We start from the raw sequence: 144,179 nt of genomic DNA on the forward strand, positions 1-144,179 counted from the left end.
CTCCGACATTTTTTTTTTAATTTAAATTACATTTTACGTACGTATAATTAGCGTTCGTCTGTGAGTGCAAACGAGCGTAAAGCAGATTTTAGTGATGGCAATACGGCATGTGTTAAGTGAATTTAGCTTTAGGCTCAAAAGGACTCGTATTCAGAGCCGTAAAAACATTTACTAAAAAAAAAAGTGTATTAGTATTCTTGTATTATAAATAAAATTGTTACTATTCTAAAATTCTGTCTAATTTAATGTCTGTGAATTCAGATTATATCAAACACAGCATGGCAAATTCAAACAGATCACTCTCGATGTGACAAACCTAAAACAATTGTGATCAATATTATTTCAATAAAGAATATAGCTATTGGGATCTCTTCATCGACAATAGCTATAATATACTATGTCCGTGTCCAAACTATCAGAGCTCAAGACACAGTTAGCGCTTCCTGCGTGCACTCAGGGCAGTACAGAATTAAAACGTCGTTATCTGTAGATTAAAAAAAAAAACACATTAGCAACAGACAAATATTTTTAATTTGCTCTCTGCCTGTGGACATGGTTACTGCTAAGTAATCAAAAGCATAGTTTTATTTAAAATAAAAATGAAGTGCTCTTTAAAATCTATCTATTTTGATCTTTTGAGGAGTTCCTGATTTATTTGAATTACTTATTTAGAAATTTATATTTCAAATACTTTACGTACATATATTTATTCATCATCGGCCTATAGGAGCCCACTGCTAAGCAAAGGCCCCTTTTCACATGGAGAAAGTTAGAGCATTAATCACCACGCTTGTTCAAGACGGGTTGGCAAATTCAATCTTATAATTTGAAATTATAAGATTAGGTTTCCTCACGATGTCTTCCTTCACCGTCCGTCAGTGGTGTCTAAATACTCTTAGAAAGTACATATGACTCGGAACAGATCACATTGGTACTTACCAGGTTTCGAACCCGCGCCCTCATGTATGAGAGGCGGACATTTTAACGTCCAGGCCACCACGACTTTATATATATATATTTAATTCAGAAGTTTTGCCACACAAACGCACGTATTAAACTCTGAGAACAAGGATCATCTGATCTTGTATTACCACTTTTTATCATTTTAACATCGTCGAGGAGATGAAAATTAATACGCTATTTCTTACCCAATAAGTTGCCACTTAAATTAGCTTAAGCCTTATTTAAAGCGAGATAAGCATAAAAAGATGTTAATTTCAGTATATTAAGTCTAGGGTTGAAAAAAATTTGTAGGGAAAGTAATCAAAACATAAAATATCTTTTTTAACTTATCCGTACTATTATGCTTCAAATATAAAATTCATAAAGATATGACTAAGTTTTAAGCACAAACGCTTCAATTATATAATTAGGTGTCTAATTAGTCCGAGTTTACAAAGATATCTGGTTTGAAATCACGGAATATTGGATATACATTCTAAATAACCTTAACCAACCTTTTATTAAACTACCGCCAGTTTTATTATAACTCTTCGACCACACACAGCCCTCATCATAAAACTATGTTTAAAATCAAATTTAGAAAATTTCGACGATCCGACAGAGCTTTTTCTGACATTTGAAATAAATTAAAATCATCCGCTAGGGAATAAATGTTAAAAATTAACATTATTTTGTGTCCAAGGGATATTTTAACGGACTAGCACAAGATCGGCGACTCCTCTACGACACCCCTTGTCTTGCAGATGTCCATGGGCAATAGTAACTACTTATCGCCTGCTCGTTTGGCCCTTTGGGACATAAAAAAATATATAAAAGTTCAAGTTCATTCACATCTCGCCTGCCCGTGATCACGGTCGCTGAAAAGTAACCGAAACGTCGGGATTATGTAGTTTTAAAATAATAGAACCCGCGTAGTATATCTGAAATATATTAGTTTCATTTAAATATAAAAGTTTTTGAATAAATTTATGGAAATTATTTTATCTTCCCAGATGTAAACAAATTCTCGTTTACCTTAAACGACTGAAAAGAAGCGTCACGCAATATTTTAGGGCGATGTGAACTGTTATCATAGAGATATTATCTGTTCTTAGTCACAAGAAGTATAACTTTCAACAAATCTTACTATCTAAAAAGTTTTAAGTTTCATTGCAAGGAAATCCATGGCGAAATAATAGTATGTGGTAATGCTTGAAGAGGTACAGACTGCAAGACAAATATGTAACTAATACTATAAACGCGAAATCTTTCTGTTATTGATATTTATCACGAAAAGTGCTCAGCTTATTTTGATTAAAATTTCCATTTGTGTAACTCAGAGTTCAGAACATATAAACTTTAATTAATCAAGAACTTGATAGTTATATATATATATTGAAGTTACTGAAATAAAATATAGATGTCGCTGATAGTTGTTGAACATATTTATTTTTAAAATTTCATTATAATTTCGAAGTCCATTTGAAAGAAGACGCGGACAAAAGATTTTCCAACAACTTTTCAACGGTTTTTAGTACATCAAATAGAATGTAGCTTACATAAGTGTGGACACAAAAAAGTTAGTTCGTGTTTTTATTAAACAAAACTGGCAACATTTCTCATATAATATATACTTTACTGTGTAAACTTCTTTATAATGAAAAAATTAATGTTAAATGACAGCTTCATAGTATTTACTAAATTTATACATTTTTTAATTTTATTTATTGAAGCGAAACTTCTAATGCGACTTCTAACAAGGTTGCGTTAAACGTTCAACGCTCCTATGGAGGAATAGAAAGAGACGGAGCGAGAGTAAATGGATGGGTCAATAAGCAATGTTTACAAAGTTTGTATAAAAAAACTATGAGTTTTCTGAAAATAAACTTCTACTCCTTTCTATTTTCATTTCCACATTACGAAGTTTCACTTCTCCCGCGCGGAGGGAATCCACGTAGTATTTTTTTCTCTTAAACTTTTAAATTTGCTTGTATTAAACATTTCTGGTAAAGCGCATGTGTTCGGTTAATCTTATATATAATATAACTATCAAAAAATATTTATTTTTATATGGTCACATTCATTTAAGTTTTATTCGAATCCTCTGTGGGTTCATTGCTTACTAGTTTTCGTTAAAAATTAAGGAACACATATATTATGTTAGTAACGCCACCATTGGAATCCTAATCAGACATAACTATAGGAAATTCATACTCGCAGAGAGGATAATTTATATATAGATATTACTGCTTACAATTTAAACGTGCATACATACATACACTTAATACTTATATATAGTTATACTTAACCCGTACACCCTACTTACTCCCTTTGCACAAAAAATTCCATTTACAGAAAAATTTTCATAGTATTCATCTTTAATATAATACTTAGTAATATTATTTGTAGACACAAAATTATTGTATGTACAAACATTAATTAAATCAAGTAACATATATAAAAAATAATATATACACATACACAGAAGGATCCATCAAGAAAATCCTTCAACAAAAAACATTATCATCGCCATAACTTAAACGCCATTCATCCTCACACTGAGTTTTTCCCACTAGCAACACTATACATTCAACGAAATAAAAATAGAACCAAAGCAAAAAGTTTTTATTAAATAAAAAAAAAAACAACAACTAATCAAGCACTATAGTGTCGACTATGGGCGGATGTCAGCTGGCGTGGTAGAGGCCGGAGAGTGCATCTTGGAGTGCTCTCAGACACGGTAGAGTAGATGTATAACCACCAGCTTTCTCTGTCTCGTTCTCTGCTCTGTGAAAATATATACAACCTATTTAGTTTGTTAATAAGTGAAAACTATTTAATTAATATGCCTTTTATCAGTCCGAGGCGAATATCATATATATCGGCGCAAGCAGCTTCAATGACGGATGCAACATGAAAATAACTCAAGACTGGCATCAATTATTATAACAACTTATTGGTCGTCGTTACTATTGTTAAAAGTAAAACGAAATCAAAGACTGTTTAAAAGGAGAAGAGAACTATGTTTGAATTTTGGTATAAATATGACGTCTGGACGCACGACAGCGGACTGCAGAGTTTAGCGAGTGCGGAGCATAAAGAATGTGATTATGAAGAACCTTCGAGAAATACAAGAACATTTAGAAGAATTGAAGTTTCATTTTAAAATATCTGGAACGTACTGAAACAAGTGACATTAGTGACGTCAGCGAGGCTGGCGTCCTCTCTTTAAAATAATGAATTTGTAATAAATCCGATATATACAACCTTCATTAATTAGACATTTATTTGTACGTACGGAGATTGTACCTTATATGAATTATAATAATAGGCATAGTTCTTTCAAAATGCTCAAAAAATAATCATTTCTAAAGTAATGTTGTAAAAAATAACACTCAATCGAATGAAGTTAGAAAAACATTTTGGAAAAAATATTTATAAAAAGTCAGAAAAAAAAAAATAATTTTAATATCTTATAAGATTATTCGTTGTCGTAAAATACATGTGTAGAGAATTACACAACTTTAAAACTTAAAACATTTTATATTATGTTTCTACGGGTTCAATAATATTGTTTCCATTAAAATTCTATTATGTAAATGAAACAAAAAAAATATTCTATCATTTATCAGCCTCTATTATGCTAGTTGTGGCTTTTAACACAAACTTTTACTATTTTACGGCTTTAAAGAAAAACCTTTATTATTTTGTGGCTTTTCAGATAATATCAACTTCAGTAAAGACTGTTCCTTGGTTCGAATATTGAAATAGTGACAAACTATATATAAAATCTCTTAAGCACTTATATTTGTCAAGTCAATGTATACAGGCTGTATTAATTTCGTTGTGTATATTGTGCTAGATAGCAAGACTCAATGACGGACCCCAACATAACGAAGTGATCTCCCTACATTACAGTATTTAACGATACCGACCAAGTATATATTCAACACCAACCTAACGTGATGCAGAAACCCGTTATTCATAATCTCCTCCAACGACGGTGGATCGGGTCCACATCTATCTGGTATTTCTAACGGTTCATATTTGTAAAGCGGCCCTTCTTCTATTATAGGTATTGCCTGACTCGAACCTCTAGTAAATTTCACACCCGATGAAAACTGTGTCACCTGTTACGAGAAAACATGTGAATTTAAAATTTTTTTTATAACAAAAACACTCAAAAAAATTATTTAAAATTAAAAAAACTTAGTCATATAACATTTTGATGCACAATCTCATTGTTTAAAGTAATCTGTAACTACATAAGCCGTAAATTTTTAGCTCATTCCAAATATCAGCATTTAAAATTAATAATGGTTTTATAAAAAGTAAAAATTATTTTTATATTTTACGTTATTATCACATATGAAGAGAAAGTCAATCAAATATATCTGAAGAAAATATATATATATATATAAAGAGTGATACTTATAGCTTGAATTAAATTATATATATGTGTGTGTGTGTGTGTGTGTGTATATATATATATAATTTTTTTTCTTTTTCCTTACAGCTACAGTTGTGAGTGATGGTGTTTGTTTAATCAAATATAAAATTGTCATTTCATTTTCCATTAAATTTTTTTCCTATTAAATCACAGATATATATATATATATATAATTTCATTCAAGCTATAAGTATCACTAACTCTTTTCGTATAAGACATTTAAATGCAATGACTTTCCCCTAAAAACATATCAAAAGTATTGAGAAATACGTGCAAGCATACTTTAGGTAGCAGCGGCACAACTTCCTCTTGCTTATTAGCCACAGTTTGTGCGAATGTGTTCAATATATCTTTAGCGTCTCCGTCGGCGAACATTAACTCATCAATCAAAGCTTCCTTTGCTCTTATTTTCTGTTTCTTCGCCTCATCCTCCATCTTAGCTATTTCCTGACGTCTTAATTCCTCCATTTGCTTTTCAATTTCCAATATCTCCTCTAATTCTATTTCTTCCCTACCTAAATATGGATGAGTTGAATAAGTTAGTATGTATGAATGTTAGCTATTGTTTTTGGATATATGACACAAATTATGATACTATTATACAACTAAACAAGATCAAATAATGATCATTGTTGCTGTTAAGGAACAAGACATTAGGTAAAAATGTATAATTCTGTTGTATAAAAATGAATTGTATAATTGTGTAGTATATATAAACACAACAGTTTCTCACAAATGTGTAATCGGTAATGTAGCAGACAGTATTTTCATAGTATACTTATTAGTACTCACCGATTTTGGCTTTGTTTTTCATAATAAGTTCTTTATTATCCCTTTTATATTGTTCTATCCTTTTGTTTGTTCCGACCACATCTATGTTATTGACTAAATTATATATTATTACTTCTATTTCTTCTAAATAATCGTTATATTCTCTGAGTGTTGAGAAGTCCTCTTCTTTTTTGTTAAAATCCTTGAGAACACGTTTTCTTATATCCATTTCTTTTTCCACCATGGAATCTTCGAAAAGCTGTACACGAAAATTACTACGACGCAAAGGAACATTGCAATCAGGACATGAACCAGATCCTGTAATAAAATGAGTACACATAAAAGTTTTATCATAACCATTTAAATTTACTAACGTGTAAACTAAAATTACCTTTTAAAAACAATAAATCAACACAGCTCTCGCACAAAGCATGGCCACAAATGTTTACCATCAACTTTAGGGATGGATTTCTGTATTTCGTTGTTTTACAACGGGGACATGCTTGATCATCCATCTTTATTAATAATATCAAAACTTTTTGTAACTAAACAGCCGTAATCATTGCCTCCCTATTTTTTTTTAAACTTCGAACTTAACGCTTGAATTATATGTATTAATGTTGGTATCTTGTTGACTGACATGTATGAATTGTGAATTATAGTCTAGTCTACTTCATATTTGACCGGCTTTTCAAACGTCAACAAAGGTTTTCCAATACAGATAAAAAATATAAGGTGAAACTTTTAAGAGATATTGTTTAATAGTAAATATGTCTTTTTATTTAGTGAGGTGTATATTTTTTAAATTTAAGTGGCAATTAATATTTTTATATTATAATTTTGAAACAATACGTTTTAAAAAAGTATAATTAAATCCTTGACAACCATACTCATGAACCATAGAGGGCGCTGTTTCAACAGACGATACTTAAAACCGCACAGGATTCTTTCTCATTAGGCCTAATGAGAATTCCAAGTTATCATTAAAAAAAACACGCTTTTATAGCTAACCGAGCTAAAAAATAGAAAATCATTTTCAATTACAAAGAAATTATATTACAGTTGTAGAAGGCCAAACAATCATTCATAGTTAATCACCTCAAAATAAAAGTTAAGTTATTCACAGAATAATTTCATTGAGAGTAAAAAGCGTGGGGTGCTTGATATTAAATGTCACAATAATTTTAGTGGCAACTATCTAACTATGAGAGAAAAGATTTGAAATGTAGTCCAATGCACCCCACGCTTTTTATTCTAAATTAAATTATTCTGTTAATAACTTAAATTTTATTTTGAGGTGATTAACAATGTATTATTGTTTGACCTTCTATTAGTGTAATATAATTTCTCTGTAATTGAAAATTATTTTCTATTTTTTAGTTCGGTTAGCTATAAAAGAGTGTTTTTTTTTTAAGTTTTTTTAAACTATTATTTATTTTTATTTTTTTAATTCATTAATTTTAAAAGCGTGTTTTTTTGTTTTTTATTTTTTTTAAAAACTATTATTGAACTGCAGACATGCACAGACCGCGCACTAGCTCTCTCTCACTCCACTACAGATAATCTATAAAATAATTCATTAATCCTGGCGGTCCTAGCAAGGATAATGGAAAATTGTTATCAAATCATTGCATTGTCATCGGTCCTTGATACGTATGCAAAATTTCAAATTATTAAGACTTCTAGAAACCGGTGAAAATTAAGCTCAAAGATTGCGTTACATACATACATACAACCCAAGCTAATACAAAAGCAGGTTAAAAAAAGCCAAATGAGACAGTTAATTGAGCTCCTGACAAAGATGAAAAAGAAAAAACTACAACGGTAATGACAGTGGAAATTTGATGAAGAAGGTTTTTTATTCTTAAAAAAATGATTTATTTAAAAGAAATTAATTATTATTGTCTAATAATATTCGTGAGAAAAGCAGTATTTGCACTGAAAGGATAATTATATTGGGGATTCAGGTTAAAAGACTCACTCGGAGGTCTTATCACTATCTTTATGTTGGTGGTGATTAATATTTGTGGATCAAATAATGTTACCATAATATCACTATTTTTCACGATATTTTAGAGGACATCGAAATATTTCGTTGAATATTTATAAAAATATAAAACCTCTTTGAATTCTTTATATACAATATTTGTTTCCAATTGAGTTTATTAATATTTTCTTTATTGTAAACTTGTTTTTAGTTTATATCTATATATTACCTATACACTTAATATAACTTTTACCAGTAGAAAATACGTACTTGGTAATACCCGTGATAGTACAATGGGGTCAATGCAATAGCAATCTATCCACATTTTAAATAACAATAAATACTTTTTTTTATAAATTTGAACAGATGAAAACTTATACATTTCAATTAAACCTTCTTATACTTTAACTTAAATCCAATATATTGTAACTGTATTGAGAATATTTAAGTGAATTAAATTATAGTTCAGTTCTATTCCTATGAATATTTCACTATAGTTAGGTGACTAACAAAAATTATAACAAATTCTCTTAGTAAAGTTATCATCATCATCAGCCTATCAGAGCCCACTGCTGAGCAAAGGCCTCTTCTCACATGGAGAAGGTTGGAGCATTAATCACCACGCTTGCTCAAGACGGGGTGGCGATTTCAATCTTATAATTTGAAATTATAAGACCAGGTTTCCTCACGATGTTTTCCTTCACCTTCTATCAGTGGTGTCTACATATTCTTAGAATGTACATAAAACTCGGAACAAATGACATTGGTATTACGTCCAGGAATAAGGCTGGCAATTAATGTATTTTAAGACATTTATGGTCAAATGTATAGCAGAAAAGAAGCCAAACTACAATAATTTCTACTTAAATACAAGAAATCTTTAATATATTTTTTAAGATAATAAAATATATATATATAAGTCACGTGTTATAAATACGGTAAGAATCGTATTGTTTCACGTTATAAATTAAATCATTAAATAAATCTAACTGATTTTCTTAACAGAAGAAGCGTATCTTGTTATGATGGTCTTACTTTTGAGGATAAACACAGGAAGTATTAAAATATCTCTGAGGTCAACAACTCAAATGCGTTTTTAATTTTAATAGCGTATAACAATACTTATAAGTTGACAGTAGATACATCGTCATTAAATTCCACTTCATTTTATTTGTCAAAGCCATAATTATCGGGATACCGGTTATTGTTAAGATGAATTTTATAGTCATATCTGTATACTCCATTTTGGGTCGATAAATTTATCAGCCGTTTTAAAATTATTAATAAATATCCACTTCCAGTTTTTTTTTTCACTAAAAAGTGACGTTTTCTGTCATCTTAACAAAATATGCGTGTTTGACACCTTGTAGAAGTGAATTGAAAATGTTCGACATTCGGATGACGTTAGCAAAATATTCCACAGTGAATCCATAGCATAAAAACGTTTACGTCAAATTAAACATTCCTAATTACATAAAATAGTTTTGTTAACCAATACCTATTCATTACAAAGTTAAATCAAGTATTATATGTGACAGAAATAGGGCAATAATATGTAAATATATATAATTATATGTATGTGATAATAAAACAATAGTAATTACTCATAATTTATATTGATAAAATGACAGGGCTTTCCGCCATTTTGCTTTGGTAATTCACAAAGGAGATTTAAAACCAAAGGAAGCTTTATATTGGTCACACTTTAAAACTTAACTGTTCTTTATCGATGGTCCAAATGGATTTTATGTAGGTTAATAATTTTGGCGACAAGCTGTCGGGGTCAGTGACACTGATATTTTAGTGTTGACATACGTCGAAATTATTTTCTTTACGTATTTAAGGTATAAGGCTTAGGTATAGGTGCTGGTAAAAATATAACTAGTCTTTTCTAAAAACAATAATATTAATAATTAAACGTAGGCATTTATTCTTTTCGAAAAACTCCTTCGTGTTTTCTCCACACAGTACTCAAGATATTCGTCCAACAAATAAAAACTTTGACATTGGCAAAATATTCCATTATTCCAGTGCGAATGAAACCATAGCATAAAAAAGCTTGTATATTGAGTTATAAAAAACTGCTTGAAAAATAAAATAAATAAAAAAAAAACAAGTTCATAATTTAAAAGATCAACACAACCACGATTCTAACTGCAGTCTACTTCGTTATCGCGACGAAATCACTTTTTGAAATAAGCAATCGTGTCTTTAGTAGCTTGGTGGATTTATCATATTACTCTAAATTAATTTCTTGAAGATCTTTCAAACAAATTAAAATATATATAATCTCTATTGAGTATACTTACTCAAACCTATATTTTAATGATTTAATTGACTTCAGTCATTTCTCTTAACAATTATGTCAGGTAAATACTTTATATTTTTTTAGTCATGTTTATATCATATACGTATACGTTTATATTTAAAGTGGTGGTGGCCTGGAGATTAAAGGCCCGCCTCTCATACGTGAGGGCGCGGGTCCGAAACCTGGCAAGTACCGATGTGATCTTTTCCGAGTCATACCTATGTACTTTCTAAGATTCTTTAAACACCACTGGCTGGAACAAGCTACAGCAAACCTTTGGGGTCTAAATAGTTCCAAAAAAGTGCTGGTGCCGAAGGCAAGGGGAAACCACTGCAACTGTCTCTTCCCATGAAAGTCATCGTGTATACGGATCACAGATACGTGATGACCACGACGAGTCTGCAAACACTCTTGCGACGATGATGATAATATTTAAACACATAAAGCTTTTCCATTCTTTTCTATATATTTTATTAATTAATAAATGAAAATGTTTTGATCGTTTTGAGAGCACGGTATATTATAACATAAAATACTTATAAATAATTTTATATTCAAAGAACGTAATAATAATAATAAATAAAATTATAAAAAAATGACAATGTTGTTTTTCTTCCCCAAAAATATGATTTTAGTTACTAATTAACCTAAGAACTTTGTGAATAGAATTTTTTTAACAACACACACCTATTGAAGTTTTGTATCCTTCGAGATTTAAATCGCGTAAAAAACATTTGACAGAACGATTCAATACTCGTTTGTTACATAATGAGGAAAAATAGAATTAAAAATATATGTGTAGGTATGTAGCTGTGTATTTAAATTTGGTGAGTCGTAACTATAAAAACGCTTGTAATTTTCTTTACAAAATACAAACCATTTATATTTAAAAGATGTTTAAATATTTTGTAAGTAGTCATATTACAGACTAGTCACCATCACCCATGGACATAGCATTATAAGGGATGTTGCGGACGTGTTACCGACCTTCGTATTTCCCCGAGCCAGTCCACGCTCGGGCTGCAGTAACTTGACCACAGCTAGGCTCTAACACCTTACCAAATATCAGAGAAGAGATGAGAGAGCCTTATATCCATTGGCCTGGTTATCGTTAATGAAGATTAACTCTATATAATAGTCATTTATTATTGCTCAGTTTTAAAACATGATTGCAAAACTAATATACCTTTACTGACCATTTTAATTATCAATCTAATAACTGTTTACATTTATTAGAATTTTATTAATATTGAAAATAATTTTGTTCTAAAAGAGTGTTCAAGCTGATAGCAAATAATGCAAAAAATCTGATATTTTTTTTTAGAAGATTATTTATTACATTTCAGAATATTCGTCCGTCTAGGCATTTGTCTATCTGAGAGGGCGTTTTTTTATTTATTACACAACCAAATAACCTAAATAACTAACATAAATTAAACGTTATATTTCAAAATTACCTTCACACATAGCCAGCGACTAGATATAAACATATTGCTGAATATTAATATAAAATGTGTTTGAATTTAAAAATACTATTTCCAATGCAACCTCTTTGGTTAATATTCTGTTTTTTTTTCTTCATCACATTTTCAACACGCTTTACATTAAACTAGTTTACAATTAAATGAAATAGCTTAATTTTTGTTTAATTCATTTATTATTTATTGTGTAAGTAGCACATTCAATCTTTCTCGTGTGTAAATTTTGTGTGTGAACTTACAGGCGATTACTTTGATCAAAGCACACGTCCACTAACGTTGTAGGCATTACGGGTTTTACCCATGATTGCAACAACGTGATACAAATATAAATTTGATAGATATCTACAAGGAAGATATACATATATATTTATATATATATATAATTATAAATAACTATCTCTGCCACTTGTGACTTCGTCCTTGATAAATAGTTATTTGTTTATAAAAAAAAATAAGTTACGTGTTGTTTTAAATAAAATCCTTACTTTATGTAACATCAGCAATTTGCCACTAAAAATTCCTTCAAAACTGGTCCAGCCATATCAAAGATTAGCTGAAAAAAAAAGTTAGTCTGACAAAAAAGTTATTACAATATTATAGTGATGTACCTTGTATACAATAAACACATTAAATAATTAGCTGTTATTTTTATATAACAAATCGCAATCACACTTTAATTTTAATAATTTGTGAAAATTTTTCTTTCATATCACACAAAATGTATCGACTTGCACTTTGCGTTAATTTTTTTATTTTAACGTCCTTTTTTATCCGGTTCTAAGGTTTTAATCCCGTCCCGTCTCATCCGAGGGAATTTTCGATTAAGGGGAATCCCCCGTCAAAAAATTTCTTTAAGAATAAACACATCTGAAGTTTGATAGACGACTCAGAATATTAAACAATGATGTCAAAATTTTGGAGTGTTTTAAATTGTTAATGACAATTTAATATGATGATAAGATGATAACAATTACTGAGAATATATTAAAAAAAAATCGTAAAATGAAACACACTACAATAAGATAAAAACGTAACAAAAATATTATGTGCCAATTAACAAAAAAATATATTTATATTATTGTAATATTTTGTTATTTCAAAACGACTTAAACTATATTTTTTCTGTATATATTTTTACCTGGACCTACACAAACAATTTAAATGAAACAAATAGTTTCGGATTACTTTGTAGCAACCAAAACTTCGGGAGTAGGTAGGTGTGTATTTTTTAAAAATAACAAAATACGCGTAGCAATCCGAGAATATTAGTTTCATTTAAATGAATACTTGCGAATATCTTAATTGCGAATTTATAGGTTTCGTTGGAAGAGTAGACCACGAGGAAGTTATTAAGATTTTTTATGTCATTAGACTGTTTTACAGATTTTAGTCATTCTTTATTTAAATTTGGAAATAAAAATAAAAAAAAACAAGAACTTAACAAACAAGGAATGTATACATACTTATTATGTATTTTTCCTTTTATGGTAATTAACTTTCACGCTACTCCGACTTTCGAATCTTGAATAACGTATTTTTAGTCCTTTTAGTTCACAAATTCAAGATAAATAAAGAATACTTGTTATTTTTATTAAATATTTATTGCTCCTCCAAAAAATTACCCAATGTTAATAAGGATTAATATATATATAGGTACCAGCTAATAAACTAGGTACCAGCCCCGGCTTCGCACTGGCTCTTTACAAAAAATATAAAATAGCCTATTTAATTTTTATAACTATTAAACTTATGATAACTTTGAAATGGTACGCCCGATTTAAATGATTTAAAATGTAATTTACAGATACTGATGTAGGCTTGAAAATGAAGTAATTTATGAAACTAATTTTTTTTTTCTTTTTACAAACTCGATTGTGACTGCAGCTTGTCATAAATTGGACAGAAAAAGAGGAGCATCGTTACAAGGGTTAAAGAACACATCTCAGATATCAAAACCAGGTGCGCGTCGAAGTCAGCAGTGTGTGAACACACAATGGACAAACCAGGCCTCTACATTCGGTTTCATAAACCACAAATCCTCGCTCGGGAAGACAAGTATATACCGAGATTAATTCGCGAGGCTATTGCAATTAAACAACATCCCAATAGAGAAGATGGCTGGAATCTATCAAACACCTGGGACTCCCTTCTTAAAAATATAAAATCCCATGTCCGTAACCACACCGCAGGACCTCAAGACGCCGTGAGCGCATTCTGCCGGCATCCAGAGCGGTACGCCAGAAAAATAAAAAATCGATGGCGGTAGGTGATAAATAACAAGTAACGACTGACAGACATTCACATCTCGCCTGCCCGTGATCACGATTGCTGAAAAGTAACCGAAATGTCGGGATTATGTAGTTTTTTAAATAATAAAAATCCGCGTAGTTTATCCGAAAAATATTAGTTTCATTTAAATGGATAAAACTCGCGAAAATCTTAGATCTCATGAAGTAATTTATGTTGACAAGACTTAATACCGTATTTATGTAAATAGCATTCCAAAAAACGCTTTAGGTATGCCAATTTTAAAAGTTGTAAAATGGATATAGTATGTTAACCTAAAAGTATAGACATATGCCACCGCGGATTTTTCTGTAGAGCTATATAAATTACACAATTCCTCCATATATTATTTTGTTATATCTCAAATACTTTAGGCAGTGTTTTCGTTAAAAACTCTCAGACGGCTCATGTTTTCCCGATATCTTCATTAATATCGTTAATATACACACATTTAAATACAAAAACTTAATAAATTATATACTTAAACCTTTCTCAAGAATCCTACTATCGAGTGGTGATAACTGTTTTATAATCGGAGCAGTAGTTGTTCTGTTTATCGCGAACAGACAGACGTGGCGAGGGACTTTATTTTATAATATGTATTGAATAATGTTTAGACTTTTTTCGATTCAAATGTATAGGGCGTCCAGCAAAACGCAAAATCGGTTAAATATCTTGTAGAGAGACTGAAATTTAAGAGAGATAAAAAAAAATTGTCGACGAATCAAAATATATTTAGCCGAAGAAGGTTTTCCATTGATAGTTAGTGTTGCCACTTTCCCGAACTGACGTTTCTAAAATAATACAGATAAAAAAGTGTAGAATTAATTTATTAATTGAATAAAAAGTCACATTTACAATGAAATAAATTGAAAACTCAATGACATAAAAAAAATTTAAAACTAAAGTAATTTTTTTTATTAAATAATTGTTAGAACTTTGGCTCTAAAATTATATTCGTTAAATTATATAATTTACTATTTTAATTTTCGACATTAGATTATAAAGCTATGCTGTTTCTAATAAAACAAATCAATTGGTAAGAAATATATATATCTGTCATTTAAAAGCGATGTTATGTACAAATCTTTATGTGGGTATGTACATATTCTGCGGTTTTCCTTTAACAAACTTGTCTAGTAAATAGTATTTTTATTTATCTATTAATAGGATATTTGTAATATTATATATGTATATATTTGTTTGTTAAACAATATCCACGACAAAAACTGAGACGAAAACTTCTCAGCATTCCACGGATTCACTGTGCGGGTGCCGGGTCCATCGTGTTGTAGGGAGAGGAGCTTCAACAGTGCCTGGGACTTGTGACCCAGGTATAGGTTTAAGGGGCCCCTATCTAACGCACGTTAAATGCTCACCTCCACCGTCTAAGCTTTTTTCTCTACCTAACCAAATTTGAAACGAACCTACTAGGACTGCCTTCGAAGTACGTTCGTTAAGTTAGTTCTGGACAGGCCCAAATAATTTTGCAGATTGTAGAGTGATTTAGATGTTATACATCTCGCTACCGTTCCTACCACGTACAAATTTACGACAAAATATAAATTATTTTTTTAATGAATCTATGATTTTTGAATATACTACAGGGTTTTATTTACCTCAAGGTCAAGGATTAGACAGACAATCTTTGCAAGAGCAGACCTCAATAATTAAAAATACTTTTTGACTTTTGCCTTTGCCTTCCAATACCAATGAGCCTAGCTAAAGATATGAAACTTCTCAGCAATCCATAGATTCCTCGTGCGGGTGCTGGCTCCATTACTCAACACATTGATTTGTTATTAGGTAGCATTGAAATAATAAGAAATTTCATTCTAATTGATTACAATGGACCCTAATTAATCCGGCTAAGGTCTCATAAAATCTCTCTCATAATCCAACATGGTTTATAACTTATTATTATAATTTGTTGATAATCTTCACCAATTTATGATTGAACAAGTTAGAAGTATAGCGTATTGTTTTGATTCTATTCGCCTTCTAATTTGACTGCGCACGAGCAAGCGGTGTGATTTGTCATTCAGAGTTCACATATGATGATTGCTTTAACCAAAGCTATATATATTCATATTGCTATAAAATAATCGCCATTTTTAATCAGGTAGATTTCAACTATATTTGAATCATGTACCATAATAGAGGGCCCTAATAATTAGGCCCTCTATTATGGAACCTGGGATACAATTGGGTTCTGCGGGGAGTGATGCCTCCGCGCATGGATGTCATTTGCTTTGCGGATGACACGCTGATTGTGGCGGCAGCGAAAGATTGGGACGAAGCGGTCCACCTTGCGTCGTTCGGCACCTCCCTGGTAGTTCGGCGCATCCGGCTCCTGGGTCTGGAAGTAGCACTCAATAAAACGAGGGCCATCTCCTTCCATGCCCCTCGAACAGAGCCCATCTGGAGCTCAAAGTTATGGTAGAGGGCGTACCATACGAAGTACCTCGGCCTTACTTTGGACTCCCGGTGGAGCTACAAGGAGCATTTTAAGCTCCTCACTCCACGGCTGTGCGCTGCCGCAGCCGGTCTCGGACGGCTCCTCCCCAACGTGCGAGGGCCTGGTGCAAAGTACCGTCGGCTGTTTCACGGGGTGATACGGTCGAAGGCACTATACGGAGCACCGGAGTGGGCTGAGTGCCTTACATCCTGCATGCAAGATAATCACGACCAGAGCAGTGCGGGCATATCGCACGGTTAGCCACGGAGCGGCCTGCATACTAGCGGCCACGCCTCCTTCTGACATCGATGCACTTGTGCTTGCGGAGGTGTTTCGGCACAGAGTCGAGGCGAGACAGCGGGGTGAAGAGTCTGCTCTAGAAGACATAGAGCAGGCCTGAACCGAGGCGTGGAGTGAGGCCCTACACCGTTGGAAGGAAGCATTTACCAACCCCACCGCTGGTCACCGGACGATTGCCGCTTTTCGTCCGGTGTTAGAGGAGTGGGTGGGGCGCCATCGGGGCAGCCTCACCTTCCGCCTGGTGCAGATTCTAACCGGACATGGTTGTTTCGGCCACTACCAGCACCGGGTCGCCAGAAGGGAAAAAACAGCACAGTGTCACCACTGCACTCACTGCGGCGCCCGGCGGGAGGATCTTCTCGCTTCCAAGTTTGGTCGAGGCCATGATTGGTAGCGATGAGGCTTGGAAGGCTGCCGCTTGCTTCGCCGAAGCAGTTATGTCGGCGAAGGAAGCCGCGGAGAGAGAGCGGGAGGAGGATGCTCTAGCCGCTTCCATCCGGCGTAGACGTACGGGTCGGAGGAGACGGGTGAACCCGTAAACGCCTTTCTTCGACGACCTGGGGGTTCGACCAGCCTGCGTCAAATGGCATTGACGCAGCCATTGCACCTGGTCACCACGTTTGGGAATTATCTTAGCTTTCCCGGGTTATCCCCCATCGGCGCGGTAGTCCTGCACAGTAGCCGGGCGGCCCAGGGGTGAATTGGTGAATTACGACAGCAGGTCCCAAATCACCCTAAATACGGGCAGGAAGGGAAGCCGGGGAGTTTTAGTGGGTATTCCCAGTGCCAATACCAACAGGCGCTGGGCGACCTCCACACAAAACTCACTGTCGAGACAGGGCACTGAGCAGTCTGTAAGAGGATTTCTCCCGGAAAAATAAAAGGTTGAGGTAAGGTAGGCCGTAGGAAGTAGAAGGTACTGTTCTGAACACACCTGACACTGGATGAAGACTGAAAAATGATAATTCTTTCATATTTCAGCGTTGTACATAATTATTTGTTGGCTCGTTCCAAATGATCTCTAGACTACAGATATATATTTATTTACTTACAGTATTATAATTATGTAACATTTCTCTTAATTTTCCGTGTATTCTGAAGATTCTCATAAGCCTTAAGCTGCCATAACAGCATTAGCCATACTGAGCCAGGACTTATGAATCCGGGAACCTGAACAGGGCCTCAATGCGACTGGCAAGAGCAGTTATTGGTGTAGACACGAAATGGTTATCGTTCACAGAGAAAATCTGTTCACTTTCTGATTTATTCCTCTCTCCTCTCAAGTTTCTCACTGAGATATTGCAACGGGCATGAGTCTAATCTCAACACAGTATGTATGTATATATTAAATTTGGTTTATATCCGCGACTTCTCCCATTTTATCTTCTGTATCTTGTTCAGAAATAAAGAATGCTTGCTAATATTTTAACCAACCATCAGCGACATCGATGCTCTGCGTCAAGTGATTCCATACTACACACAATTACTATCATTTGGTATATGAAAACTGCTTTTAATAAAGGGATAAATTATATCCTACATGCCACTCCGATACTTATACTATATTTAAGGAATGTTTTTTTAATATCTATTTTGTTTTCTGATATAAATATTATAAGATTATTAGGACTAAAAAGGTTTACATAATGGAACTGTAAAAGTACACTATGTTTAAGTTACATTCACAAAAGAAAGACGAAAAATTAAAAACTCACAAAAACTTACTGAGTTAAATATAATAAAGTCTCCAACGTGGGTAGTTTTAAATTAGCTAGATTTATTTATGCCCAGCTATACATAAAATTTACTTCGTAACTATTCTTTTTCCAAATAGAATATTTCGTTTGTACCTTTGTACCTTTACTACAATATTGCTGTGTCAAACTTCATATGAAGCGTATCAAACTTTTCATCCAAAAAACGTTCGCATGACAGTATGAGAGGTTGTTTATCGATAAAACCGAAAACGCTCCGTATGTAGTTTGTCAATGTTAACTTGCTGTAAGAGCAAAGCATGTAGAATCAATGAGAGATATATTAAATATAGAGTTACACTAACTTGAATATAATAATATACTTATATTTTGACGATGCACACCCGTGGTAGGGATATTGTAATACAATCAAACTTATACTATACATAAAATATTCATTAACATGATTCAAAACTGTGTAAATGTCAAGTATATACTTTAAGTTCAACGAAGCTATATATATATATGAGTAAATATATATATAAATAAGTGGGTTTTTGGTGTGAGTGTGTAAAGGTCCTAAAACACAACCAGTTGACAGCATGTCAAAATATTTTTAATCCTGGTATTGGCATTTCGTATTAGAAGATTTTTTCCTTTTTGATTAACAAAAAGAGACTCATAAATATCATCTGTATGTATTAAAAAGTGTTTAAAATAAAATTACGTAGATGAAAAATTAAAAGCTGAGTAAAAAATGTTTAACTGTATATTATTCAATTGAGACACAGGTTCTTTGTCTGTATATAATTAAAATACCTAAATTTAAATGATATAATATTTAGATAAATTATTATGTTTATATAATATAAACAATAACGCGCGAGGTCACAACTCATTAGCGTGTTATCTAACCTGGTATTTCCTATTCGGAGATCTGATGTTGAAGGTTTTATATCTTTTATTTTGACGTTTATAAACAAACGGTACAAATATAATTAACGGCTCATATATGTAAAAAAAATTAAGACATATTTTTCTAATACGTTTATTATCTCCAGAGCATTAATATACTTACTCATAGTGGAACATATACAAAAATTAAAAAAAACTTCATAATTTCTTCGATTTCTTAAAGCAGCAAATGAACGGTGGCGTACAGACACAACTTACATTTTATTTTTATACGTTTATTAAATTTCAAACATCCGTATACACGTCACGCTTAACAAACATATTGAGAATGAGTATTTCTGATACACGAAGATCAGCCTTCGACATTTTAACACTACATCAACAAACACATGAACTATCAGAATACGCTTGGCTTAGAGTAAATACCACTGAAGATCACTGTGGCCGTTGGCTTCTCCATAACGAAATACAGGAACGGTTTGTTGGCTGAGAAGTTTGGTGTTGCTATACGGTCAGCGAAATAGGCAGATGTTGCTGCCGACGCTACCGTACCGGCCTCTGTGACTTCAATATCAGCTTTGTGAACTATCGCTGAGATGTAAATCTCCTCTGTCGTGACCTTATCGAAGCTTGCACGACCCGGTTCAAATATATCGTACACTCCCATACTGTTCAACGGTTTGTTTAAGACTACGTTCGTACTTATTTTGAATCTCGGCAACTTCACATCGATGTCTACTAAACCGAATTCCTCTTCGTCGCTCTTCAGTTGGGCAAATATATCCTTGAACGTTACCCTTTCAAAGGTGTTGTAAACTGAACTTACAGTATTCCTGGGGTAAGGGAGGATCACAAGCATACAGTAACGTTGGTCAACCCCGTAAGGCAGTTCCAACACCATGGCACCCATGGCTTTCATGTTAGAAAACGGAAATTGATATCTCTGATACATCATATTGACTTTGCCAATTTCCTTCTTGTTCTCATCATAGAACGGCTCAAGGTTCGTTTCTGTTTGGTTGAACGGCGAAGACCAAAGGCCCTTGAACGAAATAACGTTCGTCAGAATCATCCTGGACTTTAAGAAGTCTTGAGATTGGAGCACGTTAGACACAGTCGCGCCGTATTTTCCTATAAGCCTGTTGGCTACATTCGCCGCTGCATTTGGATCTTTGAAATTAAGAGTTTGGATCATTGCTCCAAAGTCTGTGCTCAAAGTGTTTTGAAAATTCCGGTTTATTTCAAAGCCTTTGTCCAAGAAGACGAAGTTTTTGATGTCCAAAGTGACGCCATAGGTTTGAGGCTCCAAAACTGATTTCGTTAAGTTTTTATATCCTCTAACGAGCGTATCTTCGTTCTTTGGTAAGAAAAACGCTTTTTCTATTTGGGATTTGCTCTCACCCGTAGCGCCTAAAGTGATGCCAGTCATAAGGCTCCATATACCGAATGGCGATATCACAACGTGTCCGTCAGCTTCCAATTGTGAGTAATGCAATAATTCTATACTAAAATTTCTGGCCCTATCACTGAAGTCAGCGAAACAAGTCGCTGTTAATGTAAATAGAATAAATATAGTGTACATTTTATCGTCTGATCACGCCAGTGATGCTAAACCAACTGACTCATAAGCGAGTCTTTATTGTGTTATAAGTGCGAAAACACGTTTCTGTAAGGCCTGTTGTATGCTTTTGATCACGCGCGCAATAAAACCTTAGCCTTTAAACATACCTAGATATCGGATCTTTGTCTTCTTACATATTGTAATGATTAAACACAATTTATAAACTATAATGTTTTGACAATATCGGAACTATTACAGAGTAATTAAAAATTGATCATATGTTATTCTTATATATCCTTCCCTTTCGAACGTAGTAATTATGAGTGAGACAGAATTATATGCTTTATTTCCATTAGATAAAGCGCACCATTGACAGTTCATTGATTTGTTTTCATCGCAGAATCATTAGTATCGATACTGGTTTTAACAGAATAAATTAAATAAAAATAAACGGACTTTTCTCATGACGTCCGTCAAACGGTTATCGTGCGATATGTGAAATACATTTTACCCAATGTGGGTAAATCTTTGTTTATTAATAATTCCATTTTTAAATTATTGTAAAATAGTGGCGTAACGATAAATATATTGTTGCCATTTTAAAATTATGGCTCAGGATTTAAATCAGTCTGAGCATGAATTAAACACGATATTTGCATATACACCTTAAAAATAAGTATTAATAAATATTAAAGGAATATATTTCCAATATATCTAAATATGGCGCTGTTCATATATTGTATTTTTAGTTATTTTTCTTCTTTCCGTTTTATTAGTATAACTTAAAATAGAAATTTTAGTAATATATTTTAAAGAATTAATTTGTAACAAACAATATGATGTTTGTTAAATAATAAAAATAATTAATTCGCTATTACGTCAAGCAAGAAAAAATGTAGATATAGACAAATAATTAATGTCTACAAATTTTTATTCAGTCTTAAAACCATACTTTATAATGATTGATAATTTAGTTGTTTCGTCGTTCATAATTAGTCAGTCGGACCTGTGTGCTTTATTTGATTTAGGTATTCGGATACCAATGAAACGAATTACGATATGGAACCTCATAGGATACAAAACTTGTATGTAGATATGCTTTTGCTACTGGCCACTTGCTCATGTTCACGTTCAATAAAATGAAAAAAAAATCATTCCTTTAATGAACATAGAGGTACATATAATACCATTAAACTTTGACATAATATAATAAAATTTACACATGTCTGAAATGATTAATATAGATAATAAGTAACAGCATAAATTTATTTATTTAAGTGCTTTAAATCTAAAATATATCTATTTAACAATATAAATTAAGACATAAAAACTAAGTTACATCAATATATTTGATTACAATATTGATCTTTCTTGAATATCTTTGCTTAGTAGATATTTCTTAATATAAAAATGTCCCGTATTTGTTTTAGTAGGTAGGTATTTGGATTATTCAAAGATGCAAATAACATTTTCTAATTGCTAAATCTAGTACCCAAACAATATATTATTTTAAGAATATTAAAACGCAAAACACGTATACATTATAATCTTTTGATATATCATCTCGCCCAACAGGTTTTTGAACGAGTTATGACATATGAAGAATACTTCATTTCAACGTACGGAAATCTATTGTTTGATTTATGAAAAAAAAAACATTATATTTTTTAATTTTTCATATTATATTTTTTATTATGACTTTTTCGGAAATTATATTTCAGATTTAATTCGATAGGTTTTAATATTTGGGACTCTTTTACATTATAAGAATATTTTATGAGTTGTAGTATTCTTAAAAAATGAAATAATGAGTTAATAAATATCACATATTTGAATGTGAAAGATTCATATATATTTTCTTTATTAAAGAATGTAATAACAATATTTTCAAGTACGAAACTCCCAAACATGCAATTTCTAAACGAGAAAAACCTCTAATTTGATAGTTGACATATTATTGACATTATCTGTCATTATCACGTTTATATTTATTAAAATTTTATATAATATTTAAAATTTTATTATTAAGACAAAAATTAAGTCTCCGATATAAAAGACAATTAAAAATTTAAACTACTCTGTGTGTATTAATTCAGCACGTGTATATAACCTAAGACATTGAAGAAATAAATAAATATTAGACAATGTTTGTACGAAGATATTTCAGATCAGTAAATCCTAGTCCATTACTCTCTGAGTATAATTCCTATAGAAGTGGATACAAAGGTTTTGCTTAGTAAAACGTTTTATGCCTATTCGTTTTCAATTACTTACTTATAAGATAATACTTTGAAGTACTCTTTATTATTTTCCAGGAATTAAATTATGCCAGGAAAGTAAACTGGTAAATTACAGTTCCAATGTACAAATTAAAGAATGTTTATTCCAAAATTATAGCATAGGAACAATATATTCAAAAAGATATTACTCAAAGAAATTTATTGAAGAACTATTTCATGAACAAAACAGTGAAAATGAAAAAAGTACGTAACATTTGTGGGACTGATGTGTAAAAACGCTGTATCAATTACCCTCAAGTTGTATACAAAATTATAATTTTAATATTCGGACAGATGAAAATTGAATTTATACAATAAAATTTACAGAATTTTCAAAAGACCTATTCAGCAATCCACGAGCTACACTCAACGAACTCGCATCTAAGGTCCCAGAGAAAATATTTGACATACATTTCAAACAAACTATTGTCGCACCTAAAGGTATCAAGAAAAAACCCATACAAAATGACTGGATATGCACATACACATTTATTTGGCCAGAAAAGATGAAATTTGAAAGGTACATACATAATTACCTCAAATCTACACCTGGGTCGTAGGTCCCAGGCACTGTTGAAGCTCCCCTCCCTGCAACGATGGACCCGGCACCCGCACGGTGAATCCATTGAATGCTGAGAGTTTTCGTCTCTTATAAACAATACCGAAATTAGTATTAAGACATCTTTAAAAATTTTATTTATTTATGCATCTATGTAGTATTAAATAAATTTTAATGGCATTTCTTTTCTTCCTATCTCTATTCTACATAAAACTACTCTTTTTTTTAACATTTGTTATACTTTTTGTTGAAAATATATTTACTTATGCTTCCTTTTATAACATACTTAAATTTCATTTGAATTAACACTTTATTTAACAATAAATAGCTTTTAATTTCCAGTGCAGCGATATCTAAACGACAGGCAGCTGACAAATCGGCCACACAAGCATTACATTGGCTTTATAATAATAAACGTATAGATATCAACGGTAAACCTATTTACAACGAGAACACGCTCAAGGAATTACAGAGCACATTAAATAATCCGTTAAATGCATCAATCAGTGAGAATTCGTTAGAACGTATCACAAGGATTTGGGAAGATTATGAAAGAGATATAAGTAAGTATTTATATGAACAAAAATTAATAAAAGTTGTCTAATCAACTCTTTATTCCATCAGATCAGTGTTATTTAAAGTTCTATCAAAATCAGTACATCCATTTTGAAAGGGAGTTGGGCCAAACAGACAGACAGACAAAATAAAAAAAATATATATGTATATATACGTATTTAGTAAAAATCAAAGCATTTCTTAAGTTATTAAATTATAAAAATATATTTTTAAGTCATTACAAATATGGCTACTATTATTTAAATAAACTAAATTTCTTTTAAAACCATTTAAAGAATTTCAACCAAAAGACTTTATTTAAACTATTACTATGGGCTTTGCTTTTATAAAATATATATATATATATTTAGGATTCTAACAAAATCATTAAAAAATATAGTTGTCTTATAGAGTAGTACTTTTAAATGACAAATAAAACCTTAACTAAAACAAACTAATTATTATCATAAAAAAAAAAACACCTTAAATAAGTTAAATTCAATTTACAAAGACACAAATCGCATCGACACATATTTTCCCGCGTAAAAGTGAACAAAACAAATGTCATAGCTTTAACGTCACTTCGTTTACGTTCGGGAATTTAAAGGTTCGGTCAAATTAAATGTGTGTTCCCTAAATATATATACGTTTTGCACAGTTGTATACAGAATTTTTATTTATAACTTATTTGTTTTTCTAACCTTTAATAAATAATTTTTATTATAGAGCACATCTATGAACGGACATTTGATGAAGCTAAACAAGCTTTGAATGTTACGACGATTCACAAAGATTCAACTTTAGATGAGACAGGTAATGTTCTAGATATATATATATATGTATATATATATATATATATTGTTAATACGGTGAAAACTTATTATTTCTCAATATTTTGTTAATATTTAATATGCGTTTATTATAAACATATAATGTGTAAAGCATTTGTTACAGATTGTTCTGAAGATGTGTCAGAACAGGAGAACATAGCGGATGAACTAACAGGTAGATAATATATATATATACAGATAATATATAGAATTTATATTTTTTTGCTATTAGTAGAATCAAAAGTTATCTACAAACCATTTTTTTTTATATATAAACTATATATTTGTACATACAATATATAAACAAAAAAATATAAATGTATACTTACATTCATATTAAATATTTAAAATAAAAGTTACTAAAGATAATTATTGTCATCTTACTTAAATTACTACATTTTAGATACAAGAACAAACATACATCCAGTTTTCGGGAAACCGGTGAAGCCCACGGCACAAGCGTTAGCGAGACGCGAGCGAACACTGAGACACACATTCAAAAATTACGACGAACAGTTAACACCGCTACCTATAGACGAGTATTCGTAAGTATTAGGAAATTATTAAATATTTAGGATATATATAAAAAAAAAATTGTGTGGACTCCCTCCCTCCTGAAGAGGTGAAACTTCGTAATATTGGAATGGAAATAGGAAGGAATGGGAATTGATTTTAAAGGAATTTGCAGTGTTTTTTTTTTTTATAAAAACTTTATTAACATCACTTACGAGTCACAATTGAGCGCCAAGTATTACCTCTCGCTCTGTCTCTTACGACGAGCGTTAAATGTCTAACGCAACCTTGTTAGAAGTCGCATAACAAGTTTCATTTCAGAAAACGTTTTATATATAACAATTATAAACAATTTAATGTTAATTAATTGTAAGTTATATATTATTATGATAATTTAAGAATGATTAGCCAATCCTTAGCTTTTAAGATAACTTTATTTCAGATTTTAAAACTCACTTAATCATAATTTTGCATCCGTTCATTATAAAGCCTTTTAGTTTTAATAAAAATAATTAAATAATACTTGTTATTATACATATTGATTAATATTCTTAAAAGTACAATAACAAAAAAATATTTCCCTCTCCCTATGTCTCTCTCTCCTTCCCTCTATGCCTATAGTCTATATATGTCTCCTATACACACTCGTATGTGTATGTGTATATATATATAAGTCTTAAACCCAATACTTAACTGATTGAATCTGAATATTTATAATGCATCAAGTAAATTTGAACCTTTCATCTATATATTTAAAGATACTTTTAGTTTGACGATAACGTTCAATCCTTACGTATCTAAATCTCATTGTTACTTCTCCTTATTCATCTATTGCTTTATCGTTTGACTTAAAAAAAAGGAATTAATGAGTTGGATCTATACAAATCAAATTATTTGATATTTATATATTTTTCCATATTCGTTTTTACGAACTAAATATATATATATATATTGTTTTATAATAATATTGTATGGAGAGCTTGAGATTCTTTTTTTATAATAATCATCTTCAAAATGCGATCAAAATTCCGAATGCTTTTACCGAAAAAACCTTACTCTATATGAAATAAAATTCTTAAGTTAGTTTTTTTTTCCATATCAAAAAAAACTATTGAAATCTCATCAACAGCGGAAGATTTTAGAGTATTTTTTTTTTTCTTCTCAGAAATCCCGTAACCACTGTCAAAAATTTCACTGACACGCAAAGAAAATCCCTAATAAATATCTTTTTTTCCTTGCGAAAAAACCCTTAACCTACTTATACTGAATGAATATATATTTTTTATCCTCCGAAAAAACCAGCACTATAGACGTAGACATAGGTACATAAATGATAAAATCTGTGACTGCGGTTTTGGATATACATAGACATAGGTACATAGATCAGAAAATCTGTGACTGTTGTTTTGGGTAATTTGAACAAAATATACTAATAACTAACGGTATCAAAACGGCTCAGCTGTACAAATAAATAAAATGAGAGTGTCTGTTTGTAATATTGTAATAACAATTTATTATTACATGCATATGAATCATCATCAGCCTATAGGAGCCCGCTGCTGAGCAAAGGCCTCTTCTCACATGGAGAAGGTTAGAGCATTAATCACCACGCTTGCTCAAGACGGCTTGTCGATTTCAATCTTATAATTCGAAATTATAGGACCAGGTTTCCTCACGATGAATATGTATACGGTATATACACCAAAATATTTTTTTTTTTTTTCAAATTTTCGTCTGTCTGTTTGTTCCGGCTAATCTCTGAAATGGCTGGACCAATTTTTACGGGACTTTTATTGCCAGGTAGCTGATGTAATAAGGAGTAACTTTGGGTACTTTTTAATCAAGATCCCGAATCCCCATCCCGAAATTATAACGCCCGAGTGGGAGGCAGGGCGCATACAGAGCTTATGTTTCTTCATTGTTTCTTATTGTTTTTCTTACGCAGACGGAGTCAGGGTAACAGCTAATATTTAATATTAATACACGGTACATAGTACATTGACCAAAATAAGCTCTTTTACAATTTCTGTCTGTCTGTTTGTTCCGGATGATCTCTGAAATGGCTGGACCGATTTTGACGGAACTTTTACTGTCCGGTTGCTGATGTATTAAAAAGTAACTTAGGCTGTTTTTTCATCCCAATCCCAAAATTAATCGTTTTCACGCGCGAGTGGGGGACGGGGTCCATTTGTGCTTAAAATTTATTCATTATTTTTTATTAGTTTTGTTTATTTTATTTTTTTGAGGGTATCTATATAATGCGTATTATTTAATATTATGTTCTTGAAAACCAATTTATGAGACCTCTATTCAATATAACTCTGGTGGTGTATTCTATGTCTACATCCGTGACCTTCACCTTTGTCCTTGTTCCATAACCCAGTGAACTTATAACGTTTGTATGACCGACATTTGTCGCTAACCTAATTCTGTTTTGATGTCAAAGGTCGCCATTCTGGGTCAGTCTAGGTAACCTTACAATTTTAGACCGACTTAAAGAAAAAAGATTATATATTTGATTGTTCCGTACTTATAATGCCCTCATTATAAAATTAGTTACACTTGCTTAAGTATAATATCTTGCATCCAAGCAACGTTTACGACCAATAGAAATCTTTAAATATTCTTCGGTTTGATATTGAAAATTAAAACTATCACGCTATTTGAATTTGATGAAACTAACAAGAAAAAAAAATTAAAATTATTCAACAATAAGTAAATTATCTTTCAAAATTTCTATTATAAAAAATAAATTACTTCACTTCTTTCTATTATTGGTACAGTTTTGATCTTATTATTTACGATTACACTCATTCTGACCTACTTAGGTACTTGTGTGTGCGTGTATATGTGTGCATGTGTTGCCAATACAAAAATATTAATTATTTACTAAATTGTGAATAAATATTCACTGCCAATTGGAAAGTGGAACGGCTGTAAAGAAATGTTTTTGGTATCAAATTTTACGACACGACCGACTGACACATAAAGTCGAAAGCATTCACCATATAAAGTTTCTCTTCAGTTTCCATTCTTATAATATTTCTTAGTATATTTAATAAGTTTTTAATAGTAACCTTAAGACTTTTAATTAATTTTTTTTTTTTTTATAAAATGTAATTAAAATCTAAAATAAACGTTTGTATACACTAAAAGGTTACTGTTAGTCTATAGATAAAATTAATACACAAATTAATAAAGCATTAAAATATAATTTTCTTAATCGATTCCTAAACTTAACCTACCACAACAATTCTATACAAAGACTATGAAAGTGTAAGTGTTGGAAGCGAAACTGTTTTCACTTTCGATGTCACTAGACGTCATGCGAACGTCACTGTGACGTTGACACTTTCGGTTTCGTCGAGAAACATAGCTTTCACTGCAAATTAATTCCAACTTTCTGTCTATATGTCAAGATTGTTTTATGAATAAAAAAAAAATCAATGAAATGTCATACTGATAAAAATGTTATTTTCTTGTATATAACAAAACAAATATGGCCCTCGATAGCATGTATAAAGTATTTGCATTTAGGTCTTTAATGATGGTTAAGTATTTATCTAATGCCTCAAAAGCTGTAATCATTTTGAGAAGTATGACGTTGAGTTAGGAATATCGTTTATGATATTATTGGTATTGAGTGGGTTTTACCGAAGTTCTTTGAATTTGACACCATAGCTCGTGGATATGACCGAATGTCATTTTAGTTTGGAGATGTACGTAAAAAAATTTAATTATAATTATATATTGTGTTCGTACAATATTACGTATTGACTGTTTATTATTTATTCATTTTTGTACTTCATGAAATTATTACTTCGTATAAAATATTATTTATATCCTCCCAAATCTAGAACCAGCTTATACTAACAATATGACCTTTGACGTCTTTGACCTGGATTCCGTATTTGTCTTCTTTCTTCTTTCGGTCTCCTTTCCGCATATGTCTTCTTATAAATTAAGGTTTAAAAATCATCAATCGGACGTGATAAGTTAAGTCCATTACAAATAAAATCTCAATTGCAATAAAGTATATATATTTTTATAATAACAGTACAGCTTAAAGCAATTTAATAATATCTTAGACTACCATGACTGCTACAATATTAGAAAGACGTTTTTTATGCTTGACACAAGTTTGCAACGTCACACTACAAACGGAGCGTTTCCCGTTTTTCCTTAAATAAACTACGTTAATACTATAACGTATGAACGAAAAACTGATAAAGCTCCGTGTGTAGTGACGATAAAAACTTAGAATAAGCATAACGTTACATAGAAAAACTGTCATTGAACACAATTGTTTTAATTTTCTTGAAAATGTAAAATATACTCGGAAGAAAAACAAAACCAAAAATAGTTATCAGTCCTAGTTAGTTCCAGGGTCATATATTTCATACTACTAATGTTATCTATAGATCGTTCGATCTATATGACGTATTTTAACACTACCTACTCACTGTATTTCAAACGGGTATTCCCCTTTTCAAATCTTTCAATGCAAACCTCGTCAAAGGTATTTCAATATGTTCTGTTTTCCTCGTCAAATATCCCTCGAATTATGACGTAATTAAAAATTAATATTATAAATATTATCTTAAAACTTAAATTACTTTTACATTATACATCATAGCATAATCATATCATTAATATTATATCATAATAATTATACCCTTAAAAATGCCGACTAAACTGTACTCTTGAAAGCGGTCGCAAAACAAAGGAAAATCGATAGGTATTTTCTTATAGTGGACTACACTCGTATTTAAATATATTGGAAAAATAAGGCTTTTGTTTCCGAAAATATTGTTTATAATTTAAATTAAATAAAAAAAAAAGGCTAGAATTTACTTTACTTCAATTAGTGCACGAAATGATAATTCATGCACTAATCTAATCAAAAGTAAATGTAAACGCGAATGCTTCTGTGATACACTCATTATATACATTTAAATAAATAGTGATAAGATTGTTACATAGAAAAAAAAATCAACTTCCTCTTAACTATTAATTCGAAACAATTCATGGGAATACCGAATAAAGATACTCACATCTATCGCGACATACCAACTCTCTTACTTTAGAATTCTCAGAAGATTAAACCGAACTGACGTTTTTCCAAATATATAAATATGACAGGGAAAATACGTTTAATTATATTAATGACGTATTAATTTTATTATTAATCAGTCAGCGATATTAATAAGTAAAATAAATTCAAATATATATTAAAAAAATATAATAATTTAGCCATACTTGTGAGTTGTAAGCGAAAGCTTTTGTAGTGAAGTTTTTAATCCTTTAATTTTTTTTTTTGAATCAAATGAGGTTAATACCAATAAGGTGGTATATAATGAAATCTAAGTCTTTCGCGAGTTTTATTCATTTAAATGAGACTTATATTTTTTAACGGGTAGCCGAGATGTGATCGCTGATGAGATGTGATCGAAACGTCGGGAGTATGTGTTTTTTTTTTTACAAAAATAAAGCACGCGTAGTATATCCGGAAAATATTAGTTACATTTAAATGAATAAAACATAAAAAATAATAATTAATATAGGCACGTTGTCATGCTTTACAATATCTGCATGTATCCAGGTAAATAGGAAAAGATTTAAATTGTTCATATAGATTCTTCTTCTTAAAACAAAAAGGCGCATGATAAACCAAAAAGTCTTGTATACATTTCGGACATAAGTTAAATAATTTAAAGCAATACTTTGTTTAGAAGTTTAAATTTATGATTAAACCATAGAAAATAAATAATTCAACAATGAAATTATAACTTACACAGGTGTCATTAGCTTTGGGTTTTTTCCGTTGAAAATACGAATTAAAGTGAAAATGAGGTAGATTAACAAACAAAAAGTAAGGCAAGAGTTTTATTTATATACCTATATTTGGCTTAGTATATTTTTTTGGTAAAACTTTTAAACAAAAATATTATATTAATCTATCTATTTGAAATGTCAGTGAATATTAAAATATATATATATATTTATGCGTCTCGTGATGGTCGAAAGAAGTGACTATTTAATATGGAATATGTGTTGCTTATAAAAAGTATAAATTACTAGTTAAATTTTATATCTTCTTTCTTGGTCCTATGTCCCCTAGATAGGGCAGAGGGCATCCACAGTACGTCGCCATCTCGTTCGAAGGTTTTGTACTGTGTTGGTTTCGCTAATCTTTTTGGATTTAGGTAAGCGAGTGATTAGCCCACTATACCCTAGCTCACTGGTGGGGCTGCCACCTTAGAGCCAGTGAGCGTGCTCGGTTTTGTCACGGGTTTCCTCCCTGGCGAGTAGGTTCTGTTTTGAGGCGCAGAATATTCACCTTTCGCCCTGTACCCTCAGCTCAGCTGCATCCTATGGCAGCGGCCACGCGTCTGCGCGGTTGTAGCAGTTCCAAGGAGGGACGACGGGGACGTGGGTGACTCGGACTTGCTAGGGCTCTGCGTTAGAAAGGTGTTCCGCCACTAACACTGCAGATAGTTTCTTGGCATTTTGTAGGAAATACTGTCCTCACCAACAGTGATTCCCACCAAGACTTTACCCTGCCTTCCCCCCCCAAATTGTAAATTTTATATACATTAAATAAATAATCTGTCTGTGAATACATTGAATATTACTCGGAACAGCTTTTATCTCTGAGTCTAACACTGATACTAAGGCGCGTAACGCGTTACGTTACGAAGCGATTTACCCACAAGAAGTTATCAAAAAAATTAACAATTAATTTAAACTGTTATAGTATTGAGATCTAAGACATTTGCGAGTATTCATTTAAATGAAACTAATATTTTTCGTATTACTACGCGTATTTTATTATTTTTAAAAGCCACATACTCCCGACGTTTCGGTTTCTTTGCAGCAACAGTGATCACGGGCAGACGGGATCGTCGTCGGAAGTATGTACTTTTAAAATTATAATATACGCGTAGTAATCCAAAAAATATTATGGTATTAAAATTTATTTTATTTCCAGCAATGACATTACATCAGCGTTGGATGACAGTCGCGTGTTAGTAATAATTGGGGCTGCTGGGTGTGGAAAATCGACTAGAGCACCTGTCGCAGTCCTAAGACAGCTCTGCGACAAAATGAACGCAATCGTGTCGCAGCCGCGACGTGTCGCAGCTATCGGGCTTGCGCAACGCGTGTCTGACGAGTTAGGCGAAAAGGTTGGATACATACTAGCTTTCGACTGTGACTCTGTACAGTTTGTTTTAAATAGAAATTAATATAAGCATAAATACATATAGTGACTGATGGCAGCGACATCTATAGTCCATTTAACGGGACTACACACAATATAACTGACATGTCTTACCAAGTGGACTTCGCGGAGTTGTAGACTAAACTATAGTCTATATGCAGCTCTGATGTCTAAGATGCAGCATTGAAAAAAAGTTTTATCATTTTTCTTTAAGCTTTTCGTGATAACAAACAATTCATCTACACATTCCTTTCTAATATTTAAATTTACAGCGTAACTAGGACTGAACCCGGACCTGTGGGTTATACTACGCAGTGCTCTTTTTCAACTGTGCCATAGTGTACATACATTATATGGTGACTGATTATCGTAATTTTCCTTTTCAGGTCGGTGAAACTGTTGGTTATCAAGTCCGTTTGCAGTCTGTGCCACCCAGACCTCCCGGCGGCGCCATCTTGTATTGCACTTCCGGTGTCTTATTAAAGAGGTTGCAGAATAATCCAGGTTATTATATTATGTTAATTTTAATACCGTTGATCGTCAGCCGAGAACTGACTGATTTTGATGTAACCTTGTTGTAATGTAGTTTAGACATCAGAATAACGTGTAAGTTCCATATGTCTCTTCGTTACGTATAGTTTGCACACAGTATCATTATTTGTATTGTGTATGAAGTCACGTAACACACGATAGATGTCGCTATCGGTCGCTTATCATATATATATATATATATATATATTTAGGTTTCTAACAAAATTATTAAAAAGATAAAGTTGTCTTATAAAGCCAGTACTTTTAACTAGAACAAACTCGTTATCATCTTAAATCAAAACGCCTTAAATAAGTTAAATTCAATTTACAAAGACACATGTCACGTCGACAAAATACTTTCCCGCGTAAAAAAAGTGAAAAAACCAGATGTTATAGCTTTAACGTCACTTCGGGTGCGTTCGGGAATTTTAAGGTTCGGTTCAAATTAAATGTGTATTCCCTAAATATATATTATCGGAGCACACATTTTCTTTCTCTCTGAACATAATACCGATGACAAAGTGGACGAAGTCGATGTATATATATTGTATTTCTTTGCTATTTTCAGGTCTTGAAGGTTGTACCCACGTGTTCATAGACGAAGCACACGAGAGAGATGTTAATACAGATATAACGCTGTTGCTACTGAGACGGGCCTTGGACATAAATCGGCACCTGAAGGTGATCGTCATGAGCGCCACCCTTGATACAGGAGTCTTTACTAGGTGCGTCTCACTCACTCTTTAACATTCTATATATAGCTGTCTCTTTCTAACAGTATCTATGATATGTAATTATTGATAATATATATTCAGATGTTTGTTATCGTTGTCTCTCTTACTCTTATACATTACAGATATATCTGTCACACTCTAACAGTCCAAATGAAATCATACATATTATGTAAAGTTTGTATGTTATCTATTAGCTTTCTCATCCTGACATTGTATAGTGTTTATCTAATTTAATAATCTAAGTATAAACAAACAATTAAGCTTTAAATATGTCCGTCTTGCTCATCTTCATACAGTAAAGCTATTTCTGTCTCTGTCTCACTCACTCCTATATAAATATTGTCACCTCGCTCTAACACTGTTACAGATACTTCGACGACTGTCCGGTCATCCAGGTCCCCGGGAGAACATTCCCGGTTGAAATTTCGCATTTACCAGATATAGAGAAAAGATTCAATATAAGACTACCCTCAAGCTTGGAGAGCTGCAGAAAAGTTGGAAAGCCACAGATCAATTGCCAAGAAGTACTTGTGTTATATATTATAAATAGTTTCAAGCAATAAAATACATACAAAACATTTAAATAACAATACAAGTGCATACATTACAGTCAAATTTTACAAAAAAAAATTCACCCAAAATGCACTTAGACTCGGAAATTAGGATAACCATGAGGTTATATATGTATTTTATAATAGACAAATAACCTGACCATAGACGAAGCTTTGTATACACTATAATTAGGTTCACATGTAATCTTCTGCCAGTTTTATCCCAAATTTCTGTAACCCTGCACAGATCCGTGTATTACTTAACCGAAGAAAAAAAAATATTAATATTAATTTTATAAGAAAGAATAATGATGTGTACATGTAAATATATTACTATGATAAGAACTGGTTTGAGAATAAATCGTTTTTTTTTTCAGATAGTCCAAGTCATTAAATCCATAGACAATACTTGTCCCGAGGGCGCCATTCTAGTGTTCCTCCCCGGCTGGGCCGAAATCAAGCAAACTCAGCAGCTATTACAGGACCAGTTCAAGGATTCGCCTCTACACATGATATTGCCGGTACATTCAAGGTAAACTCAAAAAAATTTTTCGCTTGAGATATGCCTTACATCTACCCGCAATATTAATACAAACATGCATGTGTTTAAAATTTTTTATATTTCTTTGTAAATTTTTTACAGAGCATTCTCGAAAATATTTATATGTAAGGCCTTCGCGAGTATTGATTTAAATAAAATTAATATTTTCTTATTACTACGCGTAATTTTATCTCGTCCGCCCGTGATCACGGTCGCTGCAAAGTGACCGAAACGTCGGGATTATGTAGTTTTTAAAATCCGAAAATATTACTTTCATATCAAAAATCCCAAGAAAAATAGTATCCCAAGCCGTAAATGCCCTAATATCCTAATATCCTAATACCCTAACACCCTAACGCCCTAATAAGCATGTATCTTATTCCAGGCTATCAACATCAGAACAAACGAAGATATTCTCAAAGTGCCTCGGTATCCGCAAGATAGTACTAGCCACTAACATAGCCGAGACATCTATAACCATACCTGACGTGGTTCACGTCATAGACAGCGGGATACACAGGGAGAATAGACTGCGAGATACTACTAGTGAATAATGAACTATTATGATAAATCTTAAGATATATCTTAAGATCAACTATCCTCAAATAAATATCTCGTATAGAGATAGAGAGTAATCTATTATAGATACTTTAAATTAATTAAATATAATAAATTACTTGTATTTTTTTTTTATTTTTTCTAGATATCAGTAGCTTGGAAACAGTTTGGGCGTCTAAAGCTAGCTGTACACAGAGAGCGGGGCGAGCGGGGCGTGTTAAACCCGGTTAATATATATGACAATGTAAACTATGTATGTGTATATATATATATATATTAATTAATGAAAATATATTTTAAGGTCATTGTTACAAAATGTATACCAAAGAAAAGGAAGAAGAATTCCAAGCTCACACTACTGCGGAGATATTGAGGTAATTTTAATTAATTTTAATATATAATACTCGGTTATTATATGTGAATAATTGACCTAAAACTATATATATATATTGTTTAATATATATATATTCTAATTTTCCAGAGTCCCCTTAGAACAAACTGTATTGGATTGTAAAACCTATGCCCCAGATGATAGAGTCGAAGATTTCTTATCTCAACTCCCGGAACCGCCGAGCGATAAGGCGGTTCGATTTGCGGTCAATGACCTCGTGGATTTGGGTAATTTTTATTTCCAAAAGAATTATTTAAAGATATTTCGAAGTGAAACTTATAATGCGACTCAATATTGCGTTAAACATTCAACGCTCTTGGTAGGGGGGATAGAAAGAGACGGAGCGAGAGTGAGGGTGGGTCAATAGTGAATGTAAGCAATGCTTATAAAGTTGGTCTGAAACAAACAATACGAGTTCACTAAGAAATCATTTCTACCCCTACCTAATGTGATTTTAACATTACGAAGTCTCACTTACCATGGGCTTTACTCGCTTTGGTTATTGAGATCGATTACGAATACTAAAAAACCCCATAGGTTTTCCAATAGGGACGCTTGAACTTTGACAGCTGATTGCGGCCATGTTGTTTGAGTGACAGCTGTCAAATGCAGTGTGTTATATTCATTCCGTCCTCCCAAACCACCATGGCAGGTTACAGTGTCGAGCAGCACGTGCAAATCATAAAATTGTTTTATGAAAATGGGTCTTCAGTTCGAGCAACGTTCCGCGCACTTCGCCCGTTTTACGGTCGCGATGATCGTCCTGCCGAGTCGACTATCCGTCGATTGGTGGACAAATTCGAGTCAACCGGGTCAGTTAACAATTAGCCGGTTCCCGTGCGTCAACGTAACGCGAGATCTGCCGAGAATATCGCCGCTGTGCGCGACAGTGTCCTCGAAAACCCGCGGCAGTCAATTCCGCGTCGCGCACAGGAACTCGGCCTTTCGCAGACGACAACTTGGCGAATTTTGCGTTGTGACTTGAGCCTGCACCCGTACAAGATCCAGCTGACCCAAGAGCTCAAGGTTAATGACCATAGACAGCGCCGTGTGTTCGCTGACTGGGCATTAGAGCAGTTGGAAGTTGACGCCGATTTTGGCAAAAAAATCATCTTCAGCGACGAGGCGCATTTTTGGATGAATGGCTATGTCAACAAGCAAAAATGCCGTATTTGGGACGAGACCAATCCACACGAGGTTCACCAAGTGGCAATGCACCCGCAGAAAGTGACTGTTTGGTGCGGATTTTGGGCCGGAGGCGTGATTGGTCCGTATTTTTTCGAAAACGATAATGGTGTGGCCGTCACCGTCAATGGTGAGCGATACCGGTCGATGATAACCAACTTCTTTTGGCCTGAAATCGAGAATATGGATCTGGACAACATGTGGTTTCAACAGGACGGCGCTACGTGCGACACAGCACTCGCTACGATGGAAGTTCTGCACGAGCAATTTCTGGACATGGTCATCTCGCGCGGAGGCGACGTGAACTGGCCACCGAGATCGTGCGATTTGACCCCGCTGGACTTTTTCTTGTGGGGTTTTCTTAAGTCGCAGGTCTATGCCAACAAGCCGCAAACCACCGATGCCCTCAAAGTCAACATACGCCACGCCATCGATCAAATACAGCCCGATTTGTGCGCCAGAGTCATCGAAAATTGGACCTTTCGTGTGCGCGCCACCAACCGAAGCCGTGGCGGTCATTTGAATGATGTCATATTCCATACATAATGGGGTCGATAGACCTTCCAAATAAAAAATTTCGCAAATATCTTTCCTACATGTATTTTTTTTTGCATTTCAAAGATCAAGCGCCCTTAATGGAAAACCCTATACAATCTGCCTTACCCGAGCTTAGAAGCGCTAGCTCATTATTAGGTATGCCTGTTTGTTACGGTCAATGAAACGGCTAAACCTGTTTAGATGAAACTCTTATCAGAAAAATGTTGCGTCAACATATATATGTACATATATTTGTCGCCATAAAGCCTTTCTCTGTGTGTTGCCATAACAAAAAAATATTTTCTATATATTATGGATTTTATTTTTTTTTATAAAATCGTTCACTAACTAATAGCCCCGACTTTATTTTATTTTGTCCTATAATATTAACTATATATATAATGTGTGTATTTTTTCGTAGGTGCGCTCAACCATAACCAAAAATTGACTCGCCTGGGCGCAATACTATCAAGGGTCAGCATACACCCGCGTTTGTGTTTCAGCGTTTTAAGCGCTGCGTTTATTGGCAATATAATAGCGGGCGTGCGGACCGCTCTCGTCACGGAACAAGAGTTCTTCGAAGACTCCGGAGATAGGAGGAACGGTGAGATGGCCGTGGATATTAAATTTAACCGACGTCAAATAATTGATGTTCTTAATCACAGAGTCTAGTCTAATAAAAAAAGGTTTTTTTTATACATCGCTTAATGGTTTACTAAAAATATTTTCCTAGTATTTTTATGTAACTAAAAACAAACTTAACATTACTGTACGACTACCGCAAGTTTTTAAAACTCGATACGTAACGTTTCCCGTATTTCGTTGATAAACCTAAGTTCACACTGTCAAGTTGATTTCCTCATATACTTCGGAGATGCTTTTGATTAGATTATATTTAGTTTAATAATTTTTTTGTCTCCACCCAAATACTACTTAAAGCAAAATCACAAATAACTAACGATAATAATATAATGCACCGAAATGATTTTCAACAAGAATATACATACATATCCAGGTAACCTTATATATATAACTTTCAGTTATCCGTGAAATTAAACGAAGTTACAACAAGACGTCGGACTATTCGGCCTTGTACCATATGATGCAAGAGTATGAGATGTCTCACGACAAAGAAGAGTTCTGTACCAAATACGGTCTGAGAAGGAGCAGTCTGAATTATATTAAAGGTAACCGACTGTACGTAAAGAGCGTTATGTTTTGTATGTATGTCCGCATGTCACATGATATCTCATTAACTGGGCATTTAATTTCCATGCACCATGGTTTATGATAAAGTAATAATCTTTAACAATGTTATACTAAATTGAATGAAAATATATATTTCGGAGTGAAACATTTAATGCAACTATTAACAAGGTTGCGTTAAACGTTCAACGCTCCTTGGAGGGGGGGTAGAAAGAGACGGAGCGAGAGTGAGGGTGGGTCAATAGTGAATGTAAGCAATACTTATAAAGTCGGTCTTAAACAAACAATATGAGTCAACTAAAAATCGTTTCTACCCCTACCTAATGTCATTTTAACATTACGAAGTCTCACTTACACGCGGTGCGACTCACAATTTTTTTCATATAAATTTAATTATTAATATTTTTATTCCAGCATTAACAAATCAATATCTCCAGCAAATACTGAGCACGGGTGTCATAGAGGCCGCTGTCGACGCCTCGGATCTGAATCGCTTCTCTGACATAGACGAGCTTGCATCCGCCGCGCTGCTCTCGGGCTCAAATAAGTTGCTAGTGACAAAAAAACATATGAAAACAAAGGGAAAGTTAGCGGCTGTGTACGGTCTGTTCACTAGGTGAGGTATTTTTTGTGTGTACCTAGCTTTATCACTTAATTTGAATTTCGTTAAGGACCTTAATTTTTTGTTGTACTAAAAATGTATTTATAGTCCTTAAAAGCTCATACTCGTTAAGATAATGTTTGTTAATATAAAGCACTTAAACGAGCACCCGTAACAAAAATGCCTTATCATTTTGTAACAGAGAAGTTCCTCTTTAAACATGCCTTTGAAATTCAAAAAACCGCATCGAAATCGGTCGATCCGTTTGCGGGTTATCATGCCACAAACAGACACTGAAGGTCAAACCCTACTTTTTCGTCGCTTCAAATATCATATTACAGCGGATAAGATTACTTTATATTTTTTTGTACAATTCCTCTTAAAATCTAGCAATATCAACCAGTGTAGCCAAGTATACTAAAATAGGATATATATATATACTCTATATTTGATCTAGCAAAGGTGAAAGAGCCCACATAGCGAGTGACAGTGTTAATCATGGTATCATCAAAAAAAATACATCACAACTACTGACATACTTCGGAGGACATCACTCTATAGAGAGACGAGCCCTGGTTGTCTATAAGAGTACGCTTGTGTCACCCATCACTGTGATACTGTTCGCTATGGGAGATATTAATAAGATGGTATGTAATTTATATTAGGGTCCATATCTAAGGATTTATTTAATGGATATAATTTGTATTTGGAAGTCTTATTTCCATATATATATATATATATAAATACGAATTCTAATATAAATAAATAAATATGTATACATGAATTATTAATAGTTATTATTTTTCTCATCTTATATACATATATATATATATATACATATATATATATATATATATATATGTATGGAAATAAGACTTTATATAAGACCTTATATACATATATAAGTGTGAATGAGTTATCCATAGCACTTGAACATTTAAGCAAATATGCTTATAGGATTCATATGAAAGACATAAGTACTAAATAGAAATTTATACTCAGTTTAAAAATCTATAAGATGAATTAAAAATACGTTCAATAAAGCAAATGTTTTTTTTTCTATTTTTGATATTTAAAAATATTTTTTTTTAGGAAATCAACAATGACGTCACAGAATTAGCTATACCAAGACATAAACTGAAAATTGAAGTGCCTACAAGGTAATACTATAAATTTCTGTTTGATAATTTTTTACATTATAATTTTTATTGACTGAATTATTTTATTTTGACAGCCAAGTGGAGGCCATCTTGAAAGCGCGGGAAATGTTGTGGAAAACGTTTCAATATTATATAGAGAGAGATCTTAAAACAAGCGACTTCGACGATTTAACAGAAATATCAAGATTCAAAATAAGGCTCGTGAAATCTATCGGAAGAATATTAGTCGAAGCTAACGATGCTTCGGATAAAGATTGTTTAAATAAATAGATATTATATTTACGTGTTTTTTTTCTTCTGGCAACACAAAACTTTTAGAAGGATACAAAATTGTCATATAACATAATAGACTTAATTAATAGGTTAATTAATGATTAAATTATTATCACTCAAAAGATTTCCTGTTTGTCCAAGTTTGGGACTATGTCTAACCGCAGTGTAATTATGATTTCTAACTAAAATTAATCTTAAATAATTTTTACTAATTATCTTTCCGTATAAAGGCCTCAAAGTAATGTTGAGGATAAAAAACCAACGCTTCTATTGAAATATCCATATGCAATAGGAGTACTGGTGTGTTACAAGAAAAAATCTGTAATTTTTTTCCCATCCAAAAGCATGATTATAACTTTGATAAATCCAGTACTGGTTTTTGTCCATAATGTTCTCTCACATTCCTGTCTCTTTATACTAATATTTAAAATTAGTATTGTGTATTTTTTTTTAATAAAATTTGCACATTTTTGATCACTCTATTAGTATTGTTACCATAAAGAGGTCTATTTTTCGCGAATCATTAACCCGTAGAAAGCAAACATATGTTAAGCATTTCTAGAGGAATTTAGGACTCGAAGATTACTTATTACTCAGGAATAAATTTTTGAAATAGCCGATTCGATCAGCAAATGGCTTTGCTATTTTCATTTAATTTTGAATCAAAATGATATCGAAAACAAACTCCTTCCACTAGCTAGAAAACTTGTAAGTAAGTATTTTGACCAGCTGTAGGTGTTAAAGCCCAGCTTTGGTCAAGCTACTGCAGCTCGAACGTGGGCTGGCTCGGCCGGGGAAGTACCACCCTCTCACAGAAGATAGGCGTGAAGTAGTCTTAGATGGCTACATTTCGTCCATAGAGTTAGAGAGCCGGTAGCCCTTTTACCTCCCTTTCCTCTTCCTCTTCCCCAATCAAGGGTGGGAACGTGTCTGCATAACTCTGTCGCGGATGTCCATGGGCGACGTTACCGCCTCCATCAGATGGGCCGTCGGCTCAATAACCCCCTTTGTTATAAAAAAAAATTACCATGATTTTAGTTGCTCTTCTAGCTAGCGTCTGCTGCATTTTTTATTAGGTACTTATGAAAGAATTAAAGTTTTTGTATTAATACTCTGTTGCATTTATTATTATTATAAAGTCTTAAGGAAAACCACATTATTTGATTCTGTAGTAAATACACGTGAGGAACGCAACACTTTAAATCTACCATACCCAAACAACAACGACAAGAGATTGTATTGTTTTTCGAATAACAAATGATTCACTGTTTTCCCTCCTTTATTATTAATTTTATTAATTAGTCAATCATATGTTTTGATGTATTTCATAACATTAATTATATAAATCAACTCCTTTTTTTAATTAATAAAATTTAGTAAGACAATAAATAAACTAAACCTAACCCGTTAATGAGAGGCGTTCTTAATTTGTATGAAATATATCAGAAAAAGTTTTTGATAATGATCATCGATCCGAGTTGAATTCCATAGCACGAATGTTGTTTTTGAAATTAACTATTATAATAAAAAATGAAAATTAATGTACAATGCTAGCGAACAAGGAATACCTTATTAGTACACAATACTCAATTATTATAACGATATATGGCAACTTTGTGAAGTTACGTCAAATCCATAAATGTCATTATAGAGACAATTGACATTTCAATATCAAAACAAACCAAGTATGTTTAACGCTTCAGTATATAACCTTTATTAAACGTAATAGGTTTTTCCATTTACTTGTAAACGTGACATCGCATTACATAGTAAATGCCGTGATGTTTGGAATTTAAAATTTATAGTGCAGTCTCGCAGTAAATATCACATTAGTGGTTTAAATATTCTATTTCAAAATGGGTTGTCGTAATTTTATGCCTTTTTTAATTGTGCTGTGGACATTTTTTGCATCTTGTTGCAACACACAACTTCCGGCTGAGCCAACAATTAACCTTCATACAGGTTTAACAGAAAGAATAGGAAATTTCTCGATAGAGTTATTATATTATGCCACAAAAGAACAAGTCGAGGGAAGTAATTTAATTATTTCCCCAATAACTGTGTGGACCTCCTTAGCAGTGGTTAGCGAAGGTGCCCACGGAAATACGAAAAAAGAGTTACGTCAAGCCCTTCGAATATCCTCAAAGAAAGCCAATCAAATTAAGGAAGATTACCAGAAAATTATAAAATATCTCACAGTCCACACTGACACTATTGTTCTAAATAAATTCAATGGTCTATTTATGAATTCTAAAAATATGCCATTGCAGAGTTTCCAAAACTCAGCAAAAGAATACGACACGCGTTTAATTGAAGCTGACTTTTCGAAATCAGTGGAAACAGCAGATCGGATAAATACTGCCATCGCAAACCTCACAGACAACAGGATATCGAAATTAGTGGAACCCGCAGACATAGAAAATAGTAATTTAATATTGACAAGTGCTATATATTTTAAAGGTCAATGGAGAACGCCGTTTAATCCCAAAAACACAAGGAGGGAAAAGTTTTGCGACAGTAACGGCGTTGAAGTGGGACAAGTTAATATGATGTACATTCGTGATACATTCCCCTTTGCCAAAATTGACGATCTCCAGGCTAGAGTCATCGAGTTACCGTACGGCAAATATAATCGTACATCCATGCTCATAATGCTACCAGAAAAAGGCGTATCTTTAGATAAAATGTATTCAAATTTCCAAAAACTAACATTAGACGACGTATTTGAAGTGTTAAAGAAGAATCAGGAGGAATTCGGCGATGACGAAATAGATTGTTACATACCGAGATTCAAAATCGAGACGAGCTTGGATTTAAAATCGTCTCTAGAATACATGGATATCATCGATGTTTTCAGTGAGAGTAAAGCCGATCTGAGTGACGTTTCAATTATACATACATACATATCCAAAGTTATACACAAAGCTGAAATTGAAGTCACCGAAGAAGGCACAACAGCATCTGGTGTAACGAGATCAGATTTCGGCAACAGGATTGGTGCTATCCGCTTTGAGGCTAACCGACCATTTTGTTATATGATCATAGAGAAAATTACAAACACAATAGCATTTGGCGGTTTCTACCAAACACCTACTTTATATTAAATTACTCATATGTGATATTAAATAACTTATTATATAAAAATATATTCATTGTTCCAAACAAAGTAACATTTTATACACGGCAATACAATTAATGAGATCTGATTTATCCTTTTTAATACATATACGCTTTTTGATTATTTTAAAATTGTAAATCTTTATTGTTGATTCTAATTTCCTTGACAATGGCTGTACGAGGCGTTGTTTGTCACAACGCTCGACCCATTTTCCTGTTTGTATTGTTAGCATAGATTTAAGCTTTACTTTATATTGAGAGTATAACAATTCTTACTGTTTAATCTCCAATGAATAATAATAAATTGAAAAAAAATATTTTATGAAACCTTTATTTTTTTTTTTATTTAATCCAATTTTAATTAAACTGACGATTTTCAATTTATTTTTTTTCAAAACGATTTTGAATTGTCTTGTTATTTATATTAACAAGTATTCGTAATTTTATATTTTAATTTAAAAAACAATACAATCAACTTTGATAGTTGATAGAACAAAAAGGAGGTTTCATGAAGGAATTTATTGTTTTAATATTTTCTATGTACACCAAATGGTTTGTTTAAACTATGGACATTTAATTGTGCTTATTTTAATGTAAACGTGAATTTCTTCAATTATATTTTGTACCGTTAAAACCATGTAGAACAAATACTTGAATTAAAATAATAAGACATTAAATTTGCAGGTTCAAATCTGCTCATATGTATGATTTTCTTTATCATCTAATTTTAATTTTATTTACCATAGTAAAAGTATGATAAAGCAGGCAATAAACGCTTATTCTTAAATAAATATTATGTTTCAACCATAATCGAAATTAAATCATAACATCAATGGTATTGTAAAAGAAAATATTACCTATTATTTGACTAATATATATACACTGACATATAAGTTATTTAGAATCGAAGTTAGTGTTAGTGTTATGTTTAAATCACTCAAACGTAAAAGGTTTTTTTCCGAAGCGGGTATTTCCAAACTTCATTGATAAATCGTATATCATTAAAATCATTGTCAACAGGAAAATAAACATTCATCAAATAAACGATAAGAGGAATACTTCGAAATTTTATGACAGTTGGAAATAAATTTAAATCACTAAAATTACATTTAACATAGACGCGGGTAAATGAAAGTAAGAAATATTTTTAATACTTTAGATTTTTTGACATATTTAATATGATTGTTGTTACTTTTTTTTATGATTTGGCTTCATTCGCACTGGAGTCATGGAATATGTTGCCAATGTCAACGTTTTTATTTGTTGGACTTATTATAATCTAAAGTCCTGTAAGGAGAAAACGCGAAGGAGTTTGTCTATTGGAATAAAGACGTTCATTTAATTTTTTTTTTTTTTAAGACGACTAGTTATATTATGACCACAATCCCTGACAGGTTTTTCCGTGTTAATGACCTATATAGAATAATTTTAATTTTGATATATTGATCTTGTACTATTTTAATAACGAATTGTAGTCTACTCATAGTTATTTTATTCTGATACGAAATGCATCCGTTCTAGCTACTTAAGCTACTATATGTGTATACACACCCTTAACACAAGTTTCCATCAACACACTAAATATTATATCCCGTTTCCCGTTTCTCATTAATAAACGTAGATTGATATTTTTAAAACGCAAATATTTGATTATCAACGTAGTGTGTGACGTGACAATGCACACCGATGGTTGGGTTATAGCTGGGCTTGACCACGTACCATTTTCCTCTTACGACGGCTAAACCAATCCTACCCTACAAAAATTAAAGTAATTTCGATTGCTTTTCCCAATTTTCCTAACTATAACTGTCTTTTTGTGATCTAAGACACTCGCGAGTATAAATTGAAATAAAACTAATATTGAGGAGTTTGGACGTGGGAGGTGAACGTTTAACGACGTTAAATAGGGGCCCCTTAAACCTACACCTGGGATACCAGTCCCAGGCGCTGTTGAAGCTTCTTTCCCTACAACGCTATGGACCCGGCACCCGCACGGCGAATCCATGCAGTACTAAGAAATTGCCTCTCTTGCAAGTTACCGAAACGTCCGGAGTATGTAGCCAAAATAATTAAGATCGATTAGTAAGTCGGAGAAATATTAATTTTATTTCAACCAACTTTTTGCTTGAACCAATAAACTAAGCCTTACAGAATGGCAAAATCGTTTCGCTTATAAGTTGACTTCTGGCACTTATTAAATAATATAACTATATTAGTTAGCAAATTTAAAAAAAAACATGCGAACAAAACATGCGAACAAGTCTCCAATATAAAATACTTTTTATAACAGTAACTAAGATATTGTATAAATTATAAATAAAAGAAAATGATGTTCACGTATCTATTTTAACATTTATTTAATTATGTTCTGCTAAAATGGTTACATTTGGCAGTTTTAGCGCAAGCTTAATAATAAAAACTTATATCATATATTTTTTTTACGTGAGGTAACCCATTCGAATGATTTAAATTTAAAATTAAAAGCGTGAATTTATTTACATTTCAAGCCTATACGAAAAGGTATTTTTTATTTTATAGGATACATTCTATTATGTATAATATATCCTTTAAATTCTCTAACAATACAATCAAACCAGTTTATCCTGATAAATGGATTTATACATATATTATTTTACTTATAATTATGTATACATTATATTATACATTATGTTTAATAATTATCATAATTTACTATACACTAAGTTAACTAGCTATATAATCATACAATATTTATATACAATTATCGAATTGTTAGAAACTTAAACGGATGAAAGTGTTGACATTAAAATATTAAGACTTGTATTTTCGTGGTTAAAATTTATTTCACATTAATTGTTTTAAGTGGCCTCTCCACTTTTGTATTGTTTGAATTATTCAATTGCTTAAATAATTCATTTTTCTCGTTTGCATGTCAACTATGGAGGGTAGAAGTAAGGAGAAGCACCTTGTATGGGGACAAGTTGAAAAAAGTGTCCACTTGTAAACAGCTAATTATTACTCGAAAACTCACAGAACTAGCGCTAGTGTAGCAAAAGGAAATGATATGAAAATAGCAGTTATAAACAGAGTGAAGTGTGTTCGGTTGAAAATTTAATACTTGTCGTGACTTGTGTAGTTTTAAGAAATAAGCAATATTTAAAATCTTAACTACTTACGTAGTCCAATATTATTTAGTAAATATAACCTATAAAAATAAAATTAAAATCTTTCCCTTTGGTACTATGGCGCTATCTTAATTTGCTCCCTTTCAGCGGACACTTTTTAATACACTGAGATGGTTCTCCTTAATTCTACCCTCCATAATGTCAACTAAACTTAAGTTCAAATATTTTCTGATCTCTTCTGTCAACTGTCATCTGTCAACTGACAACTGACAAGTGACAAGTGTCATCTGTCATTTATATATTTCAAACATGTTTTGAAAATGTATTCTCAACTAGTTCTTAATTCTTATACATATCAGCGAGTACTTTTTCCATGGGTGTTTCTCCAATGGTTTTCGCGAAGAACTCCTTCTCCAATTGCTGTGGCGTGACGAGGCGGAGGAGTGGTAGAAGAAGTAGGAGCCTCCCAAACCGAGCGGGGGCCGTGCCGTGAGCTGTCCTTGTGTGAGTCATTAGCATCACTTGAGCTTGATCTTGAAGGTTTTCGATCTGGAGGGGGTCTTTTAGACCTCGGGTTTCTGTTAGAATGAAACCTATTTACATACGTATACCAAATGTGTATAAGGAATAGTTACTGCCGATATTTCTTAAGGGAGCACTGAGAAGTTTTGTTTAATTTTATACATTTTTTTAATTTATATTAACTTATGATAATTTGCAAGTATATAGTAAAACTAATTCAAAAATTTTATTGCATGTCTTAACCGTCATGATAGGTAACAAGACGAATGTGTCTTGTTACTGAAAAGTAATCAAAAATAAGCGTAAAATGTAGCATTAAAAAACCGTAAAAAAATCCGAAAAACATAGTAGATACTATTTAAATGTGTAGTTGCAGTCTTAATTATAATCATGTTATATACAATACGAGGAGGACCAATTGGTTAAAATTTAAATATGGAACCCTAACTAATAAATTAAATATGGAATCCTAACCGACTGACCAGGTTTGAAGAGCACGATGGCCTTCATACACGCGAACTCCGCGGGATCAACTAAGACTGAACGGTAGCGAGAGACCACCGCGCGGAGACGACGCCGACACTCGCCAGCACCTGGAGATAAGGATGGAGATATGGATGGAGAGTGTGGTAAAGAGAGACGGAAGATATGATAAAGGCTGCAGAAAAATGACTTATAGGTGAAACACTACCACACGTTTTCATACTGAGAATATTGAGTTTTAGCTTGATTTCAACTACATATACAGGATATTTATATACGATAAACTGGTAACGTATTTGGTTTCTGGTGCAAACATGTGGTAAGTATACTATTAAAGTACCTAAACGTGGACTCACCAGTGTCGTGTTCTGTTCCAAAGAGGGCGCTGGCTGCGGCGTCTAGTGGAGCGCACCACTGGACAGCGTTCAATAGGAACAGCTCTGACCAACCCTCCTCTAATAGAGTCACCTAGGGCAAAAGAGTCATTATTCTTCACTATTTCAAGAAAGCATAGACTACATTCAAATAGATAAAAATGAAGAAAGTATAATATTTTAATTTCGTTCATAAATCTTCGCTCTTATTAAATCAAAGTAGGTGACCGTTTGAGAAACGGTAAACGCTTCGTATGTAGTATGACGCGAACTTGTACTAGGCATACAGGAAAGGAATATCCGCGTATACAAAATATAGCTTGCATCAACGCAATTCTTAATTTACGATACCAGGAAATAGACCTAAAATTATCTTAAAATCTTATACTCCTGAAATAATAAAATATCTACTTGAAATTTTCACATTATATAAAATAAAGCCAATAAAATATTAATATATCATAAACATTTGAGATAAGAAAATAATAAATTTATAGAAATTAGAAATAAAAGTGGAACAAGACTTGCTCCTTGTGGGACCCCACCTTTAAAAGACTAACAAAGTTATTAAAATTGTTATTACGTAATAATATCATATTTGATATTTTAATAAACGTAGACTTGGACATTTTAAAGCATTATACAATAACAAAAAAACATGAATAAAACCAGTAAATTTGTTTAAAAATACGAATTTATAATAATGTTATTAAAGGGAAACTTCTTATGCGACTTCTAACAAGGTTGCGTTAGACGTTTAACGCTCCTTATGAGACAGAGCGAGAGGTAATACTTGGCGCTCAATTGTGACTCGTAAGTGATGTTAATAAAGTTTGTTTCAAAGAAACACTAAAAATTCCTGTTTTCATTGACATAACGAAAGAAAATAGTTTCTCAAACGATTTACTTCATACATTTAAAATCCTAACCTGATCTCTGAAGGCCAGTCCAGCGAATGACGGCAGGTTCCTCGCCCACTTGACCGCCATGAACAGAAGTCTGGCGGCTGTTTCCGCAGCACTCTCTATACCCAGAGGCCTGGAAGATTAACAAATATAAATAAAACTACTTAATTATATCCTTGTAATAAATTAATAATTTTCGCTGTTGTTGTTAAAACTTATCAACCAATGAAAATAGTTATCGGAATTTGCATGAAAAAAGCTTTGTAAAAACTAGGAGATGTATCTACCCAGTTTGTTTGCTTTTTCCTCGAAAGAAAGCTCTCTATGTCAGTCGAGTGATGCGACCTTAGCGTTTTTTTAACACGGTTTCCGTTTTCCGGCCCTAAAAATTTAAATTGGCTGTCCTATCTAATAGTTTTTGACAAAATCCAACCCATATAACTGGGCTGTAGAACAAGAATAAACGCCTGGGAAACAAAAAAAAACTGGGTCGCCAGTACAGCGTTCCGTTCGCTTCGCTCGCTTCACTCAATTAATAAAAAAAAATATATCTGGTTTAATAAACGCCTTTATGAATAAGTATTATTTCACATTTACCCATAAGATATACAGTTCTGTGGATAGCTGTTCGCTGGTGGAGAATACGATGAAGAATCTTCTTCATTGGTGACGTCAATACTGTCGTCTGTAATTAATAGGGATATATGAAAATAAACATACAATATCATATATATATATTAGATTGAAGACCCCATTTAGAAAGTCGAAAGCTAAAATCACTTTTCTTAAATCGTAATAAAAAAAATGTATATATATTTTTTTTATAATGAAGTGTAAAGAGTAAAGATAATATAAATTTACACCAAAATTAATTAATATTATACAAGTTAAAATAACAACAATGATAAGAAAATGTTATGTTTACTAATGTAATAAAAGATTTAAATTGTTAAAAATGTTTTGCAACCGTATCGCAGGTTTGTTCACGTAGTAAATAAGCGTTTTAAAGTTTTCATTCATATGTTTCGCCGGAAACGCTGAGTATGGAGTGTGATACAAACTTGTACTAAGGGTACGGTTAAGTCAAATTGAGGATACAACTCGTTCTCACGGAAATACAATTACCATTGTTATGTATATAGGTATATGTGTGTGAGTGTGTGTGTGTGAGTTGTGTGTGTGTCTGTGTAACTTTATAATAAAATAAGCAAAATAGTTGCCCTAAAAAAGGGTATCATTTAAATTGTTAAAAATTAGGAAATAACTAGACAATTCAAACTTACGAGTGTCTTTAAAATTAATGACCTAATAAAAGAATATTACATCAAATTTTATTAACTTACTTGAATAGTGATATACAAATTTTTTTTATAAAATAGATATTTTGAATACGCCGTGAAGGTAAGGTAGGCGTGAATACGTACGAACCTAACGTGTAACTCACCGTCACTGTCCGTTTGATGGTTTTCTGGTTCGTGAGTCGAATCCGGTGGCGGCAGGGGGGCGTAGTGTGGAGACAGAAGAGGATATCTGGCCGGGGATAAGGCCATCGCCAGAGACACCGGCGGACTGGAGGCACAACGATATAATAATTATATGACACCGATAATGGTGATAACTTTTATGATAATGAAATTTATTTCATTCAATGACACTTCTCGTAAATGTACCTTTTAAAGTATTATGTGGTTAATTAAGGAAATTTTTTTTACATTAACATTTAGTATGTATTTTATTTGACGTTTTATACTTTAGTATTATTAAAAAATGCTTGGCTGTTTGTCACGAGACCTTCGCCGATGCATTGTTCGTTTTCATTACGTAGAAGCGAAAAAACTTACTTATAACACCATAATTGCAAGATTTCATTATATCCAAGTATAATTATCTGTATATCTACATATATATCTATCATCTAAAATCCACGTCACAAATGACATGTATCTATATCTACCTATATATATATATATATATATATATATAAATGTTAAGTTGGTTTGTGTATGTTTCAAAAATTCAAAATGTTCTGCACCGATTCAGCTGAATTTTTTACAAGATATATAACAGGCTACAAGGAATGTTTTTATATATTTTTCACGATACTAACATAACCCTAAGTGCGCCATTAACCAGCCAAAACTCCGCAACGGCACCCGACTCCAAGTTAAAAAAAGAATAATGAACAACGTGGTGGTAGCAACGATTTTAACGGGGCCTTTCAAAGGTGAAGTTATCTTCGTTTCTCGAATTCCCATCATCCCGACGGATGGACCGTTTCAATTTAAAAGACTGTAGTTCCCAATTCGATCGGCGTCCGCGGTTACAATTAACAAATCTCAAGGTCAATCTTTAGAAACGTGCGGTCTAAATTTGAATGTGGACTGCTTTTCACATGGACAATTGTATGTTGCGTGTTCCAGTGTCGGAAAAAAAGATAGCCTATATATATACACAAGAAATGGAAAAACAAAAAATATTGTATTGAAAAATTTAACAAGAATAAAACATAGGTACGCTGTCTTTTGTTGTTCACAACGAGGCTTGGCAGGACACAGCTAGTTGCTTATGAATTGACACTTTCATCTCGTCTCCCCGTGGTTGATATAAAATTATCAAAAAGTAATAAAATTTTAAAGTAAAAAAATGTAGTCATATACACTAAATACACCTAGTTACATTATTTCTAATAATTTGTTTAAATATAGAATTGAAAAACAAGTGAAGAGTAGAATTTTATTATACAATTCTTATTTCAGTAATTTTCTAAATAAAATATGTACCTACATATGAAATTAAAAATTTTCTTTTAAATACAGGCTCTAAACAAGTATCTGAGTAAGCATGAGGTAAGTTGTTAAATATGTCAGGGTTGACAGACATTAATTTTAAGGCCATAATGGATTTATCGTTGGTACAATTCTTGTTTTCCTTATGAGTTATGCTATATGGGTTCTACGTATCCTTACTTGTTTGATGATTATGTTTATTTGTCCCCAATTTGCTTAATTCCGCAATTGTGTTGCTTAAATATTGTCACTGTATATGACAGCAGGATGTATGGGGTATTCATTTTAAGGAAAAAGCATACTTGTAAGAAACAAAATGCTCGCCGCCCGTGGACAAAATTAAGTATTAAATTTTCATACGAAAAATATTGCAGACAAATCAATTTTAAACAATCTGTTTTGAATGAAGGTTTGTATAATTTTGATATATGAATTATTATAAAACTTAATTAATACATTAAGAGATAATATTTTCGCAAAACTTCCTCCAAGATAAAATAAGGTGTTATTGTCAAAATTACGCATATGTTTAAAGAATATTATAACTTAATAATATAGTAAGTACTTTTATGTAACTGTTAAGTTGTCTAAAAAACAAGACCAAAGGTCTATACATTATTTGGGACACCAAAATTATTGCATATCGGTATAAGAAATAATAGAAAATTATTAATATTTTAAAGGGATGGGGGAATATAAAGTCAAAAGTGCTTTTTTATTAATGTTTTAGTTCTAATTACTGTTTCATCTAGTTTTTTTTTACAAAATTTCTATGTTTTTTTCATATTGTTATTGATGAGATTTCACATGTTAAGACGTTATATAAATAAAGAGCCTTGTAATTTTTGTGAAAACGCTACGGTAAAACATTGCTAATATTTTTTAAAAGGCGTTCTAATTTAATAGCATTACATAAAAAACTAACTTCACATGTTAGTATCAATAAAGTTATGGTAATATGAATCATAACAATTCATAAAAGGTTTCTGGTGTTTATTCAAACAAGCCTGGCCCCATAAAACTGCCATAGCCGACGCGGCGGAGCTCTACAAATATTACATTAGCATAAACGAATTCACATACAAATGATTTACTACAAGACTATGCACTCCCTCCGATTGGTAAGATTCGACTTGCCAAATATTTATGATCTCCTGGTACATTGAATTCGCAATAGGAATGTGAATATAAGTTCACATAGGTGACTTAGATTACCAAGCTATTATTTACCCGTTTCGTAAGAAGGAGGCTTTCTATTCGATTGTAAATATATTAGTTTTGAAATGATATACCATAAAAAACATTGATGACCATAAATGAATCTTATGATATAATATTATTTTTATTCATCCACTTTGTCTCTATAGACTTTTTCAAAGAAAAACAACTAAGGTATATTTAAATAGACACATGACAGCCAACCGACAGCGCCATCTATAATCTGTGTCATGCGACTTCAAGCAAAATACAACTTATATTAAACCCCTCGGGATCTATACGGAGTTTTTTGATAAATTATAACTTATATTTTAGTACAGTTTGTGAACTACCCATGGTCTGATTTTCATTAAATACAATTTTGTAATTATTGCATAACAGAGTGACAAAGAAGACACACATACCTATAACCATACACACAGGTACCCCTAATACTCTATCATGCTTGAGATTGTATTTAAAAATGAAAGACTGTCATGAAAAAAAGGTAGAAATTCTCTTTTATACTGAGTTATTTATTAGAAAAAGTTTTTAAAAGATAATCCTATTTCAATAGTGTTCCTAAATATTTCTGGGATAATTATGCCTGCTATAAGTTTTGTCTCCTTACACTATATACGAATAGGTTCCTGTTTCTCTTTAAATAACGTACGTTAATACTGTGTGAAGAGTAACGAATGAAAAAATGTTAACGCCCCGTATGTAGTGACGATGGCAACTCAGAGTAAGATGCCATCCGTATTCTACATAACCCTCGACCATTTAGTTAAAGTCTATATCTAATTATAATTAATAATTCACATTAAACAAGAATATTTAATTATTCTTTTGTAATAAAAGATCCTGTATATATTTTTTTCAAAGTCAACATAAGTTATTTTACATCGCCACACTAAATATGGAGCATTATCAGTTTTGTATTTACATACGTTTCTACGTACCATAATTTTAGAAGCTTTACTTGTACTAAGGGTACTAATACAATAATATTTATTCAGTGATAATTTAAAATTTGGTTGTATTTAATTTTGTTATAATCTAGTAGGATTCAATCGCAATTAAATCCACAATAACGTGCCCTTAACAATAACGTACGTACACAATTTTTCAATAACCACGGTTTGATAGAGTTATATTAGGCAAAATATATGTTACTTGTAGCTTTGAGTAAATAGTTCGAAGATAGATAGGCAAGAAAAAATTTAACTTTTCTCCAAATATAATCTTTAATGAAATATATATAAGGTTTATTTAATAAATATTAATGTAATATAAGCAATGATGTAAGTAAAATATGAAGTCGTCGTTTTTCCGCTGAAACCCTTTTTTTAATCATTGATGACGACATCGCTTGTTAACTAGAATATCTTAGTCAGCTAAATATTTCCACTAGAAGTACATAAGTACTAGATATAAGATAGTGACTGTGTGAAGTTTAAGGTAATATAATTTATTGATTAACTTTCACTTGGCTGGGAATTATAAATATTTATTTAATACCATAAAAGATAAAGCTATTATATATTAATAATATTCCTATTATGTATATCTCTAGTAGATCTATCTATACGATTTCTTCTAGGCGCCAATATATAAATATAAGTGGCATTAAATGGGTATATCAAATATCTTGTAAGTCGACATATTCCGACAAAGTTCTGTAAATGTATTGTCTATATCTTTATAGTTCAATAGCAACGCTTTGTAACATTAAATCTATTGATCGTCTTACTGTCCGTTCAACGTATTTGAAGCATAACGATCAACTCTATAAATGTATCAGGTATATAAATCAGTTGATCACTCGATCAGCCGTGGCGGACCTTTGATCAGTCTTGAGGCTTGATCGACGCCGTGGCGTCACTGGCCTTATAAATAACACTCGTTAAGGTTATTGTAAGAATAAAGATATACAAAGCTTTTTTCAATATGTCAACTTTTATCATAAAGGATAAGCAATAATATATATGTGAGTGTATTAAACATACGAGGTCACTGAAATATAACATATATTTAATATACGGATTTAAGGTATATATCCTGAAATTATAAAATAGCATTAACATATGTACGTTACATACTATAAAATAAGGACAGGCGCGCGTAACACATATGGCTATTAAAATCAGTCAGGCGCTAAATTAAGATATAATATATATTTATTATTAGAATTTAAATATATTTTATTAAACACATCAATAATTTAATATTATCCAACTTTATATTTCGTCTTTTATACAAAGCGATTTTCTCTCCGCTCTAATTTCATCATCGTATTATTCACGAGGCCTTATTTTTCTTTCCACAAACACGGACAAAGACAATACAAAGTGAAATATTTCCACGAGAGAAGTCATAGACTAGTGGTGCTTTGAAATAATCTGTTCAATTCACTTTGAAACTTACTTTTATAAAGTATATATATGTATATTCTTATAACATTTTGTATGAATATATTTGGAGTTAGCTCGCCATTATTAAATTTAATAACGTCATGGTCATTGGTTTTGTGACAAACATAACCCGAGATAGATTGCTTAGAACTAGTTTGCGTTGTCACAGTACATACGTTTCTCGTTTCTCATTTAATAGCCTAGTTACTTTAATACTGTAATAAATAGATTTATGAACGAAAACATTATCTCTCCGCATGAAGCGACGACGAAAACTTCGAGTAACCATACGGTGGTCACCACAAGTTAGAATCGACTATATAGCTACTGATCTTTTGTAGTTTATAGTTATTAATTAAGACATTATAGTACATAAATAAATAATAATTGTGCGTGAAGTCCCTCCGCGCGAAAGAAGTGAATATAGGAAGGATTAGAAATTGATTTTAAAACGAATTTTTAGTGTTTTTCTTAAGACGAACTTTATTAACATTATTTACAAGTCACAATTGATTGCCCGCATGCGTTCGAGCGCCACGCATTCCCCTCTGTTTCATTTTATCCCACCTCCCCGGACCGTTAAACGTTTAACGCAACCATATTGGAAGTTGCATACGAAGCTTCACTTCAAAAAACTGTTCATCGTCATCATCAGCCTGTCGAAGCCCACTGCTGAGCAAAGGCCTCTTCTCACATGGAGAAGGTTAGAGCATTAATCGCCACGCTTGCTCAAGACGGGTTGGCGATTTCAATCTTATAATTTGAAATTATAAGAGACCAGGTTTCCCTGACGATGTTCTCCTTCAGCGTTTGTCAGTGGTGACTAAATACTTTTAGAAAGTACATATGATTCGGAAAAGATCACATTGGTACTAGCCAGTTTCGAACCCGCGCCCTCACGTGTGAAAGGCGGGCCTTTTAACCTCCAGGCCACCACGTTAAGTCTCCGTAAACTGTTAACTCTCCGTATTTGGTGTGATGCGAACTTTGGTTGAGATTTCGCTACTGTCCACGCTGTATATTCTAGTATATAATTACCCAAATACTCCGACAGCGACGGCGGCTTCTCTGAGAGCTCTTTCTTGGTCCATATCCCTTAACGTCTCCGGCCTGATGGTGGCGGTGTTCCGTGGCTGACGCTCGTTCTGGACAGCTGGAAATAAAGCTGGGATTAATTATACAGCTCTTCAAGCACAACCTATGGCTTCTTTATATTGTATTCATACCTAAGTTTAAACGATAGGTATGTAAATTAATAAAAAGATTTTTTTTTTTAATAAAGACAATTTTTTAAAAGTAATTTCCTACAATAGACATGTACCTATAGTAAATTTTAAACAGATTGTAATTTCTAACGCTTTTTGGATAAAAATAAAAAGATAAAAAAGGACTGACATTTAAAGAACATACGAACAACAAAATATATTAACAAAATTTTGATAATACTATAATTAAAAAAATAATACATTATTGATGATAACTATCATCTGTAAAACAATTTTTACCGATTCACCAATTCAAACAGGGTACGGCACTACAACGACAAATCCTATACCAATAATACACAAAGTATGATTTTTTTTATTATCTAACAGACAATGAGTTTAAATGCGAATACACAATATATGACATTAGTTTTATATAAGCCGTATATAAAATAGTTTTATATAAAAACAACTTATTAAAACTTATATAAAATAAGAAATCTTTTTATTGTTCTGAATTTGACAGCTACAGATACCGGACATGTATTTGACGTTCCACGTTAATAAATGTATAATTTTAGAATATATTTTTAGTTATTTAATTATTGCCTTTATCTAAAAAGTAGTTATAACTAATTATTAAATTTATTTCTGTATGTAAACTCTAAAATTTAAAAAGATTCAAGTGATTGTTAAACAATTGTATTTACTATGACTTCGTGTAGATTCTCAAAAATCAAAATGGCGGATTTTGTAATTGACATTTTTTTTTGTACACTCCATTCAAAAAACGAATATTCAAACTTCAATAATAAATGATGATAAATTTATTTACATTTTTATCAACTTCAATTTCTAATATTAAAAGAAGATAAGAGTATTAATATGAATCTTACTATCAGCTGTGATTTTAAAGTAATAAGTACGTATATGTAGAATCCAATGATAACGTATTTTAAGTCAAAATCGTTCCCAATTTTCTAGTTTCATTATAATATTAAAGGAGTGATATAAAAAAATATTCTATATATATTAAAAGAATGTTTAACAAACGGTTTAATTATTGAATTATATTTAATATTTATTTAATCTTATTTAAAAGACATGGCATCAAGCTAAGCAAGTGTAGCAAGATGGCCGCCGCGTGGGTGGAGCGCTGAACGGATTCAACAAAGCCATCCGTGAGTTCTTATATTTACAGGTAATTTGGTCAATTACTGTTAAAAACGGACAGAAAGATAAAATAACATATGCTTTTACTCTTTGTTATATAGTAGACTAATATTTATATATTAAAGGTCAATTATATACTTATACTGAATGTTAAAGAAGGTTATATATATATATATAAATTTTATTTAAAATATTATTCTTTTTTAGTAATTAATTATTATATATTAAATTACAAAATTCAATACTAAAATATGTAACACATATTAAGTAGTAAAAAATTCATTAAAAAAATAATATACGGAACCAAAAATAAAATCATCCTTTGAAAGGCAGATCGTCATAATTGAAAAATAAAATCAACTTGATCAGGTGCGAGCCTCATCTGTTATGCATCCCTAAATCCATTACTTAAAGCGAACCTGACATATGTCGTACCGTCTCACTCTAACGCATATAAAATTGGTATCCTCCATCTCTTTTGTTACACGAACTTTAGTTGGTATTGATTCCTCAGCACCGATCCCAAACAATACTCAACCTTGGGTGGTTAAACTTAAAGTTGATATTAGACTTGATCCTGACGGGATTTATAATTTTGACAGTTGAAAACACGACCCTAAGCCTTTTGAATTTGAACTCATACTTGTACAGCTTAAAAGTTAGAAATCCGTCGCTTAGTTGATTGCCTTGAAATTTGTTATACGATTTCATACTTTATTACTTTAGATATAGAGTACATATTTGGATATGATATATCATGTTATAAGTGAGGTAGGCGATTAATACGGGGTCGGATTTCGGGGGTTTAATGCTCGGATTAAAATCGCATTAATCAGTGTCTATAGCTTTAACTGGAATATAAACAGTTAAGTGTTAGGGTACTCTGGATTTAAGGTACCGTTGTGTACCATAGAAAATCTAGATACATAGTCTAGAGTCTACTTTGAATGACTAATCGGTGTATAGTATATTTTTAATCTTTGCTTACAAACTTTCAAATTTGGAACATTATGAAATATTGTTCGATAAAATTAATTTTAGTTCCTTGTTCGATTTTCAAGTTCTATATTCCCATATTATCGTTTTACAAGTTCTATATTTAAAATTCCCATATTACGACTGTACCAGTAAATGAAATTAATTATTATAATACCAAAAATACTTTAGTAATAAAATAATTTTAAATTACTTAATTTAACTCTTTCAATAACAACATCAAGTTAATAAAAAAAATATATACATGGCCTACAATGTCCGTAAAGAAATCTTTAACCAACTTAACATTCCAACTTCTATTCTTTTACTGTTTTCATGAAGTTAGTTTATTATAATCATATATTATTATACATTAAAACTTCAAACACGTCTCTCATATAAAGCATATCCTTAATTGCTAACACAACTCTCAGAATTAAAACGTTCCTAACGAACTCCGCCAGGCGTTTGACGATGTGAGGCTGTGTCAGGAGCCCATTATAATGAGATTGTAGTGTCGACATCTCAAAGTGTAAACGAATTAAGCTTTCCTTTTCACGTGAAAGACGCCAAGAGCGATATAATGCAAAGTGTAAAGCAATAAAATCGGGTTCTTGTGGGGGGTGCCTCAGGGCGACGTTTTGGGACCTTGCTTTCAACAAGTAAATCTTTTTTTGTCACTTCCCTTTCCTATCAATTTGTATGAAGCTATTGTTAGTTTGTTCAGTGTTTTTAATACAAATGTACATTGATTGTTGGATATTTGTTTTTTATTTTTATTTTGTTATTATAATGTTTTTTGTCGTACTACAGTATCATTATAATACTATCTTCTGTTAGTTATTAAATAATTACGTTAACTTATATGTTAATGGTAGGTTATCATTTTTGAATGTCTTTCTAGATTTATTATATTTTCTAAGGATATCATTTAAAATGTGTTCATAGCGTTGGACTGAACAGAAAATTCATGATATTTTTTTATACGTATATTATTAATATTAATTATAGGGAATGTCATTAAATATATTAAATAAGTAATGTTAGTGTGTAACCGCGGAATGCTAATGGCTTGGTGGGACATCGTGGGGTGCTCATTTGGAAGTGCCTGAAGCCACCAGTAATTACACACTTGTGGGAAGTATGGCGAGAATTATTAAACAGGGCTTATGTTATTTGTCAGTACGAAAATCATTATAATAATTGTTCTAATGGACAGTCGTGATTTTTAATTTTTGTATAACTATATGTTAGTGAGTTTTTCCTTATAGTTTTTAGTTGTTTTTAGTTGTTTTTTTTTTATCTATAACTATTTTATCTTCATATTAAAATATGTTATTGATTTACGTCTAATTAGATCTTGCTGTGTTTGTATAATAATCATCGGGAATAATTTTCTCTTTTAATATTTATTTATACTTATTTACTATCTATATTGTAATATAATCAGATATCAGTTAATTTTTTTAGTTCAAAACCAAAGATACCACACCATGTATAACAGAAAGTGTCCAACAAGTGTGTACGTATTTTATACAATTTTAAGTAAATTTTTCTTATTATTTTTTTTTTCATAATTTTTTATTTTATACTCATCAAAATTGAAAAGTTCCATACTACGCTAGGGACGCTAGCTCGGACACGTAATTGGTGTCTTAAAAAAATATATTTGCGTTATAAGGGCATGTAAATGGCACGTGTCGCCACGCGACTTAACCTAGTATACAAATGAGAGATTACTTTTATGTAATGTTTAACTGTGCTCGCTCTCGCATACGTTTGTTAGTTTAGTGAGATGGTAATTCTTGTGTAATAATTTAAATAGGCAGAGTTTAGACGGGCTGTGGGGGAAAATTTGGATGGTGTGTTGTCCGTAGTATTAATACCTCTATATAGATATCATATTTTTGTTTGACAAAACTATTGCAGTTAGATTTAAGACGTGTTTTATAAAATCTAGTGTGAGAGCGTGGTGTCCCACACAAGGACTCTCTGCTTAATATGATGCCCTGGTCACATACATTGTAAATAAAATAATATTGGAAAAAACTATTGGAATATTTGATATAGGGATTGAATATAATGATGAGATCTAAGATTTTCGCGAGTTTTATTCATTTAAATGAAAGTAATATTTTTCGGATAAACTACGCGGATTTTTTATTATTTTTTATTGAATAAAATGTCTTAACTAATAACTAATTGACTTTTCATGATTGATTTTTTTTTACTGATACGAACGATTACTGACTAAAGAAAAATATATGATTTTATTTCTCATTTTAAGTGTTTCTAATATAGTATACAAAAAAAATCAATCAACCTTTTCGTTACATCCCTACTATTCATTAATAAATTCGATTTATTTTATATGCTATACTCAAATCCATTATCTATTTATAATGATGACATCAAATCAAATCATATCAAATCAAACCATCCAATTGACTTATACAATGAATCTGCTACTGACGTCTCCGTTCGTCCCTACACGCTCATTGAGGGCAGGAATCTGACGGTGAACTGTTTTGATAGATTATGATGTGCGGGAAATAATTGTTTGTTTTGTTATACGCGTGAATTAATCTATTTACTTAATGCTACGCGAAATAAACAAAACACGTCCAGCTGAACAGAGTCGGTGGTCCTAAGTAACTTTGCTATAGCAAAGACAGTATTTAAATAAAAAAATACAGACTATATTTTGATATCGTTATCAGCCTGTTTGTGCCCACTGCTGAGCATAGGCCTCTTCTCGTGGAGAAGGTTAGTGCATTAATCACCACGCTGGCTCAAGGCGGACTGGCGATTTCTAACTTATGATTTGATATAATAAGTCCATGTTTCCCTTCAATACTGTTATTTAATACTTACTTTTTTTTATTTAATTGATACTCTTATTTTAGGTATATGTTAAAATTAATTTGATTCCGATTAAAAGAGATCACGAATAGAAATAATTGGCTCAAACTAAACATGAAAATATGAGATTAAAAATATATTATAACGTGATGATGGAATTTGTAGCTCTTTATCACAATATATTTGTTAGGAAGTAAATTAACGATATTTTTGTATTTTTTTTTTATTTGACATTAATTCGAATGCCAATTTAATAATAGTATTGCCATAATTTAATTCTTGTACTATTATATTACCTTTATTACGAAGCGGTCGGTGCCGCGTTTGGATAACTGAAATATATATGAATGATTGCTAAGAAATTTTTGACAGGCGTTTCTTTAAATCAACTAATTATAATTATTTATATATATATATGTAATTATATTGTATTATAATTTCTTCTTACCATCTTTATTCATCCCCATTGCAAGACATTTCTTTAGACGGCAAGCCTGGCATTGGTTTCTGTGCGCTTTGTCCACCACACAACGACCCGTTCCAGCCTGGCATCTACATAAAATGATAAATAAATTAAAATATAAAATTTTACATTATTACTCACATAAAAAGAATTAAAAAAATATTACTATAAGATAGATAAAAAATATTTTTATAATGTTCTAATACTTGTTCGCGGGTCTGTTTGTTTGAAGAGAAGTTAAAGATATTATCAGAATTAGTTTTAAAGTACCAAATATTAATAGACGTAGATTCATCACGACGTTTGAGTTTTTAAATTTTTTTATTAAAATGACTTCCATAAACTATTAAGTAAAAGCCATATAACATAAAGAGTAATAATTAATTTATATCTAAAAATATAATTCTATACAATAAATAATTTCTATATAAATCGATTAAAATAAATATTAATGAATTTTATTCATAACATGATAACAGGAAATAGATTGAAAAAAAATAATTAATAACTCATAACGCAACAAAAGCTTCCATTACGCCACTTCCAATATGTATTCAGCTATATGTATATGGCTATATGAATATGGCTATATGAATACGGCTATATGTATACAGCTAGGGAGTGGCTAAGCTTTTGATGTTAGCTAAAGCAATCGATAATTGCCGTTAGCTATACAGTTCACTTGGTCCATCAATGATCGTATGATACATATTTACACACATATTACCTAACCCTAACAATTTATTAATGTATAGGACTTTTAACTAGTAAAAGTGCTTATTACTTAATTTCTATATATGTTATTCTGCTGTATGTGTGTATGTCACTGAACTTTTTAACGACTGGACCGATTTGTAAGGATTTTTGTTAGCAATTTCGTGGTTTCAGTTAGTTAATATTCACAAATCAGCCCGGCAGATGGCGCTGTAACCTGTATACAAATTATGAGATCTAAGATTTTCGCGAGTTTTATTCATTTAAATGAAACTAGTATTTTTCGGATAAACTACGCGTGATTTATTTTTGTAAAAAACTACTTACTTTTGTAACCGAAACGTCTACAGTATGTAGTTTTTTTACAAAAATAAATCACGCGTAGTTTATCCGAAAAATACTAGTTTCGTTTAACTGTATACAGGTTGTTTGTAATGAAAAGGCTGTAGCGTAAGTTACTGTATATATGTATTGTTTTAAAACACTAGACATTTAAAACTAGCATTTTATTGTGACAGTGTTAAGAGAAAATTATATGATATAGTGTTTTGACTATTGTATATTAAAAATAAATTTTAAATTATTTGACGTTTATATTTTATTTTAAATTATTATTATTATTAGTATTATGGTTTATATCGACAGATGTGACAGCTTCGCCATTTTGTTGTTAAAATTAAAATTATCTGTGTTCAGTAAGTATTATTAATGTAATATTTTTAACCTTTCAAATGATCTATGCACGTAACTAATTCAATTTATAAGAATACTTATTGGAAAACATCGATAATACCTCGAAAATTTTGTCTGATATACGAATATAAGTTCCTAATATTATATGATTTTATAAGTAGAAGATTTTTAATGTAAAATATGAATTGAATGAGAAAGTGAAATTGAATAAATAGGGACTAATCAAATAAATAACTACAGACCATAATATTATATAATGTACACAAATATTGTGATATAGATTGTATGCCTGCATAATAATTAAAATTTGTTAAATTTTAATGACAAAAAACAATAGGTAACTGGTAAGTGACACCTACTTGATGATATAAAAATCATTTATTGTAGGTAGTTTAGTAAATTTGGAGAGAATGAGAAACAACAAAATGCATATTATTATTATTTATTGTATTATATATAAACAACATCATTACTGTAGTTTATCGTCTGACGTAATACCAATGAAGTAGGTATTAAGAAAAAGCAATCGAATCTTATAAATCCGTCGAAGGAAAAACTACTCAATCTAACCGAGTAACCTGCGGACGAGGTCTCATAGAGATTAAAGTTATTCATTACTCCTAATCCTTAACATAATAGGCTTATGTTGGGTGACATTTGTTGCAATCGCCGTTTGAAAGGATACGTCGTCTGTACGGACAATGTAATGTATAGGGTCCGGAGGAGGCACTTGTGGTACACCCATCTATTAATTGGAGCGGAAAATATTGTATGTCGAAGTGATATTATTTAGTTTAGTATAGTGATAATTGATTTTCAATTAATACTAAATTACTAACAAAAGTATGAAGACATGATAAATGTATTTTGATTTGAACGTTTCTTAAGAATTATATAATAACCACGTGTATGCGGTATTTTTAATAGTTTTAATATTTTTTTGTATATCTAACGTTTTCAATAAAATTATTGCTTAATAAATAGCCTTTAACTTTACGTTGGTCCTATAAGGCATGGAGTACACTGTGTTGTAAGCACATGGAATATAATGCTATGTATAGATTTGAATTTTCTAATAGAACAACCATTATGCTCGGTAGTTTCTATAACAATAGCCAGTACTTGATCAATTTGCCAACCGACTGATCGCAATAAAAAATATAATTGCACTTACAATGGATCTTCCTCAAACTCTCTATACAACACATGTCACACTTGACCAAAATATATATTAATAACATTAGGCTGGTGCTACATTAATGGTGTGGGGTTGCCAACGTTAAACTGTTTTTAATATTATCCGGCGTACCCTCATGGGATGCCTAAAAAGGCCCGGTACACACTACACATTTCCATACTAATTTCTTCTATACAAATAATAAATTTGAACACATAAATATATTAAAATTCATTAATATCCTTTAATTTCGATTAAGTTTTTTTTTATATCGCTAACATTCTGGGTATATTGGAAATGCTTTGTATCAAAATAACATACGATTAGACGAGCTATAAGAGCACTTGTGCTAAACGGTTATCATGTGTTGAATTATTCTGTAATTTAGGGGGAGAATTGATTTTAGAACTGATGTTTGCATTTTATTTTAAAAGATCAGTCTGTGTCTGATGTGCTTGGTACATTTGTTTGACACTAAATGATTTTACTATGTACTTTGAACCTTCAAATTCTAGTCTATGTGTTTATCTGAGTCATAAGCTTCATAACTGTCATTTTTCATAAAATTCCTTAAGTTATTTCCTTTCAAAATGCTTATTTTATATAAAAAAGTAATGGATTACCATAAACTTGTACAGGGACAAATTACAAACATTAAAGTCATTAAGTCTCGTAAAAAATGTTGCTATTAAATTCTCACAGGCGTTTTACTTGCTCATATTATTCAAATTTTTTTTACACCCAGAAAACAGTGTTTTAATTTTACAAAGAGCGAGTATTCAAGCGAGTTTTCCCACTTATCACTACCAAGCCCCAGATGTGAGGAATTAGGAATATTCAGAGAGGATTAAGTCGGTTCAGGTTCAATTGGAGTATCGGCTCCCCCATTGACATTTCAGCGTTTCTTTACATATGGGGCCTCTATACATTTTTGGTGGCAGGTTTTTGGTCGGGATTAAGGGATTCGCTTTGATATTATGCTTGATGTTAAATTAATTTTAGGGCGTCTGTGTTTTGATTTATATTATATTGTTTTCGTATCATTTGAAAGTAAAATTAATGTTTGTTTTGTTTACTTTTTCCTATTTATTCCATCGATTTTTTTTGTTCGTGTTCGTGAAATTCGTATTGATTGAAAAATGCTTCTGGTTGTTTCGTTGTAATAATCTATTAATTGAATACATACGTATTGTATGAGTTATTTATTTTCCGGTTTATATTTAGTCATGATATTCTGAAACATGATTCAGTCTATTTCAAACAATTAGTTACCAAATATTACTTCTCATGTATTGACACAAGTGCTCACGATGGGTCATACGCCGACCCCGTTACTGTACTTTCACGTTTGGCAATTTTAACCCAATTCCACATTAATTATAGCTATGTTGCAATGTAGAAAAGTTTAAACATTATAATTATTATTTTTTTGGATAGAAAATTACTGTATTATTTTTTGTATAAAAATCATTTATATAGGAACTTCTTCGTGGAATAAAAAAAAAACAACTGGCCTGTTATATTGTGGTGATGAAATAACAAGAAAAAAAAGAAAGCATACCGTATTGTAATCGTGTTGATAAGAGCTGATCAAATAATATTTAGCTTTTTGGGTTATCTAATTATTCACAATCTTTAATTGACAGCTGTTTCAATAGACATACATTTTCGAAGTTTCTTAATATACACACCTAACCTTTGACCTCCTGACCTACAACTTTTAGTTAGCAAACACATTTAAGACACTTTTATTTGTTCCTTTACCGATCGAATTTTTAATTTTCAATTATTATTAGAAAAGATATTTACGGTAATTTATTAAAAATTAAAACCTTTCCAGTAATACTAACTCGCTTGCGAAATAAACATATAGGTACACATAAAGAGAGATTGGATACGAAAAGGGTATTTTGTAGTTTAAAACTTAGAATTTCTTGTGAATCAACATATTTTTGTTCATAAAATGCTCCAATAGAAGCAAATTACTTTCAATATAACGGCAGAAACCACTGATAATGCTTATTAAAATGTTTAATAACTATGTCAATCGTACCTGTAAATGAGTTTCCGTCTGACAGAGCGTTTGAAGAAGCCGCTGCAGCCGTTGCATGCAAGTATCCCGTAATGTTTGCCAGAGCTGGTGTCACCACACACCACGCAAACGAGACCTGGGACGGAATAGTGATTAAAATAACATTAAAATGAAACTAATATATTTCGGATAAACTACGAGGATTTTTATTATTTAAAAAAACTACATAATCCCGACGTTTCGGTTACTTTTCAGCAACCGTGATCACGGACAGATGAGATGTGAGACGAAATCTTAGATCTCATTAAAATAACATTATTCAAACACAAATGTATATATAAGTATATATTATTAGAATATTAATTATAATTATAGTGAAGAAATTAGGTGTTTCGTAGATATTAGTTATTGAAGAAATATTTCAGGTTACGAGACCTAAGATTATCGCGAGTTTTATTCATTTAAATGAAACTAATATTTTTCGGATAACCTACGCGCGATTTATTTTTGTAAAAAAACTACGTACTCCCGACGTTTCGGTTACTTTTCAGCAACCGTGATGACGGGCAGAGGAGATGTGAGTTTCACATGATGTAGTTTTTTACAAAAATAAATCACGCGTAGTGCATCCGAAAAATATTAGTTTCATTTAAATATTTCAGGTTATACTTACAAAGTACTGAACTTAGAAGCGGTTTTTTTTTTTTGGACATTTTGATTCGCTTTATTCTGCTGATTGGCTGTTTTGTTTAGATTAATATCTATCAAGTTTGGGGCCAATAAATATGTATACGTCGTTTTTGACTGTACATACGTACGATTGTTGCTGGTAAAATATTAAATAACTTGCAGTGAGAGTTTGTTCCAAAAAGATTTAGATTTAACTCTCTAGTATTTAGACTGGATTATAATTTTTTTATGAAAATTCATTATTTTCTTACTCTGTGTCCTATTTACGTAAAGAGTATTTATGTAACCCAAATGTTAAAGTTAATCGTCGTTGCGGACCTGTCTTACCCAAGTGATTGGTCTTCTTTGTCGGTGGATCAGGCAGCCACGGCCGTAATGCTGGTGGGGCCAGCGCTGCGGCAACCAGCGCCGACGTTGGTGGCGACCAACGTAGAGAACTGCTGTCATCTGGAACAAAAAAAGTGACGTCACATGCAAGGAAATAGAATTGTGACGTCATCAGGCCCAATCAAAGATCAGTTTCTAAAGATCTTTGAGTGGATTCAGAAAGAAAGATTCTATGAGAGGAAACTTGGCTTTTCCTGTAATAGAATTTGCCCCAGTTACAACATTAACCAAACAGATTTAATATCAATAATTCTAATAGAATAACCATTGCAAATCACACCCTTTTATTTAATAGCGTTGGTACTAACAATGTGGGGTGTTATTTACGGTTGTATGAAGCGATTTTGAACTCTATATCATGTGAAGTAAAGTTTTTGGTGGTGCATATAAATTTTGGTATGTGATGAATCAATTAAGTAATTGGTGAATATGGTATCGCGTGGTAAGGGGACTCACAAACGAGAATAATATAGCCGGGGAATGCAAGGGTTAAGGATTATCTTTTAATTTTATTGCATTGGATACGTTAATGGCATATGTATTAGAACTAGTCCGGTTTTCTCCAGAATAATGCTGGATTCTTTCCAGCTGATGACAGCTGATGATGATTAAATGGACCCACGATCCAAGTAGAAGTTTATTCAGCTATTCAGCTTGATGTAGGCACTTGTTATGCAAGGAAATAAAGATGGTAATCTATTAGAATATTTGCTATGTAATTATATAGGGTGGCAACCGGAGGTTCCAGGAAAACTATGAAACTTACTTATATGTATATTATAATTAAAATTACATATTAAAACTTATAACCTATACCTAGGACTACATGATTGCCCCGATGTTAGGATAGCAATGCCATTCCATAGCTTGTGTGGTATCAGGAATCTTCTGGTTCACACGGCTTGGTGTTCGTTCCGCGGAGTCAGCGGCGTCACTCGTTATATGATATTTTATCCATACAACGATGTTGCCCCGGCGATGTTCTTTATTTTATTATATGTAGCGCGTACGTAACATATTTTATAACATGTTTATTTGATGTCCCCATTTATATTATAGGTATAGTAATATACACTAATAATACGTAATTTTTAATTATAAAAAATAAGTATGTAAAGCCATAATATATTTTTTATACAATTTTATTGTGACAACGTAATAAAAGATACTATGTTTAAAATTGTATCAAAATCTTTGATAATTTAATAGTTTAAGTTAAAATGATTGTTTTTAACTACTGTTCATAGATGTCTTAGACTCTGGCTGAAGGATTTCTAACCTAATGTTTCAATATGTCACGGGTTTTACAGAATCAATGAGAGCTTAAGATGCGAGCAATGATGAGTACGCTTATAATATTTTATGGCAATCAAATCACTTCTTCTAGGTCGCAAGAAATAAGAATTACCAACGAAATAGTGAACTCATGTTAATGTGTATTAAAGATTTATAAAAAGAAAACTATCGCTCGTATTTCTTTCAATGAAATTACTAAGTTTTTTATTTTAAACTACACATAGGTACCGTTTTTAGGGTCGCTCTAAATAACGCGTAGTAATTCGAAAATATTAGTTTTATTTAAAAGAAAAGTAACTATATTTACATACATAACATTTACTTTACACAGAATTTGTGAAACTAAAGCGACAGTACGTAGTTTATCATGTATAAATCTTTAAACTGCAAACTGTGTGTTTAGTTTCACGGACAAGTGGTAAGGATGTACCAATAATATTAGTTGTAAGAAAAAAAAACAGTATTAATGAGATCTAAGACTTTCGCGAGTTTTATTCATTTAAATGAAACTAATATATTTTTATATACTACGAGTGTTTTTTTTTGGTAAAACTACATACTCCCGACGTTTCGGTTACTTTTCAGCGACCGTGATCACGGGCAGACGAGATTTGATTTCACGTCTCAAGATCAGTATTTTTTTCTATCTTATAATATAAATTGGGAATAGCATGTGTTAGTGTTGATTTATAAGAACAAAATGCTAGACTGATTTGTATAATTTACGGAAAAATACTTAAGGCGTTTTAAAATTAACTTTAACTAGTAATGGGACGAAAACTTTTCCGTGCGAGTACTTGGTCCATCGCGTTACAGGGAATTAATATAATTATATAGATTTCTTTATTTTTCTACTGTCTTTACATGTATTTGGACAGCCATAAATAATGTATTTCATATCTCTAATTGTTTTGTATTTGTCAGGGGTACAAAATTTTTGAATTAGTGATATTCAAAGCGAGGTTTTTTTTTTCTTAAAAACTGTGAGATATGATTCGGGATATAAATAATTTTAAAAATATACTTATTCAGAAAATGACCAAGGAAAATCTAACTTATAACACTAGGTTTCTAGCCGGACATCACTTAAACGAATTAAGTGGGTACGAATAACTACAATTGACGATGTTTTAAAGTATCATCATTATTTTAACAAAACAAACCTACAATATATTTGCATTTTAATGTCTGCTTGCTTCAAGTGTCCAAAATAACACTAACCCCATTGTAACACCATTATTGAGTAACCTTCGCTAATATGGAAGAAGCGTTGGAAACAAGAATGCTCTTGACAATATAATGGGGCAAGTGAGGGTAACTTCTATATTAAATTATCTTGATTGCAACAGAGTTTGTAAAAATCAGAGCCGCCGAATAGTAATAAAATAATTATTATAATTTCTTGGTATAAAATTTTTATGTTATATGCAATTTTTTATGTGTATATAATCTTTGACTGTATTAATTCGAACTGATGTTCAAATTTTTTATTTGCTTGTATTATAAATTTGTATGTCGCGAGGATGTATGGTTGTTGCTGTTTCACGCAAAAACAGCTAGACAGATTTCGAAGAAACTTTTCATGAAATGTAGCTTAGACATCAGATTAAGATATAGGCTATAATTTAGACTATGTAGTTATAGCAGGATCACGATACAATAGTTTTATTGGATATGAAGTCAGATAAAACAGACTTGTTACATTTCTCTCTAAGTAAGCCTAATTCAAAATTTAACTCGGAAGAAGCCACAGTCAAAAACTATATGCGTTTAATTTTAATGTCACAAAAATTGTTTAATACGATAATCTCTGATTTATGATTTTTAAGGAAATAAATGAGATAAAATAAACAGATCATTCATATAAAACTTAATAAATATATGTAGATTAGAATTAAGGGCCTCATATTTTCTATAATCCTTACAACTGAGCGCCACTTCTAAATAATTATTAACTCTATACGAATAAATAATAGCATCAACTGTAGTGAAATTAGGAATAATTCAATTTAACAACAATGATTCATTGATTAAAAGGAATAAAATAAAAGCTTTCATATTAAATAAAAGAGAGACTTTCATAGTCTTTTAATGAAAAGAAAACCGTGGAAAAGGAATTTAAATAAAGATAAATTATTTATACGTTTTATAAATTGAATATTTAATTTAAATTATTCTATAAAAATTGCAATGTGTATAGTTGTGACATGTTGTAGTTGTTGTACGTAATTAAAGATACAATACATCAAATCCACTTCAACCTATTGTGTTGACGTTTCGAGGGAAATAAATTAAGTTAATCTCTTTCTCTATTAAATACATATACATATATATATATATATATATATATATATATATATATGTATATATATATATTAACTTTGATTAAGTGGGAAGTTTTATAAATGAGATACCGAAGACGACGCGTATATAGTAAAAACATTGTAGCCTTAGAATGAGTTATCATCGTCAGTATGACGATTAATGAAAACATTTGTAGTTACTAGTTATCACACAAACAGGAACAAACAAACATACATACACATGTACGGTCATTTAAATTTTTATTATTAGTAGATACTAAGATTTGTTAAATTTTGCCTTCTGTATTCAATAACTTATTGTAGAGACTTTTTTTTTTTATTTGGTATGAAATTTCCGCATGTTAGGGGATCCCAATGATTTCAATGTTTTAGTATTATTATATGTTAAAACTCTTTTGTCACTGAAGTTGGAACCAATAGAAATACCTATTATAAATTATTAAAAAAATCGTATAATCACTATGTCCGAATAACAGCCAGCCGTCGGCTATATAAAAAAAAGATGAAAAAAACCGCCCAAATTCATAAACGTTCTGAAATGTCACAACCAATTAATAGTTATGGATTTGAAAACGTTCTGAAACCTAAATGTAACAAGAAAAAAAAAATTCAAATCGAAATTCCCCCTAAAACAAAGCCAATGTTGGATTGAATTCTAGCTCTATGTATATGTAAATCAGGGCAGGTGTAGTTTTACACTGTCAATTGTATTGATTGGATGCGGCGGTTGGTCTATTGGACGTAGTGTTGGCCAACGTTGGACAAATATTGGACAAATTATTGGTTGATTCCCTCTTAATATTCCAAATAGAGCAAATATTACCTTATCCAAGAACTAACACAACACTAGACTGTTTTTCAATTACTCGTAATTTATTTGTCAACATAATTTATTTCCAAATAAAATTTTTATACAACACAACGATAATAAAGATGATATATATAAAACTCGGAGGGACATAAAAGAAAATTGTATGAGCCACATAAAAAGAACAGTTTCGGAAATTGGAAGTCGCGGAGCGGAGAGCGAAGTAAATCCCGGTATCAAGATAAATCAATGTTGTAGGATGGCACTTACGAATGAAATGGAAGCGTCGCTCCGTGGAGATTCTATATACTATTTTTTTTTCTTTATTTTGTTCAAGGAGTTTTCCTTTATTTTTAATGCTGGCTGAATATTGACGTAAATGTCAGTTTCAAAGCCGTCAAAGTCAAAACACGTTTTCTTTGTTCTATATTTTATTTTATTATCTTTTTTTTAATGAACATATTCGAATATTTAGATTAAAAATAATATTTTTAGTTCTTTTTACATTGACATAAATAATTGCATACGTTATATAAAAGTGTCGCTCTATTCAAAAATAACAAAGAAAAATATTAAAAAGTTATAATTATATAATATAAAAGTCTAAGTCAACTCTTCAGCACTCCTAAGAGCATTCGAAGTGAAACTTTGTCGCTTCCGGTTTTATTTGGTTTTCTTTTGACGCGAGCTCTTGAGCCGCCCTGATTAATTTCCACTCCCTCTTCAGACGCGGCATCTTGGATAGCTTTTATTCATTATTTATATATTTATTTAACATCCCCGAAGAATTTATAGGTATATGATGGTCAATTTACTGTTCAAGATTTTTTTATTCATTTCATTTTTACATATTAGCTTTAAATTGTACTGTAAATTTAATATAAAATTTATTTTATATATGAACGAAAACCTGTTAAGTGTTCAAATAAAATCAAAATTTATTTATTATTTATGTCAATAACAAAAAGTAAAAACATCTATCTAAAATACTAATGCAACATATTCTTCTGAAAATGGTTAACGATTATTGGCTGAATATTTTGAATCTGCATACATTATTAAAATCGAATTATTAAAAAAAAATACACCAAATATACGATTGTGTCCATTAGTATTCAGCCGTCGCTTCTCGAACGAGGGTCTATTTGGCTGATTTTCTCTCCATGATTCGCCACTTTACCCGGTCAGGGCGTGTTTTGAATAACAAAATATAAACCAGCTTTATATAATATTAGTGTTAATGTTTTATGTAATACTCATTATCTTATTAAATGGGATTTAAGGAGTTTTTGAGCGTTTATTTTTTGTGTGAATTAAAAAAAAATGTACCTCTTATATAATTTGTAACAACCCTATAATTTTAAATTTAGAACTTTATTTATTTCTATATTAATAATCTTCATTTTAGAATCATAAAGCATAAAATTCATGTGTAGACAAAATAAAGGTATTTTTATTAAAGCTTTCAGATATCGGTATTTACCTACATTATTGGTAAGTCTCATGTTAAATATGAAGACAATATAAAGATCTTAAATGTTAAATTATATTTATAAGAAACAGGAAAAAAAAACAGATAAAAGTAGGTAGTAAAAACGAGACAAAAGATAACGCCATATTCTTTTGTGTTTATAAATTGTTAAGAAATTAAATTCTACGCGTCACCTTATTAAGTGTTTCGTTAAGAAGTCTCAATTAATTTTTTTATTATATATATTAGGATTTTTCTTTTTTGGATCAATGCAACTCGGGCCTCTCGTGCCGCCTCTTTTTATCGCCTAAATGGAATTCAACTAACATAAACATTCATAGAAAAGGTAAACAGTAGGAATATTAGATGTTTACAAGAATTAACACTTGTATTTGTTTTATTAAAAAAATTCGGGAATCACTAGGATAGAGAAATTCCGTTGATATATTTAAAATATTATTTCAATACTGAAAAATAGTCATTTATATTCCATTTTTAAATTAATTAACATCCGTTATAACGAATTCAGCTCAAGTTCTCAAATAAACATAGTATAAATAATCTCACATAACTAAAACTATGAAATGATTATGACATCAAAATATTTCAAAATGGCACGACACTTAAAAAAACACTTATTTGTAGAAATAAAATGATATAATTGAATATAAGTATACCTATTAAGTAAAACTTTTTTTAAATCATCTGAGAATAATTTGTTCATATAATCCTTATATTGTAAATCACTGACCTGATACAGGAGTAGAAAATTAAAAAAAAAAACAAAATTCATTCAAAAAATCCTCAGTCTTACCCAATACCGTCGGTGTATATTAAAAAGCAAGTTTCGTTTATTAACCTCGTTAAACAGAAAAAAATCGACACTATCGATATCATTTAAAATAACAAAATATATACAAGTTGATATATTAAGGTATTTATAAGAATGAAAGCTTAGGTTAGGTTGTTTAGATATGGCCTGCATCCGTGCAAAGACGTGCACAGTATATTCTGCCAGTGTCGTGTAGAATGGAGGAGACACGATCCGGGATTAATTCATTTATGCAATGAAATGAAAACTTAAAAAAACATTAATAGATAAGTATGTCGCATGTCATCTAGATTTTCTCAAATTAATTTTTAAATAATTGTATAATTTAACATATAGCGGTTTCAAACCGGGTTTGAACAATCGATTAATGAAAATTTGCATTATCTTAAACGATGCAACGAATTCTAAACCCAAAAATAAATCCTCGTTAGAAGAAGTTTCCGGAAAATTTTCTCAATAGTCCTAAATACTTATTCCACACTGAAATTTCCTAAGTAACATTTCTATTGTTTTTTGATATCGCTAATAAAATAGGTCCGTATATAGGTTTTTTTTTTAATTTTTTAACATGGCAATGAAATTCAGACAATTCTTTAACTGATGACAAAGGTATAAATTAAATCAGTAATAAAATTAAAAGATACTATCTTTAACAATATAAGTATAAATCGTTCCCTAAAAACATAATTTTAATAGATAATTATTTGAAATATTTCGTAATTATATAGGTTTCCATATTTTAAAGAAACTAATATCTGAACGCAAATATTAAGACGTTGAAAAATTTTAATGGTTGCATCAGTAAAGCAAGCCTCAAATTTTATTATTGAAAGTCATTTATTCGGTAGGTGGTAAGCATTTAAAGGAAATTATTCAAGTACTTATAAATACAAAAATTCCATTAACAAAAAATATTAATAGAAATAAATACTAATAAAACCAATAATAATATAAATAATATATGTATCTATACTGAAAAAAATACCTGCGATTCGTCCTTCCGGATGTTCTTGAGTTAATTGCAGAGGAGCCTGAGCAACTTCCATTTTTAAAATGTCCCTCACAAAAAACTCAATACAAAAAAAAATTAACTAATACTAATGCATATTCTTTCACTATGACAAAGGAGGTTAATACACTTATAATTATTAACCAAATAGGTTCTATACGTCTAGTTGTCTAAGTAGTATATTTGACAATCAATTGAGCGGGAAACGTCAGCTTGACGTTTATTTTTTTTTCCGCACCGCTCCATGCGAGAGCCGAAGCACTTTTGACTCGGTCTCGTCGTGTCGAAGGCGTGGTTCACTCCGCCCCGTTGTTCCTATTCACCCCCGGCTGGGGAGGCTTCGATTTTGGGTCAGCTGTTAAGCGTCCGTTTTAAGCTTTAATTTGTGGCATTATGGCGTCAGCCAGCCATTTAGAATAATGACGTTTTGAACGTGGAATTAAATGGTTATTTTATACGTTTACATTATATAGGTAATGTTTTATGTTAATTAATTATAAAATAATATGCTAGTTTAACATTATCTGTAGTTCTCGTAGGTTCATTTAACCTAAAGCTCTTTAAGCTTCAGATGTTCGACGAAGCACAGCAATATAACATTTAAATATCAACATTTCTTGGTAAATTCGTATATTATATCAGACGTAAATAATTTATTTCAAGTTGTTATATATCAAATGAATATGATTGTTTATCTGGTATCCAATAACGAGGGTACATTCGTTATAGGCGTGGCGGAAGTCGAAAATGTGCCGTCAGAGAGGAAAAGTCAACAATTTTCCTTCATCCCGTCAACCAATCGCAGCATTACGTCATTTGATTTCATAATACCTACCAAATATCTTGCGAATGTCATTTAGATACATCCTGTACTAAAATATATATACATGAGTGTCTATTGTCCATTTATTTGCGATCCATCAATGTACATGATCCATTATAAGTGTAAAAAATATTTGTCATTTATTCCTATATCCAAATAAGATTGTTATTTACACTGTTAGTTGCTTATTGATTCAGAAATATTAATTATATATGAAACTACCTACATCTTTTTACATGCATATATACGAGTAAGTGTAATAATTCAAACAAATCTAATAAAAAAAATATATCGTAAAAGGTCTAACAAATCGTTATTCTATACAGATTGACGTAAAATATCTCGGTCTCTCAAAGGAACCCCAAAAACTATCCGCAAGTCAATAGCCGACTACCCCCATCGCCCCCGAGTTACCGCTCACCCTAACCGCCGTCAGTGACAGTTCAATAAAGCACAGCGACCAATCCCGGCAAACGTCGCCCGGTATAAGCCAATAGGATTAACGCTGCATCTATCCCTCTCTAACACACCATTACCTACGTATACATGTCTCGCTCCAACCAACGGCCAACGAATTCTTGATTCGATTGCGATTGATTTCTTTATTTGAATTTCCTTTTGTTTTGAATTCCGTTAAGTCCCGGTTTCGGTTATTGTCTATGGAATTAGGTTCCTTAAAAGGGCGATACTTTGTGAGCGTTCTTATTTAACTTTGTTAACATATTTTATTTTTGTTTTTGGATTTAAAAAAATAATTATTTTTTAATATAGAGATAATAAAATGTATAAACATATATTTTGTTTGGTTTTTATTTATCACCTTATTGTATTTTCATAGTAAACAATTTTGCCTTTTTTTATCAAATATATTTTTTTTTATGTATCAATTTATTTAAATGATATGCATGTATAGCATAAAAAATATGAACCAAAAACTGAATGTATATATATAACATATTAGCATAGAAAATGGTGATCAAAATCTTAGTTAAACAAAACCGTTTTTTCTCTTAAATAATGACAGAAGTATCAAAAATAGCTCAAATTTTAAACCTCCAACCTTCAGTGTATTAAGAATTAAGAGTGAATCTTGTAGAAATAAGCAGTGACTACTTCACGCCGATCTTCTGTGAAAGTATGGTACTTCCCCGGTCGAGCCAGCCCATGTCCGAGCTGTAGTTACTTGACCACAGCCAGGCTCTACCACCTTTACTTTATATCTTACTAATGTAAAAATAGCGTCTCCATTAACGGAGTTCGCCTAAGTAACTATATATATTATATAAGCTAGTTTAATTATGTCCTAGTATGCCTACCATAACTATATTGATACATACGGAGCGGTTTACGTTCTTCGTTAATCAATCATTTCACATCACACTATAGCATTAACGTATCATATTGAATGAGATACGGGAAACGCTTGGTATGTAGTATACGATTTAAACTTATTACAAGCTAAGGTACTAATTAGCTTAAAACAACCAATACTTGATAAATTTGACTACCTTAATAACTTACATACATATATTGATAAATAAAACTGTTACATTTTTCTATTTACGAACACGACAAGACGTAAGAAAGATTTTAAATTAAAAAAAAAAAAACATCACAATTATCTTGAGTTCTATGACTTCGTTAAAATGTACAAAGTAATAATACTGGCCACATATATCTCATGTAAAGACAAGGGTGATTTATAAATTTATTGTTTTTGTATAGAAATTATAATGAAAAATACGATAAGTATACATATAAATATAATAAACAAATAAAAGAAAGTTTACGAGTTTTAAGCAATAATAATTTTGTTTGTCGTCTGAACAAATATAAAAAATCTTTGTTACTATGAAAGTGTGGAATTTTACAAAAAAAAACATTCTAATAACATTAGTAATATGACAGGATTAATTCATAAAAAAAATCTATGACAACGATTTGAAATATATTTTGACCAAAATTATAAAATGAAAAATATTTTATATAGGTACTATGCATAAACATTTAAAATAAATAAACACGAGTTAAACCCTTTTTGCAACAATTGCAAAGCTTTTATAGCAAATATATATATACATATATGAATCCAAAATCTAAACGACATATATTGCACAGATAATAAAACTGGCCACGGAACTAAATAGAATAAAAAACGATTTCCCGCCAAATTCGCTGTCAGCGCCAGTGACGTCACCTGCGCCTGACGCCACCTGCTGTGCCATTATCCAATTTGTATCTATCGCTGGTCCGTAGTAATTGCCGTTGACATTTGTTAATGTGTTGAATTATATGTTATTGTTTATAATTCGTTGCTCATAATATTAAACAATAAACATAAATTTTAGAATTGTGTTAAATGTAAGGACGTTATTTACATTTTATTTTGAAGGACTTGAAAAATAAGTTATTAATTTGACTAATTTTGATTGGTGGCCTTTTAATTCAATGTATAAAATCCTATAAGACAGCTTATTAGGGATGTCGAAAAGTCGTAAATTCAGTCTAAAATTATAATTTTTACTTTTACTTTTTACAAAGTAAATTTTTGCATTTAATCATACTCGCGAAAGTCTTGCATCTCATTATAATAATATATTTAATCATCTTTTAATTTTCATTTATTTCTTTCGTAACTTTTCTAAACTTGTAACAATCCAATCGTTATTTTTAAGTCTAATCTCCATTTTTTGTTATACAAACGATTTCTTAAATTTAATAAAACCAGAGAGAAAATATAGACAGTATATTTTTTAGATACGAACCCCTTTCTAGATTCCTTTATTTGTTAGCATTTTTTAGTATCAACTAAACTCCATTCGAAAGTGTTTTTCTTTTTAAAACTTGGTGGTTTCTTAAAACAAAGGCCTTAATTTTTTTTGCCAAAAAAAAAGGTTTTACATAAAGTTATCTTGAGAAAAAATTACGTTTCAATGCATAAAATTACGAATCAGATGTGTCCGAGATACAAGAACATGTTTCCTAAGATTTTCTTTAGTACACATGTAAACAAAATAAAACTATGTGTAACTTTCGGACATACCTGGCATGTTGTGTTCGACACATTGAAAAAAGAAATATCACGGAAAGACGAAGTTTAAATGTATGTACCTATAACATGTTAGATAAGAGTGGGGAGACAAATACAAAAAAATATTATTATTATTATTATTTTGTTCAATGCTATGGCTTCATTCGTACTGGAATCGTGGTTATATTCTGCCTGCCTTATAAAAATATTCAATACGTAATTCTTAATTAGTTTCGTTCTTAATTCAAAATGTTATAAACATTTGTTAATAAAACTCTTTTATATAACCTTTCTGAAGATCAGTGGAGAAAATTTGTAGATTAACTTGCATATTACATATATTAGACTTTATATCATGGACTTACATTAATTGAATAAAAAAAAAATTAATCCAGAATAATTATAAATCCTCTGAAAATTTATTATCAAAAAAACATTTTTTTTATATTGTTTTATTAGATGTCGAAATATGTAGAACGGTCAATATAGCCAGAACATTTTCACCCGTGCATTACAATGCGCAGATATGCACTGATACAATTGAACCCAAAACGTATCTGACAAAGGTTTGCGCAGTGAAACGGCGTTGTAATTTAACACAGACGGACTATTCAGTGATTATTGGGCGGACTGAAATAATATCATGCATTTATATATAAATGAACAACAGGGACAGGTTCAATATAATTTTCTTTTCATGAGATTGGCTGAATGGATTTAAACAGTTTGTTATTTGTGGTATTTCGATTATGCCGACATAAAACCTTTTTTGAAGTCTTATAAGAGTTTTTAAATTTTGTGAACATATAGGTATATTTATTTATTCTGAGTCTGTGTAGGAAAATAAAGAAACTATATATGTTTGAATGAATTTGAACTTATTGAGTAAGTTAGTTACAATAGATCAGACTTGGTTTAACCTTGAAGCCTAACCCATTAGTTAGCTATAAAAAAAACTTTAACTCTAAAACTCTATGAAAATTCATACTCACTTTAATATCATTATTTACATTAATCACTAAATTATAATAACGTTATTACATCACTCCCAACAGACCATGATTCCCTGGAGCTAGAATCGAGACTTCAATTCCACAAGCAGTTTATGATAGGGACACAGAGTAATAATATAAGATCCATGCAATGAACTTAGAAATGCAGAGTGAGTGGCTACACAGGAGATTTTTGCATCCCATTAGCACTAAAATGGCGCACTTTAATTCATGATTGGTCGCCAGCACTGCTAAAATTTTACCTCAATGCGTTCCAGATGACTCTCCCAGATCAGAGTAATTTAGTAAGATGGGGCAAAGGTACCGAAAAAACTTGCTACATCTGCGGGGAGGCAGTTGGAACTTCTAAGCATTTGCTGGTGGCATGTAGGGTACTCCTGGATAGCAGTCAATACTCGCCTCGTCACGATAGGGTTTTAGAAATCATACGTGTAGCTGTTAGTCTATCGGTAGCAAGAGCGCAAAAAGAAATTACCACGAACCAACGATCAATAGGTTTTGTGAGAGAAGGCACTAGGGCTATAAAATCAAACGTCAAGCCCTACTCTATTATTAAAGTAACATCGGATTTTACTTTAACGATGGACACGTGTGAGAAACAATATAAGATCCCACAGGATATTTGTGCGTCGGCCTCCAGACCGGACATAGTTTTACATTCGCGAATTTTAAAGCGCGTTGTACTAATAGAGCTCACGGTTCCTTGGGAAACCAACATCCCCAAAGACCATGCCATCGAGGTCAACAGGTATTACGAGCTCACTAACGAGCTCACTAACGAGCTCACTAAGATTATGTTTGTTGTAAATTTGTACGCGGTAGAAGTAGGAGCGAGAGGTATAACAGCCAAATCTCTCTACAACCTGCTAAAAGACTTAGGCCTGACAAGAAGTAACATCAGTTCATTCTTCGAACGTGCGTCGAAGGCAGCCCTAGCAGGTTCGTTTCATATTTGGTTAGGTAGAGAGAGGAGCTTGGACAGTGGAGGTGAGCGTTTAACGCTCGTTAGATAGGGGCCCCTTAAACCTACACCTGGGTCGCAAGTCCCAGGCACTGTTGAAGCTCCTCTCCCTACAACGATGGACCCGGCACTCGCATGGTGAATCCATGGAATGCTGAGAGGTTTCGTCTCCTATATTTACTTGAATGATATTTTAGTTAAGCCGAATTATACATTGTATGTACGCTTAGACAATTATTTAGGAACCTTATATGAAAAGGGACGAAACTCGAAAGGACACACATAAAACTAACTATTTGTTATGTTAATGTTTATTTTTAATAGAGGACATCGATTGAGTTAAAAATTATTAATAAAATTAGTATGGAATTCCTAAAATACATATTCGAGAACAAAGTGCAACATAGCTATGTTAAATTGATCTTTAGTTTATAGATAAATATACGCTTAGATGTTACTTGGCTTACTATATAAAAGATTACAATAGGTTTGCTGTATAAAAAAATTGAGATTAGAAAGTATTAGTATTATTTAAAAAAATATATTAAAAATAAATATTTTTTTATTGTACATTATTAGGTTTGGACTTTAAAGGCAAAGGCATACGAACTTTATGCATTTGATTATAAAAAACTAATGATTGTCAATGTAAAATACCTAAGTATGTAAATAATAGTTGTAATAAAATAAATGACAATACAATGAAAAATATAATTGTCGTATTTCTATGGACGTGATATTTTTGTTTCGAGCCAGCTAGAGTCTCAAAATGTTATATTTCTTAAATAATAGTATTTTATATTTTAAATTATTGAAAAAAATGTGATATATTCTAATTAAGTCTTATAATATTTTAATGAACATATTAACTACGTCTTTTCATTATCAAGGTATAAGCTGATCGTTGCAGAGTTTTATTTTTCTAAGCTATCAAATCGCTAGGAATGTCATAGATATATAATTTAAAAAAAAATTGCAAAACGTTACCGAAGAGGTCGTTTTAGCCATTATTAACACTTTTTAATACTTATTTCCGTCTCCAAAATAGATATATATATATAAATATAAGATAATTGGTTATTATACACTTCACTACTATACATTAAATTTTCATTTTATTATACAGGGTGGATACCTTGTACAAAAAAAAATAATTTTAAGTATTCGAAGTTCCAAAATTAAAAATTCTTATATGATTTACCGTCTTATCAAACTTGAATAAATAAAAGGACGATAAAAGGATTTTCTGTACATATTTCCTTTTAATGTACACTAACAAAAATATCTTATTGTTAAATACTCAAAAATGCAAAATTTGTACCTACAACGACATCTGTTATGTATGTAGCAACAACAATACAGCTACAGTTTGACATATATACGAATTACTTTTACAATAAAATAACAGAGAGCAGCACAAGTAATTTATAATCATAGATTAAAAAAGCCTCCAACAGTCAATATGTAATATTATAAACAAATCTAATTTTTTTTCATTACAAAAATTGTGGGCCAGATCAAATTTTTCATTTATTTAATTCCAAATATTTTTTGAAATTTGTTAACATAAATTCAAATTTATTAACAAAATAGAGTTCATAAAAGCTAACCTTATAGTTCAAGTAACTGTAAATATTTTAGGTTTCTAATCTTATAATATTTCAAATTAAAATTCTATTATTATATTTCTATGTTCTAGAAATCGTAATCGATATATTCTATTAATTAAAACATGCTTAGTTTTTTTATCAAAAAGTATCAAGCGAATATAAAAAAAATGACTACAATATATTTTCGATTTATTTTTTGTTTTAATTTTTAAAATACCTTATTTGAAATACGATTTTTTCATTGAATTAAATATTTTTTAGTTAAATAGGCAGACCAACATGAAATGTAGTATTAAAAAAACTTAAAAAAAAAATCAGGGCGGGAAATTATCAAAAGCAAAAAGTACCTGTTGAAAAACTTTTCCATAATTTGTAAAAAAATATAGGTAAATAAAATTTTTAATGTAAGTCTGTTTAAACATAATTTAAAATAAGGATTTCAGATTTTTGTACGAGTTATATGTTCAACGTGACAGCAACACCGCTTCGAGTTATAGCACAATTTATACACATGTAGGTCATAGAAAAGATGGCTTAGCGCTCCTAGATTTTAAGTGTGAGAAAATATATATTTTTAAAATTTAAATGGCCTTCAGTGATTTATGTCAAATAAGTAATGCGTTCAAAGCCGTCGAAAATGAAGTTGATCAGGTAAGTTTATAAGTGTTTCTAAAAGTGTCTTCCCATGGGTGTTGTAAATGTCCAATTGGACCTGTCAGTCCCTCAATATTTGTAAAATCGGTGAACTATTTGCTTCGTACATTAATAATACTAGTTAGAAAAATCTGGCTGCCTTAAGAATCAATTATACGCCCTAAAATGCCAGCGCACAACAAATGTATATTTATTTTTTTTCGAGGTGAACGATGACATATACTTACGATTGCACACAATATTTTTAGAATTATAAAGTTTGTACCTGAACGGAGGTAATATAAGGTGTTATGGATATCCGTGGGCGCATTAACCCTGATCGAGAATTTAATATTTACACGTTTTAGACCGGTTCAAATGCTTGTTACATTTAGAACGCAATACTCGTAATACTTTCTCTGACGATTTTTCGTTCATTCCATCGTCCTTCATTGCTAAGTAAATATCAACAATATCTAAACCAAAACATATTGCGTCATATCAAGCAATATTACTTTATATGGAATGTCCTAAATCATTATATTGTCATTGTTTACACAATCAGATATTGTTTTGTTGATACAGTTCATTTAATAAATGTATCAAAAAAATAATACAAAGAAATTGGTTTCAAATAAAAAAATATATATACAACATTAATTAAGAATACATATATATAAGAAAAATAATTTATTTTTATATAATACTATTTAATAATAATCAGTATTTGTGACTTCATATTTAATTAGTGAATAAAACTTCATTAATGTTGTATCTATGTTTCATACATTTTGATAATAATGTGCTGATTGTTTCCTGCAATAAAATTCTAGTAAAATAATCTGAAAAACTGCTAGATTCTGTTATAATACATAGTTTTAGTTAAGAACGAGTTTATAGTGGAGAATCACTGATTTTATATGAAATTCCCTATAAAATATATTTCATAATTGCTTTTCATACTCTCTTTACAAAATTTTCCTTATATAATATATTCTTTACCACCAGAAAAGCCGTTAGATTAGTATAGTTACCATAAACCGTCCAAAAACCCTAAATATGTTGCTAACAACAATATTATCACTTCAATAATTCAAATACTTTTACTCTAGTTTCTTTAAACAAAAAATAATAATTTATGCTGTTTTAATAATATGTTATTAAAATTTAAATCCATATGCAGATGAAGTAATAAATTACTTAAAATATATATACATATATATATATATATATATATATAACTAGATGTAGCCTTGAACTATATTTCATTGTCCCCAACCTCTACACAAACTTAAGCATTTTTAAATAAAATAGTTACTTAATTCTATTCAATTCATTTACATATATAATCCTATTAAGATAAAAGTTTGATAAATTTGATATTATTTAGAACATATGTATTGTTTATTTAAATAAATAATTAATATATTATTATTTTTTCTCAATAAATATGTTCATTTAACATTTCCGTTACATATTTTGATAGAAATTTAATTTTTTTTTGTCTGAATATTTATAATGGTTATATATATTTAGTATAAAGCTTTATTACATAGTAATTTGTGGAAAAACTTGCCTTAATTGAATTTTTGTCATTATTATACTTTCTGTGTCAACACAGGAGTGAAAAATAGAAAAAAAATTTATAGGGTTGTCACAAAGTTATAAAATAATCAAAATGAATGATATTGCAGCTATTATACATAAGAAAACATTTAATTTAGTTTTGCAACAAACATTATAATGCTGTTAAGATTCTCGTTAATATTAATATATTCATTATATTTTATTTTATGTGTTTTTTCTTCGAAATTATTACATAAAGCTTTACATGTTTTTTTATTGGAGAAAATAACAGGTAACATAACTTTTTTTTTTTTGTAACTAACAAATGGACTGTAAATTGTCTGAAATAAACAAATTATTATTATTATTATTATAAGTTCACATCTATATACATATACGTATATGTATATATATATATTTATATATATATATCATATATATATATATATATATGTGTGAATATATTGTAAAAAAAAATTCTCTATAAAATTGAATAAGTATTTAGTCTTTATCAAAAGGAAAAAATTTAAAAACTATTCCAAAAATTATATATCTGAACCATTGAGTGGAAAACAAAACATTTTAACATTGCCTTGTCAGGTTAGACATTATAACTACAATTGTGATCTTAATATCTTCGAGTTGTTAGCTTTTGTCTTATTTAATTCTAATCTTTCATAAATTCTATTCTCTTAATTACAGTATGGTCGTGATAAATGACAAAACTATTTATATATATGTAAAATAATATTTTTTTTACAGTCGGACCGTATCATGGAAGAAAACTCGTTGGTACGGGATCTCATCGCCAAGATCTTGGACGAGACGGAGGGGAATAGGTGAGTTTCTGTTTCATGTATTTTAAAACAATATTGCTCAAGTAATAGAAACTTTTTATATAAATTAATACATACAATAATATACATAGGGCTGCCGATTGTTTTGTATGGGTTTTAAATACTAACTATTTACTAATAAAATTCACTTTAATTGTCATATTATATATTATATATGGTACACTAGTAAGTAAGTGACTTTGTCTGACATTGTCTGTGTGTTTGTGTATTTTTAATCAAATTGTCTTAAATTATAAGCTAGTACATCTATCGCTTTCATTAATATCATTATGAAAATAATATATTATACACTTCAGTCATTTTGTTACGGGTAACCTCGGAAATGCTATATCAATTTTGAGAGAACTTTCACTGGAAATTAGCTGACACATCGACCAAGTTAGGCTACATTTGATTTTTATGTAGTTTTATTAATGTAACATATTAAGAAAATAACCATTCCATTGAGGCAAGTCGCGGGTACAAGCTAGTTTTTTTTAATTGTATTAGTTATGTATAGGAATAAGTTTACAGTTTTTAAGGCTTTGCTATTTACTTCACTGGAATATAACGCTATATAAGAATGCTTCACAAAATCCACAGAATACACATAGGTAATTAGGAATTATCGAAAAATCGATGTTTCAATCGATGTATTGTAGATAAATTAATTCCTAGTAGTGCATTGGTACATAGATTACTTCTAATAATAAATATAATGTACGAAAAATTTAAAACAAAAAATAATTTAGGCTGTACACGATGAAATACAAAAATAAATTGTTCGTGATATTCAGTGTTGCCATACGTAATAAAATTAATAAATTTAATAAAGTATATTTGAAAAACCTTTCTTAGAATATTTTTCTTATTTGTAGGGTTTCTTTCAAACACTAAAACTTTGATGAAAAGAGTTCTTTTAGTTCAAAGCTCTCACGATGGCTTGAAAATAATAACTTAAAAATACCTTTTTGTTACCTGACATTATAACAAAAAACTTTTTTTTTATTAATCTATAATTTTCACTTTTTCCTGATTAAATATTTTTACTTTTGCTTAATTTTTTTTATGGTATTTTTTATGAATGTTATAAAAAAAATTGTATTACATGAACAAATGTATTTGAACTGGATATATGGCAATACTTCGATCAATAAAAAAAAATAGTTCAAAGATAGTTAGAATTGGCCAGTTTGGTTTTGAAATTTGCAGTAAAAATGTAATACTTTCTAAATATAAAATATTTGCATATACATTGTTTTGCCCACGACTTCGCTTGAATATCGGAATTGGCTGTGAGAAAAATGTTTAATGTATGACATAGCTAGTGTAACCAAATGACAGCGACATCTTTAGTATGTGTCATGTCGCTTCAAACACAATTCAACTTATACCATACTATTATAACCTATATCTTATTCTGATCTCTGAGCTATATTATTGCTTAGTTTAATCAAAATCGACCTCTCAAGATTTTTATAATATAAGTTGTGTAGTAGATTTTTTTAACAAACATCTACATAATTAGTTGTATCAATCCTTATTAGATCTATTATATTTTATAATTTTTATATATCGCGCTTATAACTACGTTTTTTGTTACATTTGACACAAAAAAACCTCATCTTGTGTTCTCGTGATCACGATTGCTGTATAGTTCATCTAAATATTTACTCGTACATCAAAAAAATATGCTTAAATTACTCTATTTCATTATATATCAACAGAAACCTTAAATTAAACTATGATACAATCCCAAGCAATTTTTCTTTAGACTCATGGATGAGTTGAAATACTTATTAGAAGTAAATTTTGGTAATTTTCGTTCCAGCTGTGTTCCCTCACCAGATAAACCTACCAGCAGCTTACCAACAAATATAAGTCAGTTTCCAAAAAATGATAATGGAACATATCTAGAAACACCCTACAACTACAACAACAATCTCTATAACTTCAATCAGAACGATAATGGTCTTTACAATATCCAGAACGGCTTTAATTCCAACGGTTTTGTCAATTATTCCGACAACGAGGTAAATTCTCTGCTAGGAGTAGACCCGATAACGGATACTGATGCCGTTACTCCCGAGCAGTTGAACCTGCTACGGCTGGCTGCCCAGGAAATCGGTGGGGCGCAATTCACCAGCCCAAATAAATATGACGAGAAATTTTACAATTTCTTCGAGCCAAACCAAAGAAATTCGCTTCCAGACTCAAACGTATTCTCAAATAATTACAACAGACCCAACAGTCTGAGTCTCGATTTGAATTACAACACTAATTACGACACACCTTTCAACGCTCAGAGGTTCCCTAGCAACGGTTTCCTCAAAGACCAACCGGATTCCACCTCAGATTTGCTAACTTACCTCAATCAGATGAGTATATCCGGCGACAGACCGAGGGACGACATATTGCTCAACGATTTCAAAATGCCCGACGGAAACAGTTCGTTCCAAAGCGACGAATACAAAATGCAAGATGATAGGAACAAAATGTTCTACAACAACAGGAACTTCCAAACACCGAATAAGAATTTCAATAGCGATTTCTTCCTGAACGACGTCGTGCCCATGCCGGATAGAAATATGAATCGGAACTACGATTTCTCGAACCAATCTGTCTCTGGTATGGGCTTCAAGCCGAACGGGTTCCATCCGCAGAACGAGTTCGTCCAAAGGCGAGAAGTCAGTCAAATGCTGCCGCGCGAGAGTTACCAGGGTAATGGTAACGGTGAAAGGGTTAATTTCGATGTTGGTAGAGAGAACGCCCAACAGAATCTATTGAGGCAGCAGGAAATAGCGAGACAAATGAATATCATCATGAGGAACCGCCCACCGCCGAACCCTTTGAACGTGGACGTGTCTTTCATACACGAACCACCGTTTAATCTTGGTAAGAAAGATATATCTTCAAATCATAGTCCCTATACAAAATAGAGTAATCAGATAGTATATATAACACATTTCTTCGTATAATTCTGTGAAGATTATGCTTCTAAATTCTTCTTTATCCACGAAGAATACTACAATCTGCTCATTGAAGTCCCATATGAGATGCCAAAAAAAAATATCTTTAATATATAACTATTTTGCGGGAAAAAAAACATAAGTAAATTTTGGCATAATAAAACGCGCTATTTTTGATAGTATATAAACATATATATATATAAGTTACATTAACTAAACTGTTATTTAACACAGGTATCGGAACGCTCCTCGGACCGTCACCGCCCGTCGCCCCTCCAGTATTACAATCCCCTCTCCTGGACATGCCGTTACTGGCGCCATTCTACGCCATGAGAAACATCAGGTAATATAAAGCTTAAAAATGTACATTATATATAATAAATAAGATATTCTCTCAAATATAAAACATCTCGTCTAGTCTCGTCGTTGATGGCTGCATCAAAGTTATCGAAGTTTCGAGATTGCTCGAAATTATAATTAAATTTAGTATGTATGTATCTGTAAATAATAGTTTGATTTTAAATGTGAACTACCGAAAATATTAAATATTTTTAATATAATTAATTTTATATAAAAAAATCAATTTTTATTTCTGTTCATACATTTTTCGCCTTATTTACAATCCATAACGTTATATATTCTGTATATTTAAGATTATCTAGCATAAAATGTTAGGCACGATGGTGTCTTATATGTAGCTACTATAAGCTATTTTATGCCCTCAGCATTATCCGTTTGGAATTAGGAATTTGATTCAGAGAATATATTGATACCAACCGGCAACGCCCTCTATGGGTCGTGTCAGGAAAACCACTGAATTACAGAATAAATCACCACACCACATTATTCTGATCTTACATGATACGAAAGTTATATCCAAATCCGTTCAGTATTTAAAGAGACACAAACCCTGACGTGGCTACAGACTTTCGCATACACAATATTATACGATTATTTGCATATTATTAATATGTATGTGGGAAGAGAATTTTATTTTTATATTTATTTTTATTATTATTTTCTACCACTTTGTAAGTTAATCCAGAGTTTACTATAGCAACACTAAAAAAATGTCAATAGAGAATAAAAGACGATGTGAAGACGACTGTTGTGTTTGCCAAATAAAACTAAGATTTTGTTTTTTTTTTAACCATTCTTTGTTATACATATATATATAACATCTGTATGATAAGGAAGAAAATATATAATTGATATATATTTTATATTATTAATTCCAGGAACACAGCACCGTCCTCGAGTATACTTCACGCTAGACTGGACGCGTGTTACGAGCAATGGCGGCAGTTGGAGAGGGAGCGGAAACGGACGGAAGCCCGTCTGGCGTTGGCGTATCCTGGGCGGGCGGTTTCCTCGTCTAACTCAATACCAGTCCCACGCCTGCCGCCCTGCCCTACGCGCGTCGATAGACTCACCGTGGACATGCTGCGAGAGCATACTAAGGTGGGTACACACGTGCGGGTAGTATGTAAAGCGTGCACAACAAAATTCAGACTTATTAATGTTGGTGTTATATTGAGCTAATAATCAAATACTTTATTATGTTATTTAAGTACTAGTGAGAATAAAAAAATGTGCTTTGATACATAGAAACGTCATTTTATGGGGGATATTCTGAAATTATTCATAATAATTGTCATAAGCAATTTCTTTTTCATATATTTAACAGAAGTCATATTTGAAATAAAAAATATAATTATTTAAATAATTATTACTATATTGTAACAGGTGTTAACACTGATGGGCAAAATGGAGACTCTTCGTGCTAGTGTCTGTGTTGCGCAGAACAAACGACCAAATAAACCGGACGAAAATAAGATAACTGTGTTGAAGAGGGGTCAGGATAACGTTACGGATAAAGAGGACAACTTCGATCCGGCCACATGGCGGGATGATGTACGGAATCTGTCGGAAATGTGAGTTACGGATACGATTGCCGGATATTTTTACGGATACGGATACGGAATTATATCAGTATGTATTTGTTTATATCTCTTTCCAGTGCACCCCATAGTGAAGTTGAAAGCGCAATGCTAGCGTGGCGTAACGCCGTAGCGGCTGTCCAAGCGGCGAGGCGCAGAGAGGTGAACATAGCACACCTCAGATACCCCAGGAACGACAGGGACCGCGATCGTGAGTAATAAAGACGATATCATTATTATTAAATACATATAATAATGATTTGATAGTATTACAGAGGTCGTATACGATCTAAACCGAAAAATAAAATTTCAACTTCATTTTGGCTAGTGAAAGGTACAAAAATATTCAATTATCTCAGTTGGCACCGAAAACTGTACAATTTTTTTTGTTATTAGAGTATATACATATATAACGAACAATATGGATTGGATTTCTTTTTTATTTCTGACAAGTTATGTTTGAGGATTAGGAAATAAAAAAAAATTTTCAATCAATTAATATTAAGTAAATGTATATATAAATATTTTTAAATGTTATAACATATTTTACATCACAAACAGCTATTCTCCAACTATCTGATGCCGTGAAGCAGTTGTGTGTGTGCGCAAGACGAGCTCGCTGTGCTATGTGGTGTGACCTCACACTCACTGTGGCTTTGGCACCCCACTCTGCACTAGTTAGTATAAATTCACATACAAACATATACATATATATAGTATAATGTGTAAATGAAAAATTCAATTCAATTAAAATAAAACCAATATATTCAGATTACTATGCGTTATTATATTATTTCAAAAACTACATACTTGAGAGGTTTCGGTTACTTTGCAGACGATATGAAAATGTTTTGAGAAAAAACGTGTAGTGATCTGGTAGTATTAGTTTTATTTAAACGAATACTTAGTCTCAGATCTCATTATATTAAATTTTTATTCCAAATTTTGCAGTTAATATAGATATTCAGTAACCATAATTCTTAAGCAAAAAATTTTTAATGTATTAAATAACTTAATTTTATAGACAGATTTTACTTCTTCACTAACTATAGTACACACACGCACACTTACATCTGTAGATGTGTAAACTTGTTAATATATGTAAACTGTAAATAATGTTTACAGCAAAGTGAACATTCTCCTACCATACCAGCACCTTCAACATCGTCACCTAAGCAATCATCACAGGAGATTCCAACAACATCCGCCTCAAGTAAACCAGTTACTAATGAACAGAGTGAGGTATTCATTATAATATTCAAATATATGAAAATATATAGATTTTAATACAGTCAGGTGGTGGGAAACTGATAGAATTAATAGTATTTTCACATCAATTACTCAAATATATTGTCTGATTCAATGAATTTATGTCAATAGATTGCTTAATAGTCAATATATAAAAGCAAAGCATTGCAAATAGACTAAAATTTTTAAATAGATTTCCATTTAGCATGTAATTATCTTAATTCACAGGATAAACAAGAAACACAGCCCACCGAAGATCAAAAAGACGATAAGAACAAGACCAATGACAAAGATAAAAACCTACGTCGCACACAAAACTATAGGAAATTGAATCACAGGAATGATTTCTATAAGAACCAAAGGTACGACAACAGATTCGTTAACAAACACCCATATCACTACCTGGCTGGATCTATAAATTAAAAAAAAAGGTCAATTCATTCAAAGGAGGTTGCATTTCCAACTGTCATACAAAAAAAAAAAAACAAAACAAAACTGCAATGAATCAATGTGATTTTAAAAATGGAATACAAAATCCGCACTTTTATTGGTAGATAAAATGAAGCCTTCCCATTGGTCGGATCACTTGACAGTTGGTAATGCATCATCACAGATAAATACTGACAATTATATGGAATTGTTATTGTATACTATGACAACTGTAATTTTCTATTACTGTATTATTTATAATTTCAAACACTGATATTATTAAGTACTGGTATTAATTTATAATTGAATCTATGGTTTTGGAGTTCCTGAATCATATGCGACATCGACTCGGATTTTCTAACAGATGTGGTTATGAATAAAAATTGGCTGCATTCCATTTAAGACTAAAATACACTGTGATGTTAAAATCCTCTGAATATTTCACTGCTATAATATTTTTTTATGCTGTCTTTTAAAAAAAAGTTTTATACTTCTTTACATTCACCCCCACTGGACAATATGACGCAGCCAATTTTTATATTGATCTTTCTGACGCATTTAAATACGAAATTTATATGACACGAATATTTTATAGACGACATACAAACTGACGTTATAATTTTTTTTTCTTTCGTATTATATGAAGTCGCGTACAAGGCTATTACAATGGATTGTTGCAATCCAATGATCATATCAGCACTTTTTTTGAAAATTTAATAGCATGCATTTACTTGGTATATAAAAAAAAGTGTTTTTCAGGTATGTAAGACCACTTAGTATAGAGATGTTTTATCGCTTGGCTGTCGTTTGGCTGGTTCGGAATTTACTTGCCAAAAAACTTGGTGTGATCGAAATATTATAATACGTTATTTAGTAGAGATGTTTATTTACAAAAATTATCTTGTTTCGTTGGCATCGACATGGTAGGTTTTTATTATTGATTATATCAGAGTCAAATTTTGATTCTGATTTCGTTAATATTAATATTAAATAATATAGTTATGCTTATATTCTAATATACCAAGCTCTTTATTATTATTATTTCTCTATATCCATTGTTGCACACATTAAAATGTGTTAGTAAAATTTATACATGGTGTTTATTAGATAAGCCAAAAAAAAAATATTTCGTTCACACTAAAAAAATATATGTGATGTTGATGAAACTAGTTGACTCTATTTTATTATCAGAATTAAATATTAAAAAAAAAAGTATAATAATAATATGAAGTTGAAAACTAGTAGAATAAGTGTAGCACGTATTTATTTAAAAGGTTTTGATGAATTTGTAGTCATAGGGAATTGAACGCTCACGGTGTTATACAGGATGTTCTTTTTAATGAAATTGTTTTTTTTTTTTTCGTTGAATGTCCTATCAATAAGCCATAAGTCTTCGAACTGCTTCACAAACGCTTTAATTAATTAATTTATATATATATATATATATACATATATATAAACGGTGCACAAAGTAATCCAAGGATGTATTAACCAAAATAGAATTATCTTCCGTTAGTTCATATTAGTGTTAGTGTGATTATTTTTTGTTGCCCTCATGCATTTCTTTCGGATGTACAAAATTTTTAATGAATTGAAGTTATGTTATCATTTTGTTTTTGTAGATTATTATTATTATTATTTTTTATTTATTTCGGAATGTCGGTGGAGGGTTGGTGCGAAGGTTATGCTTTCACGTAGTGTGACGTAGGTGTTAGTGATAGACCTTTTTCGATGTGATTTTCGATGTTAGTTGTAAGTGGTTACCGATAGCCCAGCCCAGTGTTAGTACAATGATGCAAATAGCATAGTTAAGCACAACCTAGTTTCTTAGCTAATTGTAGTTAGTTTAAATGTATTTCTTGTTATTTTTTTTTTATTTTCGGACGTTTATCGGATCTTCAGTTGAAATGTTGCCATATAGTAACTATTTACCTCAAAATCCTTCTAACGCTTACCCGTTTTTAAGATATATGATGTTGTTATGAATTTTGCGAAATTTAATAAGACTTTGTTTGTTTCGGAAGCGATTTTTTTTAGGGTAGTCTCACACCGAGTGACAGTAAAATTTGATTTTCATTAAGTATGAAGAAAATGCTATATTTTTTATATTGTATGCTACTAATATTAGAACCCGCTTAACCAAATTAAATTACTATAGTATTAAAATTATAAAAAAAATTCGCTTTCGATGTGACCAAAGCGTATATTGTTGACGAATCATTATTTATTTTTATTATAATTCCACAGATTATATTCTTCATTTTATTTTTGTAGATAATCTATACAGTTGTGATGGCTATGAGGTTTCGCTTTCGGAGCGATTGGCGCGCGAGATTGAAAAAAAAAAATTAGAAAAAATTTTTTGATTAGTATAATTGCTCACTGTTGCTCCAAAAATTGTGCAAATTATATTCTAGTTGTCGCCGCTCGCCCGCCAATTGACTTTAACCCATATTGCTTTAACTCAAATGATCCTTCCGTCCAGGCATAGACTAAGCTTTTGGTATTTTTTTTCCATCTGGCATAGACGAAGACGTGAAAATTTTACGAACGAAAAACCACTACGCAGCTAATCAATACTTTTTTGGTAGACATTAAATGTATATTTTATTATAATTTATTACGGTTATTGCGAAAAAATACGATACAATTACAAAAAAAAAAAAAAAAATAGCAAAATAAATTCACGTCAAGTCTTTGTCAGCATTCAAACCGCTTTTTATCAAAATATTCTCAACGGTCTTAAGTCCTTTACAAAACGCAAAAATCTCAATATAACGACCAACGCTTAACAGCATATCTTTATAAGTATCGTGTGATAGAACTTATTGTAATGTTTAGTGCATTACGTGTTTACCAAAACTATTCAGTACTTAATACCAATAAAGGAACGCTTATAAGAAAAATTCCTATGAAAAAAGAAAAAAATATTCGTCCTAAAAATATGTATTTTATCGGACTCTTTCTGAGACTAATTTGTCTATGGCGTTTATTGGGCCCATGGAATTGATGACGTCATGGGGATTTTTGAGCCGTTTCGATGCTCAATTTTGAAGTTATATATTTTTTTTTTGTTCTTTTTTTTTTGTATGGAAATGTTATAGAAGTGCTATACACCACATACCTAAGAAAATTAATGAACGCTAGATGTGTTATTAGGTAGACGAATTTCTATGGATGTATTTATTTAATACATAGTTATACGCGTGTCGTACAAAATGAAAAAAAAAAATAAAAATAAAAAAATATTCTCGGCGTGTTTAAACGTAGCAAGACTGGAATTAGTTATTTTTATTCGGCTGTCATTTTGTGTCCCGCCATTTTATTGTATAATCTATGATTCGTTTGTGAATGTGGATCCAATGTTAGAGCTTTATCGAATTTGATAATAATTTTACGAAATGAATATTTATAGAGGTGGATGATGTGAACAAAAAAAAAAATAATAGTGATTAGCCGAAATATTCGTGGCTCTGTCTGTATAGATACAGCGAGGTAGTTGTGTTTTCTATTGTACTGTATTAAAGCTAGATGTCTAGATTAATTGTTAGGTACTCGATGGTCTAATTGCTTATTTGTCTAGATTTTTTTTTATGTAACACTAATTAGCATAATACATGGTGTCCTTTTGAAGTGACGGTTTCTATTATCTTGGCGATGGTGGTTTTGCACAAATTCTTTTTTTATTATTGAAATTTAAATATTTCGGACGCTAAAGTGTTATATTTCTGGTTTAGTGTTAAGATTGGACAATAAGTGGTGGTTATTTCTACCATTTCATTACTTAGTTTAAGTTTAACCATTGTTTTTTTTTTCTATACTTTTAATATGTTTTTGTCCAGCGGTTGTTTGGCTCGCGTCGTATTTTTTTTTTGCTGAACGCCGTGAGTATGTCATGTTTTTTTTTTATTGGAATGGCATCATGAATTTTTGATACGTGTGGACCAATCTGGTTTTTTTTTTTGTTGATTTAATTTTTTTTTTTGGGTATTTTTTTTGTCGACGGTTATGGAAAAATACAGGATTTATTTTGCCAGTTCCTCTTAAATGTAAGTGAGAATATCTAAAAGAATATTTTTATAGTTGTAAGCGAGTGAATTAAGTTTTTTTATGACGTGCTGGGTACGGTTAGTTTTACGCACGTTATATTTTTCGGTACTAAATCGTGTTATCCTAGACGGATAGCGGAAATATTACTCTGATGCCGCGGGATTTTATTTCATTCTACCCGCAAAAACCTCGACTAATGAATTTTTCACGCGTACATTATTAACTAAGGTTTTTCTTTTATGGTGCTACACCCCTCGTTATGGTATAGTAAATGTATTGGGGACGCACGTAATATCGCTTTAATAATTTAAGTATGTAATCTCATCTTATATATTCTCTTGAAGAAATTATATTTTTTATATATTTTGCTACTACTGAAAAAAAAATGATGTTACAAAATCGTAGGTATGAACACTGTTAGAACTTAAATTACCTCGTTGTTATCGGACGATTATCACGTAAAGCTCTGTATTTCGCTTGCACATATCCGATTTTCTAAGCGTACATCTATTTCATGTGTGACATAAGCGTTCGTTAACAACGAGAAGCATAATTATAATGGCTTCTATCGTCCCAATATGTTCTCACACACTGCCACTCGAAAGTTTAAACTACCCCCGTTATATATATTTTTAATGTATTATTATTTTATATGATTCTTTCTTACGACATACTGTTTGTTGACGCTTGTTATGTATAGTGACGTTAAAAACTCGCTAGTCCTAATAATTTGGATCTGTCCGTTATACGCTAGGTGTTTGTATTGTTAAAACTGTCTGTGGTTGAAATCGAATTTTATGAGCTTATTATAACTTAATTCCATGGTATTTGGTGGCTGATACTTTATGTCGGTGGACCTATATACCGTGTTCATTGTATAATAGCACTATATAGGAACTTCGATATAAAAGGTATGTAACGTTAGCATGAAAATATGTGCAAAATAAAAACCAGTCGTGATGCAAAACAAGCTATCGCATGGACCAAGGGATAATATTAAGTGTAGCTCACATCACCTTCTGACGGTACTTAGCATTTTAAATTGATATAATAATAATAATAAACAAAAAAATAAAAAACAAATAAAACTAATATAAATATTTTGACATGTCTTCTGAGTGTTAGATAGTATCCATGTATACAAATGTGATTAATGTTTTTAGATGGCATGTTACAGACTGAATTAGGGCAGGTTAATGTAACGGTCGGGGCTGTCTGTGGGTGCAGTATTATTTTGGGGGTACTTGCAAATTAACTTTCACTATGACGTATGTATTTAGTATTAAAGCAATGTTGAACTAGAAATTCTAGTATAATAGATATAGAAAATATAGAATGAGGCATTTATTGACACGAACATTATGCGAATTTGCAACTCCTGTTATAAATCGTTCGTATCGCTTTATTCTATGAGTCTTTCATTCTATATCTACAATGACGTGAATTTGAATTTTGAATGCGTTCGGAATTCAAACTTTTATCTGTCACAAGAAATTGATTGTGTATATTTACGACTACCCTACTCTTCGTGTTCATATGAATTGTTCTAGCTGTGATGTTGAATGTTAAATTGGCAAGTCCTCCCATTTTTTTAGTAATACTATATAATTAGGCGTATCGGTGTTTATATATAGTTGACATGTACGCCTGTTTGTAGATGTTAAATGTTGTCCTACGACCGTGTTACTTTATCTCAGTGTAGTACGAGCTAGATGCAGTCATGGTTTTTTCTTACTAATGATTTGTTACTGTTTTGGCACGATATTAATTACCTTCTGACAAAAAAATATATAATGATGGAAAAAAAAATGGCGTCGTTTCATTTCATACCTTGTTATATATTTATATGAATGTTTATCGTAATTTTTGAAGTAAGTATGTATTCAATATTAGTGTATTTTAATTAACTGGAAATTTGATCAGTTTTCATTTTCTTTTCAGTGTATTGTCGAGAATTTTGAAAACAGCACGTTATTTGTCAAACAATTATCGTTTACATGATTTTAACAATCTCATTAATATTTTAATACATCTCTAAATGTTAACTAGCACACATTTAAGAAAAGGTAAACGCTCTACAATTATTAAAAAAAAAATAAACAATCGTCATCAAAATAACAAAAAAAAATAATAAATAGATTTAATTCTCTTCATTATACATCGTAAACATAAAAATTAAAAACAATTAGTCTATTAGTAACTAAAATCAAATAAAACAGAATTTAACCGATGCAAATAATTTAATTTATATAACGCAACTAAATAGTGTCGAGGACGATCTTCCCTAGCTTCCCGTTGGGCACGTCTATGGCGTGCATAGCGTCCGTTATGATGCCCGTGGCCACTGTCACGTTGTTCTCTCTGATGGTGAACTGTTGTCCTTTGACCATCACCATGCCCTCTAACAGGGTGAGGAAGACGTCCGCGTGATCACCAGGCATTAACATTTCCATCGAAGGCTCTACAAAAAGGTTATATATACATATACATATGATTATATACAGGAGGTAACTATTATAAGACTATATACAGGTGGTGAAAATGTATTTATTACTTTTTTTTCTTTTCACAATTTAAACGATCAATTAATCATTTTGTAAAATATTTCCTTCATTTTTGATATTATAATAGTAACAGAGTTAAACCTCGACTGATTTTAAAATTTTATAAAGTTGTTTACTAGTATGATAAACAAATATAAAGCACAAAAAACTGATTAAAAAACAAGATTTGTCAAAAGCACGTTTTTCTATACAAATTTACATCATAATATTCTCCAAATATTACTTGTTATAATCTTAATGAATAAAATACATGGCTGACCTTGAAGACATTTACCATAACTCACCTAAATCTATCCTGCAAGCAATATTCCACGTTCCGCTGAACATTTGTTGCGTGTATTTTGAAAAGACAGGCTTTTTTCTCCCTCCTTCTGAGTGACTCAGGAAATAGACTTTCGCCTTATAATGATTGCTCAGGCTCAAACTCTTCGCCGCACACAGGATCATGCCCGTCTCAACGTTCTTGAGTTTCATACCGCGAAGTAAGACGCCTACGTTATCACCAGCCAGTGCCTTTACAGCAGGAAAGTAAAAAAAAAACAAAGAGTTTAAATTAAATTCAACCTCTTTAGACAGAATTTAAAAAAAGGCCACTAAGCAGTTATATTTCTTTTTAATTTCCATCAACCTCTTTGGATAAAATTTAAATAAAAAAAATACAGGCCATTAAACTTAAACTATAAAAACTGTAAGTTCATTTAAGGGATAAGTATTTTGTGGTGTCACAGAAAATGTTACAAGTGAATTTTTAGTTGATGGTTAGCTTTTAAGTGTAAATTTTCTTTTTATTATCCATTTGATGGAATTAAATTAAAAGTGTTTTTAGAGCATTTCACGAATAAATGAAAATACACAAAGTCTGATATATAGGCGACATTGTAATGCGACATGAACTGATAGATAGACGAAAAAAAGGTAATTTAATATGTTTGAAGATTTGTTTCTCTTTTAGACATAAACTACGAAACAACAAGAGCAACTGAGAAATATTTTAACAAAATCTCACCTCTGGCACACTATTTCTAAATATCTGTATATCAGATAGTGTTGTCTTAATATTATAGCCGAATCCCATGAGCTCTGCCTCATCATTCTTCTTCATGACACCCCTTTTTATGGTTCCAACGACAACAGTACCTCTACCCGGTACTGTGAAAGCGTTGTCTATGGGCAGAAGAAATGGTGATTCTAGATCTCGTATGATTGGTGGAATGTAATTATCCATAGTGTCCAAGAGTTTGATTATAGAGGGAACCCCTGTGGAAATTAAATTGTAATCTTTAACATAAGTGCAAGGTACAGTTTCAGTCTTGATCCTTAATGTTCAGCGTTACTTCCAGTAACATCCTACAAAATCTCTGAAGCCAGTTATAGTGTTCAAATACAAGTTGCTACTTAAATGTTGCCAGTACAAAATTATAATGGCTCAGTATTATAATTAATAATAATCAATCATAAAAATAATTCTAAGGATTATAGTTTTTTGTAATTAGTATCGCGCCGATGGCGCCACTAGCAACATTTGACCATTACTTGCAAAACATTTATACTTTTTCTTGAATGTAAAGGTATTTTAAATTATATTATAGTTTCTATAGACTTATAATTATATATAGCTAATATGTACATAGGTTACACAGTTGTAATTATTGTTATCTATATTTCATATGCCTCAATAACTGATAGCTTGGTATTTGATTTTACCTATTTCAGTTTGATCATCTTTTAAGGCGGCGAGCGCTGAGCCGTGAACCACAGGTGCTGATAAACCTTCGAAGCCATAATCTGTCAACATTTCTCGCATCTCTATCTCTACTAATTCGACTAACTGCAAATTTATATGTAGAATCAAATTGACACTCTCATAGAAAAATTTTGGTGAAAAAGTAGCCTATCACTCAACTGATAGAAAAACCATAAAAAAATATTATTGTCACAAATAAATATGTTCTATGAAAATATTTTATGAAATTAAAGTAAATAATTCTAATAAGATAATAAAATATTAATATTTTGTTTTACATTTAAGTACATATATAAATACTCACTTCATTATCTACGATATCAACTTTATTTATGTACACCAAAACATATTTGATTCCGACTTGTTTGGCCAACAACAAATGTTCCTTTGTTTGCGGCATTGGCCCGTCGTTGGCTGCGACTACAACAATTGCTGCATCCATTTGGGACGCTCCCGATATCATGTTTCTGATATAATCTGCATGTCCCGGACAGTCGGTGTGAGCGTAGTGTCTGTTTTTCGTACTGTAGCCTACGTGTGCTGCATTTATCGTAATTCCTTCAAAAATAATAATTATTAAATCTAATGTCAATCATAAATTTTTATTGAGCCCCTATATTAACTTACCCCGTGCTTTTTCTTCCGGGGCCTTATCTATTTCGTCGTAAGAAACATATTTCGCGAAACCACCTTTAGATAAAACTTTGGTTATTGCAGCTGTGAGTGTCGTTTTTCCATGATCGACATGCCCTATAGTTCCTACATTGCAATGTTTTTTCTCTACAACCTTAGATTTAACTTTCGTGCAATAGTTACAAGAACCGTTTAAAATACCAGCAGTCAATCTACTGCTTCTTAATAATTTAGATTTCGATAAATACTTTGGAGATACACTACTTATTATACATCGGAATATAAGACTTCCAGTCATTTTTAATTATTTAATTAATATATAATATCGGTTTCATAACTTCTGTGAGGTTATTTATATTTTTAACTTTTGACATTGACATATTTATCAATATATTTTGACAGTGACTAGATTTAAAATAATATTTACTGTAACTCATGAGAACGAGATTTTTATATTTTTTATTAATTAAGTATTAACTACTTGTCAATAACTTTTCAATCCTACATGATATACATCTCAAGGACGATGGTGACTTTTATTAAGGTTAATGTTGTGTTTATCCTGTGTTAAGGGAACGATATCAATTTTATTTTGTATATAAAGTTAATCTTGATAACATCTCTTTTTTTTCTAGAATATTTTTTTTGAGTCAAAAACATAACAAACTGTGAAAATTATGGTGTTTTATTATTTAGCAGAAAGGACTTTTTGAGTTATTTCCAAAATTAATAAAAAATATTTTTTCCCGAGAATATTCAATTATTTCTCAATTCTTAATTGAATTTTGTTTACATTATTTTCTACTTTATATTTACCTCTACCTTATTTTTTTTAAATCAGAATAGATTAAAAATATTTTTTTATTTATAAATGTTTCATGATCAATAAAATCATAAATATGATCTCTTTGCAAATGTATGAAGTCAAAGTTGCTATCCGAATTTTTATTCTGAATTTTGTAATTTATGAAAGATTATAACTTATTCGAATAAACATTACTTGTAATCAAAATTTTTAAAATACTATGAAAAACAGAATATTTTTTTTTATATTAAGTAAAACTATTAATTATATTGACGCTGCATTTTTACATTTCGCAATAAGAGTAATTTTTAAAATCTCTCAAGATAAAAGTTTAATAAGAACTTGTATTGTAGATACTAAGAGGAAAGACCTCTGAAATAATAAATAACTGCTTGATTATATGTTCGTTTAATGGTAATTAAGTTTTTTTGATATGTTTTCATTTAAAATATTAGAAACTGTAGGCCTTAATATTTTAGTATAATTGTTGAACCGAATATTTATGATATAGTAAGCAATATAAATAAAATAATTAAAAATACCCAACTTCTAATGACAAATGATGAATGAATATGATGTAAGTTAATATCCAGATTTTAATATAGAGTATAGTACTATAATTCATTTTCTAGGTAATTGACATTTGTAATGGCGGGAAAATAAAAAAAGGAGTAAGGTCTTTTTAAAATATTTATTTCAAATGAACATTTACGATATTCAAGCATATATCTAAAAGTCATAAGAATTCAGCACAGTATTGAATACGACATCATTTTTAACATACAATCAAGGTAGAAACCTTTGATTCACTCTATCAGAATCACGGGGGGTTTTTTTTTAGGATTTATTTTATTTAATACATTAATAGATTAATATTCATGTGAAATATTTCAGAAATCTTACAGGCAAAGGTCTTAAATATTCGTCATTACCATTTCAATATCAAACACATACAAACTATTTTATATATACTTTTTAATTGGTTCTTTATGACATAACTGTTTTCTTTTTATATGTATACCCATTTTTTCTCCAGATATTTGTTTATAATATTTTATAAGCTAGCACAAGTCCTTAACAATATATTTAAGCATAGTCCATAATGATAAACCAAGTAGTTACTACACTAAGTGCTAGCCATAAGAATTTGCAACAATTAAACAGAAGCTAAGAAAAAGATATAAGTCATTTAAGTTATAATGTTTTTCTATAAATTATTTTAAGATATACACATGTCCTTACGTATTTCTATTACAAAACTCGATTTTCGCACAATGATTACAAATTTAGGCAAGATTTTACAATTTTTTTTTTTTAATATTATTAGGCACAAGTGTTATAGGTATAATATAAATTAATATATTTATTCAAAGTCACTGGCTGTTCTGAGGAATGTCGTCTTTTTATTTTAAACTTCGAACCAATAAATGTCAAAAATCAGTTTCTTGTTATTATTAAAAAGTTTACCGCAACCCGGTAACCAACATATTTTCACATTCACTGAAACATGTTGCGAATCGAACAACACTTTTTTAACTGTTTGTTGAATTCGATAACCTGCATTGATTTTCATTGTTTCAATATTCTGTAGTGCAATGTAAATTCCACATTCGATTTCCATATGAAGTGACGGACCGTACGTAAATCCATGTTCGGGTCGAGGACCTGGAGATAAGTAAACAATAGTGTCATTATTTATATAACATGACATTTATAGTTCAGTATTGCCATAAAGATAGCTTTTCTAGCAATTTAATGGGTTGGGAGATTAAAAACTTTTAAAGATGGCAATATTTGAGTTTTAGCTAAACCTTTACTGGGGAGTCTTTATTTTGAAATAAAAAATAAATAAATGGGAAACCATAAAATATTACACACAAATTATATTTGTCTCAAAATAAAATATAATAAAATGACTCACTATAAACAACAAGCTATTGTATTGTATCTTATTTACCCTTTAATTCTTACTTTTGGGTACTTTTTTTTTAATTCTCATATACTACTAACAAACTAACCTGATCACAGCATAACAGTTCCACTCTTTCTTCCGGGGAGTCGTTGTTACAGTCTTCGTTCTTGGAACTGCCGTTTACATCACCGCCGCCGACAATCTTCTCCACGACATGCTCACCGACTTTACGGACTTGGATGAAATCATTTGCCACCAGACGGTCCTTGTTTTGGATGAATTAAAAAAACCCTTTTAAATATATTTTTGCCACATATATATACAATAATGAAAAGTACAATATATTTTTAATACTATCTTTTTAATGAGCTTTGCTATAATAATACGTTTGATTGAATAAAATTATTTGCATGAATTGGTAAAAGCTTTGTTTTGTTTTCTTCTAAACAGTCAAAAAGTTTCAAGTGAATTTTCATACTAACTAACCCGGGATTTACATTCTCGTACGAGTCGCGAGACGAGGCACGAGGCGAAGCACAACGTGAGGTTTAAATAGTCGCTCAACAGAGTAAATTACAAACGATTCCAGTCTCAATGCACTCGTGATAAGAAAGGTAATTTAAAAACTGTCACCTTGTGCTTCGGCTAATGCCTCGTCTCGCGACTCGTACGCGAATGAAAATCCCGGGTAAGAAATCCATTAATTTCAAAAAAACACGCTATTTTTATTAATCAAGAGGTGTTTTAATATCTCAAACACTTTTTTTAAATCTTTTTGTTGTCTTCTTTATTGGATTTTAAATAATTTTCGAGTTTTAAATTTTTTAATCAGGCACATTTTTCTTTTGTCTTTGTAAATAATAAATACAAATACAATTAATTGTTAAACTTGTTATACAAATTTGTCGTTTTTTGTTACATTTTTTATTTATATATTTTTTTTTGCAGACACGAAATATCTGATACTGATTTGAATACAGGAGAAAAAAAATTACCTGTAATTTTTTTTAAGGTCTGTGACAGTAATTCTTTATACTTAATTTGTTCATATATATACTTTTTCAAAAAAAAACTATTGAACAACTTGAGATATTGGATCTTATGGTTGACAAGATATGTTATCTTTATTCAGTATCTTGGTACCAAATCTCTATAGCATTCTAAATATGTATAACAAATAAAACAATTTTGCTGACAATTTGAGAAAAATTATATGAAAAATATATTTAAAAGCAGATAATAGAATGATGACAGGATTTTATTTTTCTCAGATTGAGACAAATAGTATGTATATATATATAGGAGTATATAAATACATTTAGCTTAATTTGATTACACTTTACCTGAAAGTGTCTATTGTAATAAAAAAAAATCTTAAGCAAAGTATATTTAAATTTAGTATGTGTATTCAAATCACCTTTTTCTGCCGATCCTGTTTACTCTGACAACTCGAATGTGGCAATAGGTAGAATGGTAGTTTGTTCAGTTTTGGGGCAGCCATTTCTATGGCCACATCTACAACCCACGACGGAACAGTCTCCATGAGAAGGTTGCCCTCCGTTTCACCGCCAGCGTCACCAACCTATATATTGAATCAATTTAATTAATAAACATAATGTGAAAAATTAACCGACAAGTTTAAATTAACTATTATGAAAAATTGAAGGCCAATACTATAGTATTATGTGTACCAGTCGTCTTACCACTTAAGCTGTAATGCTAATCTAGATTTAAAAAACAGTCACAATCAGTTAGACTAAAAGTACATACTATTATAAGTTATACAATTAATACAAACCTGCAATCTGTAAAGCGTTCTTCCGCCAACTTCACTAAATATTAGGGGAGTGTGTAACGGAACACTGAAGTATATGTTACCGACGACTTTTTGGCCTGCTTCATTAACCCTATTAGGATGATTCCAATGATCCAACAAAGCTTGCAATAATAGAGCCCCAAAATTGACTTTCTGATCATTCTCCGTTATCAAACCGGCCTCTTTAGCGCTGACCCAGGCGCTAAAACAGTCGGTCTCATCTTGCCCCAGATGTATCGTTAGCATTCCAGTCTTTAAATCTACGTTAAACCAATTTGGTACATAAACCATTTTGAAACGTTTCTTCAATTCCTCTTCATAATCAACCTCACCCAAATCTTCGACTTTGCATGCTTTCAGCACATCATACAATACAACATTGTTGGTGGTGTCTTTAGTTAAAATGTGTCGTTTGTCGTTTAAAACTGTGTAGTGTTTTATGGCTCTGCCGCCGACTATGTTGTGTAATGGTTGTGTTTGGTACACATTGTTAGTATTATAATTGTTCTGAGTATACATATCTGAGTTTAATGAGTTCAGTGGTGGTAATTTCCAACATCTTATGTCTGAATCTGATGTTGCCACCCATATACCTTGTTGGTCGGCAGTGAAACACAATTTTAATATTGGGGCAGTTTCCTCACATACTATCATGTAGTTTTCTGGGTTCCTGAGTTCTGTTATGATGACTAGACGATCTCTACCACCTGATATTATATGTGTGAAGTTTTCAGTCGCCAGTAGGGCCCACACAGCCTCGGAATGAACACGTATAGTAGAAACGCATCTCTGTTGTGACAGAGACCATAATTTTATTGTACCATCAGAGCTTCCAGATACACATTGTGAGCCATCTCTGCTCACGACTAACGCTTTTACGTTATCAGCATGGCCCTTAAGCTTCATAAGACGCGAGCAATTTCTGGGATCCCAAACTCGAAGAACTTTTTCAGTTGAGCCACTGACTAAAATCGTCCCAGGAGGATTCATAGCCAAGCTGTATATAGACTCTTTATTTCCTACCAAACTTGACGTAGTAACAGTATTGTTGCTAGCTGTTAAAGCGGTTAAAGTATTTACATCCCACAAGAATATGGCACGATCAAGCCCTGCACTGGCGACCTGCTCTTTATCTTTAGCGTACGCAAGAGTCCGAACATAATCTTTATGAGTTCTTAATGTGGACATACAAAAACCTTTTGGTGCGTTCCATACTTTAACAGTAGTGTCAGATGACGCGCTTATAAGATTTTTTCCGCCACAACATAATACTATATCATTCACCCAATCGGTGTGGTGTTCCATACTCTGTATGTATCTATCCTGAGTACCGCCTCCTGTATGCCAGACACGAATAATTCCATCTCGGCCTGCTGAATAAAGTCTGCCTTGTATAGGATCCAATTGTAAGGAGCTAACACCGTTTTTATGACGTCGCTCTTCTTCGTCTCGAATCACAAATGATACCTGGGTCTTTTTACGCATGTTCGTGCCCATTTTCCGACATTTTAAATTAATAATCGAATTATATTTTTAAAAACTAAAAGAAATCATTTCTTCACTTGACAACCTGTTTTCATTTGACATAAAAACTGACGTTCCGATTTAAGCATCAGGTAGCAACATACTTCTGAATTATTAAATAAAAATAAATGACAGAAATGAATAAAAAAAGTATTATTTTAAAGTCTCAAAATGTTTCACAATATTTAAAACCTATTTTTAAAATATTAAGGAACTTGCAGAAGTAGTAGTTGTGTATGAAAAATCTTTACATAGTTTTTTGAATTAAAATCTTAAAAATAATCGGACATAAATAAAAACTGTATATGCATAACATATATATATTCCTAATTTTTGGTATAAAATTATCTGAAAATTGAAACATCTCATCTTTCAAATTACATTTTTTATTTTTTATTGGCTTCATCAATTTATATAATTGTTATGCCTTGATCTAGCTGGACCAACATAGAATTCGTGGATAAATTATAGGCTACGTTTTAGTGTAATTTGTGAGCTCTATAATTGTGAAGTTTTATCAAAATTCATCAAGTAGTCTTGGTATGCCAGCGTAACAAACATAATAATGTAAGAGACGAAACCTCTTAGCATTCAATGGATTCACCGCAGGTGCATGGTCCTTCGCGTTGCAGGGAGAGGAGCTTCAACAGTGCCTATGACTTGCGACCCAGGTGTATGTTTAAGGAGCCCCTATGTAACGCGCGTTAAACGCTCACCTCCACCGTCCAAGTCCCTTTTTATACCTAACCAAATTTGAAAAAAACCTACTAGGGCTGCCTTGGAAGTACGTTCGAAGAATTAATTGTTACTAGATCTGGACCCGCTCAGGTCTTTTAGTAGGTTGTAGAGAGATTTGCCGCTATACCTCTCGCTCCCACTTCTACCGCGAACAAATCCACGACGAACCTATTTCGCTTGAGTTCGTTTGTGAATTCGTAATATTTATTGACCTTGATGGCATGGTCTTTGGAGATGTTGGTTTCTCAAGGAACCGTAAGCTCTATTATCACAACGCGCTTTAAAATCGTGAATACATTAATATGTCTGGTCTGGAGAACGACGCACAAATATCCTCTGTGATTTTGTATTGTTTTTCATCCGTATCCATCATTATAGACCATTCGTTTGATTTTGTAGCCCTAGTGCCCTCTCTCACAAAACCTATTGATCGCTCGTTTGTGGTTATTTCCCTTTGCTCTCTGGCTACCGAAAGACTAATCGCTTCATTGTCAAAACCCTATCGTGACACACTATCAGGAGTACCTTAACATCCCAGCAGCAAATGCTTAGCAGTTCTAACTGCCTTCCCACAGATATAGTAAGTTTTTTCGGTACCTTTACCCGAGGCATTTGGAACGAATTGAGATAAAATTTTAGCAATGCTGGTGACCAATCATCAATTAATTAATTGCGAGATCGTCAGCGAAGGCTAAAATGGATTCTGTGTATTTATTATTGAACTTGTAGGCACATCCTCACAAATTTTCGTATTTATAATATTAGCACTATATTTTAGATTACTTTCACATCTTTAATGAATGAAATTAAATTCCTTTATTTATCCAGAATCATAATATTGTTTATACATATAATTTCATGTGCCAATTCAGTTGACGAAACATTTTCATTTTCAGTCTTGTTATTAGATTTTTGATAAATGTATAAAATTGTATGCTGTGCGGACTATCACAGAACCAAAAGTACCGATTTGTTACTTGATGAGTTGTAGTAATCTAATGTTGGATCAACTTATGCGGATATGTTTGTGTATTCGACTATATTGACCGAAACTCAATTAAAAGTAAATATTATCAAAGGATTGAACACAAGATATCAAACTATAATAATCCAATCTGAATTAGTTATTTGTTTGACTGGATTTGACGAGAACAGGAAGTTTTCGGACATTGACAGTAGGTACAGATGGCACCGGTTCGATGTTATAATGATACGATAGGTACCTTTATTATTTATATTATTTAATTTTTATCTGCGTCTTTGTGTTTTGTAGTTTTCATAATTAAACTTTTCCTCATCAGTTATGTTTAAAATGTATGGATATTCAACGTTTCGGCTTGAACCTTGAAAGTAGTGAGAAATGTCAATATATGCTAGTGTTCCGTCGACCAAGATGGCGTACATATTTTTTAACTGTTCGCGCCAGTTTCTTCTAATGCACATTATATAATTATCCAAAAATGAGTCATACAATACCACAGCAAATGAAATATTATTTACAATGTTTATATTTATTTTGCTTCTAATATAAAACTGATAGGAAAATAATAAAAGGCATGATTTATTCTGTGCATTTAGTCCATTCTAAAGGGTCTAACTTTTTTCTAACACGTCAAAATTTTGGATATTTCCATTAAATCTCCGGGTAGGTCTATAGTTTCTATAATTTCTGAAAATCTCAAGGAAATGCGAAGATTGAATCAGGCTATCAAACATATTTTATGTTTCAGCTTCTCAACGCGTACATAAAATTTAATTTGTTAGTTTTTACAAGTGAAACTGACTGAAATACTTAAAATATTATCTACCTACATTGATAGCTGAATCGAAGCCAACGTTATATTGCTTATTATGAAACTCTTAATTTTGTGAACCTTATTTTAGTGTCCAATAAAGGAATCTATGATCTTTTCGCTTGATTCCAGGTAACCCTAGGCTTGCGATTTTTTTATGCTTCATAAGTAACATTTAAATGAATACTCGCGAAAATCTTAGATCTCAATAACATTTTAATAATTTAGCGAGAGTATCCACAGCGAGTTGGCAACGCTGTATTACAAATATTAACAGTCTGAGATTTGGTGATGATCGCGGGATAGCAGATATAATATTGTTTAGTGACAAAATTAAAAGATATTTAAATCATTTTCTAAGTAGGTTGATTCATGTCTACTATAAATAACAAAAGTAATAAAGAAATAATAAAAATTTTGTGAACAGATTCGATAATGTTATATATGTATAACAATTAAAATTATAATTATGTTGGAATTGGAATGGAAATAAAATAAAATGGAATGGAAATGGAATTTAAAACCAGGTTCAGTGTTTAAGAATAATATGAATTACATACTTAGGTAATAGATTTGTATGAAATTAGGTCAAATGAATGGACGTTTCTAGTCACAGAATTTTTTTTCACTGCCGTTATATTTTATATGGAGTAAATCGAATCTGTAAACGATTTTGTTGTGTTAGTTTGATAGTTTCCCTTCGCATTGGTCCCTAGGGACAGGTGACAATACCGAACTTGTATGACCATATCATCTCATCATAAAATATAACTGCGGATTTTATAAGAAATGTATTTTGAATTTTATCGTTACCCACCGTTTCTGATTATCGATTATTTTTTATCCACTAACAATAACTTTCGATTACACGAGAAACGTTCTTATTGGTTAAATATAAAATTATTAATGTGTTTTCTATTTGAGTAAACAAATATATATATTATTGAAATTATGTATATATGTCACGAATACTGTTACGTAACTGACATGATGATTATACAAGTGTACCTATCGCACAAGGTTGGCAACGCCTCTTATGTTGCAGATGTTCATGGGCGACGTTAACTACTCACCGTCAGGTAGGCCGTCTACTTGTTTGCCCCTTTGGGACATAAAAAAAAACTAAGATTTCCCAAAAATGCACTAACTATATCAGTTCTGAGCAATCCGCAACCAGCCACTCCTCTCCACTTTTCACAAATCGTCTTTTAATGGAGCTGCAAGGTGTTCTATACCACGATTACCTAAACCTGGACTCCACTCTAACACGTTGCCGCTTCATAGATTATTTATCTGAACTTTAATTACTCTACTTTCGCGAGTGACTCTATTCGGAACTTGATTTGCTATACAAATTTAAAGCATATCAGAGCTTGCTCAAGGACCTAGAATTTATGGACCAGTAGATGTGAAAAGAAAAGTGATCATGCTGTCAAGAAAAAGGTGTTTTTCTGAACTGAATATTAACTATGATGTCATTGACATGGGACAGAGAAGAGTTCCTACGCTTTTCACTGCCTTATGAAGGTTCCCTTGAACCCTATACAAAAGAAAAACGACCACCACTCTTCATCTTTGTATCATGGTACGGGAGATAACCATAGTGTATACATTCGTCGACAGCTAAGGAAAAAGTGTAGGATAAAGAAAGAACAATAAAATTTTTAAATCATCGTATTACAAAATTATACATTTTTACAAAATTAATTCGAGTTGGTCTGTAATTCTAAGGGTTAGTACTTTATCGATCGAGTTAGTCGAGTCAAGTTTGGTCATAAACTATCGTCCTTGGGCTGATACTAGCTCCTCCTAAGGTATGTAAGAACGAGGACGCTTCAGAAGAACAGACGTCAAGCTAGAGAAGTCAACCGTCGAACACAGCGACGGTTCCATATTTTAATAGCAAGGGCCACTTTGTTACGGACTCACAAGGTATAAAAATGTAAAGATTGGTTATACGAACATAATATTGATTTTACAGCAGAAAACATTAAACGATAAAGCCAAATACTTATTGTTAAGTATGCAGGCCACATCGTTTTTCCTCTCTCATCGTGTCGTATCGTCTCGATCTTACACTAATTGAGCTTTTGTGGGCTCAAATAACAAAATTTTTCACTAGAAATCTCATAGCTTGTTCATTCTACGACAAAATTTCAATGATTTTATTCCGAAATTTTCGCTTACAATAATATTTATATAATTCGGTATGTATATAAGTTTTGATATTGTGTTAGATAAGTGGAAAATAATAAAGTAGTGGAAACAGTAATAAGGAAAAAGATATGCTTTAAATAAGCAGAACAACGACATAAAATGAAAAAAAAAATATTGAAATTTACTTAATGAGATAATTTTAATAGTTTAAAATATGGATTTATTTTTAAGCCTCAAACTTGTAGTATGAATTAAAGATTTACACATTTCATTAATTAATTGACACTCCTTACTTGGTTATCCGGAGATATATCCGTCCTGAAATATCTCGTGTGAGTCATGTCCTCGTACCTTCACCTGTCTCACTGTTTACGTACCAGAGCTGTCTATTGTCTAGCGTAGATTATACCAATATTTCCCTTATATTAAGTAATTATATTGCAATTTGATTCCTTTATGCACAAAGTTTCTATATAAAAACTTCAAATATTTCTAACTCTTTTCTAATTATATTATAGCGAAAAAATTTAACATTAAACATGTCAGTTATTCTGAGGAGAGGCTTTCTAAATATTTATCTGGGTATTTCTTCTTAAGACCCTTTACGTTCTTCGGTACGTCGGAATAAAAAAAGTATGTGTATGGTGAATATTACAACAACAGAGAAACGAGTAAAATAAAATATATAAAAATTATTTGATATTAAATTTAACGAATAAAATATGCAGACACTTTAGTTTTTTATTGTCATAGCAATTATTTTGTTTCAAGAGCTTAAAAACAAGTTAACAAAATGTTACTCACTTACTCAATATGTTAAAGGATGGGTATAACAAACTCCAATCAGCATAAAAATATGTAAGGATTTTGGACATGAATGTACAGAGTACACATTATATTTCTATGTTATATTTTGCTGAGAAACTAATAATTACTACTAATAATTTTTCACTGGAATGCTCACTATTCTTTTAAGAAATTCTTAAACAAAACATAAATTATATTGCATAAATCAATCAGAGTATCCGATTTTCGATTTAATATTTTGTAACTAATCAATTATATCGTTATAATATTAATTCAATCAGAGTATCCGATTTTCGAATTAATTTTTTTTTGTACCTATAATTAAAAACACAGAAATTGGCAACTTAAATTAAATTGGATAATCGACTTTTTCAAGTATTTTCTCGTTCGAACAAGTTGAATGAACATTGGCGTAATTAACAAGCAGCAATAAGTAAATAATTTGTTTATCGACTCTTCAATGTAAAATAAACAAAAATGTAATTTAAGATTCTCTGTGAAGGATACTGTGATAAATTAATATGTAACATGTTTACATATTTGCTTATAAATGTTACGATTGATTTGTTTTTCTTTAATATTTATTGTTTGTAAGAATAACAGTGTAAGTTTTGGACAATGAATTGAGTAGTACATATAGGGTGTCCCAAAATTAATGCAAGATTGCGTTAATTTTGATTAAAGATAATCTTGCGTTAATTTCGGGACACCCTATATGTGTGCTATTACTAGTTTTTTCCTCTGTAATGTGTTCAAAAGGTTTGTAATGAGAAAGGGTCAAAAGAACTTATTGTTGTTATAACTCTGTCTGTCAAAGCTAATGAATGAAAAAGTATAATATATAAGTATAAAATACTATTTACGATTGATTCATAATACATTGTATATAATATAAAGGATGTCATGATAATACATTGTTGTGTGATAGAAACGTTATGATTATAGTAAATATGTTTATAATTTTTAATAAAGCTCGTATTATGTTTCAAGAAGAATAGACTAGTTGCGTTAATAATAAAAAAAATAAACATTTCTATAAATGAACATTTTATAAAATAAGTTATTAGAGCACACCTGGATCGCAAGTCCCTGGCACTGTTGAGACTCCTCTCCCTGGAACGCGATGGACCCGGCACCAGCACGGTGATTCAATTGAATGCTGAAAGGTTACGGCTCTGGTGAGTGAACTTGAGTTGAAGAACAGATAGGAGTCCTAGTAGAACTATCTGTAGGAATAAAAGAGAAATTTTGATATCCCTAAAGAGAGATTTTCATATCCTTAGTAAACTTTATACATAAGTTTAATGTTTGAAAACCGTCACACGGTCTTATTAATTGTTTTTTACATTATAATGCAATAAATATTGAATCGAATGAATTTAATGGCACGAGCCTTTTGTTATAATTGAATATCAATGAGAGATGTTCTGGTTTAGATACTTTTAGATATATAAATATGAAGCTGTGTGACACTATGGCTTTGGCATAACGTAAATTAAGACGGAATATAGGAGAAGTTTGAAAAATTCTTCTATACGTTAAAAGTACTACCCTTAAATATACAAAAGGACACGGTTGATATTATTGGTGCTATACAACACATTTAATTTGCTTATGCTTTTTGATAAATTAACAGGGAGGATATTTAAAAAATAATTATTAGATTTACCTTCAATATTTCGTTCTGTACACATATTTTATTTTCTTTTGTAAAGAAAATATTTAGAACAAAGGGGAACTCGGTCTTAAAAATGCTCACTCATAAAGCTTTGATTAGGTGCTTATGCGGAACACTACACTGACGAACGAGAGCTCAGTTGGAAAGCTAAACACTTGGTTTTAGGAGTGCTTGGAGAATCCAAATCTGTTGAGAAACGAACACAAAATGTCACAAATCACATGTTTATGTATCAAAAAACTAAATCTACCAGACTATGAATAGTTCTCATATTGTTTATGCCAGCTAATTTGTTAGAAATATCATAAATATAATGATATCTAAGAATTTCGCAAGCATTCATTCAAATGAAACTAATATTTTCGGATTTTATTTTAAATTAAATTTTCATTTTGCAAATCACATTTTCATCTCGTCCGCCCGTGATGGATGCTGTAAAGTTACCGAAACGTCTGGAGTGTGTAATATTACATAAACATCTCGTTTACAGCAAAAGGAATAATTAATTCGTGACAGTTCTTATAATAGTCATAGTATGAATAGAGACGTTTTTTATGACGTACATCGGGTGAGAAGACAAGGAAAGAAAAATGGTTTTAGTGCTTATTGACGGCCGTTTTATTTTTTCTTTATGATGAACTATTAAGTTATGTGTATATTGATACAGGATCATTATCTACTTCATCAAAGTCGTTAAAAAAAGACCGATTTTTGATTGATGGAATATATAAGTCGTATATTTTTTTCACCTTAATGCCAAAATTTTAACAAATACAATACTTATATTTTAAATTATAAATAAACTATAAATATTTCTTTATGGAATTAATAAATTTATAGATTTGGCGTAACTACACAACATATTTTAAAGCTGTATCATTTTGGGCAGACGCCATTTTACGGTTAGAAAGAAATGGTATTTCGTCCTATGCCTATTGACCTACATCAAGTGACATCTGTCAAAACTTTCTTCTGTTGGTACCGCAGTATAATGTAGGTTCGAAAAGTATTTTATATTACAATGTATTTTTAATATACGTCTAAATCTAACATCTGAGTTCTATTTTTAGTCTGTTATATTTGGATAATTTATTACTCGTATAATTTTGAGATAAATTTATATATATATATTAATTTACAGAAATTATACAGATAAGTAATAAGTGAAACACTCGAAATAAATTAGTATAACATATACAGGATGATTATATAAATATACATATAACACTTTTTAGTCTCTTATACTTTAAATTAATCTCAACTATATTAATATATGCTTAGTTACTTCCATAGAAATTCGATAAAAACTTCTTAGTGTTAAGCAAACTCATCGATAGTTATCGAGTGTAACATAAACATGTACGTACTTCAAATCATAAAAGACGTGTTTAATATTAATACAACATTGTAAGCTAAATTTGAACACCATGTATTGAAGTATGTGTCGCAAAATTTCCAGCGCATTGATGCTTATAATAAATGATAATCCTCAATTTGTTAGAATAACAACTTATGCTTACAAAGAAATATCTAGATTACAACTGGAACGAAATTAATATCGTCTCTAGGTATCATTTCTATATACATATATATTGTTTTTGCGTCTTGTCACAGACATGAATAGTTTGTAAATTTAATATTGTTTTTTTTATCATCACTAGTAATAAGTTCATAAAAATATTATAATACTGAATTCCTTTAATAACAAATTCAATTGAAATCATTACGCGGTATACTCTATTGACTTTCTAAAACTCATTATCCAACATATATAATATTGTGAATGGCAACATCGTTCTTTTTCCTCATACACACTTATATATCTTTTAGATATATATCATTTGTATTGAAACCAAAATAAATCGCTTTCTTACGTCAGAAGATCAAATGTTACTAATATGATAATAAAATAAGATGACGTCTTAAATTTTTAACATGGGTAATTTGAAAAGATTATTTCAATAAATGAAAAAATACTTCCCTAATCAATAACCATATAATAAGAGAGTAAAAATCGAATGTCTGTACATTAAGTACTTTCCATAAAAACTGATAGGAGTCAATTAAAGAAGAGTCATAGGAACCAAGAAAATCAAATTTATGGAATTTTTGCCTGTCTGTCTGTCTGGTACGTTATAACTTCAAAACTACTCAACGGATTTGAACGCGGTTTTCACAGTTGGATTACATATAATTAGGAGCATTGTATAAACTTTGTTTCGTCAACATCGGTTAAGGGAAAAAGAAGTTATGGTCAATTTTAAGTTTGATATATATATGGTTAAGCTAAAAGCGACCAACACGCGGGCGGAGCCGCGGGCAACAGCTAGTACTAAATATTATATTAGGATTAAATTGCTATGTATTTGATGGATTCACGTGGACTGTTGTGCTGTGAACCGAGCCAAATGATCGCTTAACAGAATTTGCAAAACAAATCAAGTAAAAAGCGAAAAAAGAGCTTGATGAATGATTCATATTGAAAAGACGGATCATGTACCTTTTAGGCTGGCAAGTAACTTTTATATAAGTAATGTTATGGTTAAAAGGAATATCTATAACGATTTATGTATAAACTAATAGCCTTTTTATTAAATACAAATCATTTAAGAGATTATTACATATTAAGGTTTTGATTATAGCTTTTGTATGCTATGAAATTAAACATATTTTTTTACTAATACTGTTACATTAGGGTACGTTGACATTTACGTAGAATCCCATGGAGGTGGAGCTGCAGGGAAAAGCTAGTATTATAACATAATATTAATATATAAAATTTGTCCTAAACTAACTATTTCTTTGCATATGTTACTGTTGTCTGTTTGTGTATTTTTTTGTTATAATACACTCGAATGATGTCATTAAATCAGTCGTTAGTGAAATTTGTTTTGAATTATCATCAAGGTACTTAGAAATGAGATGATGTTTTTGTTTATTTATGTATACCATATATGTCCCAATCGCAAGTCGCCATTTTGAATGCTGCTAGAGGTGAGAAATTTTAAACACTGTATTTTTAATTTAAATATTCAGCTCCACAGCGCTTTAATTATTGAAATTCTAAGTATATTCAAATATATTTCATGTTATTTTGTTTTTAATTCGCTTTACATTTATAAATAGTTATAGTTATAAGTGATAGAAAGAAAACTAAAATTTAAATTTATATTTTACTTCAACTCTTGGATGTAAAGGAATCCTATAATCATTTATTTTAAATGTATTAAGATAAATAATTGAATTAAAAAATAATAAAATTATTGATAAGACATAGTTTAAAACACTAGCGGGATTCGATGTTGTAATGTCTTGTTACTAATTCAATATTAATTCATCATCATCATCATCAGCCTACAGGAGGCCACTGCTGAGCAAAGGCCTCTTCTCACACGGAGAAGGCTAGAGCATTAATCACCACGCTTGCTCAAGACGGGTTGGCGATTTCAATCTTATAATTCGCAATTATAAGACCAGGTTTCCTCACGATGTTTTCCTTCACCGTCCGTCAGTGGTGTCTTAGAAAGTACATATGATTCGGAAAAGATCACATTGGTACTTGCCAGGTTTCGAACCCGCGAACTTTTTGTAAATTAATTGTTTAAATATAACCGAGTTATTAAAAAAAAAGATTTTTTTTTTTACATTATTATAGGATAACAAGAGCGAAGTTAATCAAATCTTTATCGTTTCCAAATGATGGCTTCAAATAAATATTATGTACCGAGAAATACGTACGATGATTACAATTTGCAATTACTGTATTCCGTATTGGATCAATCTCATATTCGATTCCCGCGGTTACATTCAGAATATTTTTATTTTGTAAATTAAATTACTCACACATTGGTTACAAGATGTAAACATTTTGTTAAGCAATTGATATTATAGCTTCCAGAAAACGGTTCTTTGTATGTGACGATCTAAATGAATGTGTTAGAAATTATAAAGAATGATTTATACAAATTTTATCACCTTTCATCTTCTATATCATAGTTAGTGATGAGTCCTCTTCTGTATATAGCTACTTTCGCAGCATGACAATGAGTTTCATTAAATTTAGGATAAAATGATTAAAAGTCACTATAACGATAGAAACAACACAACAATTTCATAATATCATCCTAACATTATACAAACTACTTAATATTCAATGAAAATTACGTATTTAATATATGTGAATTATGTTAACATACTAAACTAGATTTGATTTTGTTTCTAACAAATTTTATATCCCTCATAAATACTATCTCGAACAAAAGTATGAGAACAATCGAAGTTAAAATAACTTTGTTATATTGTTTCTAAGATCCCGGCAACGTAAGAATGATGTGTATTTAATAGATGTCTAAGAAAGAGAGATAAAAGATATCGCCCTTTCTCTCATCTCACATATAAAACAAATCACCCAAATATGCTTCTATTATACAAAAAAATATTTTAATAGCGTAAAAGCTTTAAAGCTATTTTAATGAAAACAAAATATTTAACATCAAATACCGTTTTTCAAGATACAAGAATTTCGAGATAAAAAGATGTTTCAAAAGCGCAAAATACCACACAAATTTTAACAAGATACCGTACATTTTAAAATATTTTTCCCCTTAGTGCTTTTCCGCGTTACCCTTATGCTAATAAGCGGAATTATTTTACACAGTCGTCTTAAAAGTACACTGCAGTGAGTGTTATACCTAAGAATAGAAACTAGCTTCGGATAGGTGGCGCCACCGCGGTGCTACGCACAGTCGTAGCCCCTCAGCCAGGGTAGCACGACGTAGGCGCGATTACTACGAGAATCTCTCGCACTTGCTACGAGAATCCCGTTAACATTCGGTGATGTTAAAAAGTGTTTTGTTCAAAAGAAAGTTTCGTGAAAGTTTCATTTTAGTTGTGAGTGTTCAGTGAGTGTTGTTTAACTCTGTCTAAATATCAAGTAAGTACAACATTTATAGCATATAAATACGTTTCGTAATATTTTATTGAAAGGTTAAGTTAAAAATATATTATGCTTTAGACTGGTAAACTATGAAACTTATATGTATATATTAATATAACTCATAAGTTAAGTCTTAGCACTGAAGACATATCAGGACAAAATATTTAATTTAAATGAATAGAAATAACATTTTATAATGCGAAATAAAAATAAAATAGAATAAGAAGATTATAATTAATAATATTAAGCAGGGAATAATAATTTGTTTTTTATCTTTTACTAAATAATTATGTATTAGAGTTTTATTAATTAATGAAAATCGTCGATTGAAAGCTTTTGTGTATACTTAACCTTGGCTATAAAAACACTATAAAAGACCCTGTCATTAACACAAGAAGTCTGTCCTTAAGTACTCAATGATTTGAAAATAAATACTCTGTTTTTAAATAATCCCAGAAAACATCTCGAAATATATAGAATTAGAATATACGCATTATGCATTCGAAGTTTCTAGAATATAGAATGTCGACAATTATAATGTTTGTAACAGGTTATAACAATTTTATTTATTTGACCTTATATAAAATGTAGAACTAAATACGAGATGTGTAACTAAATGTGTGTCAAGAAAATCATAATATACATAGATAAATAAAGGAAGTCTATATTGAATGAAACTTAGTATTACTGATATTTTTGTAATCAAATTACTAACCATACATATGTATACACACCCTTACATACATTATGTACAAACAATACATCGTTGGGTGTAATTTGATGTTTTTTTTCCGGCTGATTAAGGTATTGAGGTCAGTGATTATCATCAGTCGTCTTAATACGTCTATTCAAGAGCTTTTCTGTCAATTTGATGCCATACATCGGATAAGTCGGTGGTAAACGTGAAGGTACAAATCAACTTATCTGATCTATGGCCATGTTGTCTTTGACATGTTCTAAGTGGAATCGGAAATCGATTTGTATCTTAACCACATTTGTATTAATGAGATCTAAGACTTTCACGAGTTTTGTTCATTTAAATGAAACTAATATTTTTCGGATATACAACTCGTGCTTTATTTTTGTTAAAAACTACATACTCCCGACGTTTCGGTTACTTTTTAGCAACGTCGGCAGTAATAGAGCACGCGTAGTATATCCGAAAAACATTAGTTTTATTTAAAAACATTCATATCATTGTGAGATAATAACATTATTAAATTTTAATGTGTTTGTAAACATTATTTATTTTCTAATCATTTTCAATATTATAAACTTAGTCCTTTAATAAATTCGTTATAAATAAATACTACTCATCTATATAATAGAGCAGTATTCAATCAAATCACATCAAAGTGCTCTATCGATTATTATTGCCAATAGTATATAAGATTTGATTCTCAATAACGTGGTATTAAATCTTCTGAGCTACAGCTCAAAAGTTGCCTATATTGAAAACTTAAATTCATAGTAGAGTATTCTTTAAAGATTGTTTATGACAGTTATACATAGATGACACGATCAATAGTTATGCACTCCCTAATAAAGATAATGTTATAATATTTATTTGATTAATTAGATGAAATATTTATGTTTCAATATTATCCTCTGTTGTAACAACTACAATCTGTAAAGCGATAATTTACAAAAGATCAGCCATTTTTAGTACTGTTATTTTAACTATGATTCTTTTGATACGATCCCTGAAATAAAATCACGAAACTCATTTCGCTTGACAGGGCTTTGGAGGGTAGATAGAAAAGTTGTTTTGCTTTAATTTGTGTTACCCACCTTTTTCGTAGAATCAATTTGGCGGATCGGAAGGAACGTTCCTTTATGTTGAAGTTAAAAGTCAAAACATAATTAACATCCGACGAATAAATAAACGTTTATGTACAACCTTATCATTCATTTAACTCTTTGTTTGGTTTTGCCAAAAAAAATACCATAAGTGAACGTGTAACTGAAAAAAATCAAGAAGTGTTCGAAAAAAACGTATAATAATTCCTTATAATTTTTGCTGTGAATAGTAGAACAGAATAAATAACTTAAATGCATAATTTATATTATGTGATAATCGTGATTTTAGGTATTATATATACACACACATATATATATATATATATATCCCAAAATTTTTCATACATTCCTTTGGTTAACTTGATTTTTTGACGTATTTCTCCGAATATGGATAAACGTAAAGATTAAAAGAGCAAGCGTCCGCATAATGAAAAATTTTTTATTCATTTAAATGGAACTTATATTTTTCGGATAAACTACGCGTGCTTTGTTTTCTGTTAAAACTACATACTCCCGACGTTTCGGTTACTTTTCAGCAACCGTGATCGCGGGCACATCTCGTCTGAACAATATTAGCTACATTTAAATTTAAAATGAATAAAACTCGCGAAAGTCGTATATCTCACTAATATTCTTTATTATTTTTTCGTGCATTTTAAGTAAAGCAATAAGTTGCTGTATATAAAGATGTAGGAATTAGTAAGTAAAAATGCTGCGTACGTCTACGTTTGAGTGTATAAAATTCCTACATTTTAGGGCCGGTTCCTAACTACTTCCGAATACTTACGTATCCTCCTTTCAACTTGTAGAATTGTAAAAATGTTTGCCCTTAAAGGTATTTGCTTTACCGTCAAGAGATGCGATGTTTTATATTGATTATTATTATTCAGTACATATATATGTATTTTTTTAACTTTTTTGTCAATTAATTTAAGTATTACCAACACTTTGATACGTTTTTATTATTTATCTATCAGGATATTATATATACACAAGAATTACGGATGGATATAAACTCGTATAATATATTTAGGCCAAATAAGTTAGTGTAATATACAGCCTCAGTGGCCATTACAATAAATAAGTTGTATTAACCAACTTAACATGACCCCTCAGTCACAAATTAGTTTTATTTCTTAACAAGTAAAACACTACGATTGGCCTAATTTTCTTGTAATTTGTTTTCTAATATAAGTTTTATATAAAACGATAATTTTGATATATCTATATCTTATAGCACATATAATAAGTAAATGAGAAGCTTTTCATATAATGATAGACGAAATAAATTTTTTATTTGCTTATATTCTGCGTAATTTCAAAGGTACGGGTCTATATAAACGTTTATTCATAGCGGAATTTAAAAGGGTCATAAAAATTTCAGCACAATAAAGCCGCTAAGCTGATTTTAGTTGTATTTTATAATTATTAAGTTTTTTTTTTTTTTGCTTCACCACAGAGGGACGTAAGCATTCGTACTCGTGCCCACCTTGACCCGGAGCAGCTTTGTGATGGTTTTTAATACGAGCATAATAAATCTCGATAACAAAAAAATGCTAGAGGTAAATTAGAAGTTGAATGAGTGAATGAGAATGGAATTTTATATAAACAATTTTAAATGGACGCCTTTTGATATTTTATTCTATAGATAATTGAAATTTATCTTTATTTCAGCTAAATATGTTCGATTCGCGTTATGTATTGATGAATAACTACGTGAGAATTCACAGTTATATATTTTATGTTAAGAAGGAATAGGATGAAATAATTATTGATCTACTTTATGGCTTGTGGCGAAATCAATATATTTTAAACATAATATATACGTATAAGATAAAATAATAATAACAATCTGTGTTATCAAGCATGTAAAGACAAAATTTTTGGTAATATGATTCATTGTTATGAAGCTAACGAAAACTTTAAATTGGTAGCAAAAGTCTCGTTACACAGATAATAACGGCGACCGCTTGATCAACGATGAACAATGACGGAAAGTTTAGAAATTCGAGAAAATAATGTCGAAGTGAATTATCCGTCTTTGAAAAAAATTTTTGTAACCGAAGTTTATAAAAATGATTTCGTTATCATCGTTTCTGAGGTGAGGATGTGAATTGTTTAAAATTATTGCGGGATCGAGTTAACGTTTTGTTAAGCAAACATTATTGTTTTTTTTTTTTAATAGGATTTGATCCTAATGAATAGTAAGTTTAGTCGCAATGAATAATAACGCTGAGAACATTTATATTATGATATAATAAGAAATAAAACGACATGTTTATAAATAACAACAAGAAAAAATAAAATTCAAACAGTGTTATAGGATGGTTTAAAAAACCGCATATTTCACGGGTCATTCAGCGTAGAGATCATTTGAATGTTACAAACCGTGAGTGAGATCAACAAAAGAAATTTCATGCGGAGCTCTGTAAAGATTTAAAAAAAGATAAAAACTGAGACAAAGATAAGATCCCCGAGTTAAGTTCCGGAGAAAATATACTGATGGGCGCCATCTCAGACGACTTTTAACTTGAAAAGATATTGTGCTTAAGAATTTGTATGAATAATAATTAGATTCGTTTTAACCGTATATAAAACGAGTATCGTTTATTTTATTTATAAAAGTAAATCCCGCTTAATATAACATCTAATGTATAGTCTTATCAAGTAAGTTCTTCCAATTGATAAATTTTAGGTACCAAATAAATTATCCGGTAATCTGCTAGAGTAATATCTCTTCTACTAACAACAACATTACCTTCAGACGTCCTTCATTTATTACTATAATCAAAACAAATAATACTTTTTGTAAATGATCAAAGATTAAATAAACACGGATAAGTTCAAAACATTGCAGTAAATACGTATACGTATATATATACGTATATATTAAAGTAATCGCTAAAAAATATTCTGGAATAAGACGCATATTTATATTTTACCTCATTTATATTTACAAGACATACCGCAGGTTCGTGTATTATATCCGGTTACATTGAGAATGGAAGAGAATTTCCACTGTGTTTAAGTTTAAAGATTTTTCTGGCATCTCACCAGAATATATCCTATTTTAATTTTTTTTATTTATGCCGACTTGTGGCTCAACGCTTTATTGAATGGATAAATATATAGCAACACCTTTTTGTATTTTCAGATTCTTTGTTTAAAATATAAATTAAATTCATATAGAATATATTTATATACGATATTTATTATTCATTTAAACCATTCCTTGACAATTTTGTCGTTACAGACCACTCTACTAATAAATTTATTATTGTCCTAGTAACAAAACATTATTGACGATCACTCCGAACTAAGTTTAATGATGATACAAAAGATTCGTTTAAAAAAAAATCAATCGACATGTTTAGTTTAGTTTAGTTTTTTTTTGTTCGAAATTCAAACGCGGCTGTTGTAATCAAAGTAAAATCAGCAAGCAATAAATGCTGCGGTTCCAGGTGATATAATGGGAGAACATGGTTTGTACTCGATATTAGCGATGCGAAATTTATTCACCAACTTTATAGACTGTGCAATGTGCATTTGAATTGATATTTGCAGACGGTATGCTCTTATTAGTATAGGAATTTGAAATTGGAATTGTTTTAAACATAGCATTTTAGTTTTTATTGAATTTGGATTGAAACGAATTGACTTATTGAGAAAAAAGACAAGCTCTTTGTGACACTAATAGTTCTAGTATCTTGCTTTATAATTGAGAAAGTTCTAGGGTTGTGACCATTGAATGTGAATGTTTTGTATATTTGTCAGATATTAACTTGCAAGTACAGTATTTAATTTAGATGAGATTATGAGAGTGCGGTTAGTGCTGTATGCTGCGGAAAATATTCTGATACAATCTCTATTTCTATATATCTAAATATATTTTGTTCTGATATTTATTATACAAGTTTTAATCCAACCTTTCTTCTGATTTGTAAACATGTTTACGGTATTTTAAAATATATAGCAATTATTTTAACTACATGCATTTTTATTGCTGTTAGAAGTTACTGTTGATTGAAATAAGGTCACATTATTCCTATTAGGTTTTGGTATAAAAGTATTTATTTACTTTACGAAGTACATAATGTTATGAAAAAGATTTTTATGGCATCCATAAAGTCATAATATACAAATGACGGTTGTTTGCCCATTTAATTTGAATAAAATTATGTCACGCGGAAGAAAATATTTTTTACCCTTTCCGACGGTACATTTTTTGGTTAACTAAAAGAAAATATTTTGTTAATTTTTTTTTTTTTATGACAAAACGTCCCTCGTTAAGCTTGATACAATATTTACTATATCTTTTCACGTTGGACATACACCAGCAGGTAATTAATCTTGGTGAGAAATATGCTTTTACACAAATGTTATGAATATTCCCAAGGAATGTCCAAAGCTTTTGAATATTTATAACTGTTTTCTTTTGAAACCAGCTTCGAACTTACTTTAAGCATTTTCATGTATTGTTTAAAATCAAAAAAATTACATTAAATTCAGAACTTTATGCGGTTATTATTTTTGGCATTTGAGCAATTCTAAAATACCTATTAATTTGACCTATTTGTTATATGAATTAAACGTTAGTTTTTAAAACGATGTTGTTACTGGGATTAATAGAAAACTTAACAAAAGGCAGGCCTCTTCCTTGTTGCTTAGTAAAAATTTTAGTATATTTAAACAAACCAATACACACTGTATCCGTTATTTTTTTTAATGTTGCCATTATTTTCTTTAGTCATAATTTTTACGCTAATCGCTAAGTTCTTAAGTAACCTTTATCTCATTAAACTTGGTCAAATATTAGCATACCAACCGTGAAATTATAACAAATTTTGCGGCATCCTAAGTTTTAAATAAGGCCTCGTTAATTTTACTTACGTCTAGCTTAAATAAAGAATTCAAATTAAAACATCATTTTGAACAAATCGCATTAATGTAAAAAGTAATCGAAATTTCGAGGGTTTTTTAAATCCATCTACCTATCTATACATATTATAAAATAATGTACCCGGCCGCGTCTGTCTGTCTGTCTGTTCGCAATAAACAGAAAAACTACTGCACCAATTGTCAAGCGGTTTTCGCCACTCGATAGCGTGATTCTCGAGAAAGGCAATATATAATTTTTGTATTAATTTGTGTGTACATTACCGATATTTCTTGAAAATGTCGGGAAAAATTGAGCCGTCTGTCAGCTTTTAACGAAAACGCTGCCAAAACCCTTTGAGATATAATACAATGTAGTGTGGAATTGTGTACTTTGTATAGCTGTACAAAAAAGTCCGCAATGGCATATGTCTATCTCTTAAGGATAACACACTATATCCATTTTACAACTTTTAAAAATTGACATTCCTAAAGTTTTTATTGGAAAGCTATTTACATAAATACGGTACTAAGTCTTATTAAAATAAAATACTTCGTTTTTAAGCCTACATCAGTATCTGTAAATTACTTTTTAAATCATTTAAATCGGGCCTACCATTTGAAAGTTATCATGCGAGTTATATAAGTTTAATAATTCTCAAAATAAAATAGGTTATATTATATTTTTTGTAAAAAGCCCGTGCGAAGCAGGGGCTGGTACCTAGTCAATAATATAAATATAAAAGACTTTGAAGTACATTTCATTTTAAAAAGTCAAATATGAATGATACGACAGTGGTAAAAATTAACAAAGGGTACATTTAAATTGGTTGACATCAAAATTTTGAATTGCTATAACAGGAGTCACCCTGAAATCTCGGGTGGAAAATTAAAGCACCCTTTAAACCGTTCATTACAGTCTAAGCTCTTTGAAATTACCTTTCAACATAATTTTCTCTCTTTTATAACTTTCCTCATATACCCTGATATTGGTTGCTCTACTGAGATTGATAACAAACTCTTAATAACATTTTTCATAAATGTTTAGGTATAACCAGTTTACTATAGACGATTTTAAAAGCTACACATGAAATTACATCTTTGCAACTGTTTTGATGAAACTATCGAGTAACGTAGCTTGGACATGAATTATACATATAATACATATAAATTTTGCTGCACAGCAACTTTTTTGCATAAAATCGCGTGACATAGACCATAGATATTGCTTCAGGTTGGATTCTATATTTATTGTTTTAATACTCTTTATATATTTCTCTTCGGGAATAATTTAATATGGACTAAGACACGAGAATAACATTCTACTAATATAAAATTAAACAACTTACTATAAGTAAAATAATATGAAATTCAAACTCGTAGCAGGACTTTTGTAGCCTTCCGCTCTCGGTTCCATTTGACGGATTTGTGAACTTTTTAACTCAGTGACTTAAAACTTATGTAACTATCATATAGGAAGTTCCGTTGCATGTTTTCAAGTGAGTAAATGTAATTTTGTATGAAACTTAACTAGTTTCATCCGCAACAGTTTTAATTAATTCTAATACATTGTAAATTTATTAAAATGATATAAAAAGTCCTTTTGAACCTTTTGGAATATATATTGTTTATTTTATTTCTTTTCATTTTAAGTTGGTATCAAACAGAGGTAAAGCCCGTCACTTTAGCGTTTCCGACTGTTGCCTCTTTGGAAAACATCTGTAGGGTGTTATTCCCATAGCGTTATCGTTTACGGGACCATTGGGATGCCAAGGTGCTAGAATGAATTCCTGCCGATGGCGAGAGGTGGAAAGATAAAATGTGGCCATTGCCATAATTTCAATCATACTGGTGACATAACCCATACAAAGAGGCAAGATCTTTCTTGAGACTTGACTGTTCAAAAGCATCTGCACGGGATCATAGACAATTCTCACAGCTCGTGTTTTAATAGTGTCAAAAAGTTCAAGTTGCTATGTTGATGCACCAACCTAGAGATATGAGTATTAGAATTAGTCCTCCTGGAGTCGGATTTGCTCTTTATATAGCAATAATGTTAACCCCGGGGTGAAGTACCGCCTGGCTGTTTAGTACACCAATTGGCTCGAACCTAGTTAGTCTGAACCTAAACGGGGACTTTTGACAGAGTACACTCGATTCCAGAGATAAATTGTTGGCAAGTTTATTCAAAAACGTGACGAAAGATACGAGCATTAGTACGACGAAAGGGACAAACGAAAGTGAAGGTATCCCCGGTATATCACCCAGATAACAATTGATGCTGTCAATAGGAAAAATAACATTGATATTTGACATGTAGGAGAAAGAGTATCAAGATTAGCACTGTGTTTTGTGGGATGCAAACATTTAAGTCGACACTAACGGAGTAACTGCAATCATACACAGTCTTTATGCATCTGCTAGACAGAAAGCTATCGCGATAAAGTGGCAAACTTCCTAAGACAATCCCTTAGATGATAGCTTCGAAAGAAAGCTCCGTTGCTAAAGTGCCCGGTATCAAACGCCAACGACGACTTTTTCCATGTCAAGGCTAACTGCCAAAGAATTACGACGACTCACAATAACGGAAGCCAAGTTGTGTTAGAGATTCATTAGAACAGCCTTCTTAAAGTGGGCATAAAGTAGTGTAGAGGCTTGGGGGAGATTTGTAGTTTCATTAAGCTGGAATAATTTATAACTGATAGTGGTTTTAATTTATTCTCAAAATGAGAAGTAGACATAATAAGTTTTCGAAAGCCTGGAGTATACTTTAGAAGGTCACCAGCGGTGCGACAACTGCGAAATCCTTATCTACGAGCGCTAAATAGATCGTGCTCATCTGGGTATGTCAGGAGCTTTTTGTGTATCACCTTACAGAGAAAGGAGACAATGGCAATAGGCCTATGATTGGATGCATCTGATTTGTAACCATTTTAAGGAAAAAGGTGCACCTTTTACGCACCACTGCTGATTCACTGTCAGGCCCCCTCAACGTGACTAAGACTAAACAGTTCTCACCAAAACATTCCTATTTTATTTCAGCTAGAAACGGATTCTGTATGAAAGTAGCATCACTTAGCAGCGGTCTTCATTAAGTCGAAGGTTCTTCCGCAATCGGGCTGCAACTCGAGCCAAATGAATTCCGCTATGTCCTATCTTCTAAGAAAAAAAAAATACTTTATATAGTACAAAATTGAATTTGGATATGACTGTTTTCTAAATATTGATTACTGAATTGTATTTCGGATGAAAAAATATTAATTTAAAATCTCTTTCATGTCTGCCGTAAAGTAATGATAAAATATTTGCTCGACGGTCATCTTGTAAGTATATTTTTAATAAACTATTTTCCGCTATCTACAACATGTAGACTGAGCGCGATCCTATCCATCATGGAGTGTGTTTATTTTTAACTCACAATCCACGGAGGCTATGTTACTGGCCATGATTTATATGTTAAAATATTGATTTTGCACCACTGGGATTTAGCAAAGTCTTCATTCCTAATTACATAGATTCTTGAACAAAAATCGCTAATGTGTTACAAGAAATCATTAAAATTGTTTCATTATTACGCATATTTATAATTTATATTATTTTACTATAAAGTTATTTGCTTATTACTTTATAAACATTATTTCTTTGAATAAATTCTCCAAATGAGTATTTTATTTGTTTGTACAAATACATCATAGTGATATTCTTCAGCATCTGTAATCTCTTGATTTTATATAGATTTATACCTTTAATACCAATTCTACAGAAGTTATCTAGTGGACTCATGAATTAACACAGAGAAGCGTTTAAAATGTAGAGATCCGTAACCAAAAATACACATTATTCTAGGATGTGACATCTACGTGAACACAACCACAGGAATTGTCTTATATTTTAATACAATATAATAAAATATACTACATTTCTTACAGTACAAAAAAAAAAATATATAAATACTTTTTATAATTACATTATTTTTTTACTACAAGTCTATAATCCTTGTCAGTTTTTTTATAATCCTTCTCACTTAAATACATTTAAAGATTCCGGACGTTAGACAAATAAACTTCTTGTTTGTGAATGGATTAAATTTATTTAAAATTAAAATCAGACCGTGTTGCTTTAGATATTACAAAAATAAAAATATTAAGTTTATGTCACAAGTTTAAGAGAATTTGTAATATAGTGAATTTAAATTTTAAAACAGGTGCGCCACATGGCTTTCTGCCAAAGAAAAGCTGACAAGAAATTCTTATGTAACGTCTTAATTACTTTGATGTTTTTCGTCTTAAGAAGGGGAATCGAACAAAAGCAATCTATATGGACTCGAAACGCTAGAGCCTTTGAGATAAAAACTTCACAGATCTTAAGCGCTTTTGATACATTTGATTCGATGTGAAATTTACGAGCTCAGTAAATTAAAGAATGACAATGCCTGTGAAGTGTTTATTTTTTATTAACGCGAACAATTGTTGAATGTATATAACTTTAACTTGTTTATGTCGCATATATTTCTCATTTCCCGCCTTATTCTAGTTAATTATTGTCATTGCTTTGAAATAATCATATTTTTCATTTCAAATTTTCATCCACGTCATTCACAAAATTTTCTTTTGAAACTAATTGCGTTATAGATATCACACATATGTTCAAATGAAGGAATACCTTCCAATGGTTATAATATTAATACGCGAACATGTCTTACAGAAAATAAATAATCAAAGAGAAATATTCCGTAAATATGCTTAAAGCGTGAATGTGCTTAAAGCTCTCGTATTTTGTCCTGTTTCTTATTTAGACAATCATGGAGGAATCGGTCATTATTTGTGATCATTAACTGATATTTTTCTAAACTAGTGTAGTAGTGAGAATCTAAGCGGTCTTTACGTGAAAATAAAATTTTAATTTGAATATTGTTATGAACTAAAATAACATATTGTTTCGAACCAAACAAATCACTTCTCCATGTATAAGTCGATTATATCTTTAGTTTAATTTCATTTAACAAAGAAATATAGGAATTGGTGAAGGATCTATTCTATTCTGGTAATGATATTGACTATGTTATGCGGGTTTATATCCGAGTAATCCGGAATCTTGTTAATATAACCAGATTTGATGTTAATAGTTAATTCGGAAAGCGGTTACCTTCGGACCCCTTAAAGCCTTTAGGGGCAGAACTAACTTAAGTTAGTTTATAACTGGACAAATAATAAATGATTTTATTTGTTCTTCACCGCAGCCTCGTGGAAGATAAATTTCTTTATAGAGAACGGTTTAATAGATATCAAAGTTTAAAAAAAAAAAATTCAGATATCATATAAAAATATAAAAAGTAGAAATATCTTTAATATAAATTTATGTCAACGCTATTTAAAGACATAAAAAAGATTTTTTTTTGTCACAAATGTTATACAATTCCAAAATTTTGTAGATAATCCAAAAAATATCGAATTCGATAATTTTTAAATTTATCCGATGTATACTTATATTCACTTGTACACCTGCAAAATATAATATCTGTTCCCAGTTGTTTTAAGTATTATTTTTTTATACTACCAAACACAAAAAAACGACCTATAATATTTGAGATAGCTGATGAGATGTAATTTGAATTATTAACCTTCTATATTTTATACTACAGAGGATACTAATCTTCAATATATTATACTATATATTATAACTATATATATATATATATATATATTATACCGATTAAATTATAAATGGAAATTTCACTGGATAAATATTCGTTAATATTTTACTTTACTATATTAATAATAGATAAAACAAACTTAAAATTACTGTACGCACAGGTCATATCTGTGTTTATATTATATACTATGAAACAAAGATTCAAATAATTTTTTTATATGCCTAATTTTTGATTTTCACAAAAAAAAAGTTCTTATCTCAGTTAGTAAATTAGTAAATAACTTAATTCTAATGGCTAGAGGTTCGATCTTTAATCCGAATGGTATGAGCCAACGAAGTTAATGTCTTAAGTTCTTTTGGTTACTATACAATAAAAAATTTAATTCATAATTATATCTCTCTTCAACTCAAAATTTTGGTGGTTGAAAAAATAATAGCAAAAATTAAAAACATTTGTTAAATAATTATGTACTTAGAACGTAATCTGATTAAGTAATAACAGATAAAGTTAGATAAAGGAAGAATTGGTTACATAACACGTGTTACTTAAATTGAAAAACCATAGTTTTTTTTATTTATTTCATGTAAAATTAAGTTATAATTAAAATTACACAAGCTGAAAATAATTATTTATAATCGATTAGTACTAAAAGAAAAAGAAATTAAATTTGAGATAAAAAATAAAAAGAACAAAAATAACGAAACATTCTAAGTATTTAATTAACTTCATAATGTACTGTTATACGCTCTAATAGGCTGTTTTGTCGTAATGTGTCTATCACCGCAGCGTCAAATATAGGGGCAGTCTAGACTTTCAGATGGCACGTTCATGACAGTATTGCGGCTGGCCTTTACCTACGCACCAAGCTCGAATCATAGTATACATACATATATATGTTTAGAAGGTAATGTATTTTCACCGTTCTCTGGATAGCCTTGCTAACCTAACCTCGGTTAGTTGACAGCTGAGTATTTAAGTCACTAAAAGAACAGTCAGAGTTACTTAAGCTTTGCAATTGATCAGAAATCAGTGAAATTAAGTGAAATACAGTGAAATTTATTGATTAGGAATGATGTGATTAATAAGGGGACAGTATTTCATACCACGTTTTAATATAGTGTTATAAAAAGCAATATAAATACAACGTTGATGAATTCGAGCTGTCAAAGGAGTGATGATAAATTGTGGGACGAAAAACAAAATATGTTTGCTTGACATATTTTTAAACACGAACCAAGGTTAAGGGGCGGTGCGGCGGACCTCGTATATCTTTTCCTTAACGTTTCAGTAAACATTTGAATTGTGTATTAAAATAGTAGGTATTGAAAAGCAATTTGTTAGGTTTTATAATATTTCATTCAAGTAACTTATATTTATTTGGGATTAAACATAATTACAGTAACATTTAATATTTTATTTTTAAAAAAGACTCATTAAGCTCGTCGCATTGTGAGAGTATGAATACTTATGGTAGTCGAACATCTCTCGATTAGAATTATAAACGACTATGCCAAACTTAACGCAGTTGTGTAATCCTTGTAGTTGTGTAATCCTTAGATATAAGTGTAGTTCTATCAACATCATTCAACAAAACCCCGTGTACTGATGAAGAGGGGTAACTTTAACCAGTAACTCCACAAGGTAATATATAGTACACATGACATAGTTCACTATTACTAAATTAATATTTTATAAACTGTGTTTACGAACACAAAGAGCCGAATACTTCCACAACCTGAGACATTGCTTATACTTTGTCAGGATTACAGAAATAATTTTGCTAACGGGTACTCTTATTTGAGTACAGCATTCTATATGTTACTTTTATATAAGATAGAACGCACATATGAGTTTTATTTTAAGTAAAATCAGATGAATAATTATATCCGCGTAATTATAATATTGGTCATCATCAGAAAAACTTGAGTCCAAAGGCAAGAAAACTGCTGTAATGATGCTTGCTAGTAATGCTGAAAAAAATATTTTTTTAAATAGTCTTTTAACGTCTAAGACATTAAAGTTTATATTGCATTGTTTAGATTTTACTTTTTTTTTATTTATTTGAATTCAACTATTTGTTTATCTCAGACAGCTTTACGAGCGTGAATGGAAAAATAGTCTCTTTTTAACGGTTCGTTAATGGTGTAAATTCAACATTTTTTTAAAAACAGATAAGAATTTCGAAGATTAATATAGATGGAAAAAATAAATAAATATATATATTCCTCAATAGCAAAGAACTCTATGGATGTTTAAACTTAAAGTAAATTAAACTTAATGTTGGCTTAATAAAATTTTAAAGACATGAATATTATAATGATTATTAGACTAATTAAGTATACTTAAATTAAGTAATTTAATTTTTTTTTTTTATTATACATTGAAAATAATCAAGATGTTATAATAAATCAGCATTCACAATGCAATAATAGGAATTAACCTGTGGAATAGTGATTCAGGCCTTAGGCCTTTTGCATTAAGACATACCGAATGACTTGGTCATAAATTCAATCTAATCCTTACACAATAGGATGCTGCAAACATTATACGATGTGCCTTTATTGCATCTTACGAATTAGGTCAATCCGGAGTTATTATTATGTATCTGTTCAATATATTATATAAGTCCACACACATATACACAGGTATATATATCTGTATAGTATTATGATAGTATAACTTTATGTGACATTGAAAAAAATTGTGATTGTTATTGTTAAAAATTAATCACTATAGCAGTTATAAAGTTTTCGAAACCATTTTATTTAATAGATCAAATTAATTAATTAATAGAAGTGATTGGAGTCTTTGGTATGTACCTTTTTCAATTGGAGCTCCCATCGAACTTACCGCATCTATTGAGTTGCCTCAGACAATCTAATGCTTTGACATCTCATACGTTTTATAAATACATAATTGAAATTTGTTTGAGTATTTTGATTTTTTGTATTTTAATTTTTAAAAAAATCTTAAAAGATAGAATATATATTTTTAAAAGAATACTATCGTTAAATATTTGGTAAAAAAAAACAGCTGTTTCAATAACTTAAAAATAAAATAATATCCGTCATTTTTAAAACGTTTCTGTGATTTTTTTTTGGTTTTGTTAGTTGCATTATATCTTCGCTATATTAGCTATATCGTATATTTTGATTTATAACTTATTCATTTCTGACCTTATATACGTTTATTGAAATTGAAAAAAAAAAGATTTTTTTTTTGTTTACCACTGTGTTAAATGAAGGTATATAAAAAGATCGATTTTTTATTACGTCTTATTAAATAAATTCGAATAAAATTTTTGAAGGTTCTGTATTATAATAGTTAATATTAGTTTATAAACATAATGCGTTACTCTTACGTGTGAAGGTTGAAGGGCTTATGTTACATGGCCATTGTAACATAAGCCCTTCAGCCCTTATTGATTTACTTATATTGACAAGTGATAAATGACAGGAATATCAGGGTGATGTCATTACAACAGTCCTATGTTATCATTTTTAAAAAGAAATTAAATATTTTTTTTTTGCGTTTAAGATAACTAGATATTTCCAAGCTGAATATACTTGACCATAATTAAGTAATATTTTTTCAAGAATAAGAGTAAAATAGAAATGTTATTGTTTCACTTTTGACGTTTCTTTTAAATAATTAAATTAATTTCTTCTATATTTTTTGTTTTTTTAAATATGGCCTTTAAAAATTTTTCTATATATAAACTTTGGTTATGTTGAATTCCAAAGTTAGCAGTTCACGCCATTCATGACTTATTAATTCTTCAGGAGATACTTTTTTGTAGGAATTAAATGTGGAATTTTAATCCAAAACAAAAAATATATATTTTTGTTTGTCCCAGAGATATAAACAAATTTTATATTTAAATGATATCTTGTTCTTGTAACGATGTTCTTATCTAAATTAAATCTTTTCCCTTATACAAGCCCTTTGTGAGAGCAAATTGGTTGTTTATTTATGGGTATCAATTTGTATCTTTACCTACTTTGTCCGTTTGCAATAATTTCGACAGAATTATAAAAATATAACAATAGATATTCACAAATCAAAGGGTACGTTTGTTGTATGTATGGCGTCATAAATTTGGCGAACTCGATACGATTTCTTTGAACCTTTCTCGTTTGGAATTGAAAATATTCTCTTCTATATAAATTTTAATAGCCATTGATATTGACTGAAGACATAATATGAATCTCGTGAAGAACCAGGATGACATTATTATCATATAATACTATTTTTTTTAATCATTACAGTTTTTGTTTCTTATCTTTTGTTTATCCGAAGAAATTTTACGTTAAATAAAAAAATATAAAACGCAACTATTTAATTTATATTTTAATTATAAGTATTCCTTACTTCAAACAATCTAAAATTCTAACCGTTGTAACATAAAGAGCTAAATTTAATGTACCAACAAGCTGTTAATTAAAAAGTTTGAATTGAAAAGTTTCTAGTTGCAACTAATAATTATATTAGTTGAGTTAAATATTATAAAGTGTACCGATTTTTTTTTTACAAGCAATTCAACGATGTATTATCAAAGCATTTTTTTATATATTTCTTTGTAGGCCGTGTAAATGGGATCTTTTTAAAAGCGAGCTTTGTTTCTCATCGGTCGGCCGAGGATGAAACTTCACATAATATAAACATTGCCAATATATTTTCAGCTAAAAGCAAAGTTCGATTTGCCCCCGGCCTAGGGTCTCCCAAGACAAAAGCTCGTTCACTTTCTATATAGGTAATTACAATAAAAATAAATAAGACTATTATTTATTATATTACTTTTCTATCAGAAGATATATTATATTCAAAAACGAATAAAGTAGAATCGTATCTGTTGTATGAAAGTATCTTTTGTATATTTTAAACTACATATACATACCTTCAGGAACACTGATGTTATGTAATACTTTACTAATGTCAATCTTTTTATTTAATGAAGAATTTACTGAATAATTTTGAATTCTCTTTGGAAAAAAACACGAAGGAGTTTACGTGATGAAATAATGGAGTTTCTATTCTTATAATGATATCTAACAATAAGATACGTTCCTTCTTTTCTTTTCAATAATAGTTATATTTTCACCGGCATCTAGGCTAGGAAAACGTAAAAAATACATAAATAATAATCTAAGCAACTTAGATACATAGTGAATAGACAAATATAACTAAAGTATTAAATTATTAGATTTAATGAATTGAAAGATTTAATAATATTGAAACAAACCAAATAACAAGAGGACAAAAAACCAAACATAAAACAAACATTACATTTACTGATCAGGGAATATTATGAGAAAGACCAGGTTTGGACAAGAAAATAACAAAAGATACATTTAACCCTCACCCAGGCGATGTTCACACAATAAGTGATCTCTTTTCCTAACTTTACCCAAGTGGACTACAGTACCGGCATGGCGATATTCTATAAAAAAACCAAGGTTAAATAAGAGTAGTTGAATATATACATACCTAATGTCGACATTGAAAGCCTTTTGATGGGGGCGATTGAGAATGCCAAGCATTATGGAGTTGTATTTTAACTACTACTTCAAGATCTTTGGGATAATTTTCATTATGAGATAAATCGCTGGCTCGCGTTGCTTGCTTGGCGCGACAATCCATAGATTCATTACCCTTGATACCAGAGTGACCTGAAACCTAGATAAAATAACAGTCAGGACTTTTGCTTAACAGGAGGATCATACTTTCCAAAAATATAGTTAAGAATTTGGCTTTAGAGCGAAGTGGATTATTCTTTTACTCATATGCAACTTAGACAGTCAACATTTATTTATATTACCAGATGCAAGAAACTGTACAGCTTGTAAAATTGCTGTTGCTACTTCGGTAAAAATTGTAGATGAGAATGGAATTTTATGATGAAGAATAATCCTATATTTTGGAATCCAAGTCTATAAAATATTATGTAGAATAAAACAAAAAAAATGAACCTTATTATCTGAACCAGAAATAAAAAGTTGGGATTACCATCCTTATCCGGCAAAATATCTTTAAAGTCACTTGAAGCGCATTGTCATTCATTAACGGTGCAAGTGTAATTCTGTGGGTCATTACTCACTAAGTGTGCAAAGAACTCTATCTACGTAAATGAGTGATTTGTGGAAAAAATTATAGTTATGATAGATCGCCTAAAACTTTTTATTTTGTTCCACAAAAGTGATGACGCGAAGGTCGGATTTAAAGTTCCAGAAATCTTAATCTTTCTTTGAAGCTAATCTATACAATTTTGCATTTTTTATTTTATACTATGAAGTTATCTGGTGTCATACAATCTGTACAGGTGCTTATCGCTTTTTTGCCGTCGTTTGATAATTCTATGCATTAATTTTCTTATAATAGGGATGAGAAGGTCTAGCTGACGATAGTAGATTATCAATAAATTCTTCACATTTTACTCTTAGAAATAGAATGGATTTTAATATTTAAAAAGAATTCAATTTTGAAATATTATGATTATGGAAGGACGATCAATCTACTAATTTACAGAATATTAAATCTGTACATTAATTTAATGGTCTTATTCCAAGTCAAAACAATTTCGAAATGATCACTACTATGCGAATATTGTATGATTTGCTAAGAGATGAGTTTAGTAAGTGAAGTAGAGCAAAGCGATAGGCAGCTACAAGGTTTTAAGTTGGTTGAATTCTGAGTCTTAAAACATCTCTCTTCTCAATTCGCATTGCGAAGACAGATGTTGAAGTAATCAACAATATCCAGTAACTGCAGGTAAAACCAGTCTGCTAAGGATGATCCCCAGATGTTATGGTGAGAATTGAAATCTCCCATCAAAATAAAGGGGGAGAGGAGCGACAATATTCTATATTCTCTCAGTATCGTTGTTCCGGAATAAGTAAGTAGTTAGGATATGGAATTTATAATGAAAGAAATAATAAACGATCTAACAGCTAGAGCATTAATATATTGGAAGAGCTACTAATTGATATAGAAATAGATAACGGAAAATGAAAGAGGGTTACTACTTTATAGCCGTCATCTCTGGTACCTAACGTGTAACTCCAAAAACTCTGATCCATGAACTACGATTGAATCACATCTCAGAAATGGCAATAATATTAGGATATTCCTGTGTAAATAAATGTGTTCTAATATTTTCTAGTTATATTTTAACAATTCTATTGAAGCAATTGGATAGAATGTATCGTTATGAATTGAATTGAGAAATTTAATTAGCAATATTTAAAAAAAAAATTTAAGACATTTATGAGAGATTCTTCCATAGCTTTCATTAAATTGTTATCACATCCTTGTTTCTTAAATTTATGAGTATTTTTTAGCGAACAGATAGTAGGGGATAAAATGTCTGACTATTGGTTAAATCTCCTGTATATTGTGTATATTTAAAGCATCTTGAGTTAGAGCGGTATATTTTCTTGACTTGGCCGAATCAGCAGGTAGTTAAATTAAATTGTAGGTAATTGTTACGGCTCTACTGGAAGAGAGTTGTGAAAAGAAAAATATTTGATTGGAGAGACTGGCATTTGAATGGAAACACTAAATATTTATGTGCATATACATGAGTTTATCCAATGTGTATGTTTGTTTATTTTTAGAACGACATAAAAGAATTTTCTAAAATACTTTGTTTTCACTCGCTAGTAGTATAGTGAACAAAATATTTTAAAAATTGAGTAAAAATAATACGTTAGTTTCTTGCATTTTAGAACAGAATAAATGGCTGACAAGCATACAAAATAAAACAAAAATTGATTTCTTAAGGCGTATCCTAATATCCAGCATTAGTGTATCAGTTACTTCCTGAAATACATATACCGACATAACATATTTAAAATAAATTACTCTTTCCTAGATTTCATATATTCGACAAACATTTTTAATTGCTTATATCCTGATTAAAACTACTATCACTGGACCATTTGTTACGTCTTTACGTTTTCGGAACGTAGTAAGAAGAAGAATGCGTTAGATAGGCCCCTTAAACCTACACCTGGGTCGCAAGTCCCAGGCACTGTTGAAGCTCCTCTCCCTGCAACGATAGACCCGACACCCGCACGGTGAATCCATGGAATGCTGAGAGGTTTCGTCTCATATAAACAAAAAAGTGTGTTTCACTTTTTATTTTTCTTTTTTTGTGTTGAAATGGGCTAGAATACATGGTTGTAGATGTGTTCGATCCGCTTAGCTGCTACAGGAAGACCAATATTGGAATTTCTTGGAAAAATCCTCCAAGTTGGCTAGAAACAAACTGATAAAATCGTCCCATAAAAATGTCTTCTTATGTATAAAACTTCAAATATTAATTTGAAATGCTCGCTCACTCTTGACATTTAGTACACTTGGCCTTTAAAATAACTCGGTATAAAAAAATTACGTCTTTTATCCGAGTGAATGAATTCTGGCGCACTTGAATCATAAAGGTGTTTCTCGTATCGTGTTTCACTCGTAGAAATATTTTTTATAATAAAAACGACAAGCATTCATTAAAAATTCAATAAAAATTATATATACATATATATTTACTATTTCGCTTATTATTTGAATATTGCTTAATAAATAAAACATTAACTGAAATTACGATTAACTAAATAAGCAAATATTTAATGGAAATTTAATTGTATAATCCCATTTGGACTAATGTTTCACCAAATCCCGGCATTAAAGTATTTGGGAAACATTTATTTTATCGTGATCAAAATGAGTATGTGTAATTTTTTTAAACAATGTTATAATATATATATATATATATATATATATATATTTATCGAGTATCGTTAAGCAAAAATTTTATAAAACCAGAATTTATAAGAGTTTATAATGTTTTGATCAATATATTATAAAAAATGTATCTTAATTATTTTGTTTTCGAATATATAATACACGGATCGGAAACAGTTGTCAAAATTTGTTATAATTCTTAAAGTTCAATTTACAAATAAAAATATATTGCAGAAAAAGAGGTTACGTTTAATAAAAATGTGATTTCATTCAATTTAAATATAAAATGAGAATATTTTTTTCAATTTTATCACAATCCCCGCGTAAAGTGGAATTTTAAGGAACAGGGAAAAATTACACCCTCAAAATTACAAGATGCGAGGTGAATTTGTTTAATTTAAAATAAATCTAAATAATTTCTTCTTTCTTGTTGACGAAATCAGAGTAATAAGTTATTACAATCAGTTTAAAGAAAAAGTGACAACTTTGACAATATGTATAACTATATATATAACTATATATATATATATATATATATATATATATATATATATATAACTATTTAAGTTATAGAAAATATCTTATAAAAAATGTATATGAATTTCCAATTTATATTTTCATACGAATATTATAAAAGACAGTATTTATATAAATCGACGTATGACATATTATGTAGTTTGATTATTATATTTAAAGGCTATATTTCTTAATTACCAAGACTCAGAAGCCAACCCCATTCCTACGTATTAAATTATCCGTGCCAAATTCCCCTTTCGTAGACCGGCGAGGCGTATACTATTCTGAATATTTCCGGTCAACTACGTATCAAAATGTCGTTCATTCTCTCAATTAAACAAGAATAATGATGAAATTGTTCTGAAACTCAATTTATTTAACAAATCTAAAGATATTTAAAAAATTCAGTAACAGTCAATGGCTACAAAATGATTATTAAGAAGGATCTTGTTATTATTTAACATTAATTTATAAATTTTCATTCTCCTAACATTTTACACTAGTGTATATGTGTGATAGTTCGCAAAACAATTACTCTAAAACGAATTATTTGACTTAAAATCTAATTTTAGATAACTATGCAGTTAGTATAACTCATTTATCAATTAGATTAATTTGGTGTACTTATACGTACTTATACGTACTGGTACTTATACGTCTATAATGAATCAAGTCTTCCTTGAAGTTCAAATATGCCAGCGATGTAATTAGGGAAATATAGTATAAGTATAAATCCGCACTTTCAAAGATTCAATAGATAAGATAAAATATGTCGTGAATTGTAAAAGTTACTCAATAAAAAAGACTTCAATAAATTCCGTCCTCTCTAATCTGGTATGTATATAAATGAAATTTACGATCCGTCTGCTTATAACATTTTTACGGCACAATCAAAGTTTTTTTTTTTATCTTTTCTCGGCAATCATTTTTTGATTACGGTGTAATTTTACACGTTATTATCGCAACCGAATTTCAGCTTAAAAAAAAAACAAACCAAGGTATCAAAGTGAAAAGTTCGGTTTAACGGCGTCTGTTTTATTATTGATTTATGACGTTAGATTAATTTTAAGAGTCTTTTAGAATTTTATAGACGTAAGTACTACCAAATATGAATTTATAGATTTAAAATCCACATACGTATACTTTCTTTTGTCAGCGACTCCGTCCGTGTAAAACATCGAAGAGAAATGTATAAAGTAATCACGATCACTTAATTATTATGGGCGATTTGAACACCTGTATGTTAAAATCAGATTCTCGGCCTATCAAACTTCGTATGATTCTTGACTTAATCTTATCTCAACCGAAACAATTCATCGCTCTAGTTATCCAAAATCCCTCTTGGACCTTATTTTTATATCTTATATAATATGATCATAGTGTCAAAGCCCATACCCAAGACTCTGTATCTAAGAAATTTTAATAGACTTCATTTAAAAAGGCTTAAAAATATTTACTTAAACGATTTATTTACCTTAGAATCTATGTACGATAACGTCAACTTTCTGAAAAAAAACATTATCCACCTTTATTATCTTAATCTTAAACATAATAGAACTCCTTGGTTAATGACGAATTCCCTAAAGCCTGTTAAAAAACAGATGAAGCTTCTTCGAAAATTTTAAATAGAGAGAACCGAAAACATTTGGCTTATCTATAAAACTGCAAGTAATAGGTTGTGTAGATATTTGAAGCTAAGTATCTAAAGTACTAACTACTAACTAAGTATCTAAGTTCCTTAAGTCTCTCGGCATAGGCAAATTGCAATCTAATGACGTCAATGTTAATGTTGATATTAACATCCTTGACACTCACTTTTCCTCCTCCACCTATCTTCATCCGGTGATTAAGTCCCAGACTCTATCGGAGATTAGCAATCTTCAAAGACTTTCTTTACTTCTTTCACACTTTCCCCTGCTAATGGATCTGAGATAAGAAAAGCGGTTACCTCTATCAAATCTGAAGCTATAGGTTGTGGCGAAATTAGTCGG

The 144,179-nt window shown here is 30.8% G+C and overlaps 9 protein-coding genes across 13 annotated transcripts; 3 read left to right on the plus strand and 6 right to left on the minus strand.

Annotated features, from left to right (window-relative positions):
• Positions 1 to 3,553: 3,553 nt before the first annotated feature.
• On the minus strand, positions 3,554 to 6,838 carry LOC116773637 (CDK-activating kinase assembly factor MAT1). Its single transcript, XM_032666130.2, has 5 exons — positions 6,555 to 6,838; positions 6,185 to 6,481; positions 5,675 to 5,907; positions 4,900 to 5,072; positions 3,554 to 3,729 (listed from the first exon to the last, which is right to left on the minus strand). Exons 1-5 carry the CDS (start codon positions 6,676 to 6,678, stop codon positions 3,630 to 3,632), a joined length of 927 nt encoding a protein of 308 aa, XP_032522021.1. The 5' UTR covers positions 6,679 to 6,838; the 3' UTR covers positions 3,554 to 3,629.
• A 12,871-nt stretch (positions 6,839 to 19,709) lies between these two features.
• LOC116773587 (serine protease inhibitor 77Ba-like) lies at positions 19,710 to 21,263 on the minus strand. Its single transcript, XM_032666070.2, has one exon. The coding sequence runs from the start codon at positions 21,172 to 21,174 to the stop codon at positions 19,990 to 19,992; it is 1,185 nt and encodes a 394-aa protein (XP_032521961.2). The 5' UTR covers positions 21,175 to 21,263; the 3' UTR covers positions 19,710 to 19,989.
• A 1,885-nt stretch (positions 21,264 to 23,148) lies between these two features.
• On the plus strand, positions 23,149 to 41,388 carry LOC116773489 (ATP-dependent RNA helicase DHX30-like). Of its 4 annotated transcripts, XM_061528724.1 has the most exons (22): positions 23,157 to 23,379; positions 23,469 to 23,636; positions 23,760 to 23,952; positions 24,334 to 24,554; positions 25,273 to 25,359; positions 25,501 to 25,551; positions 25,780 to 25,921; positions 32,881 to 33,076; positions 33,498 to 33,615; positions 34,211 to 34,367; positions 34,744 to 34,900; positions 35,305 to 35,459; positions 35,854 to 36,014; positions 36,172 to 36,252; positions 36,328 to 36,400; positions 36,508 to 36,644; positions 38,561 to 38,743; positions 39,180 to 39,326; positions 39,760 to 39,961; positions 40,404 to 40,593; positions 41,039 to 41,106; positions 41,181 to 41,388. In XM_061528724.1, the coding sequence occupies exons 1-22, from the start codon at positions 23,298 to 23,300 to the stop codon at positions 41,374 to 41,376; spliced, it is 3,165 nt and encodes a 1,054-aa protein (XP_061384708.1). In that variant the 5' UTR covers positions 23,157 to 23,297; the 3' UTR covers positions 41,377 to 41,388. The 4 variants fall into 4 exon arrangements, 2 of the variants coding, with proteins under 2 accessions (XP_061384709.1, XP_061384708.1); XR_009753774.1 differs by lacking the exons at positions 41,039 to 41,106; positions 41,181 to 41,388 and having other exon boundaries at positions 23,149 to 23,379; positions 39,180 to 39,336; positions 40,404 to 40,594; XR_009753775.1 differs by lacking the exons at positions 41,039 to 41,106; positions 41,181 to 41,388 and having other exon boundaries at positions 23,149 to 23,379; positions 39,180 to 39,336; positions 40,409 to 40,594.
• Positions 41,389 to 43,068: 1,680 nt separating this feature from the next.
• LOC116773574 (serine protease inhibitor 77Ba-like) lies at positions 43,069 to 45,838 on the plus strand. Its single transcript, XM_032666055.2, has one exon. The coding sequence runs from the start codon at positions 43,236 to 43,238 to the stop codon at positions 44,481 to 44,483; it is 1,248 nt and encodes a 415-aa protein (XP_032521946.2). The 5' UTR covers positions 43,069 to 43,235; the 3' UTR covers positions 44,484 to 45,838.
• Positions 45,839 to 46,825: 987 nt separating this feature from the next.
• LOC116773678 (photoreceptor-specific nuclear receptor-like) lies at positions 46,826 to 51,687 on the minus strand. The gene is made up of 7 exons (XM_032666178.2): positions 51,555 to 51,687; positions 51,329 to 51,453; positions 50,482 to 50,569; positions 49,909 to 50,017; positions 48,962 to 49,073; positions 48,605 to 48,715; positions 46,826 to 48,178 (listed from the first exon to the last, which is right to left on the minus strand). Exons 2-7 carry the CDS (start codon positions 51,432 to 51,434, stop codon positions 47,940 to 47,942), a joined length of 765 nt encoding a protein of 254 aa, XP_032522069.1. The 5' UTR covers positions 51,435 to 51,453; positions 51,555 to 51,687; the 3' UTR covers positions 46,826 to 47,939.
• Positions 51,688 to 57,166: 5,479 nt separating this feature from the next.
• Positions 57,167 to 79,440, minus strand: LOC116773383 (nuclear hormone receptor family member fax-1-like). The gene is made up of 5 exons (XM_061528672.1): positions 79,413 to 79,440; positions 68,593 to 68,712; positions 67,597 to 67,711; positions 62,945 to 63,048; positions 57,167 to 57,434 (listed from the first exon to the last, which is right to left on the minus strand). The coding sequence occupies exons 1-5, from the start codon at positions 79,438 to 79,440 to the stop codon at positions 57,316 to 57,318; spliced, it is 486 nt and encodes a 161-aa protein (XP_061384656.1). The 3' UTR covers positions 57,167 to 57,315.
• A 4,887-nt stretch (positions 79,441 to 84,327) lies between these two features.
• Positions 84,328 to 98,589, plus strand: LOC116773384 (uncharacterized). Of its 2 annotated transcripts, none has more exons than XM_032665817.2 (10): positions 84,328 to 84,481; positions 86,792 to 86,868; positions 88,697 to 89,760; positions 90,069 to 90,177; positions 91,073 to 91,295; positions 91,581 to 91,768; positions 91,855 to 91,985; positions 92,336 to 92,451; positions 92,900 to 93,016; positions 93,251 to 98,589. In XM_032665817.2, the coding sequence occupies exons 1-10, from the start codon at positions 84,416 to 84,418 to the stop codon at positions 93,443 to 93,445; spliced, it is 2,286 nt and encodes a 761-aa protein (XP_032521708.2). In that variant the 5' UTR covers positions 84,328 to 84,415; the 3' UTR covers positions 93,446 to 98,589. The 2 variants fall into 2 exon arrangements, with proteins under 2 accessions (XP_032521708.2, XP_061384654.1); XM_061528670.1 differs by having other exon boundaries at positions 92,900 to 93,011; positions 93,251 to 93,388.
• A 1,031-nt stretch (positions 98,590 to 99,620) lies between these two features.
• Positions 99,621 to 102,816, minus strand: LOC116773635 (elongation factor Tu-like). The gene is made up of 6 exons (XM_032666128.2): positions 102,437 to 102,816; positions 102,114 to 102,367; positions 101,770 to 101,893; positions 101,072 to 101,322; positions 100,350 to 100,578; positions 99,621 to 99,962 (listed from the first exon to the last, which is right to left on the minus strand). Exons 1-6 carry the CDS (start codon positions 102,738 to 102,740, stop codon positions 99,760 to 99,762), a joined length of 1,365 nt encoding a protein of 454 aa, XP_032522019.2. The 5' UTR covers positions 102,741 to 102,816; the 3' UTR covers positions 99,621 to 99,759.
• A 1,103-nt stretch (positions 102,817 to 103,919) lies between these two features.
• LOC116773516 (WD repeat-containing protein 48 homolog) lies at positions 103,920 to 108,554 on the minus strand. Its single transcript, XM_032665987.2, has 4 exons — positions 106,958 to 108,554; positions 106,577 to 106,741; positions 105,266 to 105,424; positions 103,920 to 104,912 (listed from the first exon to the last, which is right to left on the minus strand). The coding sequence occupies exons 1-4, from the start codon at positions 108,470 to 108,472 to the stop codon at positions 104,817 to 104,819; spliced, it is 1,935 nt and encodes a 644-aa protein (XP_032521878.1). The 5' UTR covers positions 108,473 to 108,554; the 3' UTR covers positions 103,920 to 104,816.
• Between the last annotated feature and the right edge of the window lie 35,625 nt (positions 108,555 to 144,179).

Source organism: Danaus plexippus (assembly GCF_018135715.1).
Source record: "Danaus plexippus chromosome 22 unlocalized genomic scaffold, MEX_DaPlex mxdp_27, whole genome shotgun sequence".
Classification (NCBI taxonomy): domain Eukaryota; kingdom Metazoa; phylum Arthropoda; class Insecta; order Lepidoptera; family Nymphalidae; genus Danaus; species Danaus plexippus.

Coding starts and splice junctions, on each gene's coding strand:
- LOC116773637 (XM_032666130.2), bottom strand. CDS start 6,678: ATGGATGATCAAGCATGTCCCCGTTGTAAAACAACGAAATACAGAAAT. Junction 6,482..6,554: donor TGATTTATTGTTTTTAAAAG/GTAATTTTAGTT, acceptor ATTTTATTACAG/GATCTGGTTCATGTCCTGAT. Junction 5,908..6,184: donor GAAAAACAAAGCCAAAATCG/GTGAGTACTAAT, acceptor ATCCATATTTAG/GTAGGGAAGAAATAGAATTA.
- LOC116773587 (XM_032666070.2), bottom strand. CDS start 21,174: ATGTACACTATATTTATTCTATTTACATTAACAGCGACTTGTTTCGCT.
- LOC116773489 (XM_061528724.1), top strand. CDS start 23,298: ATGTTTGTACGAAGATATTTCAGATCAGTAAATCCTAGTCCATTACTC. Junction 23,380..23,468: donor CTATAGAAGTGGATACAAAG/GTTTTGCTTAGT, acceptor ATTATTTTCCAG/GAATTAAATTATGCCAGGAA. Junction 36,015..36,171: donor TAGACTGCGAGATACTACTA/GTGAATAATGAA, acceptor TATTTTTTCTAG/ATATCAGTAGCTTGGAAACA.
- LOC116773574 (XM_032666055.2), top strand. CDS start 43,236: ATGGGTTGTCGTAATTTTATGCCTTTTTTAATTGTGCTGTGGACATTT.
- LOC116773678 (XM_032666178.2), bottom strand. CDS start 51,434: ATGGCCTTATCCCCGGCCAGATATCCTCTTCTGTCTCCACACTACGCC. Junction 49,074..49,908: donor GACTGGCCTTCAGAGATCAG/GTTAGGATTTTA, acceptor CTTTTGCCCTAG/GTGACTCTATTAGAGGAGGG. Junction 48,179..48,604: donor CATCGTGCTCTTCAAACCTG/GTCAGTCGGTTA, acceptor TCATTCTAACAG/AAACCCGAGGTCTAAAAGAC.
- LOC116773383 (XM_061528672.1), bottom strand. CDS start 79,440: ATGGCACAGCAGGTGGCGTCAGGCGCAG. Junction 68,713..79,412: donor GCAGGTGGCGTCAGGCGCAG/GTGACGTCACTG, acceptor TTTTTGTTCCAG/ATGACAGCAGTTCTCTACGT. Junction 63,049..67,596: donor AGACGGAAACTCATTTACAG/GTACGATTGACA, acceptor CATTTTATGTAG/ATGCCAGGCTGGAACGGGTC.
- LOC116773384 (XM_032665817.2), top strand. CDS start 84,416: ATGGCCTTCAGTGATTTATGTCAAATAAGTAATGCGTTCAAAGCCGTC. Junction 89,761..90,068: donor CGAACCACCGTTTAATCTTG/GTAAGAAAGATA, acceptor TATTTAACACAG/GTATCGGAACGCTCCTCGGA. Junction 91,769..91,854: donor GTACGGAATCTGTCGGAAAT/GTGAGTTACGGA, acceptor ATCTCTTTCCAG/TGCACCCCATAGTGAAGTTG.
- LOC116773635 (XM_032666128.2), bottom strand. CDS start 102,740: ATGACTGGAAGTCTTATATTCCGATGTATAATAAGTAGTGTATCTCCA. Junction 100,579..101,071: donor TTAGAAATAGTGTGCCAGAG/GTGAGATTTTGT, acceptor CCTGCTGTAAAG/GCACTGGCTGGTGATAACGT. Junction 99,963..100,349: donor TGCTTGCAGGATAGATTTAG/GTGAGTTATGGT, acceptor ACCTTTTTGTAG/AGCCTTCGATGGAAATGTTA.
- LOC116773516 (XM_032665987.2), bottom strand. CDS start 108,472: ATGGGCACGAACATGCGTAAAAAGACCCAGGTATCATTTGTGATTCGA. Junction 105,425..106,576: donor AACAGGATCGGCAGAAAAAG/GTGATTTGAATA, acceptor ATCCAAAACAAG/GACCGTCTGGTGGCAAATGA. Junction 104,913..105,265: donor AACTGTTATGCTGTGATCAG/GTTAGTTTGTTA, acceptor ACTTATCTCCAG/GTCCTCGACCCGAACATGGA.